Consider the following 144,179-nt stretch of genomic DNA (forward strand, 5'->3'; position numbering starts at 1 on the left):
AAAATATTAGGACAGTCATGGGGCCACTGGCCATAATACCACATGGTCCACTACCCCCATTATTTACTTCTTTTTTCAATTGCTGTGAAAGCCTATATATAATAAACTAAAGAGATGGATGTATATAATATATTAAATAAAAGAAAAATGCTCAAGGGAGACGGCAAACGGAAAACTAGATCCATAATTCGATGCTTTAACGTCTACGGATTGAAGAATGAAGAGGATTTTGATCCATCATCAGTATTCGGGTTGTAGGTTGAATCATAACCCATAACCCGGCCCGGCCATTTTAAATTAAGGATAGATATGAACTCGATGGAGTGGTCACTGGTCAATATTGGATGTTGGATGGATGGTGGAGATGATGATGATTTTGTTGTACAAGTAACAAATTAAAAGAAGGAAACATTGTTGAACCTGAAATTCTAAACAGTACCTTTTTCTTTTTAAAAGTTAGAAACGTACTATTAAAAGATGAGATAGATTTTGTTCTTTGAAAAGAAAAAGTTAAAAAGTGGAGCTATAAAGGAACCTATACCATGCGATGTGAAGTACAACTCTGGGCTGCCATGGACACCAGCTTATTCCTTTTGAGTCTTCATTAATTCCTGTAAATTAAATCATATATCCTAATTAATTAATTAATGATATTATAAAGATGAGAGTTTCGCATATAAGAGACCAACTACAAACTACAATGATTCAGAATTGAAAATGTGCTCAATCTTTGTCATATATATAATTCTGTAATGGATGACAACCAACAAAAAAAAATTAAATCAATACATGTATATGTATATATATAGGCGCCCATCATGACTATGAATGTTTCTATATATCCAATTCCGATCGAGGGCATCCATTTATCCACGAAGACCAAAGAGTCATCAACTGATTCGACGTTGATTTCACGCTAAAAGCAAATGTCCTGTTTGGTTTTAAAGGGATCCCGATTCCCAACTCAACTCCTATGGAGAATGATTTAAGTGAAGATCAGAAATTAATTAAAGACTCAATTAATATATACGAAACACAAGATGCAGCCGCTATCTATGTATATGTCTGGTGAAAGTGGATGCCTTCTACGTACCACGTGTACTAATGAGGCGTTGGCAGTGGGTTAAGCCCGCCACGTGGACTAATGAGGTGGGAAATGCCAATTTAATTAGCTGGCCAGGAAAATTCTTTTATAAAAATTGCAATATGGGAAGACTGATTGTGATGCGGATGAGTATCGCCACCTTCTAAATCCTGGTAGTAGTAATTAATATGATTTTTCTTCATATTAATTACTTGAATTTTAGAAAAATCATACTTAAAGATAGAAATTGAAAATTAAAAAAAGTAACAATATGATTAAAAACAAACTTAAATATTTATTATTCAATTATGACATTATGCGTTTTTTTTGAAAAGTTGGATCATTGACCTACCATCTAGATAAGAAATAGCATTGTTTTTGGATTAGTTTTAAATTAGAGAAAATTATAGTCGGAGCCGGCTGTACATTTAAAATTTGGTTACAAGTTGGTCCATAAACCAACAAAACTCTAACAAACGGCTCTACATTTCAAGTTATAAAAACCCTCGCCATGTCATCGAAGGGTTATGTGGCTATTGCAAACATGGGACTCTTAAAAAAAAAGGTTTTTAGTCTCTCTCTCTCTCTCTCTCTCTCTCTCTCTCAGTCATCTTTATCTGCTCAACAACTATGTGATTTGAAAATAATTAAAAATAGTTTTGGTTTTTGTATTTACGTTATCTATATCAATTTCTCTCATTCTCTCTCTCTACTTATCATTCTCCCTCAATCTCTCTCATTCTCTTTCTCGTCAATCTCTCATTCTTCCTTAATTTCTATCATTCTCCCTCAGTTTATCTCCCTCTCCCTCCCTCTTTTTTTTATTTTTCTTATTTTCTTACACAATTGTATGGTATTAATCAGATCATATAAAAGAACATGAGACCAATTTGGTAAGGTTCAAAATTATTAAACCAATTTGATAAAATTCACAAGAAACTCTTGGCTATGAAATTTACACCAATTGGAGAACAATAGAGATTGAGGGAGAAGGAGATTTTGATCGAGAGAGAGAAAAATAAAAAAAAATTGAGGGAGAATAATATAGGGAGAGAGATGTAAACTCTTTAATTGGGCCCAAACCCTTCTAGTCTGGGTGGTTGAGAGTTGGGACAGCGTGTTCATAATCGTATACCTCGGCCCCCAATTCTCCCATTTGAGAGCTGAGACTCCTTGGCTCCTAGCTAGGTTACAAGTTGAATCACAAGACACAAACTGAGAAACTTCAGGTCGAAGGAGAAAGATTTTCTTTTGTATCTCTTTTAGCGAACGATTACAAGATATATATACAGAGTTAGAGTTAGAGTTAACTCCTAAATGAAGATGGAAACCAAACCCAAAAACAACTAAAATACATACAGGATAAGGCTACGCTAAGATAAGGTTTATACAAGATAAGGCTCAATACCCCCCCTCAAGTTGGTGTATTTAAATGGAAAATGCCCAACTTGGCAAGATGTTCGAATTGTGGCTTGCCCAGGGCCTTTGTAAATATATCAGCAAGTTGCTCGGAAGTCCGGACGTAGGAGGGCCGTATATTCCCATTCTAGATTTTACCGTGGACAAAGTGACAGTCTACTTCATTGTATTTAGTCCTCTCATGGAAGACCGGATTCACAGCAATATGCAAAGCTGCTTGACTATCACAGTATAATCGCATAGAGTCAGGATGACCAACACCTAAGGAATGCAACAACCCTTTTAACCATTTCAATTCACATGTAGCTATTGCCATAGACCTGTATTCCGTCTCAGTCAATGATCTGGACACTGTATGCTGCTTCTTTGTCTTCCACGAGATGGGTGCTTGTCCCAATAAAACAAAGTATCCGGTTAGAGAGCGCCGTGTCAGTGGACAACCGGCCCAGTCAGAATTACAATAAACATACAATCGAAGATCACTGTCAGCTGGAAGGAAAATTCCTTGTCCCGGGTTACCTTTCAAATATCGCACCACACGTAAAGCCGCCTCCCAGTATTCTTCACGAGGGGTCTGCATAAATTGAGTGAGCACATGCACACAATAGGACAACTCAGGACGGGTAATGGTCAAGTAAATCAAACGACCCACTAACCTCCTGTAACTCTTCGGCTTTATCATCATAGGACCATCTGCCATAGCTAATTTATGATTTTGTTCTAGGGGAAGCCCAGCTAGCTTAGCTTCTAACAATCCAATTTCTGATAGGATATCCAAAGCATACTTCCGCTGACAAAGAAAAATACCTTCTTGGCTTCTAGCGACCTCCACTCATAAAAAATATTTCAAAGCTCCCAAGTCCTTCATGTGGAAGCATTGACTCAGATACTTCTTGAATTTTCAAATGGCATTGCCATTATTTCCGGAGATGACAAGATCGTCCACGTAAACTAAAATATTTAACTGTTCCTGCTTATGTCGAAGCGTAAACAAAGAGTAATCAGATTGCGACTGGGTGAAACCATACTGTTTCAAGGCTGTCGTTAGTTTAGCAAACCAGCAGCGAGGGGCCTGTTTCAAACCATAAAGCGACTTATGCAGCTTGCACACCTTTCCAGGCAATCTTGAAGCAAATCCAGGAGGCATCTTCATATAGACTTCTTCTTGTAGATCTCCATGAAGAAATGCGCTCTGCACATCCATCTGATGTAGTTCCCAATTTATCCGCAGCAACTGCAAGGAATGTATGAATTGTAACCATCTTGCCATAGGCGCAAACGTTTCATTGTAGTCTATCCCTTCAACTTGTTTGTTTCTGAATATCACTAAACGCGCCTTGTACCATTCTATTGTGCCATCTGAGTTGTACTTTATCTTGTAGACCCATTTACTTCCGAGAGCCTTTTTCCCTGGTGGCAAGTCCTCCACTGTCCAGGTTCTATTGTTTTCTAAAGCTTCAATTTCCTTTCTCATTGCTTCTCTCCAACGAGAGTCCTTGACAGCCTCTGAATAACACTGTGGCTCATGACTAGCTGTGACAGCTGCTAAGAAAGAGCGATGTCGCAAAGAAAATTTATCATAATTCACATAATGTGTTATAGGATAGGGAGTACCTGAGGAGTGAGATTGGCGAGATGAACTGGCAGAAGGGCTCAGACTTTGGTTGGAACACCAAGTTGTGTGTATGACGTAATCCTTGAGACGAGTGGAAGGATGCTTCACTCTATGACCTCGTCCAAGTTGCTCATTCCCTGCATTCGTTTCTACCATAGAACCCCCCCTTACATCATGCTCCACTTCAGTCTCCACCTGGTTATAATCAAGATCGCCATCATTGTGTTTGACTTGTTTTTCTTCAACAGCATACGGAAACTCAGTTTTTGAAAACACCACATCCCTAGAAACAAAGTATTCAATTTTCTCCAAGTCATAACTCTCCACCCCTTCTTGCCAAAGGGGTATCCCACAAAGACACAATGTCTAGCTTTACTGGCAAACTTGTCCCTGGTACGATTTAGGCTTCGCGCATAACACAAACACCCAAACGTTCATATATGTTTGTAGCTAGGTTTCTTCCCATACAACATCTCATACGGTGATTTTCCCAAAAGAAGAGTGGTGGGGGTCCTGTTGATCAGATAACCAGCCGTCATAACACACTCTCCCCAAAACTCAATAGGGAGATTAGCCTGAAATCTAAGGGCTCTGGCAACATTCAGTATTTGTCTATGCTTTCTTTCAACACATCCATTCTATTGCGGTGTTTCAAAACATGAGGTCTAATGTATTATACCTTGCTCAGAAAAATATTCCTTCAAGCAAGTAAATTCAGTACCATTGTCACTTCTAACTATCTTTACCAATTCATCATATTGGCGTTTAACCATAGTGAAGAAGTTTCGCAACGTTTTGCCCACTTCACTTTTGTCATTAAGGAAATCCAAACAGCTCTTGAGAAGTCATCAACAATAGTCAAAAAATACGTGGCACCACAAGACGCACGTACAGAGTACGGACCCCATAAATCACAATGAATCAAATCAAAAGTTCCTTTAGCATTATTTTCACTAGAATCGAATGTACCTCTTGTCTGTTTGGCTTTTGAACAAACACCACAAATCATGTTTCCACTACCATATCTAATGTTCAAATCAGGAAGAAATTTAATTACTTTCTCGGAGGGATGACCCATTCTCTTGTGCCATAACTCGTATGAAGCTTCAACCTTTGCCTTGTGAACCTTGCTTGAGCACGCACCTTTGAAGTAGTATAGCCCTTCGCGTAGTTCACCCACACCAATCATCATCTTCGAAGTGTGGTCCTGTACAACACAAAACTTATTAGTGAATTGGATATTACAATTTGACTCCTCTAATAATTGCGACACAAATATCAGGTTACAATTCAAATGAGGAACATAAAGTACATTAGTAAGCTTCATGTGTTTGTTTAAAATGATTGTCCCTTTCTTTATTGCCATGACACGCTTTCCATCGGGCAATCCAACCTGACAACCAGTCACGATCTCGAGATCATGCAAGTGGTTCAGGTTCCCGGTCATATGGTGTGATGCTTCTGTATCAATTATCCAATTCGTACCTATCAACTTCTCATTTGTATTGGGTTTGCAAGAATTCAAGAGATTAAGAAAAGTGGACCACTATTCATTAGTCAATCCATCGAATGTTGTGCGATCTCCCTCTGTCGCGTGGATTGGTTCAAAGGTTTGCCCTACCGCTTGTGCAGCATTTGCTCTCTGTACGCCTCCACGTCCACGACCAGTTTTGCCTTGTGTTCCTCAGCCTCGTGCTTTCCCACTTTCAGTAGATCTCGGCCGGTCTCTCCACCAGTCTGGGTAGCCGATGAGTTGAAAGCAACTCTCAGCCTCATGCCCTATTCGTCCGCAGTTCGTGCACACTCCAGATTTTTCTTTTGTGTCGTGTCCCATTCTTTTTGTTCCACCTTGTGCCTGCGCAGCAAAGCTCATTGCCTCCCTTTTTTCTTCTTTTCCACGTGTCATGGTTCTCAGGTGCTCCTCTTGTATCACCATGGCATAGGCTTTGTTCAAGTTTAGCAGCGGATCGGTGCCCAGAATATTGGAATGCATTGTTCCATATACTGCGTCGTCCAAGCCCATCAGAAACTGATGGACTCTTTCTTCTTCTCGTCTCTTCTTCAGCTTCGCAGCGATGTTGCAGTTGCAACCTGCACAGACGCATGTCGAAATTTGTTAGTAATTAGAAAGCTCTTCCCATATTTGTTTCAGTTTGCCATAATATGTCACGATTGGGAGACCGGCCTGTTTGTTGTTCGCGAGATCTGCCTTGAGTTGCTGAATTCTTGGCCCATTGCCTACTGAAAACCGTTCTTTGATGTCATCCCACAAGTCCTTCACAGCCTCCATATATGTGATTGTAGAACGCAGGCTCGGTTCTATCGTGTTGAGGATCCATGAAACCAGCATCGAGTTTACAGTCCACCAGTCTTCCAATTCTGGAGAATCATCTGCGGGCTGAGATATAGTCCCTTCGAGAAATCCAATCTTCTTCTTGGCTCGGAGTGCCATCCGCATTGCTCGAGCCCATTCTTCATAATTATCTCCTTTCAATTGAACTTGGGTAATTATATTACCCGGGTTGTCGTTGGCAGTCAGGTAGTACGGTGAGACTACCTTTCTGTTTCCGCCCTCACCTTCATTCTTCTTCTCTCTTCCATCTACCATTATCGATCAACCAAAGCTTGAAGATGATATTCCGGTTGGGTTGTAAAGTACAATAAGCCGTTAAAATCGACGAGCAACCAATATTCTCACCGGCTCAAGAGAGTGTCTCGTCGATCCTGTTTAAGACTCCGGCGGGTGCAACAACGTCAGTGACAGAGCCACCACCTCCGGGACTGGCAGGGTTGAAGAGGTTTGCGTTGGGTCGGAGATCCAAAACGTGGGTCGTTGATGACTTGGATAAATCGTTTGGTCGTGAGAGTATACGGCAATGACGAAACCTAGACCAACCCAAGGCTCGATTGCCGTCGAAAGTGGGGGTTGCGGAACCCGCTTCCGTCTGATAATTGTGCTGATTACACGACAGCAGCGTCAAATGAAAGACTAGCTCTGATACCATGAGAAACTTCAGGTCGAAGGAGAAAGACTTTCTTCTGTATCTCTTTTAGCAAACGATTACAAGATATATATACAGAGTTAGAGTTAACTCCTAAATGAAGATGGAAACCAAACCCAAAAACAACTAAAGTACATACAGGATAAGGCTACACTTAGATAAAGTTTATACAAGATAAGGCTCAATACAAGCCGTCGGACGTGTCTAGCAGAATAGATGCTTTTAGCTTCTCCAGTCGGGAGCTCATCCATTCGTTATTCATCAGCTCAAGATGGATCAGAGAAATGCACGCATAGGAACTTATTTCGCCTCAACCATTTGATTTAGTACAAGGCTTAATGCTTCCTGTGGGATTTACTAGTGATTTTAAAATGTAACAGTATTTAAAATTATTATACACTTGGGTGATGGAAACAAGGCACAAAGGCCACAAGTGTAAAGTTAATTGAAAACAAAAATATTTTGATGCGTGATCTTTGGTCAATAAGACTCCCAAATACAATTGGCCTGATCTCTCTCTCATGATGGGATTCGTATTATAATGGAGAGGGTGAGGATAATAAAGTTAAAAGCTTGGGTGATTTAGATTAGGGTAAATTTCTTAAATTATCTTTATCGTTTAGTTAATTGACTTGTATATTCCTACTGTTTGAGTACTATTGTTTAATGCTACTTTTACTGTTTCAGAAAATTACTATTATCGTTAAAATATTGACCGAAGGGTTGAAATATCAATTTTGCCCTGAGGTCAAATTAGAAGCTCAATCAGTTCTTCTTCATCTAACTTAGTTGGTCTTTGCTGCCCATGTCTAGGGGTGGCCAGAAGCCGAGTTTCTCACGAGCTATTCAAGCTTGGCTCATGAAAAGCTTGGCTTGGCTCAGCTCGATTTAAACTGAGCTTCGAGCTAAGCTTGAGCCTAATATATAGGCTCATTTGCTAATTGAGCCAAGCTGAGTCCAGTGAAGCTCGACTCGTGAGGCTCGCGAGCTTATTATAATAAATAAATATTTTTTATTATATACATGCATACATATACATATAAATATATATAATAAATGATTTTTATTTTATATATAATATTTTTATTTTTTATTTATAATAGTAAATAATTTTTATAATTCTTATTTTTTGTATGTAAAATATAAAATATGTATATATATATATATATATTATTTTTTCAAAAAAAATTGGCTTGCGAGCTTGCAAGCATTGAACCGAACCGAGCTCGAGCTCGAACCTAATACAGCTTCAGTGAGCCTAGCTCGAATAGCCAAATATTCAGCTCAGCTTGGCTCGAATCCACCCCTACCCATGTCCAGATCTAGGTTCCTTGATCTAAGATGAGGTGGGCAACTATAGAGGAGCTTTGAAAAGATGCATATTTGGTTTCTTTTCTCACTTTCTTCATCATTAGCCTGGTCGCAAATTTGGATGGAGGGTCTAAACTTCATTTCAGTGCATCTAAGATGGAATTGCATACAAGGGAGGTGGAGAGGGAGAACGAAGAGAGGAAGGGGTGGAGGAAGAAGATGTTGCTGCCGGAAGTTGCAACAGTGGTAGTGATTTTAATCGATGAAGAAGAACTGGACAGGACTCTAGGGTACACCGGGGATAGAGAGAACAAAGGGGAAGAAGAAGGAGAGGGAAAGGGAAAGGGAAAGGGAAAGAGAGAGAGAAAGAGGAGGTGGAGGGGTCCGCAATTGCAACTCATTGTAACAACAACGATGATGAAATAGGGGAGAGAGGGAGAGAGGGAGAGAGGGAGAGAGAACAAAGAGGAAGGAGAGGGAGAGAGAATGAAAGGGAAGAAGATGGAGAGAGAGAGAGAGAAACAGAGAGGTCAGTGTTGTCTTAGCTTTTGATGAAGGGTGATTTGGCCCGACCTAATAAAGAGGGGACACGTGGACTCGACCCGACCAAGAGATGACGACTCAGCTTATCATGACCAGTCCGTAGCAGATCGAGCTCGGGTACCCAACCACCCCGGGCTAAAGTGACCTCGGGACAAGGCCACCTTGGGATGAGGTCGCTTCGGTACCAGATCGCAACAAGAACACCTCGATACCAAGGAACTTCAACACTCAAACCAGTTTGGGACTTAAAGACATCAACTCGGAGATACCAACATGCCACTACGTGGTGATCCCGAAAACCCCTCCAATGGATCCCGGGCCTCACGGGATCACGCTGCGTAATAGCTAGCATTATCTCCCCAAACGATTCGGGCGGAATTGATGAACCTTATCGGTTGGCAGCGTTATCTTCCAACTAACGTGGAAATAGATCCTATTGTGACGAAAATCCCAAAACCGATCTGCAAAACCCGCGAGGACTCGACTATATAAAGGCTCCACCCCCGGAGGTTCAAGGTACGCGTGATTATTCTGCTCTCTAGCTCTCTGCACTCTAAAGCTTTCTAGCTCGCAACAGTCTACTAACTTTAGCATCGGATCGACCTCGCCGGGCTAGCAACCTTGGGTTCTCTGATCCTTCTCTTGCAAATCAACTTAGTCCGTCATTTGCCTGGAAGCCAAATCACCTCCAGCAGGGAGCATCTAAATCGCGCTACATCATTTGGCGTCGTCTGTGGGAAACACTACAAAAGCCTTTTTCCACCATCAATCACAGAATCAAATCCATGGCATCCTCCAGCAACGCCGGACAAAACAACGAAATGAACGTCTCCGAGGGGTAGCCTTAGTTCCCGTCTATCTACATCGGTCAGTTCACCATTCTGCTTACTGCAGCTGGGGTTCCAACGCTGACCATGCCCCAAGTGACGACTCAGGTAAACGCGCCGCTCACTCCATTAGTTAGCGCGACCTTCGCTGAACCATCTATGGTTCCCTATGGAATCAGGCAATCCCAGCTTGACGACCTGGTACACTGCGTTCAGGCCATTCAGGTCCAAATGCAACAGGTCCAACAGTACCAACACTATCAACAACAAGTCCTCCATCATTTCTACCAGCAACAATATCAACAGCAATTCCCTCCTCTACAGCAAAATCAGCAACCGGTTCCACCCCAGCACCTAGAGGTACAGAATCAATCTCGTCGGCAGAACACTCACTCTCCCCACTGAGGTGAGACCTCCCAAGTTCCACTTCCTCTTGGGAGTCAGGTCTCGTCCCGCGGCAGGAGGGATAGACAAGTCACCCCGCCCGCTTCACAAGGCAACATTGTGAACAGGTCGGGAGATACTCAGCCTGCCAGAGCCATTTTACCCCGGCCCTTGCATCATGAAGGTTCGCTTGTAGGGAACCGGTACCCGACAACACATAGGTCAACAGCACCAATGCGGAGCCGATCAAGAAGCAACAACGAAGGCGTCGCAAGGCACACCAAACTATAGCTCATAGCCAGCTCGTCGGGCCTAGTCAGCCAGAGCAAGTAAAAGTTAAAGAGGAGGCGAGCTCAGTAGCCACAAAGACCGCTCCTATTCTCTCCGGGACATCCACTCTGTCCTCCGAGCTTTTGGCGACCCCAATGCCAGAGGACTTCAAAATGCCTCTGCTGGACAAGTACGATGGATCTTTTGATCCAAACGATCATGTGGACTCCTTCTAGTCCCAGATGCACCTAGTTGGGGCTGATGAGTCCTGCATGTGCGTGGCCTTCTCCACAACGTTCAAAGGAGTAGCTCGCACATGGTACAGGAACCTCGCGCCAGGGACAATCAAAAGTTGGGCGCAGTTCGTAGAAATGTTCACCTCGCACTTCATCACCAGCAAGAAGTGCCCGAGGTCCCAAGAAAGCCTCCTCAATGTAGTCCAAAGAGAAGGGGAGTCTATCAGAAGATACATTAAATGCTTCAACGACACCTGCTTATAGATCCCCGATCTACATCTAGCTGTGAGGCTCACGACAGCGAAAAAGGTATTATTACCCACAGGGGATTCAAGTGGCATGTAGTGGCCAACAAGCCCAAGGACATCACTGAATTCCTCAAGCTTGCCGATCAGTTCATCGGGACCGAAGAAGAGATGAACCAGAAGAATGAAAATCCAGTGGAAAAGAGGAAAAGAGAAGGTGACAACGCGAGTAACGGTGGTAGCAAATGAAGAAAGAGCAAGTCCCTGACCAGGGGAGGAAACAAATCCGGGAGCCGACATCCTTCACGATCTCATAAGTCAGGTCGGCGTTCTAGAACTCCATCGGTTGAAAGGACGAGCTATACACCCCTCAACGCGAAGCGAGGAGAAATTCTTATGGCGATCAAAGACTCCTCCTACGTGAAGTTACCACCTCGGTTGAGGGGGGACCCAGCCACCAGAAACAAGAATGTATATTGTCATTTTCATAAAGACCACAGTCATAGAACCGAAAATTGTAGAAATCTTCGCGATGAGATTGAAGAGCTCATCCATCACGGATATCTAAAAACTTTCAAACAAAAAAAAGACAGAGATCAGGCTAACCGCCAAACAGACTGGCAGGGGGAGCAAAGGAGAAATGCTCCCGAATCTAGCAATAGGCACAGTGAGCAGCTGCAAAGGCAGTTACCAGAAGAAAGACTGATCCGCGGAGTAATCAATATGATTACTGGCGGGTCCATCATTGCGAGTTGCACCTCAGCAGCGGGTAAAGCCTTAGTTTACAAACTGGAACATGAGAAGTAGAACCCACCAAAGCGACCCAGGCTCGAAGATCCCATTTACTTCACAGAAGATGATGCGCGCGGGACCCAGTACCCCCACGACGATGCACTGGAAATAAAGCTGAGGATAAACAACTTTGAAGTCAAGCGCATCCTAGTGGATTCGGGCAGTTCGGCCGATATTCTGTTCAAGGATGCCTACGACAAGCTCCAGCTCCAAGAAAGCGATCTCAAGCCGACAGATACACCCTTGGTTAGCTTCTGCGGTGAAGAGGTCAAACCGCTAGGGCGAGTCTCAGTACCTGTAGAGGTCGGCACATGGCCTAACATTGTAAGGTTCAAGCACACTTTCCTAGTAGTCGCGACTCTATCCCCGTACAACGCCATAGTAGGTCGGCCCATTACGCATGCCCTACATGTAGTAGTATCCACCTATTACTTGGCGATGAAGTTCCCTATGGACTATGGAGTAGGGGTTGTGCGAGGCAACCAGCTCAAGTCTCGCAAATGCTACATTGCCGCCCTTAAGGGGAGAGCCAAGCTAGCGGCTGATTTCGAGCTCGAGTGACTTGTGGAGTATCCCGAGGAGTGAGCTACACCAACAGAAGAGACGGTTCACATCCCGGTCTCAATAGAAGATCTAGCTAAGACTCTCCAGATTGGCGCTTCGATCGAGGAACCGCTCCGTTCTCAGCTGGTAAGTTTTTTATTTAAAAATTTAGATGTATTTGCATGGTCCACGGCAAAAATGCCTGGCATAGATTCCAAAATCCTAACTCACAAGTTAAATACTGATCCTTTAGTCAGGCCCATTAGACAGAAAAAATGCAACCTCGCCCCGGAGCGTTGGAGGATAGTCGACGAGGAGGTTGGGAAACTCTTAGCGGCTGATTTCATCAGGGAGGTCCATTACTCGAGCTGGGTAGCTAACCCAGTTCTGGTAAAAAAGGCCAATGGTAAATGGCGCAAGTGCGTTGATTATACCGACCTGAATCGAGCTTGTCCAAAGGATTGTTTCCCACTGCCTAAGATCAACCGCCTAATGGACGCGACCTCAGGGCATGAGTTGCTAAGCTTTCTGGACACATACTCAGAATACAACCAAATTAAGATGGACCCTACCGATGAAGAAAAAATGGCCTTCATAACTGAGCTTGGCCTGTATTGTTATAAGGTTATGCCCTTTGGACTAAAAAATGCCGGGGCGACCTTTCAAAGACTTGTAAATAGAATTTTTGAGTCGTTAATCGGCAACAAGGTTGAGTGTTATGTAGATGATATGGTCATAAAGACCCAGTTTTCAAAATTTTTATTGAATGATCTGCAAAGTGTTTTTGAAATCTTGCATAAGTATAACATGAAACTGAATCCCAACAAGTGCGTCTTCGATGTCACCTCAGGTAACTTCCTGGGCTACATAGTCAACCGACGTGGCATCGAAGCCAACCCCGAAAAAATAAGGGCCATCTTAGATATAAGACCACCTCGCAAACTAAAGGAGGTTCAGAGACTGAACGGTAGGATAGCCGCTCTGAGCCGCTTCATGTTCAAGTTAGCATATCGCTACCTTCCTTTCTTTAAGGCCAAAAGGAAAAGCAAGGACTTCGAATGGACCGTAGAATGTCAGCTCACCTTCGACAAACTAAAAAGAATACCTAGTTAGCATCCCGGTTCTGACCCGACCCGAGGAGGGAGATGTTTTACAGTTGTACCTCTCCGCGAGCGACGAGGTAGTCAGCTCGGTACAAATAAAAGAGGTAGATTAGGTCCAACGACCCATTTACTATGTCAACAAGGATTTGCAGGATGCTGAAACAAGGTATCCGGAGATCGAGAAGCTGACGTATGTGCTAGCCACAGCAGCTCGGAAGCTTCATCCCGACTACCAAGCCCACACCATCGTTGTCCTCACCAACAAACCTCTGAGGCAAATCCTACTCAAGCCCGAGGTGTCTGGCAGACTGATGAAATGGACCATCGAACTCAATGAGTATGACATCTGGTACGAACCTTGGACGGCAATTAAGGCCCAAGCCTTAGCTAATTCCATGGCAGAATGCACGTTTAGCACCGAGACCCCCAAACTTCCGAGCTCGGGCATGCGGAGGAAGCTTCAACCAATACGGCACCAATCCCGGTTCGAGCAAGTCCGACCTGGGACGAGGAGCCCTGGATCCTCCATGTCGACGGCTCATCTAATCAACAAGGAAGCAGAGCGGGCATAATTCTGTACGGAACAAGCGGGGTGAAACTGGAATACGCGCTCCGGTTAGGATTTGTAGTGTCCAACAACAAAGCAGAGTACGAGACGTTAATAGCCGGGCTTACCTTAGCAAAAGAAGTAAATGCCAAACATCTCATCATCTGCAGCGACTCCCAGCTCGTGGTCAACCAGATTAATGACGAGTCTGAAGCCCGCGACCCCACCATGACTGCTTATTTAGCCAAGGTCAGAGAAGTTCTATGCGGCTTCTTATATTATTTCATCAGGCAGATCCCAATATCCGAGAACGCTGAGACCGACGCCTTGTCCCGGTTAGCCAGCACAAGCAGTAACACAATGAGGACCATGTACATACAGGACCTGCCTCGGCCTAGCATTCTCGGGGGGCAGGAGAGGTTGCTCTTGTAGTACAAGCAGAGCCGAGCTAGATTGACCCACTCGCAAGCTATCTGCTTCACGGGACCCTCCTTGTAGATCGCAATGCAGCCTGAAGGGTAGAGTGCCAATCAACGAAGTACGTCATTATAGACGGATAGCTATACCAGAGTTCTTTCGTGCTCCCCTACTTGCGCTGCTTGCAACCCTCCGCGACACTCATGAAGGCCTCTGTGGCAGACACTTGGGGGGCAATGCTCTCGCCTAAAAAGCGATGCGATAGGGATACTATTGGCCCACAATGAAGGTAGATGCACTCAAGCTTGTCAAGAAGTGCGATAAGTGTCAAAGGCATGCCAACATCCACCACCGACCTGCTGCCGACCTCAAATATCTCACCAGCCCATGGCCCTTCGCACAGTGGGGAATCGACATTCTTAGCCTATTCTCGCCAGTGACAGGACAAAGGAGATTCCTGGTGGTAGCAGTGGATTACTTCACGAAGTGGGTAGAGGCGGAACCCTAAGAACGATCACAGTCCGCGACATACAGAATTTCTTTTGGAGGAATATAGTATGTCGCTTTGGGCTACCTCGGGTACTTATCTCCGACAATGGAAAGCAGTTTGAGGATATCGAGTTCCAGAATTGGTGTGCCGAGATGGGGATACAACAAAACTTCACCTCGATGGCACACCCTCAGGCAAACAAGCAAGTAGAGGTCACAAATAGAGTCATACTCCGTGGATTGAAGGCTCGCTTAGCCCGAGCTAAAGGACTGTGGGTAGATGAGCTACCTAGTGTGTTATGGGCCTACCGAACTACCATTAAGACCGCCACGGCTGAGACCCCCTTCAACCTCACCTACGGCACGGAGGCAGTGATCCCAACAGATATCGAGGTGCCAACACTACGCTTGGAGGCTTACAACGAGGAAACGAACGATGACAAGCTTCGTACCAACCTCGACCTGGTGGAAGAAGTACGGGACATGGCATACATTCGGACTGCAGCCTACCAGCAAAGGGTAGCTCGGTACCTGGTTCTTAGGAAAGTTATGGTACCTGAGCCCGGTGTCGATAAGCTCGGACCAAACTGGAAAGGTCCATACCGAGTAAGACAGGTACTCGGGGAAGGTACGTACGAGCTCGAGACCTTGGAAGGGAAACAAGTACCTCGAGCGTGGAACATCGACAACCTAAGACGATACTACCTGTGATCGCTGAACTGGAGAGAGGACTACGAGTCACTCCCAGAAGTCCAAGGACTAAAGTGCCGAGCTGATAAATGACCTCGGCACTCTAATAAGTCCCATTCGCCTCCTCGGCATGGGCATATAAGTTCCAGTCGCCTCCTCAGCATGGGCATACAAGTCCCAATTGCCTCCACGGCATGGGCAGACAAGACCTAATCGCCTCTTCGGCATAGGCAACTCATCTCTTCATGCCTAAGGCATAGACAGCTCGAGTATAAACCCTACAATGTCTAGCCCACTTCGGCATATAATGAAAAAGTTGAACCCCAACTAAGGGAAAACTAAAATTACTAAGTAGTCTGTGCGCAGACAGGTCGGGTATAGCCCTACAATGTTCGCGCACCTCGGCATACATCATGCGAAGTTACCCCTACTAGTAGTCTAGCTCGATAGCTCGACGGTTCGGGGTAACCTATTCCCATTTGGTTAGTTCGCCAGTTAGGGATTTATTTGCACTTGGAACATTTTTGACAAAAAGACGTGTATTTCATTAATATGAGGAGTTCACTACAAAAAAAGAAGATTTCTACTATAGACCGAGCTCGCAGGCCCAGGGTATACAAATTGGAAGATCTACTCGTTTGGGTGCTCTTCGCCCTTGCCTGAGGCTTCAGCAGGAGGGTCAACCCTTTCGTCAGCACCGACCATTTCAATGTCGTCGAGCAGCTCACCGTCACTCTCCACCTCGGAGTTCGGGTCCTCAGCAGCTTCGACAGCCATTTCATCTATTACTCTTAAGGTGGTGATGGCTCTTAGATCGAGCTGCGGAAATTCATGTCGGGTCAGCCACCTGCTAAGCTTGAAGCCCTTACGGTAGCCTTCCGTCCCCGCCTCGATCAGCTCTTCGTGGAACTCCTCCAAGCTTATACTCCTCGACGGCCTTAGTCTTGGCCTCCTCCATTGCCTAAAGGAGTATCTCAGTCCGCTCCTTCGTGAGGGCCTCAAGATTCTCTACCTCCTGTTGTAACGCAGCCTTCTAACTCGCAAGCTCCTCCTTCTCAGTCATCAATAGTGTGATCAGTTCTTTCTGAGCCCGCGCATCCTTCTTTAGCTGGTTATTCTCATTGGGGGCCAGGTTTAACTCGGTGTGAGCCTCGCGAGACGAGGACTCAGCTGCAATAGCTCGCTTCAGGTGCAGTTCGGACTGGTACGTCAGAGCGTGCACAACGGAGTTCACTTGCCAAGAGAAGAATAGCAATTAGTACAAGAAAAGTTCTCAAGTACAGAATTGAAGAAATAAAGACAACTTACCACCATACAATGAGTAGCCGCTCGAGCTCCAAGCTGAGCGACTGATAGATCGGCCCAGTTGGCGACCTCCTCGGCATATACCGCACTCTTGCTCTTGAGAAGGCTGTACTTCAGAGTTAGGATGCTCCGAATTGCCCTCTCGCTGCCCGAAGTAGCAGCCATAGGGGCGAGCTCCGAAGATGTTGCCTCCTCGGGTGCACGGGGCGGGGAGACCCTTCCTGGTTCCTCCTCGACCAGATCGATCACTGGAGGTTGCACAGTGGAGGGCTGCTCGGGCTCAGGGACAGCAGCCTGCAGAGACTCAAGGCGAGGTCTTTTGACAGTTCACTTCTTCTTCCCCTTCATTTGTCCAAGAATTTCGTTCGTAGGGAGCTTCATGGTTGCTGTAACAAAAGCAAAACGTCAGAAACAACATCAAAATAAAACAAAGGTAGCACAAAAGTAACGACCTACCAGGACTCAAACTGGCTTGCACGAGCTTGTCTTCGGTCACATAGTCCGCGAGCTTGAGACTGAGCTCTGCCCAGGACTGGAGCGCTTCCCTTGTCTTCAAGTCCAGCCTGACACTAGGATCTTGGATGGCCGCCCTCCAGTGGGTCAGGAAAGGCCACCCCTCAGTGTTACGGACAAAAAAGTAGCCCCTTTTCCAGGTCGGGACCCTGTTTGGGAGTTCGTGTAAGAGCTTGTAACCCAGATGTGGGGACAAGTAGTAAGTATGCCTGTGCTCGGGTAGAACACAGGAGGAATTCTTCTTTATTGAAAGGATTGAAGAAAAAATGTCAAGATCAAGGGGCAGGTTATAGTCGTGGAAGAGCGAGATGGTTCCTATTATGTTGCGGATGGAGTTCAGGTGCAACTGATCTATGGTAATGTTGAAAAGTTTAATGACTTTGATGATTAAGGGGTGAAGTGGAAGACGAAGACCAATTGCGAGCTGCTCCTTGAAGATCACGATCTCGTTGTGACCGTGCTCGCAGGGAAAGTTTCCTATCGAAAGACTATAGACAAGATCACTCGGAAGCCTATACCGAGCTACTAAGGCCTGGAGCCTGTTCGTTGTCATCGTCGATGGACCAAAGTTATTTGGTTGTCGACCTCGGTGTGAGGTGGACGCCAGACCACCAGAGGCCTCTCGCGCCTCCCGAGGTGATTCCACCTCAGGAGGACCGTGGACCGCTTGACCTAAAGTAGCTTCTTCGGCGACTTGAGCCGAGGTACCCATCTCGGCCCCAACGGATTCACCGCTCTCATCTAAAAAACTATCAAAGTTAAAACTAGACATAGCGAAGAAAAGACAATCAGAAAAGGAGAGCTAGGAAAGACTCACCAAAGAAAGACTGAACTTAAAGAAGACCCCGGACTGGAGAAACCGAGCTAAGAAGCTTGAGCGTGACCTCCGAACAAAGATTTGCAAATTTGTGGTGAAGCAAATGAGTCTTGGGCCCCCTATTTATAGCCAGTATGTCTAAAAATCAACGATCGAGATCAAAGCAATCTAACGGCTCCTAGGAAAACCGGTTGCACGACCCCCGAGGTTGAAATCAGTTTATCGCGTTCTTTGACGTCCGCGGAGTTTGTAGATCGCGTGACGTCCGCGCGTACCAGACGCGACCTGGGTTATTCCTGGTTGAGCCGGATAGCCGAACAGGTCCGACCAGCGGTTCATCCGACAAGTCGCTCGAACCTCGGGCCAAATCCACTTGTCTCATCATGAACTCCCTGCACCGAGTCGGGACCCTTGGCTCGGGGAGTGGGGGCAATTGATGAAGGGTGATTTGGCCCGACCTAGTAAAGAGGGGACACGTGGACACGTGACACGACCTGACCAAGGGATGACAACTCAGCTTATCATGACTAGTCCACAGTAGATCGAGCTCGGGTACCCAACTACCCTGGGCTAAAGTGACCTTGGGACAAGGCCACCTCGGGACGAGGTCGCTTTAGTACCAGATCGCAACAAGAACACCTCGATGCCAAGGCACTTCGACACTCAACCCAGTTTGGAACTTAAAGACATCAGCTCGGGGATACCAACATGCCACTACGTGGTGATCCCAAAAACCCCTCCAACGGATCCCGGGCCACACGGGATCACGCCGCGTAATAGCTAGCATTATCTCCCCGACCAATTCGGGTGGAATTGATGAACCTTATCGATTGGCAACGTTATCTTCCAACTAATGCGGAAACGGATCCTATTGTGACGAAGATCCTGAAACCGATCCGTGAAACCCGTGAGGACTCGACTATATAAAGGTTCCACCCCTGGAGGTTCAAGGTACGCATGATTATTCTGCTCTCTAGCTCTCTACACTCTAAAGCTTTCTAGCTCGCAATAGTCTACTAATTTAAGCATCGGAGTGACCTTGCCGGGCTAGCAACCCCAGGTTCTTTGATCCTTCTCTTGCAAATCAACTTAGTCCGTTGTCCGCCTGGAAGCCAGATCACCTCCAGCATGGAGCGGCTAAATCGTGCTACATCAGCTTTGAAACTAGTACAGGTATGGGGTAGCCCTCCATCGAGTCTCGAACACCATCGCCAAGGAAGAGGACACTGTCTTCGCCCCTTTTATGCCTGAGATTCTCAACATCGATAGAAGGAGAGAAGTATTACAAGAATGGACCAACAACTTCAATGATGCAGAGATCGGACCGACAACTTCGATCATCTCCAAGAGCAACGACATCCCCAAAAGAAGGAATCTGAGCGTCGCCACTTCCTCCAAGATAAAAGATTCAACTAGAGAATCTCCTCTAGTCACATAGGTCCAAAAAAACACATGTCCAACTTTCATTTTTGTCTAACAAAAGCACAGGTCTCTCTAGTTTCGAGAGGAAGGAGAGTGGAAAGAAGAGAGAGAGAGAGAGACTACGACCATTGCTAGAAGTCACAACGGCGTTGATGTGGTATTAGACTAAAGTAGGGGGTGAGATCGATGGGGGAAGAAGAAGAAGAAGAGCGGGAATAAGAGAGAGAGGGAAAGGGGAATAAAGAGGGAAAGGGAAAAGAGAGAACGAAAAAGGCAGATAGGGAGATAAATGAATAGGGGAGAGAGAACGAGGAGAGAGATGTACTGGATACCTTGAATTGGTTTGTCCAAGTGAAGTAGTGAGAAAGATATAGACAACAATTATGATGGAGTAATGGAGGAGCAGAGGTGCTGACAAAGCTCACCATTACCACCGTCATTTTCTTCCACTTCCGACTGCAAGGAACTTCGAGTTTTTGATCAAATATCAACGTATAAGGAATATTAGCTCAGTTTGCTACTATTGGAAGAAGAAGAAGAAGAAGAAGAAGAAGAAGAAGAAGAAGAAGAAGAAGGGAAAGAGAGAGGGATGAAGGGTAAAATTGAGTTTTAAACAAATTATATGTCACGTGTGACAGAATATTAACAGATGCTAATCATAAGGGTAGAGCTAATCAATTGTCAAAAACAATAGGTGTAATAGCATTAGACAATAGTCAAATAGTAGGGGTATACTATATTCAATTAGTTAAACCATAAGGATAGCTTAAGAAACCCTTTAGATTATATTGTATATGTTCTATAAGGTCACAGTAGAAAGTTAGCATTGCTTATACACGAATATTGTTCACTTAGGATTATTTATTGTTGTTGCATCCCAGAGAAAGAAATTTGTGATGGAAGCAACCAAGAAATTTATTTGAAGTAAAATGGAAATATGCATTTCTATTTCCATTGCTAGTTAAGCAAAAATGAGCATACTAGAAATGAATGAAGGTTAAGCTTACTTTATAAGGGCGATTCTTTGATCTGAGTCCAAATTAAGAAGGAAGAGAATATCAGAGTTAGATATATATTCTTTTCTTAATAAGGGCGATGCACTTTCCCAATAACCTAAATAATCTTTTCTCCTAAAATTTATCCTAAACTACCCCCCCCCCCAACTTTCTCCATAATTATCTCTAATTCCTATTTATCTCCACAATTATCTCTAATTTAGTAGAGAGTTTCTCTCCTAAATTATCATTAATTCCTATTTATCCTCTCCCCTACTTTTTATCTATATATATCTAAAGAAAATTTCGATTAAAAAAATTAAGAATTATTTAAATATTCTAACAAAATTATATAATAACTTTAAAATATTTATTAAAAACACAAAAAATAATTTTATATTTTTACAAAATATATCACGAAATTATGTACTAACAATTTAAATTATGTTTTTTTGGATTATCAATTTAAATGCTTTTCAAATATTTAAAACTGTCATTTTCCACTGTCATCTAATGAAAGATTGATTAAATCCTTTTTAAATTATAAGTGGTGTTTTAGTAAAATTTTAACTATAGGATAGATTTCTCTCCTAAATTATATCTAACTCCTATTTATCCTCTCCCCTACTTTTTATCTATATCTATCTAAAGAAAACTTGGATTAAAAATTTAAGAATTATTTAAATATTCTAACAAAATCAAATAATAAATTTAAAATATTTATTAAAAACAAAAAAAAACTTTTTTATTTTTACAAAATATATCACAAAATTGTGTACTAACAATTTAAATTATGTTGTTTTAGATTATCAATTTAAATGTTTTTTAAATATTTAAAAATATGTAATAGCTTTAAATAAATAAAATTCAAATAACAAAAAATTTTAAATATTGTATATATTATAAAACAATTGTATACTCTCATGTGATTTTATTAGGGTCCTTTATTAGAACACATCTTATAGTTTTACAAATTTACTTAAACCTACCTTATAGTTTTCATTTTACTAAAACATCTCATATATTTTGCAACTTATTTACTTAATCAACCTTTCATTAAGGAGTGTTTGTTTTTCCATTAGGGCTGTGATTTTTTATTCCAAAAATACCCTTAACACTTTTTTTTGTACAGAAAACAAAAATAAACCAAATATAGCAAATAGAGTGGTTGACCATGTCTTATAAAGGGCAAAAATGGTATTTTCAAATTTTTTCTTTTGATTACATTTATTTAAATGAACATTTGGTTTAAAACTGTCATTTTCCACTATCATCTATTGAAAGATTGATTAAATCCTTTTTAAATTATAAGTGGTGTTTTAGTAAAATTTTAACTATAGGGTAGATTTCTCCCCTAAATTATATCTAACTCCTATTTATCCTCTCCCCTACTTTTTATCTATATCTATCTAAAGAAAATTTGGATTAAAAATTTAAGAATTATTTAAATATTCTAAAAAAATCATATAATAAATTTAAAATATTTATTAAAAACAAAAAAATACTTTTTTATTTTTACAAAATATATCACAGTACTAACAATTTAAATTATGTTGTTTTAGATTATCAATTTAAATGTTTTTTAAATATTTAAAAACATGTAATAGCTTTAAATAAATAAAATTCAAATAACAAAAAATTTTAAATATTGTATATATTATAAAACAATTGTATACTCTCATGTGATTTTATTAGGGTCCTTTATTAGAACACATCTTATAGTTTTACATATTTACTTAAACCTACCTTATAGTTTTCATTTTACTAAAACATCTCATATATTTTGCAACTTATTTACTTAATCAACCTTTCATTAAGGAGTGTTTGTTTTGCCATTAGGGCTGTGATTTTTTATTCCAAAAATACCCTTAACACTTTTTTTTGTATAGAAAACAAAAATAAACCAAATATAGCCAATAGAGTGGTTGATCGTGCCTTATAAAGGGCAAAAATGGTATTTTTAAATTTTTTCTTTTGATTACATTTATTTAAATGAATATTTGGTTTAAAACTGTCATTTTCCACTGTCATCTAATGAAAGATTGATTAAATCCTTTTTAAATTATAGTGGTGTTTTAGTAAAATTTTAAATATAGGGTAGATTTCTCTCCTAAATTATATCTAACTCCTATTTATCCTCTCCCCTACTTTTTATCTATATCTATCTAAAGAAAATTTTGATTAAAAATTTAAGAATTATTTAAATATTCTAAAAAAATCATATAATAAATTTAAAATATTTATTAAAAACAAAAAAAAAATACTTTTTTATTTTTACAAAATATATCACAAAATTATGTACTAACAATTTAAATTATGTTGTTTTAGATTATCAATTTAAATGTTTTTTAAATATTTAAAAATATGTAATAGCTTTAAATAAATAAAATTCAAATAACAAAAAATTTTAAATATTGTATATATTATTTAAATACTTATCATAACTAGATTTTAAATAGTTAAAATAACGAAGTTATGTAACAAATTTAAAAAAAATTTCTACAAAGTAGAAAAATAATTATAACATAATATTGGAATTAACAATGATTTAATATATTAAAAATTAAATATGAAATTATGTACTAATAGTATAAATTATGATTTTATGGATAATTAAATTAAATAAATAATTAATATTTTAAAATTTAAATATTTTACATATTATTTATGTATTTAAATAACTAAATATTTTAAATAAAAATAATTGAACATAACTAGATTTTAAATAATTAAAATAAATAAATTATGTAATAAGTTTAAAAAAATTCTGAAAGTTATAAAAATAATTATAACATTGTATTGAAATTAATAATAATTTAATATTTTTACAAAATTTTGTAAATAACTAATTTCACTTATATCAAGTAATAATTCCAGAAAAGAACTTTCAAAAAAATGAATATTTATTAATAATAATTTTAAAACACTTAATCTGTATTTATTATATAATTATATATACTAAATTTAATATTTATTATATTTCAATAATTATTTATTGTTTTTTGTGATAAACGTATTTTCAATGATTATGTATAAATTTATTTTATTTTGTTATCTAACAGAAAACTTTCAATAATTATTGGAGATTAAGCTACTATTATTGAAAATTTAATTTATTGCTTTTTTGTTATAACTTCTTGATTAATATTTATTAGAGATTAAACTATTATTTAAGATTATACTATTTATTGACTAAGTTAATATATTTTTAGTACTTATTGTATTTTTTTCATTAACAAAAACACTTTTTAAAAGTACTTTTACGAAAGCACTTTAAAGAAAGTACTTTTATGAAAGCATTTTTACAAAAGCACTTTTATAAAAGTACTTTTACAAAAACACTTTTAAGAAAGTACCCTTACAAAAGCACTTTTATGAAAGCAGTTTAAAAAAAAGTACTTTTACAAAATTACTTTTACAGAAGTACTTTTATACAAGTGATTTCATAAAAGTACTTTCATAAAAATGCTTTCATAAAAGTACTTTTACAAAAGTAATTTTATAAAAGTGCTTTTGTAAAAATGCTTTTCAGAAAGTACTTTTATAAAAACACAAACACTTTCATAAAAGTGTTTTTATAAAAATAATTTATTAAAAGTGCTTTCAAAAGGTATATTTTAAAAATTTAAAAGAAAATGAAGGACAAAATAGTCCCAAATGCTTATTAGAGAAAAAGACTACCAAACGCCCAATATAAAATAAGTGCTTATTTAAAAAATAAACACTTGAAAAAGGTGGGTGCCAAATGCAAATAAGTGCTTATTCGAATAAGCACTTATTTTTAACTTAAGCACTCCCAAACATGGCCTAAATATAGGATTTACATGGGGAGTATGGGTGAGCAAAAAACCGAAAAACCGAATTGAAAAATCCGTTAACCAAACTGGTCAGTTCGGTGTTTTAAAGAAACCGAAGGTATTAGTTCGGTTTCGATTAATCAATATAGAAAACCGATGGTTAATCGAATCGAGCGGTATACATATATTTTTATATATTTTATAATATATTTATGTATATTATATATATTATATATATTTTTTATATATTATAAATTAATAGATATGCACTATACATAAATATATAATTTTATAATATATGATTTATTATTTATTGTTTAAAATATAATATTATATATATTTATAATTTTTTATTATATATTTATATATAATTTTATAATATATATTATAAAATTAAGGGATTATAACTGATAAGGGCAACTTTTGGGCCCTAATATCAATAAAGTAATACTTTTAATAAAATTTCAAAAATATGTTAACTTTTTAAAAATAATATCAATTAAGGGTAAAAGTACTATTCATCTTCTTCCTCTTGCAATCTATTCATCAGTGCCCGCCTCTGGCCACCTCTGCCTCCGCCTCTGGCAACGTTGCCGGTTCGACCAGCTTAGATGGTGTTAGTGTTAGAGTCGACGTTGGTGCACACGGTGCTAACATTTGCAAGCTTAGATGAAATGTGCATCTTCGAGTCCGATATCACATCTCATTTTGAACTCAAGTCACTGCAAATGATCCCAAGCTTGACTGCCTCTCCCAATTCATCAGCTTGTAAACAAAAGTTTGTGTCCTTGAGCGATAAAGTTTTCTTGGGTGTGTAGCTCCAAGCTTCAGATTCAGTATAAGAACCTAGCTTTAATGGCTCGATCAGATATTTCCTTAGCACATAAAGGCCAGTTGATGGGTGGAATATTACTTTGTGTGGCCTCACCTCTGAACAAGACTGGACCTGCATTAATTTTACAATATTCAAATTAAAAGGTTAAATGTAAACAAAACAGATCAAACATACATATACCTTGGAAGGGAGATTGGAGTGCAGAGATCTGTTGAATGAAGGTTGAATTATGGTGTTATTCCAGTCCCAACTCAGATAGTAACTCCCAATCAGTGTCCACAATGCCCAATCCCAATCGAATTGGGCTGTAACACCAAGAAAGCAATTCAAGAACCTATTGTCATTTACGTTGGTGCCTCTCTGATCCACACCAAACTCACTGATAAAAAGTGGCCAACCTCGGTCCAACAAAAAACCTCCTTTTTCTCATCCTGTTATTCACAACAGTTGCACAAACTTGGTTTGGGTTGCCCGTCTCCCACGCCTTGTCGTCAGAGAATGCATAGCAGTGAAATTCGAATACTAACTTCCCGGAAAATGTTAACTTCAGTGGTTGCTTGGCCAGGTGGCGGCGGCAGAGGCGGAGATGTGTGGAGGTAAGCAGAGGCATTGTCGGAGACAGCGGTGTTGATGAATGGATTGCAAGGAAGAAGATGAACAGTATTTTTGTCCTTAATTGATATTATTTTTAAAATGTTAACCTATTTTTAAAATTTTATTAAAAGTATTATTTTTATTGATATTAGGGCCCAAAAGTTGCCCTTTTCAGCTATAATCCCTAAAAATAAAAAAGCTGAAAAAAAAGATAAACCGAACCAATCAACTAATTAACCAATTAGTTTTGGTTATCAGTTTTCCAAAAATTGATAATACCGATTCGATTAAAAAATCGAACCATGAGCGAGATCAAATCAGCCCCTCACAACATCCCACGGCACATCCCCACCGTGTATTGGGAATATCTCTGGATGATAATACCAAAAATGATGATGTGGGGGGCAATTTCGTGGGATAAGCTGTGGGACGTTTTCGGGAGATGTTCCCAATACACATTCCATGTCAAATCTAAAAAAAATCTTATCAGCTGGATGGTCTGAATTCTCCACATCATCCCTCCTCGTGGCAAACAATACTAATAAACCTTTTTGAGTACTGTCCCGGTGAGAGTGAGGGTTTCCTTGTGAAAAATATGTGTGATTAGAGGTGTAAATCGGGCCGGGCCACCTGCGGCTCGGCATGGCACGACACGGCACAACAGCCCACAGGTCGTGCCAGGCCCGGCACGATGGTCCGTGTCGTGCAGGGCCTGGGGTTTGAAGTCAACGGGCCGGCACCGCACGGCACGGTCAAGTAAGCCATGCCACCTGTGGCCCATGTGCCGGCACGGCCCATATATACTATTTATATATATTATATATACATAATATTTATATATTTATATATATAACATAATATATTATATAAATTATAATTATATAATAATATATTAATAAAATAAACAAATTGTTTCAATTTTATTATACTAATTTTCTTAATTATTGTATATATAAGCAATTATATTCATCAAAATTCATATAAAATTAAAATTTTGAGTTTTTTTCAAATTTTTTAAATAAATAGGCAAAAATAGTTTTGGCCCGGTCCATGGCCCAACTTAGGCCAAGGCTTGGACCACAGGTCAACCCAACCCATGGCACGGCACCAGTCCACGCATACCTAAACTGTGGGCCATGCTAAACCGACCCCCAAAATTTTCGCTAAAGAGGACAACACAGCCCATGGGCCAACACGACATGGCCTGCACTTTGCACGGGCCGCCATGCCGTGCACAGCCCACTTTACACCTCTATGTGTGATGAGGTATGATCCACTCCTCCACTGTTGCTATTGGCGCCGATTCCCATGTATATCGATGATTGAGAGCCACCATGCATATTTGATTATTTTCGAATTTTGATATATTAAGTCAATGTGTTGGGTTGCCAAGAACCCATAATTGTTCCAACAATAATATAGCAGCTTTTGCGTAGATATATAATGGAGAGCCATGTTCGTCCACATGGAGAGTAGCAGGATTAAAAGGATTTCATGTAATGCACAATAAACCCATTGTCATTGCCTGTCCGTCGGCTTAAGCAAATATGGTCCCAAACCCACCAAATAACTAGAAGCCTAGCATAACATTTTTCAAAGAAAATTACTTAACTTTCTAATATTTTTTTTTCCAACGAATATGTTCATTATGTGGTTAGTGATCCAAGAAATAGTGTCTTTTTTGGAATAATGATGGTTCAGCCTAGGGTCAGAATTTTTAGGCTCAAATTATAGTTGGAGTAGATGGGAATTAATGATAATTCACGGGCAGGTATTGATATATAGAATAGGGATATTTGATATTTTGAATGTTTATAGATCTGTAGTGGAATTCAAAAATCTGTAATGGGCCTGTCCATACTTTTTCGGTCTTTTTCCTTTCGTGTTATTTAAGCCAAAACCCCATTTTCTACTGACATTAATTTAACAATTTTGGCCATATGTACAGAAAGTTCTTTTTTTTTTAAGAAAAAATAATGACATATCAATCATGCAATAATCAATTAATGGATGCTGTATAGTATGAATGTTTTTGTTTTTGTTTGTTTTTTTAATATTATTTTTGTTTTAAAAGACAAAAATATATTGGTTTTGTTTAAAAAACAATACGTGTTTTTCAAACCATCAAAATAATGATTTTTAAAATAAAAACAATTATATAATATAGAATTTGTATGATTTATGGAACATGGTATTAAATAACTAGATGAAAATATGCTTTTAAAACCATAAATTCACAATTGAGATTTGTGTTTTTGTTTTGATTTATTTTTGGAACCAACAAAAAAACAATTTATATTATAGAACACCTCCTAAGTTTTCTAAGTTTTTAAATTATGAATGACCACTTCTCTTTCTCATTTTCACCATTCAAAAGAACATTTTTATTTCACAAAAAGACCGTAGTATTTCGAGAACAAAAAAGAAAAAAACTTAAAACTCGAAATGGTGAATAATCTCCTTCCCTTTCAGCCTTTCACAATGTTCCTAATGTTAAAAAATATTTACAGTATTTGCAGAAGACAAACTCAATAATGATTACCAGCATTTTTATTAAAACCACTCTTTTAACTTAGTCTTAAATAAGATGCACCCAACCATGGGCCCTAATCCCCTTACATACTAGATTAGGGCACGTCCCAATCTTGATTAAAGGGACACATCCCTTATAAAAGGACAAATGCTACCCCTATATACTAAAGTAACCAAAGAAAAGGGGTGCCGCTCTTTTCAAATATTACTGCTACCCTAATTTTTAAGGCTCCGTTTGAAAAGAGTATAAATACAAATATATACAATGCAAATACATATAAAATAATACAAAATATAAGATTTTGTAGTCTACATATTTGTACGTGTACTCCTTCCAAACTGAGTTTAAGGGGTTATCCCTTTTATTATAAAAAATGGGGGAGATTTACTCTAATCACAATCGAACTAGTATTTTTCTGAACCTCTCTAACTTTATTCCAGTTCAGAGGGGACTTTCTTACAAGGACAGAAAATTACATATTTTTTATTCAATTTTTCTTCCGTGGTTTTACATTACCCTGAATAACCCTGCTCTGGTTAAAATTAACAGCCAGCATGACTTTAAACATAATGTTGGCTTAAAGAAGTAGATCATTTTGAAAACCAATTAAAATAGGGGGTGCATCAAGCCCTTTTGGGTTTGGGGTTCTTACCCTTCAGTCCACCTCTAGATGGAGCTACTAATAAATTAGGGGTGGGTTGAATCCTGCCCATAGATTGATGTTAAATTCATGGGCAGGATGCGATTTGTAGAAAGGGCTACTAATTAACTAAGAGGGAGCTGTAAATTAGATTTCTGAGGGAGATTGCAGTCAAAAAATCCCTTTGGGCTTTGGCTGTAATGGACTACCACCACTCCCCTCACATTCACATTCACATTCACATTGGACTTCATATCTAATAGGGTGTGTGTACTAAGATGCTTTGCTCACTGAATTTGAATAATGTGATCCCCTATGACATCATATCTACTAGCTAGGGAGGAGCTGCTAAAGAATGAAAACTTATTCCGAGATTTTACCTAATAATTTAAGCTTTTGATATTTGAGCAAGTGGTCTAATGTTGGATTGTTGTTGCCCCATTAGGCCATTATAATTAATTAATTCAGATTGAGCTTTTAGGTCGAACATATTTTCTTTCTAAACTTGAGATTGAGATTGGAGCAGATACCAATACCATGCAAGTTAATGGAATAGAGTTGGGATCCGCCAATCATTCGTGTTTGTGTTTCCCCTCTTCCATACACTGAAAACTTTGGGATCTCCTCTAGTAGCTATGAAAACCTCAGGCTCAGGCTGCTTTCGTGTTAATTTACTAAAATGCATGGCCGCAACGGCATTACAGAAACCCATCTCTTCTTTTGTGTAGTAACTATGTTTGGATAAGTACTGTGTAGGCATAAAATGGCAGTTTCCAACGTGGATTGACGTCGCACTCGCATCGCATGCTGCCAATGGCAGGCCATTCCACTCCACCTGATTTGGGTACGACTTCGTCATCGTCTCCCCCGATGAGTGATACAAGTACAGAGATTGTTTATAGACTCCCACTCCCAGTCAGTCCTCCCTTCCCTATAAAATCTCTCATCTGATGCACGAATCTGGGCTCAAAACCCAACTTAATCCCTACCTTGGCTCATTTGTAGGTCGACCCATTTTCACTCGGGCTACGAGAAACTGACCAGAAAAACTTCAGCTGTAACTTTTGACTTTTGACCAAAAGAAGATGGTACTCGGCAAATTGTATGTTCTTGATTGGTCATGAAAATCATCTCCCTTGGCCCTTGCCACTTGGAAAACATCTCCACAAGGCTTTTCTTTTCCTTTCTGATCGTGATCTTCCACTGACTGTATACACTTACCTACGTATATTAAAAGCAAGCGAGCTGCGAGCGTTGGTGAATGGAAGATGTCACAGTTTCCTTTTGGCATAATTTCAAACCTGAATAAAGTTGTCATAATTTAAAATATAATTCCCTTTCTCGGTAAATGTTTCATGGATGACAAATAGCACAAAGCCTTGTAATGCATATTAGCTGTCCACCTGCTACAAGTAGTAGAAAGCCAGTTGCTGATTTGCAGTTGCAGCCAAATTTGACCAAAGGATCGTCAGTCAAGGGCCAACTGCTTTCGTTGGCATGCTTCTCAAATCTCAATTGCTTAGGTCATTGGCATTGTCAGTGATTATTTGGTTAGACTTAGTCCCAATAACAAACGAACAAAAGCTAAAGAAAGACACATTTATAGGGCTTTCATAGAGGGAGGAGATTAGGATAGCCTACAAGTAAACTGCTTCTGCTTGGATTGATCTTCACTCTTCACATCAGCTAGGCAATTGGCCACCTGGCCTGCTTTGTTTTCCATTAACCTTCACTCTTCACATCAGCTAGGCAATTGGCCACTTGGCCTGCTTTGTTTTCCATTAACCTTGCTTGTTTAACAAGTAAATTACCAATTTTCCTCCCTCTAACATAATTTGACATTGACTTTTCCCTTATCCCCTCACTTAATTCCATCCCCATGGAAGGGATGGCCCACTCATTAGTCCATGATTTTCAAAACCCCCTACTGATTTCTTTCGTCTAAGATCTAGAGAGAGACGACTAAACTTTATTTTCGTAATTAGAGCCAGTTCCAACTTCCAAATTTAATCGGAGCTTGATTTGGTTTCCCCCATATAAATTTAACCCTTGTAACAACCGATATTTTTATTGTCCAATACATTATACTACAAAGCATGGTTTTGAAAATTGGACCGGACGATCGGACCGGTTGACCCAAGAACCAATCATGGACCCGGGTACTGTTTGATACTCAAAACCATTTGACCTGGCATCAGATCGGGTGGTTAGACCATTTGACCTACAATCCGGTGACCAAAAGGGTTCCATTTCTGATCCAGTCTTTAAAACATGCTATCAAGTATGAACTTCTTCAGTTACAAATACAAGGCTTACGATACAATATACATGGTTTTGGTTTTACACAGTATATATTTATATTTGTTGGAGAGAGATTCAAAATTTCAAAAATCTTTCCTCCCTCTCTTGGGTTCCTTGGGTTTTGTTTTTTTCTCTTTTCTCCTCTAAATGCATGGGAAGATTTCTTGTCCCATGCACATTGCTTGGGAAGGGAGTTGAGTTTGAGTATATTTATAAACTTGCTCTCTGTATAGGTAAGCTGGGCCAGGTCAAAACGGGCCAAGCTGGGCCAGGTCAATAGATGTTTACATGCATATGAGGGGGATTGGGGGTGCTTTTCACATACGCGCCAAGCTAGGCCAGGTCAAAACGGGTTTGAAAGGATACTTCTGTGTCCATTCGGGTGACTAAGAACACTTTATAAAAGGAGCGTTGGTCGACTTAGAAAAAAGACACATCAATGCACACAACACAGTTTGCTCTCTCTGTCAAGTGCCGAACACCGCATTTATGGAACATATCCCTGCTAACCCCATCATGAGGAACCATATATTGTCAACAGTTCTTGATTTCTCTAAGATTGAACCTTTCGATGGAACCAACTACAAGCGTTGGAGACAACACCTTCTGTTTGCCTTAGAGCAATTAGGATAGTCTTTACTTTGACTAAACCGAACCCACTAAACATGGAGGAACCAACCCGTTCTGTTGTTGTAGAACACTGGATTATGGCTGACCATCTCTGCAAAAACCATATCCTTAATTGCTTGTCCAATAAATTGTACAATGTCTACTCTTCCTAGAATTTTGCCTATGAAATTTAAAATGCATTGGACAACAAGTATACTCTGAAAAATGCTGGGAATAAAAATATGTGATTGCCAATTTCCTGCATTTTATCATGAAAGAAGACATGGATGTGTCTGCCCAAATAAATGAGTTTCAGGTGCTTGTGGGGGAACTAGCAAAGGAAGGCATGATACTGCCAGATGAATTTATTGTCAGTTCTCTCATAGAGAAATTTCCACATACATAGAATGATTTCAAAACAAGTATGAAGCATAAAAGGAATGACACTACTTTGGACCAAGTAGTGGTCTGAATCAAAATAGAAGAAAAGAATAGGAAGAAAGATGAGGATGAGAAAAATCAGATATCCAAAACCAATCTGGTAGAAGAAACAACTACAAAATTCAAAAAGAATCTGAATGTGAAAAATGATAAGAAGTTAAAGAAGCAAGAAAATAAAGGAAAGTGCTTTGTATGTGGCAAACCCAGGAATTACAAGAAAGACTGTTAGTACTGAAACAAGAAAGACTTTAGGAAATCAAATGTTAATTTTACTGAGGATGTTATTGCAGTCATGGTAACTGAGGCAAACTTGGTTGACAAACCGAAGGAGTGGGTATTGGACACTGATGCTACTAAGCACATATGTGGAGACCGCAGCTCCTATGAGTACACAACTCAATCTGAGGGAGATCAAGTCTTAATGGGAAACTAACAAACTTCGAATGTCGTCGGCAAAGGAAATGTGTTCCTGAAACTGACTTCAGGAAAAATCCTAATGTTGAATGATGTGTTGCATGTGCCAGAGATCAGACGAAATTTGGTACCGGGAGCACTTTTCAACAAAGTAGGACTAAAGCTTACATTTAAAGCAAACAAGACTGTGTTGACTAAAAATAATGTATTTATTCAAAAATGATACAATGTTGGTGGGCTATTTGTCCTGAACATTTCTGATATTATTATGAATAAGAATGCTTCTTCTTCTGCTTATATTATTGAATCGTTTGATATTTGGCATGTTAGATTAGGACATCGTAGTGCTCTTTATTTAAAACGATTATGTAAATTATGAGTTTTGAATATTCCTATTGATTTTACAAATGAAAAATGCCAAGTATGTATAGAAGCAAAATTCACTAAAAAACATCATAAAAGTGTACAAAGAGAAATTGAATTAATACAACTTATACATAGTGATTTAAGAGACCTTAAGTTTCATGAAGCTAGAAGAGGAAAAAGATATTATATAATATTCACAGATGACTTTTCTAGATATGCAATAGTAGTTTTACTTAAATCAAAAGATGAGGCTGAACAAGCTTTTATAACTTACAAGATTGAAGTAGAAAATCAATTAGGAAAGAAAATTAAAAAACTTAGAACAGATAAAGGGACTGAATATGATGGGGAAAGTATAAGGAATTCTTTTTTGAATAAAACGAAATCATACATGAAACCATAACTCCTTATCAACCTGAATCTAATGGACTTGTAGAAAGACTTAACAAAACATTAAAGGAAATGACGAATGCTATGCTTATTAATTTAGGTGTACCTCTGAACTTGTGAGGGAAAACAATCCCAATGACTTGGTCACTTATACAATAGAATACCACTCAAGAAGAAAGAACAAATACCTTTTGAATTGTGGCATAATAGGAAATCTTGTTTAAACTACTTAAAAGTTTGGAGTTGCTTAGCAAAGGTTGGAATACTTGAACTTAAAAGAAAAAAATTGGGGCCGAAAACTTGTGATTGTGTGTTCATTGGATATGCACAAAATAGTGCAACTTATTGTTCCTTGTAATTAAAAAAATTGATAATGTTGTAGAGAACAACACAATAATTGAGTCCCGAGATGTAGAATTCTTTGAGCACATTTTTCCATGAAGAAAAGAAACAATAAATAGGGAATCTTCCCAAATCATAATAGAAACCAAGAACAACAATTGAATGCTCAAGGAATCAGTACTTTACTTAGTCAAGAAAGTACCGATTCTAGGAATCAAGAACCAAACTTAAGGAGAAGTAAAAGACAAAGGAAAGAAACAAACTTTGGTGACGGAATGTTGACATTTTTAGTGGACAATGACATAGTAACCTATCAGGAAGTCGTTACCTAATCTGATGTAGTATTTTAGAAATAAGCCATAAAAAGTGAAATAGACTCTTTAGTCACTAATCATATTTGGGAACTTATATATCTCCCTCTTGGAACTAAGGCACTAGATTGTAAATGGATCTTTAAGAAAAAATTGAAACTAAATGGTACAATAGATAAATTTAAAGCCAAATTAGTTGCTAGAGGGATTAGATAAAAGAAATATGTAGATTTCTTTAACACTTATTCCCCAATTGCAAGGTTAACTGGGGAATTTGAGCAAAATATGTATATTAGGCAACCTGAATTACAAACTAGTAGTTCATCAAATGGATGTAAAAACAACTTTCTTAAATGGGGAATTAGAGCAAAAAATATATATTAAGCAACCTGAAGGCTTCATAATGTTAGGACAAGAAAATAAAGTATGCAAGTTAGCTAGTTATGACAAAGAGGAAAGGTTGAAGGAGTCTGACTCCACTCGTACTCTGTAACATAGCCTATCATACCTAAATGTTGATTGAAGTCCAAAAGACATCACCGTGAATACTATTCTCACTACGATGCTTAGATTGTTCGATCTTCTTGTAATTTTGAATCTTGTGGGGGATTGTTGAAGAGAGATTCAAAATTTCAAGAACTTTTCCTCCTTCCCTTGTGTTCTTTAGGTTTTGTCTTTTTTTCTCTTCCCTTTTTTAAATGCATGGGAAGACTCCTTGTCCCACATTGCTTGGGAAAGGAGTTGAGTTTGAGTATATCTATAGACTTGCTCTCTCTATGGGTAGGGATCCATAGGAGGAAAGCACTATAGATGTTCACATGCATGTGAGGGGGGGGGGGGGGGGGGGGTGGGGTTGGGGGTGCTTTTCACACTTACGCATCGGGTTGGGCTAGGCTGGGATGGGGCATGGGTACGAGTATGGGTACAGCTACATGCATGCTATACCGAATCATTTTGTTTATGACTAGTTTAAACAGTTTGACTTTCGAATTTCAAAGTTTATTTTTAATCGTTTTCTTCATTCCTTTCGTGTCTCTTCGAAAAGGTGCACTGTTCTAAAGAGACATCTCTTTGAAAGGACACTTCTATATCCATTCAGGTGACAGAGAACACTCTATAAAAGGAGTGTTGGTCGACCCAAAAAGACACACCAATGCACACAACATAGTTTGCTCTCTTTGTCAAGTGTCAATTTTCTGAGCATCAATCTTGGTGGTTCACAGAGGTCTAGTAAGCGAATGCACGCTACTAGTGGCCTATGGACTGTTTCATCTTGGCGACCGATTTGCAATCACTTGGCAGCACCATAGGGGGCAAATGCAGTTTTAAGGAGAGTGGTCAAGTGGCATGATTCAACCTTCCTTCTCTCTGCAATTTCTCAGATTTAAAGTTCTGCAAGTGCTCAGTTTGGAAAGCGATTACCGATAAGCTCCATTGTGCCTTTTCTATTATTATTTCCAACAATATTCGTACTCTTTTAGAGAACACTATTCCTGGTGAAAATGCATGATCTTCACTACCTCACAAAGCTTGAGAAAGAAATCTTTTAAGAAAACGAATTGCCAATCCTCAAGTTCTATCATAAGTCAGTAGATAGCACAACTACAGGATTCTTTGAAATGTTCCTTTTAGAGTTTAGACAGGTTGAATATTTCGAATCAGTTGTCAAGTATTCTATCTTGTTCTTAACACCTAGACAAAAATCTTTCCAGGTTCTAGATTGTGACTATCGGTAGGGGCGGAGTCAAGAAATTGTTATAAGGGGGACCAAAATATAAATGAAGTATGGGTGGACCCTTAGGGGGGCCAACTATTGAGATGGAGAGTGGGGGGAGGGGAAAATTTACATGAAAAGTTGTATTACAGTGGGGATTTTCTGAACCATAAGGCTATGTTTAGTTTGAAAGAAAAGGTAGGGAAAGGAAGGGAAACATAGGAAAACCAATACAAGGTTTATTAAAGTTTCCCTACATTTCCCTTCCTTTCCCTACTCTTTCCTTTAAACCAAACACAACATAAGGGGGCCATGGCTCCCCTGGGTCCCCCTGGCTCTGCCCCTCACTATCGAAATCTTGATCGTTTGGCAATGACCATAATCAATATTGATGATATCACATATCAATGTTGAGGGTGTTGGGTAAGAAAATTTGGTTACTGTTAGACGAGGCTCGATCGAATTCGTGGCTCAATAAATTGATTTTATTCAAGTCAAGCTCACAAAGTAAAAAATATAATCTAGCTAGTAGAGGCACTATTAATTATGTGCAAATACTTTCATACAAGGCACAATTGAAATCGATTAAGGGAAATTTGGTTGGGATATTTTCTCTCTACATTCTAGAACTGATCATGCTTCACTACCGATCAAGTCTTGCAACTAATTGTCCTCTGCCGATGGAGTTGAACATACGACTCTGAATGGACTTTTAGGTGATAGATCATAAATATATCATCAAGGAGTGGAGGTTGATAGACATGCATGCATGCATTCTTGAAGGTGGCCTCCCCAAACATACCATACTTGCTTCTGAAATAAAAACAATTATATATATATATATATATATATATATATTAATACGATTGGGATGTTCTCTCCTTTCGCCACGTGTTATTTTATATGTACTATTTTGGTGTTTTTGTGTTTAATTGGCCAATTTTATTTTATACGTGTAAAACAAAGTCTTTGTCCACAATACGATATGTCTGAGTGAAAGTTACGTGTAAAACAGAGCAAGTCCGAGCATGTCCCTATGGTGTTTCATGCAAACAGAGTATATAGAGCATCTCTTTGCATGAAAGTTACGTGTCCATGTGGCATTTCTCCTCACTCTTTGTCTTCCCGCTACCTGCCTCTCTTTCTCTCACTCTCTCTTCTTTCTCTTTCTCCTGTAGCGTTTCTTTCTCTCTCGTCTCTTTCTCTCTTTGTCCTCTCTCTCTCTCGTCTATCTTCTCTCTAGTCTCATCTCTCTCGCCATGGATTCTTGGGAGGGGAGCTAAATATTAGGCTTCAGATTTGTGACAATTCCATTAGACTGTTTGGGGTTTTCTGTGTTGGAGAAAGTCTGCTTATTTAAGATTCATTTTATAGAATTTATTGGCTGTTTTTATCGCTCTGTTTAGGGTTTTTGATTAATCTGGGAATTGAATCTTTTGGTTTTCAGTATATTGGTTGGGGTGTTACTAATTTACTTCTGAATAATGTGCATGCTAAATTAATCATCATTCCAATATTTGTGAAACATTCTGCTTTTCAACCATGGTAGCATTATGATCAGAGACATGGTCTCCTTTTGGTGATTCAGTAATTGTATTTTATCATTGGTATTTAGTTGTCTTGAAGTTGTTATGGTCACGGAATAGGAGAGGATAATTAATGGTGAATTTAACCTTCTTTTTAGATTACACCAGTCTTGAAAGGGAGTTGCAAAATATAAGGACCTGTAGATGAGGCATAACATGACAATTAGAAGAATACGGTGAGACATCATTGACACTGACAGGGTAATTTCAAGTTTGGATAATCTCATCTATTTGTTTACGTTTTAGCATCTTCAGTTGCATCCAAATGGCATCATGCAACATTTCATTTTAATTATACTTCGCTTCATGTCAGCATCATTTTAATTCTAGTGTTTGGTTCTTGAGAACACTTGTTATTTGTATTTTTTCTGTAAAAATTGTTTGTTTGTTTATGGATGCGCAATGTTATATTGAAGTTCTGAGGAAAGCTGTAGATTTGTTTAGGAAATCCATTAATTTCCCTCAATAGAGATTAATACCTTGGCTCCAAAAAACTTTTGGGAACTTTCAACTACTTTGTTAGCACTGCTTGTGTTATGGTTCGTTGGTGGTTCTTAATACTTGAAGGGCACATATTATTTACTCTCTGTAGTTATGAGATGTTTGTTGCCAACATTCAAAGATAATAATCTCAAGAAGGGATCAAACTTGTCATGGGTATTAATGGCCCCAGGAAAGTTCTACACATTATTTAGAAATATAAGTTTTCCATGTCGCCAGCCTTCCTAATGCCACTAGATTTGAATCACTGGTTTAGGCATTAAATTTTAGAATTTTGAGAAAATGCTTGAAAATAAAGAATTATAGTCCAACGATGAAGAGATTTCACCTAACTGGTACATCCATATCAAAAAAGAAGATACATCATAAGACAATTGTAGTTCTAGAGGGCTTATTAGTTATTACAATTGATACTTATAAAAAAATTAGCTATTACTGTTGATTATTTCATCCTTTCTGAAGTTATGGAAAGAAAAGAAAAACGAGGAAGGGGTGACTTTTTATATTCATGGTTTCTTGAAAAAGTAGTAGAAACTGTAGTTGCGAATACAAGGTCTGGGCAAAGAATTTTCAAAAAAAAAAAAAAAACAATTTGTAGTGTAGGGCGGAGAAATATCCAATTAGATTTTTGGGACCTTGGGTGCAAACCCACAATTTTTGCCTTATTGATATCAAGTAATTGGAAAATGTCAGAAATGGTTAGCAATGTGGAAGAGGAACTACATCTCTAGACACTAAATGAGAAAGACTTATGCTCAGGCAAATCTCTTGGTTTACTATGTTTTAGTGTTCCAGAATCCTAATAAGTTGAGGGACCATATTGAACAACTTTACCGGAAATTTTTTATGCGATGGAGACCTTATTACGATTGGATATCTATGTGCAATGAGCAATCAAACCTTTGGACATCCATTATCTGCAAGAAATTCAGGATGAACACAAACAGGTGGGACAGTAACATCAACTCACACCATTTTTGCAACTACAGTTTGAGCTCCTCTTTCCCATGCATATTTCAGTTCACCTTGCATAAGGATGCTGTAATTTTTGGCTTCCTATTTCATGATGACAATGGTTTGGACTAGCATTTACATTTAAACATCTTCCTACGAATTCCAAGATAGAGGAATTTGTCTCTCTTATCAATAGTCCTAGGGATGTTTTTATTCTCCATCTACCCTTGATACTAGAAATTGGTTGCCCCAAACCCAATCATTAGGTCTCTTACCACTAAATATTTTCCCCATAGGCCCGAACTTTGATTTTTAACCCTGATTAGCATGTAGTGCTTGAAAAAAAAAACTGCCTTTCTTTTGTTCTACCTAGAGTATGCTTCTCTTTATGGTTGGCAACCCCAGGAAAGATTAGCACTTTTGATTCAGTCCTAAAAGAGAGATGCCCATCCTATGGTCAATTTGGGAAGAGAGAAAATAGGTTCTACCTAGGGCAAGGAAGCACTTGTGGTGGTTGTCACTATCAAGGTTATGCCATTGAATTTTGTACGATCAATTAAAAGCAATTTCTTAGAGTTTTGTACGATCTATTGGTGTAATTGAATCATTTTGATCTTTGATCTCTCAATTGAAGTTTTTACTTTGAAACCTGTGATTAAGCGATGCTTTCAAGGATCAAATTTTATTTTCTTATTTTCTTTTCTTTTTTTTTGTGAAAATGTGAACTCCGACAATGAGAATGATAGATCTCGTGACTGTTAAGTAAGTAATTGTCATTTGTCAATGTCACCGGTATTCTTGAGATTATTTTTATTTCTTTTTTTACCGGTGTTACGAGTGTTTTGAATTTAAAGTTAAGTAGAACATTCATGAGTAATTCTTTTCCTATGAATTAGGTAGAATTTTAAATGTCTAATCTGCAATGCATGGGAAGCTAGACTTCTAGTATGAACCAACATGGTTAATACTGGTCGAGAGAAATTGGCTTGCAAGTGTGCAACAGATTAAAAAAGCTCAACCATGTTGGTAAGCTTTACTCTGTTTATGTTTGTTCTAGCTCTCCCCTCCTTTTCATTTTCCCCCTTGATTGTCATTACTAGCTATCCGAGGTGTCTATATCAGGGTGTTGTTTCACTTTCATTTTTATTTTTATTTTTTGGTTGATTACAATTCACTGCATTCTTATATAAGTGCTATCTAGCATCAAGATTAATGTAGTAAGCTTATTTATTTATTTTTAACAAAGTACACACATCTTTTAAGATTGGATGAATGAAACATGCTAGGTTTATTTTGGCCGATGCTTTTTCACTGATGAGGAACCACCACCAAGGCAAAAGATATTTCTTAGTTTCGCTGATTAGAAGAGATACCTCTTAGTTTCGTTGATCAGAAGAGATATCTCTTAGTCTCCAATTAAGTTTACCCTAATTTCTACTCCTTTATTATTTAATCCATATTGCATATATTATGCTTCTGTTCTGGTTATTTAAAAGCCCTTTGTCTCTAAGGAATTTATCCACAATCATATATAATTTTATGTTATGAATTATTTGTAACTATTATTTGTGAAAATTATTAAATTAACAAAAAATTGTGATAATTATTCAATTTACCACACTTATCATTAATTTATTGCAATGATAAAAAATATTGATAAATAAAAATAATAAGAGTAATTTTTAAAATATTTTTTTTCTTTTGTAATTTGATAATTATGGAAATTCCAGTATTATAGTAATTTTGTTATTAACGAATTATTTTAAAATTTTTCAAATTCTGTAAAATTTACAACAACAATTATCATTATATTATTTGTAATAACTAACAGTAAATTATTTTTAGTTATGGGTGAATTATTAGAAACTATTGAAATTGTAAGAATTATTTGTTTCAAAATTAGTTTTACCAATTTCATATAAGTTAGTCTCATTAAAAAATATAAATAATAATATAAAAATGTGGATCCCTTCACCGAAAATTTGAAGTATTTAGATACCCTGGACATTGGGTCTGTCTTTTAATCACCTTGGCTTTTTAATCTAATTCTAACATGATTCCAAGCATTGATTGCTTGGTTGTGCTGTTGATCGTTGTAGTTGTTCTTGTTTTTTAACTAATGGTGCTTCAATTTCACCAATGCTTCTCACCTTTGTATTATCTCAGTTCCCAAAGAAGGTCCCTTCATTTGAAATTAGAACTTTAACCAAGAAGATGATAGAGTAATGGAAAGCTGAAGTTTGGTGTTTTCCTTGTTGCATGCTGCATGCTGTTGGATCAATTTAAGTAGAGATGCATTTAGGGAATTGGTGTTAGCAAAATAAATTGGATATAAATTTTAATTTATTTTAAGTAACTTTTTTTTCTAAGATACTTTCACTAAAAAATAACTTCTCAACTTCTTTTTTTCTATACAATAATTTCATTTCTCCAAGCCCCTGCAATTCAGGGGCCCCTCCGGTAGTAATCCATTTACTACAATAAACCCAGATTTCTTTGTTTTAGCTCCCACACACATCTTGTAGATAATCACTGATGTTGTGCGATCTAGTAATTCTTTGTAGACAGCTCAGATGCTGAGCTGATGAGGTTGCCTGGTCGAGCTGCAAAGAACAGTGTCAGAGTGTCCGGGTTGTTATACCCGGGGTGGACACTCTGATGCTTAAGTTAGCAAACTAGCTTAGGAAGTGAGAAAGCTAATAAACTTTGAGAGTTAAATCGCATATAACGCTTTTGAAGAAGGAGACACCTTTATATAGGATAACTGTCGTTAGCTCCACGAAACACATCCGAAATCTCCAACCCATTTGATTCGAAGGTGGTTTCACGCCTGGAGACGGATTCTGCATAAGTTGGTAATGCTAATCTAGTCTCGTCCAAAACGGGTGGGATCGAGATCAGTTCCGACAATGTGTTATCGTGATCTCGGGGGAATCGGAGACAGTAACCTCCTCACGAAGGAAGTCGCCCGTCGCATTGGGCAAGTCGCTAACCGGATTTGGGCTAGATCGGTGGAGGCATATCGGCTCTTTACGTTGACTTGACATCTCCCGAACTATTCGTAGATTATCCTGTCGAAGTGGAGACGAGGAGGTTGAGACAGATGCCAGGTTTCCAAAGTCCGCTTACTTGGTGCCAAGATGTCAATGAACAATTTTATAGTGCCATGAGTCGTGATATCATTCAATTGAAAGACTAAATCACCCCTCATCAATCACCATAATGTGATGAGAATTATTAACATATATATCCAAACAAAAAGTAGATGGAATAACCATAAGTCACTTATTCTAAATTAATTGAACCGATGAATGGGGCAGATCATAACTAAAGTTTTATGTTCAAGCTCTCAGCTGTAATTGTAAACTTCATCCTCCATCGGGAGAAAGAATCTATGGATGGAATAGAATCAAAATGTTAGGGTACATGCACTTAGAAGACTTGAGAATACTCTGCTTGATTTGGTTTTTATTTTGCTACTTGTAGGGAAAGACTAACATGATAACAAGATCTTTGGATAAGCCTTGATTAAAGGGCCATTACCCGGCTATAAAGGTCCTGGTCATTTGGGGTTTGGTTATTGGGAGGGGTAGACTGTATACAATCCAAACTTACGGGTTTTTTCACAGGGTGGCTGCTCTAAGACTCGAGATTACACATATAGCGTTCTCACACTTGTTTTACCATTATAAAGGGATTTCCCAAGCAATGGCCCCTAGCTTTGAACAAGATCTTGATCAAAGCAAAATTTGCTCAGTATTTGCAATTTTGATCAACAAGAAAAGAAAAAGGGAGAACAAAGTTTGATCTCATTATGGCTGCTGGTGCATTTTGAGAGTTTGCAACGTTATTCTGTTCAACATATTAAAGAAAGAGAAAACAGCACATTCAACAATTGAAGCAACAAACCCTTTTTGCCCAAAGTGAAAACCATTTCGATGCATGCAACTCTGTGACAACACTAGCATAACTCCACCTCCACATATCAAGCTGTTAAGCCAACTATTTGGGGACAGTTGCATGAATTCTGTTTTGCCATTCAACCCTATCGAGGGTCACATCCGTTTTTCAATTAAAATCAATTTAAATAATAAATAAATGTATAAGCAAATACCCAAACAGTAAAACAGAAGACAAATAATGTTATATCCATCCATACCAAGAAAGGAAACAATTAAACAATCAACAGCTTAAAGCTATAACAATGTTCGCTAATAACAGAGAAGGAAAGAGGCTTATAGGATGGGAAATTACAGAGTTCCAAACAGATCAGTTTATCTTCTAAGAAACTCAAACACTTCCAACAAAACCGATCAAACAAAATAGACCACAGAGATTAGCCTATCCAGGACCAGGAAGAAACATTTCCGGAAAAATTACTTACATACAGAAAAGGTTTCTCCACAGAACTCCCACTGTGTTCCGCGTATAAAATAATGCATCACAGAAAACCATATCTTAACTTCGTCTGTAGGACATGGAAACAAAAACCCCATTTACAAATTTCTTAGTTCTCATTATGAACCTTGAAATCGCATCCGAAGCGCCAAAATTCTTTTTCCCGGCCAGATTTTATTTTGAGCTTCTTTCTCATTTACAAATTACAATTGTCTATGGATTGGCAGTCGATGATATGAAAAGAATTTAAAGACCTCACAAAGGAAGAATCGAGTTCCGGCTCCGGCCATATCTGGATAAGAACTTCCCACCACTCGAGAATGATCTTTTCATGGAAACAGGCCCCTTCAGCAGAGATCGCCCAATGGAAGAACTACCCATTTCGCTGAGGACGCTCGGACTTTCACTGACATGCTTTATAACAATATCGGGATCGGATTTATTTACAAGGACTAGTCGAGTAGATGAACTCCCTTCCGATTGTAATTGGAGAGAATTAGCTATGGAGAAACTGATGATCGCAGCCTGAGATGAATCCATAGAAACAGACCGCCCAACTGGCTGCATCTCATCCTCCACTTCCCGACGACTGTCGCGCAAATCACAGGGAACCCGGAATCCAGAACTCGGAAGGGGTGAAGGGACTCCATCCTTTGGTATCCCGGAATCGCTCCTTCCATCCTCCTCGACCGGGATTTCTTCATTCTCAGTTCCAACGCCCATCAGGTCGCAGACCCCACGTTCTCTGGTTTGATTGCTTCCCAGCCTGGGATCGCTCTGAGAATTCTCCACCAGGATTTCATCCCCAGCGGGAAGATTGTTGGAATTTGGCGGCGGCGGAGTCGTCGTCTGTGGGCCAGAGGTGCTAGCTACAATAGGTGCACGACACAAGGGGCAATTTTTATGGGATCTCAACCAAGTGTCGATACAGGGGAGGTGAAAAGCGTGGCTGCATTTGGGTAGGAGACGCAGAGTCTCGTCGTCTTCGAACTCGTTGAGACAAACCGAACACTCGGTGCCTTCGGTGAGGCCATCTCCTCTCTTATACTTGCAGACGGTGATGGAATTGATGATGGAGTCCTGGAGACCAACAGTGGTGATGTACCAAATAGGGTGATCCAAGACGGGGCCATGATTCTCGTCAAGAAAATCTTGGCGGATATCGTCGGATCGAGGTGGAGGTGATCTCCTGAAACGGGTGTTCCAGTTTGAACAGTATTTGACAATGATGGCGTAGTAGCTAACGAGAAGGAAGGCACTGGTCAGTACGGTGATCAGGATGATCAAAAAGGGTGAGATGTGGGATGCCGCATGAGATGATCCTTCGACAGGGGGAGGAGGCAAAGAAATTAAATAAGATGGGCAGTAAGAAGGACAAAGGCCATAACAGAAGGATGGACAATTATCCGTCGAGTTACATCCAGGTGAACAATACTCTGGATCGTCCAACTCTTTTGACAACAACTGTCTGTAAAGATGCGCCATGAGAGACACAAAGAAGAAGAAGAAGAAGAAGAAGAAGAAGAGGATGATTACCTAGAGCTCCAAGAAAGACAGAAATGAAACAGGAGAAAGGTTGGTTGCATCCACCTTTCTGCGATGGACTCTATGTTTGAATTGATCAAGTTTGGGACGGGGAGAGAGAGAGAGATGTTTGCCTTTTGTTGTGGGTTTATTGTTTGTTTTGGATTTAATCTGGGTTACAACCGGTGGTGGGTGGGCCGGTGGGAGTGGACTAATAAAGCAGAGGTTGATGGGAAGTTTGTTTTGTTTGGACTTTGGAATTGGAGTAAAGTCAATGAATTGTGGTGCGGGCTCTAAACTAAACTTTATCTACTTTTTCCTCACAGAATTTCAGTTTGTACAAATGTTGTGTATATCAGGAGTGCTGCATAGTAATCGTTAATTACAAGTCAAAAATAGAATAAAGAATAAAGAAGGTTGTTGATCGTCCATCAATGACATATCACATATATGGAGCTATTTGGTACCATCTTTCATTTTTTCTGTTTCTTTTACTCAAATTCGCTGACTTCTTCTCCACAGGAACAGAATATATGCTATCAAAAACAACCTTTATATTTTTATAATTTTATATAGAGATATAGAGAGGTCCTCAAATTGGATGGTTGTACCTAGCTTATTATAATTTTATTTTTTACTCTACTTTTTTAGTTATTATTATTATTACTATTATTATTATTATTATTTTCTTTTTGAATTGAGGGCCTCAAACTTCAATCCCCATTTGCTAGATGTTCTCATGGTCTTTTTTTGGTAAGGATTCTCATGGTGTTAATAAACCATCATTTATGCCTATCAATTTTTGGACAATGACAATAGTCTATAATATAAATTACACGGTTTTAATCCATCTAACAATTGTCTTTGTTTTCACTTTCCACCAAGTTTCATTGATAATTTCATTGAACTCTGTCTCATTTCTGGACCTTTTGGTTGAGACTAATGTGGCACTTGATAAATCTGAATTCTGATCTTTGAAAGGCCAATAAGTAATTATTTGGTCTAAAATCTGAAAAAAAAAAGTAGAACTGATTTTTTTTCGTTTTAGTGGCTTTGAAAAAATAAAAATCATTTGAATTGGAGCAATTCTCAAACATCTAAAATTATAAAATTTACTATTTTATCCTAAAATTAGATAGTTCGATAATATTAAAAATTATAAAAATAATATTAAGTCAATATTATTGTTCATTATTATTATTATTGTGAAACATTATTTTATTTAAAAAATAATATTATTTATTATTATTAAACAAATGACATTAATGGGGGACTATATCTAACCAATTCAGGCATTTTTTCCTCTAATGAAAGGTTAGACACAATACCATTTAAAATGCCTCCAAATTTTTGTGAATAAGAAAAATGTTATCAAATGCCACCTAAGCTTTGTATTTCTAGGGGACTCTAAGACTTATTTTTTTTATAAGTGAAAAATAAAATATCACCAATAAACAAAAATATTACAAATGTCCCATTATAACCACACAGAAGACTCCCCATCCATACACAGCTTTTTGGCTTCGTATGGTGGGGATTCTAGGACTTTGGAGAATTATATATTCATCAATTGTTCCTTGTTGTGTTGTTAATGAAGAAGACGTTTTTATTAAAGAAGTTTTGTAGTTGGCATCATCCGTATCACCTCTGTAATACACAATTACTTAAAATAAAACCAAGAAATTAAAAACGGGCATCCATGCGATCAGATGAAAATAACTAGTCAACTTTGATGTTTAAGTGCTAGTTTTTTCTTTTTTTTTTTTTTATACCAAGAAAGGGGTAGGTACTTGGTATAGGCTGGTCCTGATATTAGTGGGTTACGAATAATTCAACCAGATCATCATTTCTTCAGTAATTTACATTGAAATGCCAATCTCATACTTTAATTCGGATTCATTCAACAATAATAATAATAATAATAATAATAATAATAATAATAATAATAATAATAATAATAATAATTATTATTATTATTATTGTATAGCTACACGCAACTGATCCAATCAGATTTCGTTTATTGATTGGGGGTTGATAATGGACTAAACCCAAACAATGAAAATTTCAAAACCAGGATAGGTTTGATGGGTCAGATCAATAATTGGTTCCACTAATTATAATTTCATAATTTGCATTTCAGTGCAATTAAGGTAGGGTGGAATAATAATTAAATATCACAAATGCTAAATGAAAAACGTGTAGTAGTATATGATAATGTGCCAAAAGATGTGAGATCTCACCATATCCTAATGGCACAAGATGGAGAGGGTTGATGTAGGGCTGCAAATGGATTGATTGAATTTGTATTGGGTATTATTATAATCTAAACAAATTTTGAATTGTATTGGGACATTTGATTTGATTAAAATATAAGTAAATCTATATAAAATTAACATTAATTTATAAAAAAATATAAAACAAAAAATATATATTATAAATAAAAAAGGGTTTTAATGAATGAAGTCCATCAACATCCAAATTCTATCTAATTACTAAATGCATCATATTTTGAAATCCAAGTTGATCCAACTTTAGCTAAACAGATATTTAAATCCGATTTAAAGAAAAATCAGATCTTAATTTCATTGAAACGGAATCGGGAATCCGATCCATTTGCAGCCCCGAGCTGGGAAAATGAAAAGTAAAATCAAAACCTCTTTTTTATTTGAGGAAAACAGAAAAGAAGGGATATATGGACTGGAAAATGAAAATATGACTTGGCTTAGCAGACTATCTTTATACCTCAAACAAGCGTGAGACACGAGATGTGATCTGGACGAGAATTTGAGTGACAGGTTATCAGAACTTCAGCCAAAATACTCTATTGTAAATACACTTTAAGTTCTTTTGCCAACAGTACAAAAAGATTGTATTATATTCTTGAAAACATTAATTACGATTCACAGTTGCTTGTAAATACACTAAAGTTTACATGACAATGACGTTATGACTCACTCAAGCCAATCTTAAGGTTATTGGTATGGAAGGAAAGACTTAACCACGTGGCAAATTTAAATCCTTAACCTAACTAAAAGATCAGCCCAATAATCTTTTCTTTCGATTTTCAAAAGAATCTATTGTTGTTAGCCACGTGCCACACTATAATTTTTGTTTATTACAAAAACAAAAGGGTCATTTATTAAAATACTCCTATAGTTTTATATATTTACTAAATCATATCTTATAGTTTATGTTTTACTAAAACTCCTCTTATAATTTGCAATCAATTTACTTAATCAATCTTCTATCAAGAGTTTTTTATATTACTATCAGAAAATTGTAATTTGACCACATTATATTGAACTTTTAAAATGTTCAAGGGTATGGGCCTATGCTGTTTTATTCTGAAATTACCCCTTAATACATTATATTAAACTTTTAAAAAATGAACCATTGTTTGGTTTTCAGATCGATCTACCACACAATTATGGGGATGTATTAATAAATGATCCAAAACAAAATTCTCAAATTTCATATAATCTACCAAAGGATGAATGGGCCCAAATATGCAAGAGAAAACAGGCTTAAAAATGAGTGAACTTGATCGTCAATACGATTTATGGGTAGGTGACCAAATCAGAACTCTTAGATGTTTTCCCACCACTTAATTATATGTACGTATATATGAGTTCAAACACGATGTATTTATTAATATTCGCTGCAGTTTAAATCCAAATATTAACCAATTACACTAAAATCTACTTATAGTTTATTAGCTCACGTTTCACAGGTTCAATCATTTTCATCCTTTTTCTGCATGGTGCAATAGATACATCATAGACTTTGCCTTTAATTTATTTGTTTATTTGAAATCTCATGCCTTCGTTGCCGACGTTGAAAAAGAATAGGTGCGGGGACTCTGTCACTGGGTTCTCTGTAGTAGTTTAGCTTTACCTATGAGTTTAAATGCCGGTGATTCACAGAATTTTGGTTCTGTATATATAGAACCATAAAAAATAATACAGATTTATTTTTACCCAATTGATTTGAATAAATCCTTTAATTAACTTTCAGAATACTTATCAGCAGAAATTACATTATGAAGAAAATGAGGTACAAATAATTAAGTATAACAATTAGAAGGGTATGACACTGCCTGCTGAGAGCCACGTACATAGGTTTTAGACATTGCTTCTATCAAGACAAATACAAGTATAAAAATGATAATTTTATTAATAAAATATCTAAAATTTTGGAAAAAAAACCTTGTTTGTAATTTTAAAAATTTTCATCTGGGGGGTTAAATAAGTCACGAATGATTGTGATTAGTTAAATACAATTTAATTGTATCAGCGTTTCTACAAAGCAAATTAAGAAACGAAATGGGTCATCAAAACGAGGCCGCGTTCTGTGCACCCTCGAATGATAGACGGACACGTTATCTCATCCATATCCATGTAACCGCGAATTAACAGAAATTTTTTCCGTTACCGATCGTTCGGCTGGTTGAACCGGCCAGGCGGCCATATCGCCATGTTTTGCAAAGAGCCGACTCCTTAATCCTCCGTCGTGACAGTCAAATGTCCAAACTTCAAATATTTCTGGTACCAATTCTCTCTCTCTCTCTCGTTCATGGAGGACGTAGCAACGAGGAATGGAATTGGAACTGCGAAACAGAGGAGTAAGGGAGGGTATGGTCCATCCATCACGGCATCACTACAAAAAATATGACTTCTAGCGTCAGTTTTTAAGGTGACAGTAGTTTGACTGCCTCTAGAAACATATTGTTTTTAGCGGCAGTCGATTAAAAGTGCCACTAAAGACCCACCGACTGCCGCTAGAAAAGAGAAAAAGGCGCGGGGTGACCTTTTCCTCCCCCACGCATTTCTTTCCCGCCCTCTCTGTTTCTCTCCTCTCCCAGTAGTCTCTCTCTCTCTCTCTCTCTCTCTCTCTCCCGAGATCTCTATCTCAGTCATTATATCGCTCTCGTTCGCTCTCTATCTCAATCTCTCTGTGTCCTCTCTCTCTCTCTCGTGCTCTCTCTTTCTCATGCTCTCTCTCTCGAGTTCTCTATCTCAGTCGATTCCCGCTCTCTATCTCAATCTATCTCACACACAGTCGCACATCTCAATCTCTCGCTCTCTATCTCAGTCACACATCGGCGGCATCTGATTCAGGTAAAAATCCCTTTCTCTGTTTTTTAGGTTTTTTATTGTTTGAAAAAATAAATGGTCCAGCAGCTCACCAAAGAGCAGATCTCTGAGTTCAATGAGGCTTTCAGTCTCTTCGATAAGTAACGTCATTGAACTCTGTGATCTGCTCTTTCGAATTTGAATTCAATTTGATCCTATTTTGTCGGATTCATATATCTTTCTATCAGATTTTTGAATTGGATCTGATCAAAAAATAGGTTCTATTTTAAAATCAGAACGAATTTGATATATATTGCATTTTTTAAAATAAAAATGGTTGGAAAAAATGCTTATGTTTTTTTGCATGTTTTTCTTTGTATAAACCGTTTTTTTTTTCTATTGATAATTAGTTAAATTCTATAAGTGGCATTTGTATCTGAAGAAGGTTTCTGGGTTTGGCCACACCACAGGGACTTGTCTTACAATAATTTGAGTGGCCTTATTCCCAAGTTTCCTGCACGAACATTCAAGTAGTTGCTGCTAAGTTCTTTCTTTTCCAATGGAAAACAATTTATCTTATGCCTTTTCCCCTTCCAATAAAGAACATTTTCTGAACTTACTCCTATTCTCTATATATATATTTTTTTATTTTATCTTTCATTGTTGCAGCATTGTAGGAAACCCTCTAATCTGCACAACATGCTAAGAGCACAACAGCATTGTTGCAACATTGCAACATTGTTTCCCCATCATTTATTAATTTTGTCTCAAGGAAACTCATAGGAAGTGCTTTTGAGCTCTATATAGTTCATGCTATTAAACATAACTCTGCAAAAGTCTGCTGCTCAACAGACTGTCCTTGTTCATGCTATTAAACAAAACTAAACAGAGACTTTAGTTTAGCAGTTTGAGATTCAGCTCAGGTTTTCCCAACAAAATAGGTTGGGCATACTGATAAAAAAAGGCTGGACAGAACTTAAGAGAGTTTAAGTAATCAATAAGGCATTAAGGCCATTATCCAATTTCTATTTTGGAATTGTCCTAAAATGTTTTAGCAGTAAATCTTGAACTCTTCAAGATTTAAAATGTTGCAACAGCTTCACCCCTATCATGTTGTTGACACTTCTAACATTTGAACCTCCAAAATAGACATGTGCAAAAGACATTTTGCTAATGGAAGTGCCTTATTGTTTTGTAGGTTTAATTGATTAATTTTTTAATATTTTATTGTTCATTTTATCTAATTATCAATGGTTGCTGCCCATGCATTATTTCTTTCAAATCTTGAACTCTTGAAGATTTGAAATGTTGCAACAGCTTCACCCTTCTCATGTTGTTGATACTTCTAACATTTGAACCTCCAAAATAGACATGTGCAAAAGACATTTTGATAATGGAAGTTTCTTATTGTTTTGTGGGTTTAATTGATTAATTTTTTAATCTTTTATTGTTCATTTTATCTAATTATCAATGGTTGCTTTGATTCTCACTGGCTGCTGCCCATGCATTATTTCTTTTTGAGCTTGTACATGGTTTATATACGGGGAATAATTTACTTATTTATTGTATGCATGCTCCAATAGTCGTAAAACCTCTGATGACCACATATGGGTAGCAACAGGGACAGAGGTACAGGAAAGAGTATTTGACTCCCCAGATCCTAAGAGAGTCCTGATCTATGAACAACACTGTTACTATCCACCAGCATCAAACTTTTGCAAGCATTAAAAGCAAACTTCACTTTCTTGCTCTCTCCTTTGGGCACAAACACCCTCTCAAATCCAATCACCTGCTTAGAAGGAGCACCAACTACACCATTTGGAGGTTTGGAATACACGATCAGTACATCATTTCCATCTCTACTTCCACTGTTCTGCACTTCAATCTTGAAATCAAATTCCAAGACTGCTGGGCATAGAGGCTTATATGCATCATCCTCATAAAATAGAGAACGACAATGCTGATACTTGTTCAAGTTAAATGTCCAGAGACCTTTTAGATGAAGCAATGTTATAAGTAAACTGAGTATAACTCAAGCCATATCCAAAGGGAAAGACTGTAGAGCCATTGAAGAACTTGTATGTTCTTCTAGGACAGCCCAAACTATCAACTGGCCTAAATGGCATTGATGTCATTGGCAGCTTGTCCACATAGTTTGCTTCATACCATGTAATTGGTAATTTGCCACCTGTAAACATAAATTAATTTCATTAAAACCGAATTTTTACTAAACCAAATGATTTGATGATATAATTACCTGGGTTATATTTTCCAAATATAACATCTGCAATGGCTGAACCACCTTCCTCACCAGGATACCCAGCCCAGAGAATTGCTTTAATATTTGGTTGCTCTTGGCAAAAGAAATACTAACACCTCCGGCAGACATGACCACAAGAATAACGGGTCCTTTAGAAACTTCAGCAACTTGATTAATCAACTGAGTTTGGTAACCAGGAAGAAGCAAATCAACTTGAACCAAACCCTCTGCTTCACTGACAAATCTAGACCCACAATCACCACTGTAGCATCTGCATTCTTTGCTGCCTTCATCTTTCCCAAAGTCAAAATTCTCATCTTTACAAGCTACATCATTGCATCCCATTGCATACTTAACGTCTGCAAATCTGGATAAACCTTGCAATGGGGAAGTATAACGGCATGGAATACCTATATTCCAAACCTCCAAATAGGAATTTTTGCCTTCTAGCACAAGAGACCGAGAAACTCAGAAAAGTAGGACAAAATCCTGTGAAAAATGCTAAATCTACAAAACACACATTAAATAAATGGGGAGGGATAGCATTGCCCATGTGGGATGCATCCGCATCAAATAGCCGTTAGTTTTTTTTTACAGGCAAAGTAGCTTCTATTCTAATTTTGTGCACAATTTTCTATTTTTCTATTCCTGATGGAAAATAATCCCAGCATGAGAACAGAACGAACTCAAATATGTCCAGTTCCTATGGACATCTAATTACTGTACACACCTTCTTGGAATCGCCTTTCAGTTTGCATATGCCAAAAATACTCAATCATACTACATAACATTTCAATTTAACTTATCCCTTCTTATCACTGAACTACTACATCCTCTTCTTACAGCAATGTATATTCCACAAATTTTATTTTTGATGAGCAACTTACACAGGAAGAATTGAAACCTCAGTATTTCTTGGAATTATAGCATACTCTTTCATAATCAGGTTGGGTTGGATCAGATTGAATCAGGTTGGTCATTGCATAATTCCTCATTGTCTTGTGCCTCTCTAGATGATCTGGTGTGAGGTTTAAAACCACAGCAACCTGAATGGTGCCCTTAATGTTATGAAGGTGGATAGAAGAGTAGATTCTCTAACCATCAGTCAAACATTCTAACCTACTTACTGAAGAACAGAAATGCTTATGGGGAATTTCCATTTGATAGCTGCTAACCTCCACCACTGCAACCTGAAGCATGTAATGGTGGATATCAAGATTAATAACATATACTGCAGAATATATTATAATTGATACCAAGTACAAACCTAGACACATCATGGAAAATAAGAAATTTTTTAGGATCACAATGCTAAGAAATCAATGAAAGGAATGAAGGAGCTGAAAGAGATAGCACTGTTTAATTGGAATTAGCAACAGATGAAGAAGGCTGGCAAAAAAGTAAACTATAATGGCATAGATGGAAAGAAAAAATGGAAAATCAAATAAAAAGAATCAAATGGCTCCAAAAAAGATGAACTTAGGCCTTTAATAGCAGCATCAGAGAGTGGATTCCCAAGGTTTCCCCCAATGAAAACCTTAAAACCCAAATTAGAAAGCATCTGCATCAAACAGTATCCAGATAAGACCAAAGGCAATTGCCATCATAGCCCTCTTCATGAGATATTTGAGTGTGGTAAGGGGCCGTTTGATAACAGCTATTATATATTTTGGGAAAGGTAGCCCCCATATATTTATCATGTTTATCACTCATCATTGACTCAACTGTAGAAAAAAGTAGTTGATTGATTCTTCATTTGTTTTTGTTTTGATCCAATACATAATACACCATGTTCATCATCATCGATTGGCTTCAAATTAGTGGGAAAAGCTCAAAGTTTCTTCTTCTGTTGTCTAATTTTTCAAGCTCATCATCATGAATATGATGAACACTACTATAGCTATATAGGATTCTCACATAGGTTACTCAATGAGAGCATTCCTATCTCAATTAAAGGGTGTATCTACTTGTTGGCCAGAACAATCAAATAAACCAAATTCCGTGTTAAGTGGTCAGGATGTTCTGGAAGATGTTCATGTAACTCAGATGTGAACTGTGATCCTTCAAAGCTGGGTTCTTTTCCTCTTTCCTCCCTTAAACCTACAGCCGACAGAGTCACTGAACTCCATCTCCCCCCCTGAAACACTGCTTGAAGTTCAACCCAAAATGAGCCAAAACTTAAACCTAAAGGCGTACCTACCTGCTATATGCAGTGAACGGCTATATAATGAAATGTAGAACCCCATATCCTTATCGGTTACAGTGACAAGAGTCATCTTTTCACAAAGAGTATAAAGTGTGAAGAGTGGAGCATTCCTGATGGCCTTCTGTACTGATGGCGAACCCTGAACTTTTGTCCCTATTCCCTTAACCCTTCATCCTATTGGGTTATTTATTGTTAAAGATCCAGGCAATATGTTCAGTCCATATGCCAACATAATTATTGAGGGTCTGGAGCCCTGTGCTATATTGCCTTCTTGTTTAATCCATTAGTATTTCACCCAAATAGCAGCTCATCACTGTTTTGGGGATGCACCAGTTAGATTGAAGAGCCAAAAAATGGATACAGAGGAACCTCTCCTAAAATAACGCTCAAAGTTGTTCTCAATTGGCAAAAGACCATGGTATTACCTTTTAATGCACTAAAGCAATGCCATATCAAATCCCTTCTTGAAGTTCTTTAGCATCTGTTGCATATTCTCTTGCATTTCATATTGGTACTATCAACCTTTTAATTTATCATTGATGGACTGCTTTTATTTAGGTATGGGATGCAACAGCTGCAGATCCAAAGTTGCTTGTGTATTTGAAATCATACTGGAATACTGTTCCTGTGCCAAGGCATTGGTGCCAAAAGAGGAAATTCTTACAGGTGAGTTTTGCATTGTTGCAAGCAAGATTTGCACGCATCTTGATAGGAATACAATATAAGGGGTTGTGGAAGAGGGTGAGGGAAGATAAAGTCGATATGGTTTCACTCCTCTTATATATATATGTGGTTCTTGCAGGGGAGCGGCTGTAACAATCATGGAGCCAGGACTTGGTGGTCTTTGCTGAGGGGGACCCCTGAATGGTTTCTCTTTTAAAATATTTTCTAGGGTGGGTGGGGGTGTGATGCTACTTGTGCATACAAAATAAAATGCCTTGGTTAGATAGCTTGTTCCACGTGCAGTAGAAGAATTGACTGGCTGGGGAACTATGGTTTTGCTCTGCAATTCTGCATGAGTGTTGTTTTTGTTGTGAATAATTCTTGGACTGAATCTTTTCCTTTTTGACACTGCAGATAACCTGGGCTGTTAAAAGGGCTTTAAAATTCTTGTTTGTAGACACATTTTGCATTAATGCTAGAAATGATATCTTTTAAGTTTTCAGCTATTTCATGTATTTGTTATTTTCCCTGCAGGGAAAGCGTGGTATTGAAAAGCAGCCTTTCCAACTTCCTGATTTCATTACTGCAACAAGAATTGAAAAAAATAAGACAAGTATGTTGCAAATTATTAACATACAGTCTAATTTGCAAGCACTCTTGTTTTTACTTCTTTAGGTTATTTCAACTCGTGTTATATTGAATTTAATTCAATCTTATTTACATCCATATTATTTTCTAAAAGGCCAAAAAGAAAAAAAAAAGGGAAATTGCTAAGTACATTCTAGTGATAGAAATCTTAGTTGGTTTCCTTCTAAACTGGAAATTTTGTTTTATGGTTCTAAGTACCAATATAGCACAGACCTGTAGCTAAGTTTGTACTCTTTTATCTTTTAAAGGCTCGGAGATGTTGAAGGGTTTTGGAATGGTTTAGGATTACTTTGATGCAATGCAATTGTTATTAGCGGCCTGCAAACATGGGAAAATGTTTTTAGCAAACGGCACTTATCTTTGAGAACTACAATGGAGGATTTGGGTAACTGAGAATGGGGAAGGCAGTTAATGTGTTAGCTTTCTGATATTAGGAATGTTAAGTATATTTAATTTATCACTTTGTACATAATATTCTTTCCAGCAATTTTATAAAGTTACATTCAGAAATCCGGAGAAAAAGGAGCTAGTGAACATGGGAAAATGATTTTACCTTGACTGCTTGAGTCGGTGCTTTTGATGACACTAGCTGGCATTTGATGATTTAACACTTATGGCAAGTGTATGAGTTTTAATCTCATTTGAAGTCATCAAAAGGAGATATCTTCAAAAGAAAAAGAGAGAGAGAGAGAGAGAGAGAGATGAAGTGCTTGCTTTTGTGGGCCATTTATTTTGATTTAGGAAGATCATGTTTTTAATTTTATGGGCTAAGTTGTTTTGGTTGTAAGTTATAAAATCGAATTCGAAAACCATTGATAGCAAACCTCCCTCCTCTTCTCTGTCTTTTAAATGTCAAAAGATGTATGGTATTATTAAAATGGTTTTTAGTTATAATGCAAAAATACTAGATCCTTCCCCAATTAGTATTTATGTTATTTATGTTAGAGAGTACAACTAGTTTATATGTTTATGATGTGAATGTAGGTTATTTTTAGTTTCTAAATTAATTTATTTTCTCAATAGCAAGATGGTATTTGCTAGTTATGATTATAGCAAAGGAATACAAGAAACACCCCCAACTGGTGGTGGGTAGCACCAACATACACTTCATAGTTGACTATCATACAAAGACGAGAAAAACAAAATACAAAAGCTTACTAACATTTTTTTAATCGGTGAAAGCTGCTTTAACAATGAAAAAGAAAGAAATACAACAACTGTCTGGTATGCTAGTTGCTAATGCCCTTACTTCTCTTGCTAGATATCACCTGGGATATTAGTTGATCTTGATTCCCACCTGAGCTGCCTATTCATCCTGAAACCAATTATCCTGCTTCCCTAATTTAGTGTCTTGTTATCTTGTGCTTTATGCTAACTCCAAAAAAAAAAAAAAAAACTCAATGGGCTTGTTATTTTAGATTTCTTTGCTGCACTATAACTTTAGCTTAAATATTTAAAAACAATGAATTTTAATTCCAAGGTTTTGATTGTGAAGAATAGGAGAATTTATTTCTACCAAAAATAGGAGAATTTATTTCATCATCCTCCGTGAAAAAAGTTGGTTTCGTGCTATTTTTGAATTATTAGACTGGATATGGTGCATAGGAAGGGTTTAAATTTTAAGATTTCCTTTTGATTTTGAGAAAATTGGAATTTGATATTTTTCAACTTAGCCTTGCTGATGGAAATATCTTGTATTTTCATTGTAATATGCTAACCTGTTTCCTAGTTTTATGGTATTTTTTATAGGCTTATATTGAAAAAGAGGACAGTAAGAAGTTAAAGCAGAAGCAACGTGAACGTATGCAACCAAAGATGGGAAAGATGGACATTGACTATCAGGTTTGTCCTCAATTTCTTGTTTCCTTTCTATATTGGGGAAATCTGTGCTGCTGGAAAAGACATGATATCGAAGGGGTTTGACCAATCAACACCCCATGAATTTTGATAAATACTATCTGATTGTTACCATTTTTATGATACCAGTTCATTGGTTATAAGTTTTTCCAGTATCATAGTCGAACCCTTTTATATCTTACTGTTATTGATTGTCATCCTTGCGTGTTGAGTCAGCGCTGGTCCTCAATCTCTTGTTTCCTTGAAATTGCCTCGTAGAAGTCAATCTTACTCTTATCTGATCCGTGGCAGTGCATATTTTTGGAGTCTTTTCTTGTCCTTGAAATTGAATCCTGACACAAGTACATAACCGAATAAGCATATCTCTTCAAGCTTAATCCTGAGGTGGGGCTGTGAGAGTGTGGTATCGATTTGTTCAATGCCAGAGTCTCAGTCGTCTGAATATGGTCAGTCTGACAAGTGATGCTGGACTCATACTTCTCCTTCTACTATCATAACTTCATACATCAGTAAATGGGCCCTGGATTCTTGGGTCCAATTTCACAGGAAATCAGCAAGCCCACGTGGCACAGTCTCTAGACTTGCTAGTGGCTGGCATTAACAGGCAAAGGATTTGGTGCATGATTGTTCCATTTAGATATCAGCCATTTCTTCTCTCCACCTATCTCATCTTTCGTCCAATGATCGAGATGACCCCACACTGGGGATTCATTTCATCTCAATATTTGTTCTCCTGATTCAGTGACTGCTTCCTGATTCTGGACCATGTTGCAGTAAATTTCAATAAGCCAAATCCGGTTTTCTACCGTCGATGTTCCCTTTTTGGAAGCTAGCCACATTGTATATTTGATTGCTTCTTGTTATTACTAATGTTTGTTTGTTTTTAGAGAGCACTATATTTGGATCAGTTGATAAAAATGTTATTTAACGTTTTGGAAGGCATGATCGGGTTCCAATCAGACTGAGAATCTGGAAAAGTGTGGTTCCAATCATCAAGGTCATGCTCGGGTGCAGCAGCAAGTTGATTTGAGTGTCAGACAGGGTTTCCAAAACCAGCTATGCTAGCGGACTGCACAACCAATCTTCATTCTGATGCTGAAGTTTCGAACAATATGATTGTGGATAATAAGTTCATTGCTTTGCAAAGTTTGCCATTCTGGTGCTGCTAGTGATCAGGCACCTCTAATTGAGGAGCCTGTGCATGGAGAGGATAACGTTAAGCCTGGCATGGAGAGGATAATCTCACCAGAGCTGTGGGAAGCAGGGCCAAAGGAGAATCTATTAGGCATGTTAAGCCTGACATCAAATTGCACAGTAGAGGCACTTTCTGTGAGACTGACTTGGCGAAGTTGTAAAGCTACAGAAATTTATCAATTACGTTGCCAATCTATGAAATCATTTCAAGTCTGATTAGGTGTCATTATTTGTAACTGAAATTACCTTGTAAATTCTTTTACAAACGAAGAATTTGTCAAATTGAAATTAAAATGTATTTGTGATTCAAATATTTTGAATGGAGAATTTTTTTTTAATTTTATTTGTAATTGATGTTTATTGATTTTCGTGTTTTATTTCTATTTAAATGAATACAGAGAAGAGAACAGGGAATTTGATGAAAATTAGAAAAAAAAAGGTTATTTTAAAAATATATATACTTTTAGTGGCAGTCGCAAGAAGTTCCTGACTGCCTAAAATTCATTTTTCTTGTAGTGCATAAGATAGTACCTGGCGGCCATGCAAGAGCGAGCGTTCCGACTGACCAGGGCTCTGATGGATGCCGCCTCGAACAGCCCGTGACGAAGCCCCAGAAAAGAAAATTATGTCTTTATTCCTCTTTAGTTGACTGTCCACAATTCCACGTGTTGTTTGACCATCACCGGAGATGTTATGATCGAACTATACAGTTTCACGGGATCGCCGGAGAACCATGCTTAGATGTCAACTTTCGGGATTTAAGATCTCGGACGACGAAAGAGAATAAATGAAGGAACTTAAATTTCAAGTGGAGCCTCCCTTTAATTAGCTTAGCGTTAGCAGTGGTGGCTGATCGATTTTGCAGGAATTCGATGCGTTGTACGGCCCAGCTTGGCACTGTGCGGTAGGGAAGAGTTTTGGATCGTTTTTGACTCACTCACGAGGAGGGTTCCTATACTTTCAATCGACAAGTTCTGTTTTCTTCTGTTCAAAACGGAGGTTCGAAGAGTCACCGGGCCGCCTCCTCTGATAGTCTGTGACCTCAGAAAATAAAAATCAGTTGGGTATATCTTTTTCAGTGTTATAATTCTTGACAATGTATCTGAAACTTCTCAGGAATCAACCAAAAGGGTTTATGATACTATTTTGGCCTTTTTCTCCATTATTTTAGAATTCAAGTTTTCTTTTTCTGTCCAGATATTCTACACTTCCATTCTGTCTGTGACAGGCCTCACTTGTCTGATATGAGACAGGCCAAATGTAAATGCAGTAAAAAAGAAGTGGAGAGAAAAAAAAAAAAAAAAGTTTAGGAAATTCCAAGTTTCCAACTCGACATCAAGATGTTACTCTCGTCCGACTAGAAAGAGACGGTTCCATTGAAGAAATCGATAGATGAAATCGTCAACGAGCCGTCCAACGTAGCCCTTTTTCTCCACACCTCCGGCACCATGAGCCGACCAAAAGGAGTGCCGCTTACGCAGCTCAACCTTGCAGCCCCAGTACAGAACATCAAATCGGTGTATAAAACAACTGAGTCCTTTCTCTGCAGAGAGAAAGGATGGGTTTGTACTTGGGAGAATGAGCGAACTGGGGAAGCGGCGGTAGGATGTGGGATGTTTCTGGGTTAGGGTTCGACGGAGGAGAGGAGGAAGAGGGAATTTGAATGGATTTAATGTATTTTTGTCCTTTTGTATCCGGTTCCGATTAACTAAAACTAAAATTCAAAATGCCACGTAATAATTCCTTATCGGTGGGTTCACGCGTCCAATGCACCCATGGGTGCACAGAACGCGGACTCCATCAAAACCTTGCTAAGTCAACTTTTTGCTATCTACGCACAAAAGTAAAACGAAGAAATATTTATGACAGGCACCATTTGTCCTTACGCGCTATACCTACAAGTCATTAATACACTATCCTCATCTTATTAAAAAATAAATAAAATATTATCACGATATATACTAGAAAATATGTACATGGATTTGTATCTGACAGTATCTTCAAGGCAAAATTATTTACTCATGAATAATGGTATAGATGTATGAACACTGAACAATTTGTAGTTACAGGGAGATCCCAGTTCTTGTGTATTGGCATGAGTTCTTTACTTTTGCCAAATTATGTTTTGTTTGCTAAACTCAAGTGCTGGCGTCTATTTAATTTTAGCATTATTTATTTATAAAAAGACATAATTATAACCTTAAATTTTTTTAGCCAAATTTACCTTAAATTTAAAATTGTTGACATGTATACATATATATACGTATATGCATAAAGATAGATTAAATTCATACATACATACATACATATATACGTTTATTAATCCAGGGCTACGCACAGATACAAAGTACTTTCTTTGTAACTTAAAAGGCAAATTTTGATAGGTAATGCTTGCAGTTGAAATCCGGAGAATACAAGCAGTGAGAGAAATTGAAATAAATTGATCATGTCTGAAACATGAAAAGATAATGCTATTTGTTTAGTAAAAAAGACCAAACTAGCTGCTAAAGAAAATTGAACATTGGGTGAGAACACTCATGAAACACTTGCACAGTTGACATAAATTTTTAAAAACACCAAAATAAAAATGAAAAATAATAGTTCAAATTACATTTTTACCTGTACAATTAGAGAAGAATCAAATCCACAAATAAAGATGTTTTAGTAAAAAAAAGTTTATAAAGTTCGTTTATTTAATATATAATAAATATATGATTTAATAAAAGAGGATGAGAGTTAATATAGGACTTAAAGGGAATGGAATGAATTTTTGGACTGAATTGAGACTAACCCAACCCTAATATAGCCCCTTGGACGGAGAAAAATAAAAACTAATGAGTAGATTGATGCAAAAACCACTCCATATGTAGGATTGAAGAGTATGGATCATTTAACTACCAAAAAATAAAGAAGAGATAGTATGTGCAACTTGGGTCTTCTGTAAGTGCAACTTGCAAACCGACCCTCGGGAAGGTCCAAAATCTCATTCATTTTACACCAAACCGACCCCCGAAGAGTTTGGGTCTTCTGTAAGTGCAACTTGCAAATACACAGAGAGCACAACATTCAACCGCTCATTGAGAATAATTCCTCAAAATTTTGTATATATATATAAAAAAAAAACATGATTAAGTAGTTGGCCTTATTGTATTACTTTTTATTTTGAATTATATATGAATGTTTTCCATATTATAATCATTATTTGCATGTATTTATTAACAACTACCATGACTGGAAAGTCAAACATGATTACATGACAATTAAATTGCATTCTAGAGATAAAAATAAGCTCTTATCCTAGATTCATTGGAATTCACGGGATGCCTAATGTGGAAAAATCACACACAAGGGAGAAATTATTATGATATGTAAGTGAAGAATCCCACGTCGAAAAGAGATAAAAATGTAAATGATGGCCCATAACCTAATGGATTACGCCTTTGGATTAAATATAATATCCAATCCATGTTTATAAATGCATAAAAGACTTAAATATATTTTAAGTTTTTATAAATTGACTTAAATTTATATCGAGTTTTTCAAATAAACTTGAATATACCTTATGGTCTGACCCACTAGACTTGTGCTTTTGTTGAGCAAGAAATAAAAGTGAAGAAGAAGAAGAAGAAGAAAGGGAGAGGCAGTTCGTATGGCCACAACACACCACCGACATGAGTTTGAAAAAAGTCATGTTGTGCATTGCTTCATATGTCCAGTGGCCAGGTTGCAGTGTCCTTCTTTCTTGATCTCCATACATGAATAGCCCCCACCCAATTGTAAAAAGGTCTTTCTGAGAAAGTGGGTTCAGACCTCATTCTGTTTAAATGTAGGTAAAATTTGGTTTTGGGGATTGCGTGTATTGAATTTCAAGCAGATCATCGTTGCTATTAGAATAACAAATGCTTATGTTATGGAGCTTAATTTCTTTTGTTTCTCATCAGGGGTTTATCTAGTGGGATGAAAGTGAAATCCATAAGGGAGAAGATTGGTCTTCTATTTTCGTCTTCATGATTCTAATGCTTCATATCAACTTCTAAGGTCCTACTGAAAAAGTATGTTGTGTTAGGGGCAATAACTACATTAATAATGGAAAGTTATAAGTTAAATGATGCCATTTTTTCCCAATTCCTCGTCCTTATCATAAAGAATTTCATAAGGCTCAGTTTGGAAGGAGTACAAATGCAAATTTGTAGAGTGCAAATACGTACAAAATAATACAAAATACAAAGTTTTACACTCTACAAATTTGCATTTGTACTCCTTCCAAACTGAGCCTAATACTTTTTTCCTAGTGTTCAGGTTATTGCTTGCCAGGTAGAAGTCTATAAACATGGTGTGCCATTATGGCCCTGTTCGCTTTTCGGTAAGTTACTTACCCGGGTAAATACAATTATCTGGGTAACTTTTTCCTGGGAAACACTTACCCGGATAAGTGTATTTGCCCATGTTATTTTATTTCTCATGTAAATAAGGCAATGACCATTTTATCCATAAAAATTCATTATTAAAAGGGGTATTTTGGTCTCATTCAAGTGTTGGCAACTTTCCCCCTAGGTGGGAAAATTGTTTACCCACCTAGGAGATGGGTACCACTTACCCAAGTAAATGGTACCCAGGAAAATAAACTTTCCCTAGTCCCTACATAAATATGAAAAAAGAACATGAGATTCTTGGTCAATGGGAGCTTTCCCCTCTTTCAAAATCTGAAAAAAGAACCCCCCTTATATTCATATGTTTTCTAGACAGTAAATGGAGCCATGCTTTTACACATCTCTACCTTTCCTTTTAATAGCTTCCATAATTACAAGTGGCATGGAGTTCTAGCTTAGTTTCCATGTATAAATTTGAATGTGTTTTTCACCCTTGAGTGGGCCATAAGTTTGGCATAGCCTTCTTTTGATGCATCTCAGTAGGATTTTTATACCGTGTGTTCTTTCCTTAGGTTAGAAATACGTAAGGTATATTTTGAAAATTTAAAAGAGAATGAAGGGTAAAAGATCCACAAGGTATATTTAAGTTTTTCTAAAAATCTTTAGGGTACATTTAAGTAAATTTACAAAATCCCAGGCTATATTTAAGTCTTTTAGCCTTTATATAACCTTGGCATGTTGACAAATTCCCCAAATTGCATACATCCAACCTTATCGTGGTTCCTCTGCCATATAAGTGATTCAAAGAAATGTATCGATGTATGCCTTCAACTAGCCAAAAGAAACATATCGCCCACAACCTATCAATGGTCTTAAAAGATGGAAAAAATTGTAGCTTCCATTAATAGGAAAAGAAAGCCTTATGAAAACAATAGCAATTTACCAATTAAGAAAACCTAATCCATCAAAAAAGGAACTATGGTCTATGAAATGCATTAATTTTAAAATTATGGTTCAACCATCACTATAAAAACAACGAGCAAGTGATTTGGGTGTTTGGAAAGATCAAGAATCCAATTTTCCACCATTCAATTTTTGCTCAATCCATTCAATTACCTCTTTTGAGACCCTAAAACTTGAATATATAACCAAATTAACCCAAGACTTGTCGAAAGCCAAAATTCATTCATTTTGACACAACCCGCACGTTAAAAGTCCAACTAAATTACACCAATAAACCTAACATTTGATTAACAAGAACATTGAAGTCAATATCTAACACTACATGGGCTTTAGTACCATAATCAGACATAATCCCTAGACTTAGGAAACTATAATGTAGTTACATATTGAATTTCATGGCCAAAGCCCAAAGATTCACCGTTCATCACACCAACTTTCTCTCCAACAGTCCCAATCTACACAATCTTTAAACCTTCACTCCATGAAATCGAATCCAACAAATTCCTTGCCTTAATGATACTAAGATGCAATCAACCCACAAATCCCATCTCAAACCTATGACAATAATCAACCATAAAAATGCTAAGTTTCCATTTCGTCATCATTGAATGAATAAAGCAAGATAACTAAGATCAACAAATACTTTCTTAGATCCAAACCTTGTACCTAGATCTTCATCTTAATCCTTGATCACATGTTAAATTTTAACTCAAAATTTCCTTGTTTAATTGTTCTATCAATAAAGATTTCAAATTGATGCTTATGATTAAGTAATACAAGAAATTGTAACCAAGAAACCAAACCCCTCTCAGCAACTCCAAAGTCCTCAAAATAACATAGTAGTCCAATTTTAGCCTTAAGTTCCTTCATTTCCTTTCAAATAAAAAAAGATTTTGTTTCAACAAATTTTATTGGTTAAAACATATCAAGCTGTAGATCTTCATCATCCAAACCTCATTTAACCAATTATACCTCACTACTACGTTTTTATAAACTGAAAAAATCACAGTACATCAAGTTTTGTGATCTAACTCCTCCTTTTTACCATTAAACAAGCAAGATTTCATTCAAGCCTTCTCATTGGTTAATGATTCATAAGTTAAAATCTTGATCTAAACCTAATCTTTCAATCTACACCTCTAATCAAAGATCCATCTCTTCCCTCAAATTCAAGATATTCAAAGATACTTACCCACCAAATTTCATCATAGGATTTCCTTGTCTTGGCTCACTATCAAACAAAAGATCCATTTCAACAATATTTCTCATTGATTAGAGCTTATCAATCATAGAACTCCATCATCTAAATCTCATTTGAACAGTTGAACCTCACTATCATGTTCAAAGATCCAAAAATCCTCAATAACTCAAATTGTATAACCTAATTCACACATTTGATTGCCAAACTAGAAAGATCTTGTATGACAAACTAAATTAAATAACCCCTTCTTCTTTCCCAACCTAAGACTTCAAAAGGGTGGGACTGATGTCAACTCTATACTTAACCAAGGTTTTAAAAGGCTAAAGGCGTAGTTGACACGTAATGATGCCCCAAAAAGATAAGGCATACACCTTAAAGTTAAAGGAATAAGTTAATTAAAGCTTATAAATTGATGAAAATAATATATAATATACCAAATTAAAATGATAGAAAGTACACATATCCATAACTAGAAGTTTATAAGTAATAAGTTTATAAGTACACATATCCATAATTATAAACATTTTACATTTCTTGTAAAAAAACCAATTTAAAAGAAATGAAATAACTTAATTGATTTGATCTATAATAATAATAATAATAATATTGTTGTTATTGTTGTTGTTGTTGTTGTTGAAGTGTATTTTATATATGTTTTAAGTTGTAAAAATGTATATTTCTTTTTGCATTATATTAGTAAGTAATCATTGATACTTGAGAATTAAGCCTTACGTTAAAGTTGTGAGGGTTAAGCATTGAGGCAAAATCTATACACCTCTCTTCAAGGTGTACGCCTCACGCATCAAGGGTTAAGCATTTTAAAACAATGTATTTGACCTATTAAAGCACCTAGACCAATTATGATAGACTAAATAAACTAAAAGGCCCCCAAAACCCCAAGGCAGCCTTTCTTGAACATAGGAAATGACATAAGGGCCATTTTGGCCATTTCAAATTTATGTTATTTGCCACTAGGAGGTCAAATTCGAACATAACATGGACAGTCCAAAAATAACGCCATTGAGCACAAGAAACCTTAGACAAAAATCATAGAAATCTTGGATTGATTGATTAAACCCTTGGAGGTCCTTTGAAAAAGCCTATTATATCAAGATTCTTGAGTCTTCTTGCATGTTTAGGCTTTTCTTAAAGCCCAAGCCATGTTATTGGATATGTTTTAGACCTGGTTTCCTTTCCCTTTCTCTATAAATAGAGACCCAAATCGAGCTCAAAGGAAATGAAGAGAGCCTAGAAGAATTCTTAACCCTTGTAAAGGTCATATTTTCAAGAAATATCCAAGCCTTTGAGCCTTAAACTTCAAATTCGCCCACTGTGTTTCAGATTTCAAATTTGCAAGAACTCTTTAAACCTTTGACAAGTTCAAATTCTCCATGACATTAAAGGGTCGAATAAAAGTACTTCACTAACTTAAGAACTCCTTTAAACACCATTTCGGTTTGGTTCAACTGTTGGAAAATTCTTTCCAAAGTCACATATGAGAGGTAAGCCTCTTGTTTTATCTTTCAACTCATCAAGTTCGTAGTTCTTGAGTTTATTATGGTTTTGGGTTACTTGAAGTTCTAAAGACTTGGGGGGTTTCATTTCCAACTTCTTCTAGGCTAGGATAAAGAGGTAGAGAGGCAACAATCTTAGGCAAATCAATACCTATGGTTCGAGAACATCTCCTTAAACCAATTTCAAGAGAAGTTGGAAGCACTTTTCACAAGTTTTTAGGAATTCGTAACAATCTTTCTACTATTTTATATTAGAATTAAACCTAAAGAACTCTTGTATTGGGTTGCTATAGTAGCTTGAAAAGAGGGGTGCTTAACACCTTCTCTCTTCTAATCCATTCTGATCCAAAATTTCTGGGTTAATTTCCTTTCTCATGGAGAAATGGAGTTACTATTTGAAAAAAAAATTAATTTTCCATTGCTAAAATGATGATCCATTTCTTATAAAAAATAGGTGGTGACTCCTCTTTGAATAAAAAATGAGCTTCCTAGAGCTTACACAATCCTTCTAATTAAGCTACAAAGTAGATGAATATAATTAGCAAAATATAGGCAAAATAGGAGGCAACAAAACCCTAGAAGTCTAAGCACTCATGGTGTGACTCTCTATGCATGAAAAACTAGGTGCTCATGGTGTCTTCTTTGAGTGATCCTACTGAGCATATCCAAAACCCTCCTTTGCATCAATTCTCTCTCTTGTCTCTCCCCTTAATCTAAGTCATCGATTGATGTTCCTATTGTCTAGTTGTGTTTAAAGGAAGGAGAACCAACTATCTTCTTCCCTAATGATGTTCTTGAAGAATCCTACAAGGGTCTGAAGTGGGCACTAATTGGAAAGTGTATGCATGGCCGTCCTCCTCTACCGGAGACAAAGGAGTTTATTTGCAAAGCTTTTCAACTGCAAAGTGAGATATGGGTTACATCGCTCGATCCTAAGCATATCTTAATCAGGTTTGTTGATGAACTTGACTTCCAAAATGTATGGATGTGTGAATTTTTTAGAATAAAATTGTTTACTTTCAGAAGATTCAAATGGGTTCCAGAGTTAGAACCTGGCTAGGAACCCTCTGTTGTTCTAGTCTAGATTGCATTTCCTTTCTTGTTAACGAATTTTTTTTGTTGACAACCATTTGCAATCCATAGATATGGTGATTGGCCCTGTGATTAAATTTGACCAAGCTACTGTCACTCTCTCTAGAACGTCTGTAGCTTGGGTTTGTGTTGAGATGGATCTGTTGAAGTAGCATTAGACTAGAGTCTGGATTGGTATTAGTCATGAAGGGTTTTGGTAGGATGTTGTTTATGAGAATCTTCCCTCCTATTGCAAGAGCTGCTACAAAATTGGTCATGCCCGGGAGGATTGCAAACAAAATAAATTTAGGAAAATATCAGACAAGGGTGAGAACACTCAAAAGACTCTTTCTAGTGAAAAGTCAATCTAGAATGATGTTCTAGTTATCAAACTGTTAGGGCCTGAGCTTCCTCTGACAAGTGACAAAGACACATCTATTGAAACTGCTCTTGAATTGACAAACATGGCCGATGTCAAAATAGATGCTCCCATCACCATCAAGCATCGAACAAAGCCGAACTAGATTCATTTACAGTTGGTAAATTCCTTAGAAAATGCTATTGAACAATAGACAATGATTTTATAGACAGAAATTGTGCATGTCTCTAGCAAACCTCACATCCTAGTGTCGAAGGATGATGCTCTTCTACCTGGGAAAAATGATAGGGTTAGAGAGCTCGCTATAAGACAAGTTTAGTCTAAACACAAAAAGGATGGTGTACATATCTCCATTGATGATTTAAAAGAAAATTCAATAGAGGATGGGAGACAGAGTAACATCTTTGTGCAATTTCTTTGAAGGAGAGGGCTAGTCTCTCTTTGAGGGTGACAAAACAACAGAGAACATCAATATGGTCCCCACGTCTTAATCTTCAAATATTCCACCTACCCAAGCCATCAAGGAAGAGACAGTTGTTAATTCTGCTTTTCAACAAGTCACTAAATTAGGCTGAAAAAAAAAAGAAAAAGGATCACAATGTTTCGCCATAAAAAAAATAGAGTGACTAGACCCCAAGCGAATTAAGGTACGTCCTTTTGCTCTCTTAATTAATTAACATTTTATTCTAGATTTCTAAGGATTTGGGAAACAACCCCACTATTTGTTGGATTAAAAAGATGAAGAAGTCACAGGATGTGGGACTTTTATCTTTAGCTAAACCCAAAATCTTTGCCACCCACATGCATTCTCTCATGCAAATGTTAAACTTTGATGGTTATTTGGTGAATAATGATATTAATTTTCTGGCACCCATCTTGGACGATCTCCTCTATTTTTTCCACAGACTACTATCTATTGTTTAGTTGAGGTGTCCGGTTTAGATCCATATGTGATTTTTTCTATGCATACTAGATGTTGTGTACAGGAACAGAGACAAGTTGACTCTAATTGGTGCCCTTAATGATATGTTTCTCCCTTGCCTTACGTAGGTGATTTTAATGCTATTCTTGACCCATCTGAGAAGCTAGGTGGTCTTAGACCACATCTTCAATCCATGAATGATTTTTAGGACTTTGTTTTGTTGTTGGTTTGCATGACGTTGGCTTCAACGGAAACACCTTCACTTGGTATAATGGCCGAGAAGGCCAAGCCTATGTTTGGGCCCAACTTGATCGTTGTCTGGTGAGTAGTAACTAGTTGGTAAGCCTTCCTACTGCTCTAGTTATTCATCTGAATAGGTTGTATTCTGACCATCGTCCTTTGCAGTACAAGTTACCTGTAGAAACAATCAGAAAGCCTTCTATGTTTGAATTTCAACAGATGTGGTTGAGCCATAACTCCATGTCTATGGTAAATTGAAATTAGAATCTTCTGGCTTTAGGTACTTCCCTCCAAAATTTGGTCTTTAAATTGAAACGACTTCGTAAAGGTCTTTGAACCTAGAACAAAGAGGTCTTTGGGGACCTTTTTCAGAACATTAAATAATTAGCTGAAGATGAGGTGCTCAGAAAAGAAATCGGTCATGCTGAGAGTAATTTTTCAGAAAGTTTGAATAACCTGAGAGAGGCCAAAAAAAAATTTACACCATTGGCTCCTATAGGAAGAAATTTACTGGAAGCAAAAATCAAGGGTCGAATGGTTACAAGAAGGAGATTGTAATACGGAATTCTTCCATACAAAAGTCAAGGCAAATTAGCGACACACCATGATGAGAGAAGTGACTCTTGAGAACGGGTCCCGGGTAATAAAGTTGGATTAGATTATTTTGGAGGGCACTCGATATTTTGAAAATATCCTTTCAGCTGAACATTGTCACATTCCTGAAGGTCTTGTGGATGTTATTCCTCATGTTATTATAGACTCACAGAACTTGCATTTCCTTCTCCTTCCAACTACAAAAGAGATATAACTAATAGTTTTTTCCCCTTTTGCAAGGACTCTTCACCTGGCCCTGACGGTTTCACTGGTTATTTTTACACTTCTTGTTGAGATATTATCTGTGGGGATGTTACAATTATTGTCACATGATTTCTTTAATGATATGGAGCTTCTCTTAAGTTATATCTCTGCTTACATTTCTTTAATTCCTAAATGCCAAAGCCCTCAAAGTTTTGCTGATTATATACCAATTAGTGTATGCAATTTTTCCTACAAGATTATGTCAAAACTTTTAGTGGATCAGCTTAGTAGTCTTCTAGAGAAATTGATTTCTCCTCAACAAGTCAATTTTATGAAATATAAAGGGTCGTAATATCCTTGACAATATCAATCTGGCTCAGGAGCTAACCTAGAAGATTTATTGTAAGGTTAGAAGAAACAATGTTATCATCAAACTAGACATGTTGAAAGCCTATGATAGGCTAGATTGTGTCTTCCTCTTTCTAGTCTTATTGAAGTTTGGTTTTTCTAATGAGTAGATTGCCATGATTCGTAAAGTGGTCTACAACTGTTGGTTCTCTGTAAGATTGGAGGTACCTTGTATGGTTATTTTAAGTCTTCTAGAGGTCTTCGTCAGGGAGGTCCCCTATTCCCCTATCTTTTTATAATTGTTGAAGAGGTTCTAAGTAGAGGTTTATCTAATTTATTTTCAAACAATATGGATATGTTTTATCATGTGCCGAGAGGTTGTTGCTTTGTCTCCCATTGTCTTTATGCTGATGATACGATCATATTCTGTAATGGCTCTATTTCTCCCTTAAATAAGTTGATGAGTTTTTTGAATAATTATGAGATGGGCTCTGGCCAGAAGATCAACAAAAGGAAAAGTTGCTTCTATTTATTTGCTAAAGCCTCAGAAATCAAATACAATATGATAAAATGGGATCTCGGCTTTGGCAAACAAAGGGAAAGACAAAAGGCATATGTTTGATGATTTGATGAGGAAAGTTAATGCTAAATTTGAATCTTGGAAGGGGAAGTTACTCTCAGCAGGTGGTTGAATCACTCTTTTAAAGTATGTTCTTTGTTCAATGTCGATTCACCTCCTTATGGCATTAGATATTCCAAAGTCTATTATTAGGGACTTAGAGTGCAAGTTTAAACACTTTCTGTGGGTTTCGTGGTCCACTGTTTGCAGTTTGGTAGAGGTGGGGGGGCCTTGGTATAAGGAGTCTTGATGATCTTCGTACAGTGTTGAGACTGAAATCTCTTTGGGGAGTGCTCACATAGGAGAGTTGCTGGTTGTCCTATTTCTGGAGGAATATTTTTTTCTAGGGGGAGTACAAGGGTTCTTCCACCTGGAAAGTTACAACAGAATTATTGGAGTGCTTCTTTCACTTTACATCTTGGCATGTATGCTCTAGTGATATCTTTTTTGATAGCTTTGTGCATTGTACTTGGGCTTGGGGCAAGATAGGCTATATCCCCCTCCACTTTGGAGTAAATTTTGGGGTTAAAAAAATAAATGAATATAATTAATCTCACAGAATCCCAAGAGTAAAAGTCATAGAATTTTAAATAATGGGCTTAAACTTGAAACTTTACCATTAGCAAACAAAGAGATTTTGTAGTTACATAGAGGTTTTTTGCCTTTCTTGGTCAAGAAGAAGTATGTAAAAGAAGACAATAACATGGATAATTAAAGGTTAAATTGTCCATGTAACTACAAAATACTAAAAAGGACTGACGAAAGGGTTTCTCTAGAATCTATGTGGCTAACTATCTATAGAAAAATAAGGGATTAAAAAATTTTAAATTCAACTAAAAATATATGCATTTCACTGATCTCTTTTCTCTCTAAATCCTGATACCGAGAAAATTTGTAACCAATCAACTGCCCAATTGGTATCATAAAAGTGCTAACCAATCAAATGATATTTATCAAAATTCAGAGGTCAAAGATCTCCCTTTACCATGTCTTTTCACAAGCATATATTTTCCCCTAATTTTATCATGCTTTCACTCAAATAATTTCCTCTTATCACGTGGATAATAATACCGCAAAGACATGGATGCCAGAAAGGTATGATTAGGGGTAAGAATGGGTTATTAGTTTGGGTTTGTTCTAAAGCAAAACTTGGGCTCGATTCCAGGTTGTTAGAATCGGAGTCCTATCAAGATTAAAATTGTTGTTTCTCTACCCCCGCCCCTTCAAAAAAATGGAAACATGTTCTGTAAAAGACTCGATTTTTTACAACAACAATAACGATATAGTTTAAAACTTATATTACCTTTATTGATTAAATTGATCAGTAATTTAATATATAAATTATACACATTTAAATATTAAATTGAAGAAAAAATGTTTAAATCACTTGAGTGACTCAATGGTCAAGTGAAACCATTGTGAGTGCTTACATTCAAATTTTCACATTCTTAAAGTTTTTTAGAATTAATTTTAAGGCAAGTTTGATTCAAATGCCAGTTCTACCAAAGATAATCAAGGCCAATTCTCCTGGTTGGTTCGGGTAAGATAAGCCCCTAGACCCTAGAATTGGCCTGGGTGGGGTGGCTTCAAAGAATTTGAAACCAAACCCAACCTGATAAAAGCTTGGTTACGCTCAATTCAAGACTTGGGTGGGGGTCGTTTTGGGTAGGATAAACTTTTAGGCCCCAGAATCAACTTAGGTGGGGATTGATTCCAAGAATTTGGAACTAGATTCTTTATTTTTTTTATAAGTAAACTAAAATTTATTAAAAAGGAAAAACTGAAAGAGGTACAACTATGATGAGGCAGTCGAAGCCCCTTTCCAAGGAATATCCAACAAAATCTAAAGAATCCTTCTATGCAAAAGAAAATTTCACTTCAGTATCTCAACGAAACACAAACCCACGAGAGGGCAAACACACACACACAAAGGAAAAAAAAAAAAACCTCAAAGGACAGTATAAACTCATAATCAGTCAAAGCAAAACGATTCACTAACTCAGAACCCCGCAAAAATTGATTGGACTAAAACCCCTAAACTCTTGGTAACTCTAACTCAATGCCCTGCCTCTCCCACCCCTCCCTCTGCCTTGGGTCGCTTTTGCTTTCCTTAAGTCCACCTTCACTAAAGCATCCACATAAAAGTGTATCAGTCTTCTTAATTTTCTACCCCCCCCCTCCCGGAGGCCTCTGTACCCTAAAATATTCATCAACTTATTCAACAGAAGTAATACTCACACGATCCTCTACCTCATCACTTCAAACCTTCTCTATTTCCCATTCTTTCCTTTCTCGATCTCTCCTTGCTTCTAAATCAAAGCTCCTCAGCGCTTCCCTTACACAGGCTTCATCACCCAAGTAAAAGAGGCCACAAGATTTTGCCCCCTAGACTTTTCGGTCTTCTAAGTCTTACATAGACCTCCCCTCCTCCGGTCCATTTCCATGGTCTGAAACTGGCACTTCAACTCTTGAGGCTCTAACCAAAGAAGACCCCACCTCTCCAGTTTCTGCTCTTCTCCCTTGCGAAACTTAGACCAAAGGTCTCTAACACCCCTCTCTCTAAAAGAGGATGCTACTTAAACTGATCTCAAGCCTCTTTACCAACTCCATCGAGCACCTCTTACAAGTCACCTTCGGCCCAACTTTACTCACTGTCCTTTTATCTACAATAAGATTTATTTAAGCTTTTATTTATCAAGCTTACATGCATCTTTGATTTTCTAGGAGTCGTTGCCAACTTGGGATGCTCCCAAATAGAAGCGTTTGGGACCTTCCTACCCCAAAGGAAGACCTACGGAAGTGGCCAATAATGGAGAAGGCACGCTCGAATTTGAAATTGAAAGTGCCACCTCAGCCAGCATGGGCCCCACATAGCTCTCCTCTCTCTCTCTCTCTCTCCAGCTACGGGAACTAACAGGGGCCCTCTTTCCTCTCGTAGACTATCGTTCGTCGCCTCAACCGCCAAACACATTGTACCGGGCTTCTCCCCTCCCTTTCCTCTACAAACTTTGAGCTAGGATGAAGAGGACCATCCACTTTGTACACCTCTTCCGCACAAAACAATCGCTTCCTTAGATCGACACTGCTATCCACCACCACCATCTTGTATTCACTTGAGCCCTTATCAAACCAAGACTTGGGGTCTTCAACCAACATCCTCACTATAAACACATCCGCTGAGACCTCCACCATTACAGATTTTGGGAAATCAACAGCTGCATCTGCCCACACAACAAAGTTAATGGCGTCGAGTTTCTACTAGTTCAAATTCCCCTAATCAACTTCTAAGAAACCTCCAAGAACATTATTGATTTCTTGAAAATCTTCCAAACACTAGGCATGGAACAGCAAACCAACACACCTAACCCTCCACTTTTTGGCAGTTTGGTCTGCACTGGACTTAAAACAGTTTGGTTTAGTTTTCTAAATTTTAGGAACTAGACAAAATCATATACCATATATATGTATTTAACATTGTTGTTTGTTTCAATTTTTAACTTGTAATTTAATGTTCAAGGAGCTGCTTATGTTTGAGAATGTGTCAATGTAGTTTATATGATAGTAATAAGTGAAACTTGTTAATATTTCAATTATATTTGCTATATATATATATATATATATATATATATATATATATATATATATATATAGGTATGTATGTTATTTAGACTTCCTAATTGGGTTAAGCCCAATAAAATGGCCCAAACCGTATTAAAAACCGGACCAAACAATTTGATATAGTTTGGTTTTTTTGATTGGAGATGTTCTACAAACTAAGCCAAACTTGACCATGAACACCCCAACCTCCCTTCTTTCCTCTTTCTATTATAGATGTAGATAGGCGCATGGATCAATCGAAAACAGGCCATAGGTTTGAATATAGAAAGATAAATCAAGTCTACTCAATTAGTGTTTAAGGATAAGGAAATGACGATACAGTATTCAGCCAGCCCCGTATAGTTGGCTAAGGCTTTAGGTTCCTCATATTTAGAAGTGGACAAATATTGGTGTTGAGCGGTTGCGTAGAGAAAGTATGATTCATTATATGATTAATTATATAAATTAGTTAATCAAAGCAACCGGTGGTTCAGGCCGCCGGTTAACTGGTTCAAGGCAAACTTGGATGGTGCGACCAACGCTTCAATTTCTGCTTTTGGATGCATCATCAGAGATTATTAAGGAGATTTCATTTATGCAAGGGCATCACGTGGGCCTTCCCAATCAGCTTTAAAAGCCGAAGCTTGGGCTCTGCTGGAAATCTTAAAATTTGTAGTTCAGCTTGGCATTTGTGCTTGTTGAAAGGGACAAGCTTGAAGTAATCAATGCTCTGTTGGAGACTTTATCTTCTCCTCCTTGGCGAATCAAATGTTTGATTGCCGAATGCAGAGTTTACTTGGCTCAATTTCCCCACTGTTCTGTGATCTTTGCGAAAAGAACTGCCAATTCGGTGGCTCATTGTTTTGCCAAAGTTGGGCTAAACTTCACATATACTCAAACCTGCTCACTCTGCCCATATTTTGCCATTGATTGTATCCATAAAGATATCTTATGCACATCAATGAAAGTTTTTGCCTTGATAGGCTTCGGAAAAAAAAATAATAATAATAATAATAATAATCAAAGCACATGCAAATCGAACCAAAACAACCATGTGAAGATAGGCAGATATCATACGAAATATATGGAAATTGTATGATTTGTAAAGGCTTTCTTTTCCATCAATAGAAATGCTTCAAATTCTACTCAATTACCCCTTCATGAAGGATGATTTTTCTTTGGCATTGAGTGCGGTGTACTCATTCCTTGATTAAGGTTGTGTTTGATGTCATTGTTGTTTTACATGGAAGGTTTTGGATTTAAGTAATTAACATGATATGTATTGTGGCTTCAAATATGAATCATTTCAGCTAGAATGATTAGATTATTTTACTCCTTTTGAGCAAAAAAACGTCGAGTTAACATTTTAACCAGAAATGCCAATGATCAATCCCATACACTCATTCATTGTATGCCAATTTGCATCGATGAACTCAAAATATAAATGAATATGCACATCTTAGTAAAATGGTGGCTTTTGCAACTAAAGCTCAGTTTGGAAGGAGTACAAATACAAATATGTAGAGTGCAAAACTTTGTATTTTGTATTATTTTCTATGTATCTGTATGGTACATATTTGTATTTATAATCTTTTCAAACTGAGCCTAATGGAGCTTGGAAATATCCTGCTATTTGATTAGAAAAGTTACTTTCATGAAATAGGTTAAAATTAAGGTGGTGTTTTATAAATCTGAAATTTGAAGTCTAAAAAGTTAAAAGCATAGTAAAAGTGTCAGAAATTTGAAAAGAGGCATAAATGTTTTTCTACTTTTTAGAGGCTCTGAATAGATAAGCTTATTTGTGTTAGACCAAATTTTTTCCATCTAAAATTCCCTGATTTTACTATTTTACGCCTAGAATAGACTATTTGGTAATTGTTAGCTCAACTTGTACTATTTCATATAAAATGATATATCAAAATAATATTTAATAATTAGTAAAAACAATAACTAATAATAAATTAATTAATAATTAATAAAAACATAATTAATAAAAATACAAGTAAAATTGGATAAATTTCAAATAAATTATAGGAAAGTTTTTACAAACCTTCTCAACCCATGTCTATATTTGATAAGTTTCAAATCAATTCCAAACAAGTTGTTACAAAATTTCTCAGCCTTATTTCATAAGCAAATAAATTATATAACTGGGTAAAGAAATAATTTCTAGAAATAAATTCTATATTTCATAAGCAAATAACTGGCTATTTTAATACAAATATGCATGTGTTTCATTGTCGTCACAATCGCATAAACTGTGGCCATTATTTGAAGAAGAACAAGCTTTGAGGTACGGGAAGAGAAATATGTTTTGAGGCCCATCTTTTCCTCGAAGAAGAAGAAGAAGAAGAATATACCTTTGATGCTTGTTCACCGATGCATGCAAGTGCTATTTTCAACCCTAAAAAATTGAAGAAATAGGAGAACGAAGAAGCCAGATTGAAAGAAAAAGGAGGGACGGCCATGGTCATCTGATGCCATCTTTAAGAATGCAGGCGGCGATGGTCTTCCAATGCTATCTCTAAGAACGCAACGGCGATGGTCTTCCGATGCTATCTCTGAGAACGCAGCGGCAATGGTGTTGAGAACGTAGGTGGCTAGAATGTAGAAATGAGACAGTTTAGGCTTGGGGTTAAAAAGGGGCAAATTGTGGCATTTCAAAATTTGTACAGGAGTATTTTTGACTTTATGGTATCTCTAAAACGCATTTGAGCGTGTTAAGAGATGGGCTGCGCGCTAATGAATTCAGATCTGAAAAATCAATTCAGATCTGCTTTTCAGATGCAATACCAAACAAGTCTGGTGTCTAAAAAGTAGATATTTCAGACGCCAGACCTCTAAAAAGAATTATCAAACGCCCCCTAATTTCCCTTACTTAGGTTTAAACATCCCTCATCATATTCATATGATCATTGGTAAGTTGTTGCACTTCTAAATGCATATTCAATTAGTTGATATGATTATTCACTAAAACAAACCCGCTGGGGGTAGCTGCCGCCCATCCATATGTTAGTTTTTGCTTGGTTAATTATGTGTTAGTACAACGGCTTTTACGCCAACACTTAACTTGTCTTTTGGGTAAAAGGCTTAAACATATATTAGGTTTTTATTAATTGACTTCAAGGTATCCTGAGCTTTTTAAATAGACTTAAATATATCTTGTGGACTGACTCACTGGATTTAAGCATACCTTCTATTCTATTCGTGAAACCTCAAATGTGGGTTTATTTAAAATTTTTAAAATCCTAATTTGCCCTTTTATGCCTTTGAACACATGATGTAAATTTGGCATTCACATCTCTTATTTTTCTAATGGTTGGAGTGATGTTATGCTTCTAGTCTTAATCTCATTGAACAAGACTAAGGAGATTGACAGCGGCCCAAGTTCAATTAATCGCATTTCTCCTAATATAGATTACAACCATGGATAAGTAAAGATTTGGCTGATTCTGTGATGGAGAGAGCTAAAGTTCTTACAAAAATTGAGTTATTTGCTAGTATTTTTTTTGTTTTTACTCTTCAGCAACTTAAAAGAAAGAATCTGTTCCATTAATCTGTGGCAATGGAATACGCTTGCTTACATTAATTCTTTGATTATCAAATCAAATGTATTTTTCTAGAAAGTAACATTAACAATTTCCTTTTTAATTAATTTTAATGCTCGTGATCAAATTAGAGAAGAAAGTAGGGAGTGAGAGAAAGGGGGCAGGAGTAGACCATAGTGGCATTAAACTTGACTTCTATCTAGGTTTAATTACCATTTATTTATGTATTTCTTTTTGAAAATTTGGAAGAAAATGAAAAATAAAGAGTCACAAGGTATATTGAAGTCTATTTGAAATATTCAGGATACATTTCAAGTCAATTTATATATATATATATATATATATATATATATATATATATATATATTCAGCATACCTAAAAGTATGCAGTAAATGATTTTGCCTTTTGGTTAAAAAAATATTGGAATCTTTTGACTTTTGGAAGCAGAAATTAATTAATACAACAGAAAATGGTTATAGGAAATTTGTGTAATGGACATTGGCTTCAGTGCTTACAAGACCGTGCTTACACCATTTGTATAGCCTTTTGCAGATGTGCATTGGAAATATCTCCATACTTGTATATTTTTTTTTTGGCCTTTGTATATTGTCACTAATGCAAATATGTAGGGTTCTCTACTTTTTATTCGGATTGAAATAAAAGGTAGGGAAATATGTACAAATTTTATATAGGGTTCTCTACCTTTTCTTTCAAACCATACACAACCACAAAGATTGGTCACCTCATCAACAATTTAGGCTCTTAGTTTGAAACGAGTACAAATGCAAATATGTAGAGTGCAAAACCTTGTATTTTGTATTATCCTGTATGTATCTATACTATATATATTTGTATTTGTACTCTAATGTTCAGTTTAGATGGAGTGCAAATACAACTATATATACGATAAAATACATGTAAAATAATACAAAATATAAGGTTTTACACTCTACATATTTGTATTTGTACTCCTTCCAAATTGAGAGCTTAAATTATTGTTGAAGTTTGTACAAATTTCCCTATCTTTTAATTTCTTTCAACCTAAATCAAGTATTTGATTAATTAACAGATTTTTAGCTATACATGCAAACACAGCTCGACCAAGCAAGAATATCATCCATCCATTTGTAAACAGGAGAAATGGTCTGGACTCTGAACGATGATGGTCCTGAAAAGTGAGTTCAGATGCGCACAAGATTCGGCAGCATATTGGAAACTCCTCATATGAAGTACAATACATGTTCCCGTTGTGTGACTGCAGGATGTTGTGTACAGCATTTTGTGATCAGCAATCCAAACTACTCCTTAATAGTTGTTTACTAAACCATTGTTCTTTGTACATTTTTTAATACATACACTAGGAAATCATGCTCAGAAAGTCTGGAGAAGATGGATGACATGAAACCGGATAGGCGCTGGAGACAAAATTATGCCCACCGAGCTGGGCAACCTAAGTAGTGAATATGCCAATGTTCCGTAAGCACACTGAAGCTTCACTTCTGATTAGGCTGCCCAGTCTATGATTTTGTTTCAGCCAATTCAGATTTAGCTGAGGTGGGGTGTTATTATTAATTGGTAATACAGTCATCAATTGCAGCTAATAATCTGGACTTCTTCTCTATCACCTTTCCCTTTGATCCAATCGAAAGTAGGACCATTTGCCCAATGGTTTTTTTATTAAAAAAAAAAAAAAGCTGTTGTTTTGTGGTCATGTTTGGGAGTACTTAAAAATAAGTGCTTATTTGTGCCAGGACCACACTATTAAGCACTTATTGGTGTTTAGGAAATAAGCCCGAAATAGGTGCATATTTTAAAAATAACGGTTTATTTTTTAAGCCCAAATTTTGAGCTATTTTTAAGTGTTTATTGTATAAGCACTTATTCAATTTTTTTTCTTCCAAAATTATCTCTAATTGAATTTTAAAATACCACTTATAAAATTATCCCTAGTTCAGTTTTATAAAAGTACTTTCGTAAAGTGATTTTATAAAAGTACTTCTTTAAAAGTGCTTTTATAAAGTGTTTTCATAAAAGCACTTTTTTGTATAAGTGATTTCGTAAAAGAATTTCATAAAAGTAAAAGTATTTTTATAAAAATGCTTTCATAAAAGTTCTTTTTATTAAAGTGCTTTTATAAAAGTACTTTCACAAAAGTTCTTTTATAAATTAAACAGCTTTCATGTAAAAGTATTTTTCATAAAATTACTTTTATAAAAGTAATTTAATAAATACACTTTCACAAGGGTATAATTTGAAATTTTGAAAGAAAATGAAAGACAAAATAGTTACAAATACTAATTTAAGTGCTTATTGGAGAAAAAGACTACCAAACCGTCAATATGAAATAAGTGCTTATTTTTTAAAGAATAAAAACTTAAAAAAATTGGGTATCAAATACAAATAAGTAAAATAAGTGCTTATTAAACTATTTTTATAAAAATAATTTAATAAAAACACTTTTTCTATAAGCGCATGACCCATGCTTAGGTGCACTGACATTGCTGAGTTGTATGATTTTCTGTTTGATTCAACTACCCTTTAATTTTGTTATTTGGGTGGAATGCTTTTAGGCGCCAAAATTGTAATATCTTCTTTTTTTCTTGGCAGTATATAAACCTGCAGGACGAGTTTTGTAAAAGTTTGTTGAAGATAGAATACAACTTAGTTCTAGTGTCTTTTTTTCTTAAAGGTATTTTCTGTTTTCTTTTATGCTGGAATCGTTCTAGAGCCACTATGAGTATCTCAAAACTTTATCACCATCTATGTGCATAGATAGATGTTAAGGCCATTAGGACTTATATCGGCAATTCTCTGTTATAGGACTACCGGCCACCACATACATATTTGGGTCGTATATTGATACAGAGAAATTATTGATCAGTTAAACTCATACTCACAAATTGTTCCCACATCCCTACCCAATACCCATTACACACTACCGCCTTATATTGAAAATATCTCGACAATAGAGATATATCCAGCGCTGTGTGTGTAGAAGTGGAAAGAGTTTGTGGGCAGGGCAGGTGACCTGCCAAACCTTGTTTAAAACATTTGATCGTTTCCTTAATTTCTAAAAGACAACAAAATTAAAGCGCACTGAGTGATTGATTGTAAGGTGCATGGTCAGGTGGTTTATATTTGAATGCGGAAGTAATGATAACGGACTTAGTCCTCCTCATCAACTGAGTATTACAACCAAAATCACATCAAAAAGAGATAGCCACTCCACTCCATTCACACGCTCACTTTGAAATTAATTAAGTTTAACATGTGCACGCAGGTTAGCATTCACCAATGGCGGCCAAAACTGATAAACAAAGTCTATCCACTTTTATATATGTTGACTTGATCCCCCAACCCCGAGACCATTTCCTAGCCTTGTTCAATTTGTAGGGTTAGGTGGAGTTGAATGGAATCATTATTAATTGGCTTTATCTTAATAAATAAATACTCAAAAATCTTTAATTACTTTTGAAGAATATAATCCAAATATAGACACATTAGTAAAGGCTCCCCGTCTCATAAATCACAATATACAAGTTGTAACCTATCATCCAGCCAGCCGGAAAACAAGACCTAAGGTCGTTACATCTATATATATATATATATATATATATATGGTTGGACTTGGTTGTAGCTAATTATTGTAAGGCATATTCTTAGAAAAAGGAAGACCCCGTCCAGGCTGACCCTTTCCATTGGCCAACAAGCACCTGAAGTTAAGCCTTACTTTGGCTTAATTATGTGGACTATTGCTTACCCAGACACTGGAATTTGGAGATAATTAAAATGGAATGGGTCCATGTATATCCAGAGACCAGAGAATATCAGTTGCTGGCTTGTGACTTCGGACCTCCTTTCTTTTATCTTTTCCTTGTATTTTCCTTCAAACCAAGTCACCAATTTTTGCGTATTTATTCTCTTTTCAAACGGAGAATTAGTCTATTAGATATGTAAAGAAAAAAAATTAACAGCACCCGGATTCCGGAATGGAAGTGCAACCCTAATCCATTTAAATTGGATTCCTGACACATTTTTTACATTCTACTTGTCCTTGGATTTTCTTGCTATCTGTCTAAGATTGACCATGTGCTACTATTTACAAATTAGAACACCACGCGGGCTTCAATATATTTTCTTGGAATGGCTAACATATATGCATGATCTTATTATTAAAAGCCCCAATCATTTTAATTATTTAAAAGTTACAAAAAAAAAAAACTTAAATATATGTGACTGATTGGATCACTGATGATTCATTTAAAACTTCGCCTTGAACGTTGGATCATGGATGAAGTACAAGTACCTACTTCATCAACGGATATGGAGAAATAGTAACCTCGATTTATGGATCTTATATCTTGCCATCTTTAATTTGAAATTAAGGCTTTGTGATGATCAACTACAGTCATTTACATTCTACCACCGTCTGATCAGGATCGGCAGGTTGATTTGGGGCCTCTTATTGGTCAAACAGAAGACTACAGTAGCTGAGTTTTCTGTCCGAGCCAAATTACTGGCCAACGGCCAACGCGGTAACGAGGTGGGAAGTTTCCATGAAGCTACAACTAGAAGCCTTGTTTAGATTGGAACCCATTAATGAAAAATCATTTGACATTTTAGAAATCACAAATTTGACTTTCCCTCCTTGGCAATTTGGTATTGAAGGGAGACTTGGAGAGGAAGGCGGTGTTTCCTCACTCTTTAAATCCTCCGCTCTCTGCTCACATTATACATACAAAGTATAATCCTGTATTCCTGTCCTCTACCTGATTCTGAGATTTACAAGATTATTGGGGCGTGGTTTTTTCTTCTTCAGACAGAGACTTCTAAGTTCTAACCCATTATCCATTATCCAGACCTACTCTTCTAGATTATGTCTATAATAAGACCCATCATCTATTACGACCTCAGCAGCCTCCGTCGTGGATCCTGGGTTTCTGTTCCCAACCCAAATCGACTTCTGTTCAGCTCAACCTCCAAATATGGGAATAATTTCCTCGCAAATCGGGGCTTGTTGTCACTCGGCATCCTCAGCTTCAGCGGCAGAGTACTCAATAAAACCAACACCAAGATGTAATCTTCTATATAATCCATCCTTGCTTTTAGTTTTATTTTCTTTACCTTAAGCCAAGTTGCAGAGTCGACTGGCGGTCTTGGGATCCAATGCTCAAATCCATTAGGATTTGAAAATTTCTTGAGGATTCATTGACAAAATTCGATGTTGCCTAACTATATATGTAGGGACGTGACCGTCTACAGCAGTGTTCAACCCGGTGGATCGCCTTCCAACTCATGGTAATAATGGTTGGTTTGATACTAATTAATGGTTGTCTGGACCGATTCTCCTTATCTAACAAATTAAAGGTTTACCTGTTTCTGTTTAAACCTTTCAGGAGAAACTGGATTTTCGGAATGCTGATATCGATCATTCTACCCTTTTGGAGGAACAAATGGGCACCATTACTAACGCTGAAAAGTAAGGACTAACAAACTTTGTCTGGCCTCACTATACTACATTAGCCATAAACATATATAAGAAAACGATCTACTCATTTCCTGCTGCTTTCTGAAAATTAAGACACGCATGTTGGGACTGTTCAGGGGAGGTGGATACTGTGGTAGAGACCATTGAAAATGTGGTGAATGTGGTAGAGGTTGTGGCGGAGGAAGTCGAAAATGTAGCTGATGAGATTGCCAAAAAGCTTCCAGAAGGTGGAAAGCTCAAGGAAGCTGTTTGTGCTGTTGAACACATAGCTAAAGAAGCAGCCAAGGATGCACACTTAGCTGAGGAATTCTTGGAAAAGGTAGATATAGCTATTATTAGTATTTACCCAATAATTACAACATCTTTTTCGTCACTTCTCCTTTTGCATCGATCATATGTTCTTTTTCTGTTTTTTCTCTTGGAGTTATATAGGGCATTGTTAAGCTCAAGTCTCATTGTGGGGTTTAATAACGGTGACTTAGGTTTCCTTTTTAAGGTTTAGAAATTCTGATGTTTCACATGAAAATGCAGGTAGAGGAAGTGGAGAAAGATGTGGAGGCACTCATTGAACCGATCCTGGCTCAATCAAGTAGCAGAGAAGACGATGAACAAAAATAGAAAAAAGGATGTTATTATTGCCTACAATAAAGGAATATCAAGAGGCAAGAGCCCCATCTACTTGTATAAAGATCATCATACAAAAATGTTGAATTCATTTGTGACACTAATAAATTAATTCATTTTATTTTTCAATATTATTTCATCATTACTTCTCCCCCTCTCTCTCTCCCCCCCAGTCCGTAGGACAGAAACAACAAAAGAAAAAAACAAAAAACCTCAAACAACAAGATGTGTTAAATGATTTGAACTACCATTTTCCCTCTTAATCCCCATCTCTGAGTTTCGCTGCCTCCACCAATGATGAAATAAGCAGCTTGATTAATTGCCATCACAGAAGAGGAGAGTTGCTTTTAGGTGTTGACTTCTCGTCTAAGCCAAAAGAAGTGGTTCTCCAGATATCCAAAGCTGTTAAATGAATAGCAATATTGGGAGATGGGTCAAGCTTTTTGTATTCATCATATTTGCTTTGTCTCGCTAAAGAAATATTGCTGATTTTCATTGCTGCTTTTGCCGCTACTAGCTAGTTATCTAATGCGGTGTTGCCAATAAGTTTCGTTACTTTGCCTTTCAATATTCTACCAGAATGGTCCCTTTCTATTTATATCCTCCTATTCCTAGGCAGTTGGGTTCAGTCTCGGCAGAGTAGTATCTATGGGTTTGCTGCGGAAGCTTTAGCAGAAAAATATGGTGCTCAAAATCTGATTCAGGGCCTGAGACGGCATCTCTCTGAGTCTGAGGCATTTTCTTAACCAATTTCTGCAGTTGTATTGATCCAAATACCTTGGTGTTGGCCAACCCTCTTGCTCCAGCGCCATGTTTTACAGTTGAAGGTTTGAAACTTTAGCAGAAAGCCAGCCAGCAACCCATCTCGATTCTCGTCTCGGCCCACCCAAGTATTTGCTAAGCTTCGAATGAAATGGAGTTGTTTTTGAAGTGGATATCCGAATGGTCCCATCACCCATGATACGAAAGGGAAATAGTTATTGTTCCGGAAATTAAAGCAAAATTATAAATATTGGCCAACATCCCCTAAGGTGCTCACCCATGGTTTCACCTCTCGACCTCCAGGGTGTGAAAACTGTGGAACTTTAGGATGTGTTTGGGTTTGAAAGAAAAGGTAGAAAAAGGAAGGGAAGGGTAGGGAAACCTATACATCAACGACTTATTTTAGGAACAAATCGATTAATGGCTCCTAGAGAAAAATAAAATAAAATGAGTTATACACGTCCAAGGACCAACATTTTTACCACGTGGAGAGGTGACAGAGTTGTGTTCACTCCCTCAACCTCAAGTTGAAAAACTAAAGGTTATTTAGATCACTTTCCTAAACAACTCAATCTATAATCTGGGCTGTCAGGCAAACCTTGCTTCAGGTGTATTAAACTGAAAAAAATAAAATAACACTTGATCCAACCACTATTAGTATATTGGAGGGTCATTGTCTTATACAGTTGGGCCCGCAGAATAATTGATAAAGCATAAGATAATCGTGCTCACACCTTACTCTCTACCATGTGTTGTCAGGCAACTTCACTAGCTAAGCCTAAGAATAGTGAATTAACACGATCCAATCCTAGCAATACAAATGTACCATATTGGGCCAGAAATTGGCCCCAGGTAAGTTGGCCCAGTAACAGAAAAAAAAAAAAATCCGTCGTTAAGAGCCCATATTCATGAGTATGACCAATCTTGTACTGTCCCTGTCCTCTTCGAAGGTGAAACTCTAGTCATCTAACCTTATGCCCTAAAGAGAGATAAATTGTTCTGCCAAAGCATTAAGCAATAAGCATGCCATCAGCTGGGTGGGCAATCATCAAAAGGTGGGTTAATATTTAGGTAGAGACAAGGTTTAGAATATTGAGAGTGGAGGATTTACCGAATAATGCAAGAGGGCATAATGAGACTAGTGATCTAATCCTCCTTAGTATATTAACTCCCAAGAAATTAGAATACCAGTTTGATGTATGGCACACATACATTTTTCTTTGTTAGTGCCACTACTCAATAAATTTAAATATAACAGTACAGAGTACAGGACATTTTGGTATTGGTGCATCTATAATAATAAAAACACATGAAATTCTTTCTAATGGTGATAAAACTTGGTCTGCAATTTGGGTTGGGTTTAAAAAGCGGGTGGGGTTGGGTCAGGCTGACAATTGGGTTAGGGTTAGGGTTGAATTTTCAGAACCCAATTTTACTTTGGGTTGCGCTAGGGTCCTTGGGCAACTCGACCTAATCATCTGAACCTGACTTTACTATTGCTATTGAATATGCGTATTATATTCCCACAACCTATTATTAATTCATTTGTCTTTTGACGCTTAAGCCCTAATCCTAATGACAGGTTAACATTAGTGATTTTCATTTCATAGTTTTATATTCCTTAACAATGATGATTTCATAACTTTAGATTTTCAATAAGACATCTATTATAATGTATGATAGACTTTAATTATTTGAAACATTACTTTTGTCAATAAGACATCTATTATAGTGTAAAATGTCATCGGTGTAAAAATACATTGATGATGTTTTACACTGAATCAGAAAGTGATTGTTGCTTTTTTGAAAATAGTGATGGGTGGGAGAGCATAAAGTTTTATGTCGATAAAATCGATGTAATTTTTGCATTGATTATCGATGTAGAACTTTAGAGGTGATGAGGTTTTACATCTATTATCGACATAAAATTACACTCCATCCAAATGCACTTAAAACTGAACTGGAGTATAGTTTTACATCGATAATAATAACATCCTCTTTCCAAACACATACAAAACCAAACCGATATAAAATTTACATCACATCTAAATGCAGCCAAAAGAACTAATAAAGACATCAAATAAGCAAATACCCATAAAAAGGTAGTCGATGTATGACCATAAAAGTTTTTGTTTAGGGTCTCTTAAACAAATATTAAGAAATTTTGAAATATTATATAAGATTTTCAGAGAATGGGAAGTTGGATTGGGATAGGATTGAAGGATTAATTTTAGATTATTGGATAGGAGTTAGGATTGAATAGATTGGGTTGAAGGTTGGACTAAGTTATAGGATTAGGGTTGGGGTTCAAAAGTTGGTCTAGAGTTGACATCAATCTGAGTATCTGACCTAACCCAGCCCAACTTGCCCCTTAAAGCAAACTCAAAACCTCGGAAGTAGAATTTGCCCAACTCACTGACCTTTTGGCCAAAACACAGCAACAATGGTCCCTATCTGGTTCTGTGGCTTGGCCTCGTGGGGAAGCCAATCCGGAACATCCATCGAATTAGGAAGTGTTTTAAATAGCCAACTTGTTTCTGTGCTTAACTTTTGAATCTCATCATGTCCCCCCACCCTCAACACATGAAAACAATAAAAAAGAAAAAGAAAAAACAACTTTGAATCTCATCATTAGACGTGTTTCACAAGTTACAAGTTACATGGACACTAAGTTATAAAAATTTAAAATTTGAAAAAAAAAATGGAAATTTCCTGTACTTTTGAAATGAAAAATGTTTCCCATACTTATTCAGATATAGGCTCAAATATCTTATCTGCATCACATAAATTTGTTTAGCAAAATCTTCAATTTGATGTGCTTACATGAGCTGAATGTCATTTTCACAAATTTTCATACATCCAAAAGTATCATGCCATTGCAAACTTAGATCTTACTAGTAAATATGCACTTATGTTGCGTTGCACGTGGCAATTTTATATAACATTTTAGAACCATTTAAAAAAGATAAGGAATTAAAGTATAGTGTGCTAGTGGATTTAGAATTTGTATTTCACTTTTATTGTTAATAAAAGAAATTTTTATTTATCATATTTATTTTTATTGAATATGATAAATATATAATATTAGAGATGTGCACAAATTTTATAGACAAATCTTTGTGTTTTTTATATTTTTTAGTATTTATTTTATAATTATGACATCATGTGCTTGTTTATTTGACTTGAAAAAAAAAGTAAACTCATTTTTAGAAAATTTTAATTTTCTTATTCCATTTACATAATTAGTTATAAAAATAATTCTTGTTTATCACTCTTATTTTCGTTTGATATGATAAAGTTATAATATCTTAGATATGTCAAAATTTTCTATAAATCTTATGTTTTTTCATTTCTATATTTTTTAATTTTATTATTTAGGTATGATATCATTGGTTAACCCATTTACCCAAACAATTGGACCATTATGGTGCAAGTCAAGTAGGTTGAGCTGAATTTAAGCTTAACCAAGGGCCAGCCCTAGGCATTGGACCTAAAGGCTTCAAATCAAAGTCAAGCTTGTCCATTCCAACTTGGGTCCAACATCCAACCTGCATAGAAATTTGATGCACTTGGGTTAGACTTGGACTTAGGTCCAACAATCTGCCCCATGACAAAATTTGACATAAAACATGTGTATAATTGTATATTCATGCATGTATACAAATATGTGCTATATATGTATTTATGATTGTGTATATATAATCAAACCTAACTTTAGCTACTTGAGGGACCCAAACCTAAGCCTGGGCCCAATTTGAAGACAAAAAATCAAAGCGAGCTTGTATAAAATTAAGAGTTTGGTCGATTTGAGTTCGAGTTATGTCCACCTAATTTGCCTCCGTATGGACCACTAACCATCAATTAGATGCAAAAACAATTTTCTTTTTACATTAGTTTAGCTTTTAATTTTATTTCTATCATTAATAAAAAACTCTTATCTATCACACTTATTTTTCTTTAATGTGATGAATACATAATATTAGAGATGCACCCAAATGTTTTTCTAGAAAATTTTCTATGTTTTTAATAACTTTTGTGTCTTTATCTATTTTAAATTATTATTATTAATTCATGATATCATGTATTGATCCATTTGACCTGAAAGGTTGAACCATTGACCCACCACTTGAATAGTCAAACCCATGGTTTCATTTTATGATATCTCATTTCCATTGAATAAGAATAGTTTTATTCAGTATGCTTATTGTTGTTAGATTTGATAAATAGATAATATTAGATATTTACTTAATTTTTTTTACAACTTTTTTATAATTTTTGTAATATTTATATTTATTTTTATTTTTAAATTTTTATTATTTAACTATGAGAACATTGGTTGACCCATTTGATGTGGATGGTTGAACTATTTATTTGCCATTTAGACAAGAGGTTAGGAATGGCAACGGGGTAAAAGTTGCCTCCATCCCCAATCCAATTCTCACTAGAGATAAAAGGTGTCTCCATCCCCAATCTTCGACGAAGATGGGTTCCCCATGGGAACCCGAATCCTATGACTTCATTTCCCATCCCCAACCCTGGTCGAGGATCCCCATTAATCCCCATCCCCACCTCGCCAAAGTAATCCCCATGTCCAACCCCATTAGGTCAAGGAAGTTGGGTACCCGACGGGGATGGGGAAAATTTCCATCACTACAAAAAGGGTGGTTTATTTAATTATTTTTCAAAACATAGGTTTTGCATTATTAAAATTTAAAAATATTGGATATAGATTAAATTTGTAAAATTTATATGCGAGGAACAAAAATACTTCAAATAAAATATCTATGGAGAGAAAATGTGAGTTAATGCTTTAGTGAGAGGGAATTTAATGAATTGAAAAGTAATAGTAATTTAAAATATATTTTTGTCCACACATTTAAAGAATGATTAAATTCATAAAAAAGGGAATTTTAGTCAAGAAAAGTTGACAAAGCACATTTAATTAGTGTGCTTTACATATAAGATTTAATAAAAGAATAAGGGAGTTGATACCTTAAATAAGACCTAATGATAAGGAATATAATGAATTTAATAAAAATAGTAGTTCAAATTACATTTTTTGCCCTCACAATGGAAGACTATGTTTAAAAAACAAGGGTATTTTAGTAAAAAAATAAAGAATCTAGACCTCATTCACACTTTTAATAGTAGCATAGATGTCTATGCTTTTTTACCTAGGACAAAATGATTTGATTTTCTGGTTTAACTGTTTTAATTCATCGAACATAAAAGTGTAAAAATTTAAAAATGGTTTCATATTCCCCTTTAAAGTTATTTTACTTCAAAATAAACTTTTTTTCTTTTGATAAGTACATCAACATTAATTTAAAACCACATAATTGGGATATGTTTGACCATGCCAATATATTTTTAAGAACTAAACAACCAAGAACCACTTTTAATTGTCCATTCCCAGTTTGGACGGTCTAACCATCTGATCTAGTCTAAGAGTCTAATAATATTGGTTAAGCTTTTCTTCTTTGTCATGCTGGTTAACAAGATTTCTTTTAATGAATAGCTATAGTATAGTAAGATTTAGTATATAAGGGTATTTTTGGATCTTAAATTGCAAGGAAGAATCTTTTATCATTCATTAGTGGGAATATTTTCTTTTCTTTTTTTTTTATAAAACCAAAAGGTGCTACACAAGCCTGGGGGTAGCACGTCCCCACAAGTCACTCTTACATATAGAAATCAAAGCACTTGAAAGATTACAACAATCTAAAGACAAACACTCTAACCTACCTTGAGCCTCATTAGCTAGCCAATCCATAGCTTGATTAGCCTCTCGAAAGACATGCATGTAGGCCACCTTTCTATCCATGCACTCTTTGATCCTCAAGCAATCTTGAATGATGTTCCTAAGATTCCAAGGAACATATGTACGACTCTTTAGACACATGATTACTAGCTTTGAGTCCCCTTCAATGATCACCCTCGTGTCTCTAAAGTTGAAAGCCATGATTGTGAGCCTCCCACGCTGCCCAAGCCTCTGCATTGTTAAAAGAGGAAATGCCTAAAGAATATGCCTTGTAATCTATAATTTCCCCTATGTGTTTTCTAGCAACTACAACAACTTAGCACATGTTATTACTTTTATAGGAAGCATCGAAATTTATATTAATCACCCCCTCTTCTGGTGGGGTTAAAGTTATATTCTTTTAACTCTTTTCACTTGGCTTTGGGTTAGTGCTTTTAGCTAAATCACAGTATTCAGCATAAACCCTAGTGGCTATCTCGATTATTTGTTGGGGAGGCAACGAGTTATTTGAGAAACATTTACAATTTCTATTATTCCACATCTACCATAAGAGGTGGGCACATCTTTCCTTCATCTTTACATTATTCTTAACATCTTCATCATGGACTTTGCACCACCAATCCTTTTGATTGTTGATTAAGTCCTGGGGACTCACAATACTACTACTTACAACCATCCAAATTTGTTTTGCAAACACACAATTTCTAAATATGTGATCAGCATCCTCTTCTTCACCACAGAATCTACACTCCCCTTCTATATTTATACCTCTATTTCTCATAAAAGTTTTTGTAGGAAGTTTGTTTTCCAAGAATAAAAGTAAGAACACTTTTATTTTTTGTTGGCATTTAATATTCCAAACTATATATTTCCAACTTAGATCCCCCTTTATTTTGCCTTGAATTACATTTAATTTTATAAGTTGATTTAATAGAGACGATTCCATCTAGGTTCATTCTCCACATCATAATATCTTCTTCATCCCCAGTAGGATTGAAAATGGATTTGATTTTTTTACCAAACAACCTAAGCACTAGTGCCTTAACTTTGCTTTCCATCCAAAATTTCCTTTCTTGGTCAATGACCTCCCATACATATATATTTTTAGAGTCACTATTACATGTTTCAATGCACTCAATGAGGGGTTCTTCTCCAATCCCTATATCCTTCCAAAAATTTAGACTTTCCATTACCTACGACCCACCCAAGGCCTTTTTTTAATAGATCTTTTTATCCTAGAATCCCCCTTCAGGCCCAGAAAATATTGTTTTTTTCTTGCTTTCAACATTGAGAAAATTCTCTCCCTTGAGGTATTTGCCTTTAACTACCTTGACCCAAAGGTTATTTTCCTCTTTAATTATTTTCCACCCTAGTTTGGCCAAATTGGCTTCATTAGCCCATTTTAAAATGGTAAGGCCTAGACCCTTCCCCCCAATTCTTAGGACAACAAGCTTTACCCCAACTTAGCAAGTGTTTAGGTCTCTTATCACTAGAATTGGACTAGAAGAACTTTTTTTGAGCTTTATCTATATCTTCAATGGTGTTTCTTGGCAGTTTAAATTATCTCATTATATATTGAGGCATCATATTTGCAGGGGATTTGATGAGATTGATTCTTCCAACTAGAGAGAATATTTCTTTTCCATCCAATTAGTTTATTGTCTACTCTTTCTTTAACAAAACTGAAGGAGTTACCAGTAACTCTTGAGTTAATTAAGGCACTCCTAGATAAAAGTTTTAGCTCAACTCTATAGGACTTTTTAAAATTCTTCCCATTATTTTTTGGAATCTAGATGGCACATTCTATAAAAATTGGATTGCTGACTTTTTAAAATTTGGCAATTGGCCAGAAGCTCTTGTATAATCTTCCAAAATTTCTTTGATCTTTAAGCAAGTAGGGATATTGGGCTCAGCAAAAATTAAGCAATCATCTACAAACTATAGAATTGTAATTTTTGGGATATTCTTGGCAACTTTGCACCTTATGGTATATTTTGTTCTTAAAGATTCCTTCTCAAGTTTTTTTTATAGTGCTAATACACACAAGACAAATAAATCGGGAGAAAGGGGATCTCCCTGCCTAATACCCCTAGAAGGGTAGAATTCCTTAGTAGGGGTACCATTAAAAGAATTTGGAAGGAAACAGATTTAATGCATTACCTGGCCTGTCCAATCCACTTTTCATGAAATCCATACTTTCTCATCATTTTTTCCACGAAACCCCACAACAATCTGTCATATGCTTTTTCCATGTCGATTTTACAAGCCAAAATTCCTTTCTTTCTTCTCAAAGTATGAAGAATCTCATGCACTAAGAATATTATCATTGGTTTGACTGTCGGGGATGAAAACAGTTTGATAAGGCAATATCAAATCTCCGAGAAAGGGTTTGATTCTATTTATTAAATTTTTGTAAATTACATTGCACAAACTTATGGGTCTATAGTCATTTACTATTTTAGGATTTTTAGATTTTGGGATAGAACAATAAAAGTTTTGTTGAGGATTGGCCATAATTTCCCAGAGAAGAAGAAAGCTCTAACTACCCCACAAAACGAATCCTTTATTATGTCCCAAAAATTAAAAAAAAAAAAAGATATTTAAGCCATCTGGGCCAAGAGCCTTAAGATCCCCAATGGATTAAAGGGCCTTATAAATTTCAAGATCTGAGACATCCTTAATGATCTGCTTATTTTGTTCATTAGTGGCACTCCTGTCTATGTCTGAAATGAAATCACTAATTCCAACGGTTCCTTCTGAATGGAATCTTTGTTTAAATTCCTCATAGAAGTGATTTGCAATGCTCTCTTGATCCTCTAGTTTCTCTCTTGTTCTAATTTTTATATAAGTGATCCTATTCTTGGCTCTCCTTATAGTAGCAGTTAAATGAAAGAATCTATTATTTCCATCACCATGGTTAATCCAATTAATTCTTGACTTTTGTACCTAGTAAATTTTCTCTTTCAATAATAGAATATTAAGTTGCTTTGTAGAGCTCTTTCTAAGTTAATCTTGGCCCTATCTTTATCATTTTCTTTGTCATTGTACATCCCCCCTTCATTCATCAAATCATCCAAAGTTACATTTCTCAGGGTAATAAAGACCTCACAAAAGATGGAGGAGAGGACCAGGCCATTTAAGCTTATACATCCACTTTTGTGTTTCTACAGAATCTCTGATGGAATATTTAAGCTTATTTTTAAAAATCAAAGGAATATTTCAGCCCATTTTCAGAATCTTATCAATAGGGATGGTTAGAATTTCAAACTTCTAGAGAATCATTTGTTGGATATCTCCTATTAGTCATTTTCTTTGATTAAAGGATTATAACTAAGCTTAATAAATCTTTTTCTTGATGTCATCAGAGCCACTAAGAATTGAAAAACTTCATTCGTGAAGAAAATCTTTAAAAAATCAACATTATCCCCAATCGATAGTTGAACAAAACACATTCCCAATCAAACAAACAAACATGGAAAACATGTGAAATGCAACTATTTATTTTCTTCGATAAGACGGGATAGGGCTATAATTTGGGTGTTCCAATCCAAAACTGACCTTATTTAACCTAAGTTTTAGAATGAATTGGATTTGAGTTTTTGGGCCGTGAGTTGGCCTCAACTAGAAAATTTGGTCCAAAGAATGAATAAAAACTATTCAAAATGTATTGCAAATTTCTTATAAAAAAATGTATTACAAATTTCTTTCCAATCGATTTGTGTTGGATCTCTTATAACTCTACTTTGTTTATTTCTCCTGTTTCATGGAGAAGAAGATCGAGGTTAGAATGGATTAACAAACTACAAGCTTCATCCACTGAACTTGCAATATGTTAAAGAAGCATGGGATAGTCAAAAAAGACATTGAGGTTAGAATGGGTTAACGATCTTTTGTCCTTAATTTGTTTTGTTCTATTTCTTCTTCCTCTCACTTCCTTGAATTGGGTTCTGTTACTTCTTTGTCTTGTTAACCTCTCGATGCATAACAGATTCAGAGAAAGAGGATTGGCGTTTAACATCAATGTTGTGTTGGAGGGTAGGGTCTAGAGATTTCTAAGACATTCTTTGTTTTTGCTAATGACAAGGTAAATCCGTTCTTGCATCCACACGTAACAGTTGGTGTATCAACAGTATAAGAAATTGGGAACTTTGGAAGACCAATATGTTCTACACTTGGGGAAAAAGTCAGTTTGAACTTTTGAGAGGAAAATCAAAAATGGGTATTCAAGCTGAAGAAACATCAAATGTAGTGAAAAGTGAAAGAGAGCTACTAGACCCAATCTCATTATCTTATTCCACGACAATAAGATCATAAACAGAGACTAAAATTTCTAGTGAAAAGTATAAATTGTCAAAATTGTCTATATTTTTATTGAATTTTAATATTATTTTTTTAAGAAAAAAAAATCGTTTATTTTATCAAAATGCCTTAGGAGGGGGGCATGAAACCTAACCCTTAACGTAAAACTATGCAAAGAAAATATTCTAATTCATGTTTAGGCTCAAAAATAAAGATTTTCAATAAAAATAATTGGTCGATAACCTTTGTTTGGTCTCAATAATCTCTGCATCGCTTCAGATTGATTATTAGGCACTATCTCCCATTCCTCCTTAGACTTCCCTTTTTTTCTCTGTAATTGCCCATTGGTCTCAATAATCTCTTCATTGCTTCTGTTTTTCACTCTATTTTGGCAAGGTTTCCCATTCGATTTTGAAGAGATTCACTAAGGCCCTATTTGGCAAGTCTTTTTGAAAGATTTGCTGGGCTTTTAGAAGCCTGATAGACCAAAATTCGTCTTTTTCTATTTGGCTCATGAAAGCCTGTTAGACCGGAAGACATGAGCCAAAAAAGACTCTAAAAGCCCAAGGTGATCTGGATATGAAAATCTACGAGCAAAGCTTATGGTCTATTCGAGCTTCTCAACTTCCTGAGATGTTTGCCAAAAATTCGAAAATAGGTCTTCTCCACAAGTATAATCTAGACTCGCTATTCACTATGTTCAAGTTCTTCTTTGTGTTCTCATTTTTCATCGATAGCCATCATTCTTCACCAATTTCAGGTATAATAAACCACCATTTCGAAAATTTTGATTCATGTTGTTGGGTTCAAACTCGACACTACATCGAGTTAAAACATCGGGGGAGGTCTAGGGCAAGGTTGAAGATGGCATAGAAGGAGAGAAGATAAAGCTGATAAAAGTAGAGGGAGAGTGTGTGTGAGAGAGAGAGAGAGATAGAGAAATATTGAGGGAATGCACAAAGAGAGTGGAAGAGAGAATGAAAGAACGAAATGGAGTGAACAAATCACCACTATTGTGATTTGTAGCGGCGGGGAAAGAACAGAGGTGGTGGAAACCAGAAAATGAAGAAGAAAAAAAAAGAGAAGAAAGGGAAGTAGAGGAAGGGAGGAAAACATGAAGAGAGAGAGAGAGAGAGAGAAAGAGAGAATCAAAGGATAAGAGACCTCGGATAAAGTCGTCACTGCTACTGTGGCAGAATTACGTTCCTCGCATATGTGAAGAAGATGAACAGGGCCTTTCGAGCCACTACTCCAACTGCATGGAAGAGAAAGAGGACAGTGGGGATCGAGAAGAGAGAGGGAAAGAGAAAAAACAAAAGAGAAAAATCAAAGTGGGGAGATTGGGGGAAGGATTTTACACCGTTCCACCACTATGTGTCAAGAGGAAGAGGAGGATGAATAGTAAATTAGTTGAAATGAAAAATTTTTGGATATATTTATTTGTAGGGTTAAGGGTATTTTGGCAATTTTGGAGAAGTTCAGGGGTATTTTGGTAATTTTAAGAAAGTTTAGGGTATTTTGGTAATTTCAAAAAAAATGGGTCAAATCAAAATTCCAATCCAATGTTGGGGGGTTCTGGGTCAAATTATGAAGGACTTAGATGAGTTTGAGCATACACAATAGTTTTGTGTGAGCCAATGAGATTGGCTAAAGTTGAATCTTTTTAGATAGGTGGTCCAGTCAATCTAGAGCTTTGAAACAGAACCTTGCTACGATAAAGGGGGAAATGAGGGAATCTTTGGTTGAAAATTGTCAAGGTGGGGTTTTTGAACATTATAAACCGATTAGTGGGGTCAGATTGACCCAATTAGGCCTGGATCAGGTAAATATGAAGGGGGAGTGGTTCGGTCAATCCAGAGCTTTGAAATAGAATCTTGTTGCGATGAAGGGGAAAATGAAGAAATCTTTTATTAAAATTTATCATGGTGGGGTTTTTGAACATTTTGGACCAATTGGTGGGGTTAGATTGACCAAACTAGACATGGATCACATAAATCTGGAGGGGTAATGATTCGGTCAATCTGGAGCTTTAAAATAAAACCTTAGTGCGATGAAGGGGAAATTGAGTGAATCTTTAGTTGGAATTTTGTTGGTAGGTATTGTGGGACTCACAAGTAATATTTGCATGTTTGAATGTGTATGCTCACCAAATGGTCTTTAGGTCTTTCTAGCTTTTGAAAAGAAATTGCAACCAAACGGTCTTTAGTCTTTGAAGATCTACCTGTGAAAGCTTGTTGGTCTTTCAAGGTGTTGAACTTTTGGAAGATCTTCCTAAAATGACTTGCCAAATGCCTCCTAACTCTCTTCCAATCCTCTACATTTAACCTTTCCTCCACCTGTTGGTCATCTTCCACCCTCTATTACATAGTCAGATCATCTCAACATCATTACTTCATGACAAGTAGTGCAAATGTCACCCTCTCACCAGTAGAGGTGTCAATTGGATCGGATTTGGTCCAGTCTGATCTGGTCCAATATGAGTCCATTACAGATGGACCAGGTCCAATGTAATCTGATGAATATTCTAGACCATTTTGGACCAGTCCAATTCAATGTCTATACCATCCAATCTGTTGAAATTGGTTTTAATTTAGATTGGTTCCAACTCAAACCCAATCCATTGACACCTATATTCTTATATTCTATTAATTGGATCAGATATGGGTTTAATCCGATCCAATCTAGTATAAATTCATTATGGATGGATCGGATCTAATCCAATGCAAAAAATTACTTTGGACCATTAAGTCTACACTAGTCCAATTCAATATGTCTTATTGGTGCATGCATCCAATCTGTCCAAATTAATTTTGATTTGAATAAGTCCAATTCAAAACCAGTCCATTAACACTCCTACTAATACTTTCAGATATTCCAACAGAAAGGGGTAATTTAAATACACTATACATAACTCCCAATCAGGAGCGGAGCCAAGTATAAAGTTGGGGGGTCCTTAGCCCCCGAAACATTTTGTTAAAACCAGATCATACAGTGGGCCCTAGCTAGCCCCCAAAAGGTCCCATTAAAATGTTATGGAGTGTTGTCCAACTCTATAATGCCTCTCCACCTTTATTTCTTTGATAAACCTCTATTGCTTTTACTTCATTCCCCCGACACACTTGGTTGTAAGACTCAAAATCATCTTCCCCAGAATTTTCATTGTATGGAATTTTGTTATGGTAAATTTAAGCTTTATAGCACCATCTTTGGGTGCGGTTATAGTCATTTGGGTTTATACCCGGATCCGATGGAGGGTCCCCCGAAAGGTCTTCTGTATCTCGCAGAAATGATAAATGCAACTTCAGTGGGACTATCGTTTGACTGGTCCTTTTGTAGTCAGTGTAGCGGTAGCAGCAGGGGCAGGGGTTGCAGGGTCAATAACAATAGCCACCGCCGCACCGGTGCAATGTTAATTTCAGCAGCATTCACAATACCAGTATACGCCGGTTCGAAGATGATTAAAAGCATCTTTCTGCATATAAAAACATCCTTCAAGAAATTTGTGAGAAATATAACGCCTACATCAACTCAAAATATTTCAAATAATAAAATTCCCATCACACAACTTTTTATTGATTAATTGAAAATACAATGACAACATAATGCTACTCTACCAAACATCTCCTCCTGGGCTCATGGAAAACTTCCACTCCAAATTCAATTTGATTAGTTACCATAAGGTTAGGATTGTATTTAAGATTTTATTTGGTATAAAAAATAGGAGAGAAATAGAAAATGAAGAGAAGGTTGTTAGGGACTTCACTTTCAGTAAACCACTACGCTAAGCTAACTACATGACTTTGTTTTCCTATTTTTTTTTTTTTTAAAAAAAAAAACCAAGTCAATAAGAAGGCCAACCACATATCAGCTTAGGGGTGCATATGTGTTGGGCTAATGGTGTGACAAATCGACCCAGAGCCAGAGGCTAGAGTCATGCGTGAAGCAGTGAATCGCGATGACAATGAAAATACTTGACTCGGTCCGAGTCATGGATGAATAGGGTAATCAGATCTTTTCTCGCATGGAAGCCATCTGTTCTACGCACAGATGGGTGAAGGGTAATGTTAGAGTGTCATGCACGCCAGAAACGGATTCTCAACGAAATATACAAGGCAAGGTCCAGGTTAAGGCTACCACCGTTTCTTGCGCCACCCACCTCTTTCTTTTTTCTTCTCCCCCTCTCTACAACCTTTCTTTCCAAGTTCCAACACCCTCCACCAACCTCTCTTCCTTCCACGGCACAAACCGTATTCTCTCCCAAGTCCCAGTTATCAAAAAACTAATAAAAAAGGAAGGAAAAAAAAATAAAAAGCTGTATTATCTTCCTTCATCTCATCAAGAAAGTGAAATCTTAGTAGGCCAGGAATTAATCAGCCTCAAAGACCGCTCTTCTCCCAAATTTCTGTGGCTTCTCCTTCGTTGAAATTCGCGAAATTGGAGTCCCACAAAAATTATACATGAATTCATCATCTACCGCTGCTTGGCGGTTAAGTTTCGATGAGAAACAAAATTCAAGAGTTATGGAAGAGAAGGTTGGTGGGTTTCATCAAGCGTGTTTGTCTTTGCAGTCTGGCCATGGAGGGTATGGGGACAGTCAAAATTGCTACATGACGGAGGAAAAGGAGATGGTGATGGGCCTCGTTCATTCTCACAAGTCCTGCCTCGACCTCGTGCAGAACTGCGATCTCCCTCCACCCATCAAAGTCTTTGCTGCAATCGATAGAACTTTCGCTTCTCCGTATGTATCCATGACATTTCAGAGATTTCAAGGGTGAACAAAAAATCAATAATTTTTTTGCCTTTTTGGAATTGCACGATTTGAAATAACTGATATGAAATCCGTATTATGATTTATAACTCTATTCTTCAGCAAGATCAGCCGAGAATACAGAGAGGATTCTCCTACACTCCCATGTGCGGGCCAAGATGAGAAGCTGGGCTTGTTGAAAGCCTTGCATCTGTCCCAGACTCGGGCAAGGGAAGCAGAGGAGAAGGCAGCACTTATGGCCAAGGAGAGAGATTGTTTGTCTAACTCACTTCTTGAGGAATCATTACAGTTATTTGCCCACCGGCAGTGGGTGAAGCTGCTTGAGATTGAGGTCTCACGATTGCGGTCACAGAAGCAACAGCAGCAGAAACAATCATGTAGTGGCTGCTGCCAATCGGACACAGAGCAGGGAGCAACGAAAGAGGAGAAGGAAGAAGGTGACGTGGGTAGCTTAACATGGTACATGGCTTTTGCACTATGTTTGGGCATTGCTGGAGTAGGATTTGCTTTAGGCTATGGATACCTGTTTTGAATCCGTCGTTTTTCCCTTTCCCTTCCAAACATGGTTAGCTGCTACTTGTTTTGGTGCGAGGTAAGAATGTAGAGTTGTAAAAGCTATGAACCTAGAAATTAAATCTCTCATGTAAAATATAACTAGGATTCAAACAAAAACAGGGGATTTCTGTGCTCCCAAGGAAACTGATAGAACAGGGGCAGCATACTGTTTGTTTTAGTAATGTGGAAGTGGAACCTCCCACCCCCCAAGTCCTATTCACAACTAACACGAAATGGGTGGGGATCTTCATCATCCCCCGGCAACCATGTTTGTGCAATTATTAGTACTGAGAATCCTTGACAATAATATATGGTCATAGTTTCAGATGGTTAAACTCTGCAATCGGTTCTTCTTTCCCTTCACACTAACGGCCCCAAGGTGGGACACTGGGACCAACCGAAATTAATTTGCAAGCCAAAATCCGGGAAAATCTACTTTACAATGGTGAGACTTCTCATTTGAATTTGCTGAGCGTGGCAAGGATGAGTCCGATGACAATCGAACTATTAATCCTGCACAGGCTGTGTCTTGAAGTGGATGAGTCCGATCAGTCTCCATGGCCAAGGAGCTATTGAACTATGGCTAGAGAGCAACTCCAACTCAGGATAGTGTCAACTGCAAAGGAGGCAAAGACATGGCCTGCAGAATTAATGTCAGACACAAGGAATGATATATCAGAGTGACACGTCTTGAGACAAACCAAACAAGAGTTATGGCTGCTCCCGCCGCTTGGCACCAAATGGAGAGAGCTCAGCTAGATAGAGATTCGGGTTGGGACAAAGAAAAGCAGTGGAGGCTCCAATGAGATGTCAAAAGAGATAGCATCCTTTATAACCATGACGCTCCATAAACAAACACTGACACTACACTCGTAATTCATTCAATTTCGTGTTAGAACTTAAAAAGACTCCAAAATAAGGCACCACCGCACCAGAACTGGAAATGTGGCGTCCACACCAGCCCTCAAAGTGGTTGCACGTGTACCTTGCCCAGGCTAGCAGCCAGGCACCACCACTCCTTCCATACAATACAGTGGAGAGATAGAGATGAACCAAATCTATATTCGAGGTTCCACCGCTTGACGCCACAAATGCACCCAATAAATCCATGTTCTCACAAAGCAGACTGCCCCCAAATCTGCAGGCTTGTGAGTTGTGACAGTGGGACTCGCATTCGCACTGCTCCACCAAGCACAACCTGCAAAATCCATTTGGGAATTGGAAATAGTCATCCGCCTCAACCAACCAAGTAGAGCAGGTTTCTTCTGCGTTGCGCCTATGATCCTCTAAATTATCTCTTCTACTTTCAGCTCTCCGTTCCCTAGATCAGATATGGCATAGCGATGAGTGTTAATTGTTCGATCGGCTCAACTTCCGATACCTTATCCCTGAGCCCATGCAGGTGGTTTCAAGTTGCTTCTTTTCATGGCGCTCAGCAACATTAACTTTTCCCTTGAATGAAGAATAAATGAAAAATCTGTGGGGTTCTGGGAAGGACTCACTCAGGAAGCGAAACTTTTTTTTTCTGGGTCTCTAATACTCTGACATTCATGTTCTGCCTCTCAGATAGTGTCTGCCCGTTTCTCTCGCTTCAGTGACTTAAATGAGCATGATGCCATCTAGGGAGAAGAGAATGTGCTTGGAGTGATTTTCCTCAACTCAGCTACAGTTCTTGTAGCATTTGCAGATAGTTTCACTTTTCGCCCCGAAGGAGTTGCATCCCTTCCTCACCAGCTAGCATATCGTGGAATTATCCCTTTTCTTGACATGGAGCCTCAAATGAATTCAATAATTTGTTGTTACAGAACTTCAAATTAATCATTTCCCTTCATTAAAAAGAAATCTTATTTTCAAAACGTAGTTTTGGCATTGAGCAGGATCTCTTTTAGTTTTATCGACACTCGAAGCAAGATCTGAAAGGGGAGTAAATCAAACGATAAATAGAAATAATTTTATAATGGCAAACCGAGCAAGTCCAACCATGAAAATCAGAGCTTTTCATATACATGTATACTGCCTGAAAGGTAGCAAGTTGTCGCTTGCTACCAAGTGTTATTAACCATTAACAAATTCTTATCTTCTGAAAAACCAAACGGTAGAAATACCCACATTTGTCAAATACCTAGGAGAATAGAAGGGAAGAGACTATTTGCAAATGCATTTAGACGTGTAGTAGCAGTTTAAGGGGAATAAGGGAATTTCTGTATACATATATCTATGTAAATGGCATATTTAGTTCAAGTAAACTTACGTTGTCGAAATCCTTCAGACCCGATTGTTGCAGGGGAACTGATTGCCTCACAAACGATAGAAATACCTACATTTGTCAAATACCTAGGAGAATAGAAGGGAAGAGACTATTTGCAAATGCATTTAGATGTGCAGTAGCAGTTTAAGGGGAATAACGGAATTTCTATATACATATATCTATGTAAATGGCATATTTAGTTCAAGTAAACTTACGTTGTCGAAATCCTTCAGACCTGATTGTTGCAGGGGAACTGATTGCCTCACACTTGACCAAGTCAAATTGGAAAAATGGATAGAAACCACCACTATATGAAGCGCAGAAGAATCTCCTAGCTTGAGGTTCTGTTTGAATTACAACCAAAATATACTAGTATTCTCCTGAGCTTAGGTATTGCACTTATTGTCAAACTTAAAACGATGGCTAGATGACGGAATCTTCAACCTGTAACACTTGCCTCTGACTCCCTTCGACAAGCTCAGCCGACTGGTTGATCAGCAGAGCTCCAGATGATCCTGCAAATTCTAAGGGCATTCATACCAGTGGTGGGTTCAAATCTCCTCTTCTTAACCATGCTAGGATAAATGGCACACTCAACCCCAAGACTTGTCAATGATGCCCCTGTCAGTGCCAGATTTGTTGCAAAAATAACTTTTTCTTTTCCCCGGGAATTTCTGAAAAATGGAACCCTGCTCTTCATAAGAAAGTTTTCCATGTAAGGCCAATGCAACTGCAGTGACAGTTTCAAACTTTTCACAAGTCTATTATGCTTGGTTCCAATTGGAAAGCCTAAAAACCAGTATTGCTCCTTATCTTCTATATAAGGCCAATGCAACTGCGGTGGCAGTTCCAAACTTTTCACAAGCCTAAAAACCAGTGTTGCCCGGTTTTCCTCTCTTTCGTGGATCTCCGTTTCCATCTTAACAACATGAGAAGCATATGAAGCACAAATCTCAGAATTGAATATACTCAACATGAGAAACATACTCAACTGATGCAATCGAACTTACAGGCAGAAATTGCTTCAGATTCAATTGGGGTATTTGATTTCAACAGGAAAATATGGCCCCGCCACATGGAAGGTTCTGCAACCAAAGAAGTAATTAAAAAGTTGGATTGCATCAGTTGAGCAGTCACTATAATAAGTCTTACATCAAACCTCTGTTCCAGTAATCTCTTAACCAGTGTCAATAGAAGAGCAGTATTCAAGCTTCTTTCATGAGCCTCATCTATAAGAGACTATAACAATGCATGAAATCTTAGCCGGATTCTTATCATTCATATAGTGTTGCAGTAGACAATGGTCTGTAATAAATATTACCTTATAATCAAATCCCTGCACAGAGCATTCTTGAGATTAAAAACATTAGTTTGGAAAGAAAGAGGGTCAAACACAATGATGGTATGTTTATATATTGTAGAAAAGAAAGAATTCACAAGTGGGGATTGAAGAGTAGCGAGATAGGTCGCACTGGCACAATAGAGAGTTTCGGTGGGTTTAAATTCAGTATTTTTAGTTTACCAAAAAAAATTGTAAAAAAAGTAAAATCTTGGCCCATGCAGGTCTCGAACCTGCGACCTTCGCGTTATTAGCACGACGCTCTAACCAACTGAGATAATAGGCCATTTACAGAAAAATTTGTTACTTGAAATTTTTAAGCGAAATTCATCTCCCCTATGGGAATTAAATTATAGGCTAAATTATATACATTTTTTTTTTTGTATTATCAAAACATTTTGAGAAAATGACAAAGACCCTCCTTATACTATGGGGTTAGTGAGTAGTGACAAAATCCCCCCTGTACTTTTTTCGCGATATAAACCCCCTAAACTTTAGCCCTTAGACAAATTAAGACCCGTTAGCATTCCATCAGTTAAATTCGAAAAAAATGAAAAATCCAACTATTTAAAATTTTTTAAATGTCCAAATTACCTTTGCTATATTATTCATTGTCTTCTCCATTGAAATTAACTGAAGTGGCCATATCGTGATGGAGGTATATGCTGCTGGGGGTGAATTATTTTATCACATCATTCAACGAGGACACTACAGCAAGAGAAGGGCAGCTGGGTTGACAAATATTATCGTTGGGGCTGTTGAAGCCTACCATTCGCTCGGGGTTATGCTGAAGCCAGAGAATTTCTTGTTGGTTAACAAAGACGATGATTTCTCTCTTAAAGCCATTGATTTTGGTCTCTCGATCTTATTTAAACCAAGTCAAGTATTTACCCATGTTGAATGTCCATATTATGTGGCTCCGGAGGTACTTTGCAAGCATTGTGGACCAGAGGCAGATGTATGGACTGCATGAGTGATACTGTGTATATATTGCTCAGTGGTATGCCACCTTTTTTGGCAGAAACCCAGCAAGGAATTTTTTATGCGGTTCTGAAGGGATTTATTGCCTTTGAATTAGACCCCTGGCCACAGTGTCAAGGATCTTATTAGGAAGATGCTCTGTTCTCAGCGCTTGACTGCTCATGAAGTACTATGTCATCCATGTATTTGTCAAAATGGAATTGCTCCTGACTGAGCATTGGATCCGGCTGTTCTTTCTTGCCTGAAACAGATCTCTGCAATGAATAAATTAAAGAATATGGCTTTGAGGGTAATTGCTGAAAGCCTCTCTGAGGAAGAAATTGCTGGTTTGTGAGAGATGTTTAATGCAATGGATACTGACAATAGTGGTCCAATCACATTTGATGAACTAAAAGCTGGTCGGAAAATATATAACTCTAATTTGAAGGAGTCTAAAATTCATGATCTTATGGAAGCGGTTGATGGGGACAACTGTGGCACCATTGACTATGGAGAATTTATTGCTGCCACAGTTAATTTTAACAAGCTGAAATGGGAAGAACATCTCATTGCAGTACTTTCATACTTCGAAAAGGATGGGATTGATGAATGGCAACAAGCATGTTCTGACCATAACATAGCAGACTTTCTTGTTGAAGATATTATCAAAGAAGTCGATCAAGAAAATGATGGTAGAATAGACTACGGTGAATTTGTTGCTATTATTGAATTGGAAGGCGAACCATGAGGAACAGTTTGAATATGAGCAAGATAGACGCACCGGAATCATTAGCCTTTGATTATGCACATCCTGTACAGTGATAATGGCAAGTTGTACAACAAGGTCTGAAGAGAAGAATCGATAGTAATGACTTCAAAGATACAAGTTCATCTCCGAAACCTTGAGACATCTTATAGAAGCTTCAATAATATGATTGAGCATTTTGTTAGCCATGCCTGTTTGTGGCCAAAAAATTGGAAAAAAAGAAAATCCATACGACTTCATTGAATGTATTCTTCTCTCATTTGAAGTTCGAAGTTTTGTTTGTCAAAAAAAAAAAACATTTTACCGTTTCCTTCTCCTTGTTATCGATTATGCTTATTCTGTCAAAAATTATTTATTTTGTTTGTGTAATGGGATGTGATGTTTGGTGGCATCGAGACCATGGTGTCGACAATCGAGTGGGTCTGAAATGAAGAGTTCAGGAGAATAACTGAATAAATTCCGAGTTAACCAGCAAGGTTATCAGAACTCGCCCTTGTAAATCTTATCGTAGATGGCCCTGATCATGGAAGGGGTCATCAAAACAAACAAAATCACTCTGCTAAGAGGAGATATCCACCGTATGGGGGGGGGGGGGGGGGGGTATGTATATTTTCGGGTCACTGAGGTTTTAAGAGAAAAAAGGGTAAGAAAAATAAAATAAAATAATTTTAATAGGGTATTTTGGTAATTTAATACCTTCCGACTTAATGGCAGAAGGGTTAGAATCTTGTGAGGGGATTTGAACTCGAAGGGTCATGGTCTAACGATTAAAACAGGGGACCCATAGTACGGGGGCTCTTTGTAATTTATCCACAAAAATTTTGTTGGTTTAGTATAGAAGAAGAAGAAACGCGTCACCGCGTCGATATATTGTGATTAGTAGTTGACGACCAATTAATCCAAAAATAATGCTTAAACTGAGCCAACTCAGCCCAGCCCCATTGACAACTCTCTTTTGCTTCAAATTTTGCTTAACAAAGCCCGACTGTTAAGCAGGTCCCTAATTTCATTTTCTCTCTTCTCTTCCAAGAGCGAAAAACGCTATCAATCAACAGTAGCAACATTGAAACGCATGAATCACATCACATGTAACCAGTTTCTTAGTTATGACTTGTAGAGACACGTTTCTCTCTAATAATTATCATCCTCCGCACAGAAACAATGTGCAGAGTGCAGGCAAAGGAATTTTAACTTGTTTTCAAGTAGAACCATTCATCAAATCACATAAATATAAGAACGAATCCAATCCAATAAATGGTAATACCAGTAATGACAATGGTAAATCAAATACGCACGGACCACCATCATCCATCACCACTGTGCCAAATCAAAAAACAAATAGAGGACAAAAACAACAAAAAGAACTGAACAAAAGAAAAAATAATTCCGGCGAAGAGGGAATTTTAACAATGAGAGAGATTTATAGCATGAGAGCGGCGGCGAACACTCCGACCATGGCAGATCCGCAGATGGTAACTCTATTCAAGGCAGCGTTATTCCCAGCCGGGGGTGATGAAGGTGTTCCTGCCGGAGAAGATGCAGAAGGAACATTTGTCGACGGAGTTGCACCCCCTGCGCTGGGGGAAATAGATGGTGACGAGGTTGGAGGAGCCGGTGGAGACTGGACTGTGTTTGGGGCAGGAGCAGGAGTAGAGGCCGGAGGGGTGATCTTGGTTGTGGGAGCAGGAGATGAAGCAGGGGGAGTGACGGCCTTGGTTGGCGTCGGAGCAGGGCTGACTTTAGGTGCCGGAGAGGCCGTTGGAGATTTGGTCGGTGCTGCCCCCGGTGATCCTACAGGAGACTGTGCGGTGGCAGCTCCTACCATCATCAAAGCCAGCATCATCAGAATCACACCCACATTCGAAGATTCCATTCTCTACTCTTTGCTCTCACAACACACCCACTCAAAGAAAAACGGAGACAGAGGAGAGAGGGCGAGAACGCAACAGAGAAGCTAAATTGATACTTGAGAGAAGAGTAACGAGGAAATTTGGAGTACATGGATCGATATTTATAGTTGAAAGTGTGAGGATTCTATGGAGAACTTTGCATTTTAATTTCGAATATAAAATCCAATTAACGGGTTAGAATCTTTTAGAGTTAGTTAGAGGGGGAGAGAGAGAGAGAGATTATTCGATCAATAATTTAAGACTTTTTCCTAATAATAGCCATTGCATTGGTAAAAATAACATGTGAATCCCCAAAAACACCCTTCAGATCATCTCATTAGTCGTAGGGAGACAGCTGTCTGTCACAGATACGAGCGTGTAACTGCGTCCGGGTTTCTGTTCTCGACAGCTAGCTTTCGAACTTCTTTCCTTTTTCTTTTTTTTTTTTTTTTTTGTTAATACCACTTGGATTTTTTAAAATGGATGGAAATTGTTTCAGTGTTTGTAGAGAAAGAGGTCCATCATCCATCCATATGTGTCGATCATCTGCAAATCAGGGTAGATGGAAGATGGATTGGTCAATTCACGCCGTCCATCAATTGGAGGTAGCCCTTTGCATTCAATGCCTCTGTGTAAGCAAAAAGTATGAGATACAAATACATTGACTCCGTTCCCCCCTAGAACCTAGTTGTCTCCGCCATTCAACGGTTGAAAGAAAGAGCCGTTGGGGTTTCAAATTTTTAATTAATTTAAATTATCAATATATTATATCCACATTATACTGTCGACATGCCACGTTCACTTTTTTTTTTTTTTTGAAAAAACGGTAATATTTTTTTAGCTATGCATTATGCATATGCCTTGTAGAGATGCCGTTTGGTGGCCAAACTCAAGATAAGCCAGCGAATTTGTTCCCTTTTGTTTTTTGTTTTTTTTTTTTTTTTTGGGTAATCACTAAACAGCCAGCGGATTTATTCGGACTCCTAAACAAATGTAAAGAAAAAAAAATGCTGCTGCTTTTTGGAGTGTAGGGTGAGGATAATGCTAGAACCATTGAATCATCGGGTTAGAAGCAGAGACCAGAGACAGAGTATTGTGCCGATGTGATTTCAGGGATCCCGAACCCCAGATGGCCAGAATTTATGCGGTTGCCTGCTGCACTAGGGAGTAGGGAGTATGATGAGTGATGATCGCCCTTGGACAAGAGTTATTTATCATTTTACCATCGAATTCTTTTTAGTCAAGTTGATCCCATCTTAAGTGGTGTGGTCTGTTGTGGGACTGGGAAGTGGGAACCCATCTCCCGACTCCCAAGAATAGACACGTGGGCAGTTAGGTGAGACCGCTGTACCGGTTACTGAGGTCCTTAAGTAAATAACGAACATGAGACAATGAATCAAAAAAAAAAAACATGAGACAGGGAGGGGGGTGCAGTTTCAAATTTGAATATTAAATTACAGGTCCAGCAATAATTGGGTTACCATCATCATGTAACATTATAACTTAGATTATATATTTCTTTTTATTTTTTATTTTTTATCTTTTGGTGATAAGGCGCACAGATGGACAGACAAGGATAAGATCATAAGAGCCCTCTTTTTTTAATTTTTACTCGGTTCATCAAATCATGATTTGGGAGGAGAAACGGTCATAATTATTGATAGTCAAATAAAATATACAGGTAAATTGCTGAAACTTTCATGAAGTTTTTTATTGTTGTTGAACTTTGTTAATTGTAATTCTCTCTCCTAAATTTTCTATTTTCTGACATAATTGCAAGTAGACTCTCTTTCTTTCTGATAAGAATTTTTTAAAAAGAGGCATTATAATATTTAAAATATTCATATAATTACTTTTAATAAAAATGTTTATTTTTTAAATTTTTTCTTTTATATGAATCACTATCTCAAACTTTTGCAATCTCTTTTCTTAAATTGATTTATTTTTCAAATTTGCCCTTCATATCAATTACTCAAAGGTAAAACTATCACTTTAAAATTTCTTTATATTTTTTTTCATAAAAATCAGTCACAATAATAATTGCATGGGTATTTTGGACGTTTTCATGCCTTTTTTTAGAAGATTCTACCAAAAAGAGTCTACTTGTAACTGTATTAAAAAGTTTAAAGGAGGTGATTGCAATTATTAAACTTTAGAGGACATTTCAGCAATTTAACATAAAATATAAGCCACCTCCCAAGTCCCACACACCCTCGAAAGGAAGGAATCATCAAGCAACAGCTAGAACCATGGTTTTCAAAACCGGACCGGATTGGATGATTAGACCGGTCGGACCAGATGGTCGAAACCATGGTGCCAGTTCTGATTTTCCCCAAAACCGGATTTTTACCAAAAAAACATTGATTTGGCCAGCAAACCTTTGACCCGGGCGGTTAAACCGTTCGACGGTTTTGACTGTTTTTTATTTTTTTTGTCAGAACGAGTCGTCCATTCGGTTTGAACGATCGGACCATTTGACCTGGGGAACTGGACCCCTGACTAGTTCACTGTCTAGGTCGGTTTTAAAAACCTTGGCTAGAACATCAGACAAAGGTGCTTATCAATAAGGGTGTTAATGGACCAGTTTTGGATTAGACCCCGTCCAGTCCAAAATCAATTTGGACAGATTGGATTGGACCATCAAGACTTATTGGATTGGACTTGGTCCGTTCGTAAAAAAATTATATTGGATTGGATTGGATTAAGCCAATATCTGGTCCATTTGATATAAGATAAGAATACGTGTCAATGGACCGGGTTTAGATTGAAACCAATCTAAATTAAAATGATTTTGAACAGATTGGTCTAGACATTGAATTGAACCGGTCCAAATTGGTCCAAAACATTCATTGGATTGGATTGGACCTGATCCATTCATAATGGACTAACATTGGATTGGATTAAATTGGACCAAATCTAGTCCAATTGACACCCCTACTTATCAAATGGTGGGTGAGCCAAATTAAGCTTTCTTTGGGAGTGCTTATTGAATAAGCACTTATTTACATTTGACACCTAGCTTTTTCAATATGAAATTAGTGCATTCATATTAGATATTTGATAGTCTTTTTCTTATATAAACACCTTTGTATTGTGACTATTTTATCCTTCATTTTTTTTCAAATTTTCAAAATATACACTGTGCGTGGGCGCTCTCTCTCGCTATTAAACCTACGTTATCGAATAAACACATCAAGCAAGAGCTTGAACGTTGCAGAATCAAAAACACCACCATCCTCCATCAAAAGACAATAGAGGATGGAGTTCGTCTAGGTGCCCACTTCAACAGACTGCCTGAAAGATCTGAGAATAACGCGAGAAGATTGTTTGTAGCCAGGCCTACGAGAAGCCCATCTAAAAAAAATCGATCTTCTTCCAGAGATCGAGGGAGAGTTTCTTCAGAGGACTTGGAGGACGAGAGATTCGCAAAGTGGGATGGAATCACCTTCGAGGTTCCGAGTGCCAGAGCCAGACTGGGAGAGGGTTTTGGAGACGGAGGAATCGCCATCGAGATTCGCAGAGTGGGATGACTCCGAAACTCAATATCTCCGTTGCAGTGGAGAAGCTGCCGCAGGTTGCAGAGGGCAATGAACTGAATGGAGAAGAAACCCTACGTTTTTTACATTCGAAGGGTATAAATGAAATTGTAAAAAAATGGGACAGTTTTAGTAAAAAAATATCCAAACAAGTGTTTATTGTTTAAGTACATAAAAAAACTAGAAATTTAGCTTAAAAAATAAGTTCTTCTTTTTAAAATAAACACTTATTTTAAACTTATTTCTCAAACATCAATAAACCCGGCTCAAATGAACATTTATTTTAAATCAAAATCATTAAAAAAGCATTTTCAAACATGACCTTATTATTACCGTTACTAATGGTAGATGTGGGAAGATTGGGTATTGATGAAGGGAGATTTGGCCCGACCTCGCGATCGCCCGACACGTGGCAAAGACAAGCAGCTCGGGACAGTAGAGCGCCCGAAGCGAACATTGGAAGCAAGTCCAAGCTCACTACCAAGCCCAGACTCCAGACCGCTGTACTGAGTCCAAGCTCCCTGTTAAGAGCGAGCTCCCTGTTAAGGGTCCGAACTCCCTAAGAACCCGAGATCCCTAAGTCCGAGCTCCCTACTAGGAGCTCGAGCTCCCTGTTAAGAGCGAGCTCCCTGTTAAGGGTCCAAGCTCCCTAAAGTCCGAGCTCCCTATTAAGAGCAAGCTCCCTACTGGGAATCCGAGCTCCCTATTAAGAGCGAGCTCCCTGTTAAGGGTCCGAGCTCCCTAAGAACCCGAGCTCCCTAAGTCCGAGCTCCCTACTAGGAGCCCGAGCTCCCTGTTAAGAACAAGCTCCCTACTGGGAGTTTGAGCTCCCTATTAAGAGCGAGCTCCCTACTGAGAACCCGAGCTCCCTGCAAGGAGCACGAGCTATACTGGGCCCCAAGCCTCATAAAGCTGACCCGAGCTGGCCCATGGCAACTCGGAACACTCCAAACCGAACTCAAGACACCTCGCTCGCCACTCCAACACTTCACTTCCGAAACACCAGGCCGACCAAACGTACCCGACACCAAGGACGTCCGTATCCAAGGGCGACGCGCCTGACTAATTTGGGATCTGACGCTTGACAGCCGCATTTCAAACGGCTTCCTGCTACCGCCACCTGCAACTGTCGTCACTAGCCGCAGAGATGGCTCCGACAAAAGGAACAGTGGCGGTTCTGTCCGGCCAGAGGAAATGACATCCGAACTGGCAGGAGTTCAGAAGTAATCATGCCTGACCTGACGGAAGCATGGAAGTGAGTGCGCGAGGTGGTTATAAAAGGCTTCTACCCCCCAGGAACGAGGTATGCTAACTTTCGCGCTATCTGGTTTATCTTGCCTTTGAAGGATTCTAACTTGAGCTTCGGAGCCCTTACGCCGGGTTCTCCCCGGAGCTTCTCTTCTCCTTCCGTTTCAGGTCCCTGTTACTCAGTTCAGAGACAAGATCATCGACAGCTAAGACCGGCCAGATTGTGCACTATCAGGTATTAAAGGCATTATGATTTAAGGGCTAAGGGCATAGATAACGATTCTAGTATTTCATGTTGTATTGATCGTCGGTTTGTTGGATTCGAATTACAGGATTTGTGCAATAGCAGCTGTCTGAGGTCCACCAGTCATAAGGCCTTTTTAACGCATTGGTCCACTACATTACATGAGGACTGGTAGCACTAGTTGAGCTAATTGAGAGACGAGACAAATAACTATTAGTTGACCTAAATGCCCAAAGGCTGAAAGACGTGAAGATGGTGTAGGTGCATTCTGAACTTTGGTAATAACACAAACAAGGTAAGCAATAAATCACAATCAGTTCCCTTGCCCTTTATTCATGTAAAAGTTTAACAAAAAATTTCTTTCTTTACGTTCGTCCACAAGGTATGGATTCCACTGAAAGAATGTGGATGTGATGTTTTATCAGACTGTTGCTTCCTCTCCAAGAGTTGTGCCTAATAGTGAATACTATTACATGGATCAGAATTCCAAAAATAAAAGTCCATATGATTTACACTTACAAGTTCCAAAAGAATAACTGATATCCCAGTCCAAACTTCTGCTCCATAGGACACCAGCCAAGTGAGTTTCGTCTGGAGAGTGGAACAATGATAATATGAAATTCTAAGTCATGCTTTAAATCTGCACCTCTATCTGCCACTAACAGCATTCTCTTCGGTCACACATCCGAGAAAGCAACCATGGGATGTTGGTCAGTGAATTGTCCATTCAAATTGAGATGATCACCAAATTCACAAGCATTATGCCCCCTTCAGTGACAACATTTACGTGTCAGCTATATCCTTTGATGTATCACTGGTGACTGGTTTTCCATTTCCACCTATATGTCCATTTAGGTGATCATTGAACTCATGGTTGTAAATATGCCCCATTTTCAAACGTTTAGTCTCCAAATACCTCTTGTTTTCTCTTGTTATTGGAGTCAACAATGGGACCCTGCCTACTACTGCCAATCCATAGCCTTTGAGTCCACTATATTTTGTAGGATTGTTTGTCATCAGTTTCATGGTACGAACACCCAGATCTCGCAATATCTGCAATCAGCATGGTATTAATTCAGTGTTGGTTACCAAAAAAAATGTTAATTGGGCTTTAATGTCAAAAACTAATACTCCAAATTTTGAAAATAATACAAATATTATTTTATGCTCTTCACTATGAAATTAATTTCAAAATCAGACAAATACACACCCCCACACCAGCTACGCTCCACGAACTTGGGAATCCTTCAACTTTCGGAATCTTAACAATTTGGTTAAGCTCCACTTTTTGTCCACTCTATGGGTTTGGTCACCAAATATGTAGTGGCTAACAAATTTGTCTACTATAATTTCCATTTCCTCTTCTTGTGGTTGGGTTGGAGGGAGGGTATTCATTGGCTGAAACATTGTCAACTATAAAAATAAAAAAAAAATTAAAACAAAAATAAAGTAGTCATTTGAATAACTAAGACCACCCCTGCCCCCAAAAAACAAAATAGAGAAAACAATTAAAAAAAATTGGACCAGTTCATTCGATAATTTCAACACTATAAATCTTCATATATGCTTTTAGTCTTTAGTACCTGTGCACCAATACCATACTCTCGTGAATCAACAGGCAACCCCAGCTCTTCATTAGCTTCTACAGTGTCACGTCCATCATCCTGTAGGTTGTATGCACGAAGCTTGTGGCCCAAACCAATGCCCCTTCCCTCATGTCCACGAAGGTACACTAATACACCCCTACCAGCTGCCTCAATCTGCTGCATTGCTAGTGCCAGTTGATTCCCACAGTCACATCTGGCTGAACCAAATATATCTCCAGTGAGGCATTCAGAGTGCACCCTAACAAGAATATCTTGACCATCCCCAATTTCACCCTGTTTACATCACAAAATGTTATCACAGCTAATCAAGCATAAATAGATTAACCATAAATTGTAAGTTATGCCTCTTGTATTTAAAGTTGGAAATTATGACGTGTGTCCAATAAAAGATGTAGAACAGACATAGTAATTCCAGAATCTTAAATACCTTAACCATGGCAATATGCTCAATTCCATCCAGCAATGACTTGTAACAGTAGGCCATGAATGCTCCCCATGCTAGGGGTAATGGTGCAGCAGAAGCCCGCTCTACCAACTTATCTCTCTTCCTCCTGTATCTGCTCATTACATACCATATCAGAACAGAAAATTCTTACTTTCATCAGATAAAGGTAGAACAAAAAGGCAGATACCATACTGTGTAACAAATTTGTATTTTCTTCATAGGGGGCAGTGTAGCTTTCTTTTTTAAGTATCAGATATGAAATTCACATACATTTCTCAGATAAGGATCAATTAGTTTCTGGATGAGGGAGCAGTAAATTTATGACTTCAAGAGAATAAGTGCATAACTGGTATTGCTATTGTGCTAGCCTCCCACCTAAGATGCATTATCAAGCTCAAGGAATATTATTATTTTGATAAGTGGTGAGAACTTTGTACTACTGAAGTTTCTTTACAAAAGGGAGTATAGAGGTATATAATCAGATAAGTGAAGCAAAAGAATTTACACACTACTATCTGCACCAAAGATAATATTGACCCAATGAGACCCCAAATGGGTGGGTGGGATTCCCTTGAAATGATGGGAGGCTCTTGACCAGGAGCTCAAGAATCATTCATCGCTTTAAATTACCACATCCACAGGGGAGGCTTTGGCATCAAACACTCAACTGATGCACTCCTTCAACGAAAAATATGAAAAGGATTGAAGATTGTGTCTGGAAAAAAATAAATAAAAAAATAAAACATTCAGTCTGGCAAACTTGTATAATAGTTTAGGGCCCCATAACTTTCATGTCCTTTATGATAATATGGTAGGAGCTATGAACACTTTATCTACATCTTGCTCCCTTTTCTAAGGATACCACCACTCCCAGAATTTCAGCTACACCTTGGATATCTACTCCCTGCTCCACTGCCATAATCTCACTTTTGTTTAGATTGAATTTCAGACCTGACACCATCTGAAACTGATGTTGCGCGATCCGGGCACTCCTAGCTGGCGGCTGACTGGCTCCTTGTTGGCAACGAGTGGCACCTGAGAAGATGAAAGGAAGGATTCCCGGGGGTTTGCCCGGTGGGAATACTCCGATGCTTAAGTTAGTACAGTGTATGGGGAGTAAAGAGAGAAACGAAAGCTAAGAGTGGAGGTCGCGCTTTATCACTATATTCGAGAGGTTGGAGGTCTCAAGAAGAAGTTTCTCCTCTGCCCTGAGGGCTTTTATAAGAGCGCTCTTGCGAGATTGGGCATAACCGCCGTTGGGACATACTCCTTACCCGGGCGAGTGACACATCCCCAAAGTGACAGGCACGCCTCCGCCTACTGAGAGACGTGGGTGCAAACTGTCGAAAGGACAGGGACTGCGCCGTCAGTTAGGGACGTAGCTCAGTCTGACTGGTACGGCCTATTAAATAGAAGCTTCCTGAGGAATGCTCGTGCGGCCCATTCGCAAGCTACTTTGCAACGAGCTTCGAATACTTCAGAAGTACCCTTAGTAGAATTGGTCATCGGTTGACTTGCCTTGTTCGGGAGCTCGGGCGAGCTGGCTTTCTTAGCTCGCAAGTTAAATTTTGCCTCGGAATATCCCTTGAGGTAGCTCGGGGGACCTAGAGCTTGCATTGTGGCGAGCCCCTCCTTTACCCCGCTACCATGTAGCGAGCTGCTTTATGGGCCTATCACTTAGCCGTACTGGACCACAATGCTGAGCTGTCACTTACGCCGAGTCAGTGTCCACGTGTCGCCGTTTTATAGGTCGGGCCAAATCATCCTTCATCAATTGCCCCCCACTCCTCGGGCTAAGAGTGCCGCCTTAGCATGGGGAGTTTATGAAGCACGATGGACTGATTTGACCGAAATTCAAACTTGATTGACTGTCTTCAATAAATGCATTTGCGGGAATCAGGAGATCTTCTGACTTCCCTGACTTTTCAGATTCCGAAAACGTGCTGAGGTGGCCTTTAATTCCGAATGTCGTGCGGCTGCGACTACCTTAATCGTGGAAGATGTGCTGCCAATCACCTTCGGTTTTCATAAGGCGTGCGGTCAGGGCGCCCGCGGACCATTGGATCTGCTTTGATCCAGGCCGTCGGTTTGAGAGGGCGAGGGCTATAAATGGGGAGCCCCCCTCGGCCCTATCTCCGTCCACGCCATCTTGCTTTGGACTCTGAGGTCGCGTACTTCGCCTAGTCTACTCGAGTTCCTCAGTCCGCTCCGTTCTGTCTACTCTGGTGAGTCCCAATTGCCGTCAGCCATGTCTGGGTACCCACGCCATACCTACCACAGGGGCGTAGCCAAGATGATGATGCTCCCTCGAGCTCGGGGGGAGCCTGGGAGCATATCCCGGAGGCTCGGGAGGCCTCTGGCGACATGGCATCCACTTCTAGGGGGAGGGAGCCTGATACCTTTGGCCCTTCCTTAATGACAGCAGAGGTCAATAGGGAGGGAGCCTGATACTTAGGTCTCTGATCTGCTACTTTCGCCTTCCTGGGGACCTGGTTTACAGCCTCCCTACTGGCAACTTCCCTTGGGAGCATGGTCCCAATGACATAGTGATCTTTCAGGAACAGCTCGAGGCTGGCCTGCGTCTTCCCCTGCACCCCTTGATAGTGGAGGTGCTGAACCATTTCAACATCACTATTGACCAGCTTCACCCCAACGCTGTTCGAAACATGGTTGGGACTATATCCCTATGTCACGAGTACTGCCTCCCTGTGGACCTTGACATTTTCGCCTCTATCCTTTGTATAAAGAATGCTGCTCTTGGGGTTCCTCTGGAGAAGCGCTTTTACTACCTCTCTCCCCGTCGCGGCTACAAGCTCTTGTACGAGCTGCCAAATAAGATCCCCGCTTGGAAGCGGGACTACTTTGTGGTCCATAACCCCGAGGGGTGGCCTTTTCCCACCGCTTGGAGGGGCGCCATCCAGGACCCCGGGGCCGAGCTGAACCCTGAGATTCGGAAACGATGCTGTCCTGGGCGTCGGTAGGCTTCCTTTGCTCGGACTACTTGGCCGAGGAGAAGCTCATGCAGGTAGGCTTGAGCCCGGGTAGGTCGGCCTTTTAGGTCGCGTAGTGTCTTGTGACTTGTGTACACATGCATTTTGCTTCCTGTTGGACTAATATCTTGTGGTCTTTTGGCAGCCATCATGTCTAGTGCCGATTCGCGCCGCCTTCTCTCGGGCAACCAGAGACGCCAGGTGAAGAGGACGCGCCCCGACCGGACCCCTCCTTCGGGAAGCACTGAGTTCGGGTCTGCCGAGCCGGTCCTGCCCTCTCCTCCGCCCGAGGTTCCGATGCCCCCTCCTGAGGGGACTAGTGGGGTCAACCCTGGGGGAAGCGAGCCCTCTCTGCCGGGGGAGGCCCCCTTTAACCCCCTTCAGCCCCGTCCTTACCTCCGGTTCCCAGTGGGAAACTGGGAAGGGGTAAACGATTATCTAGTAGCTCGCCGGAGGAGTCAGAAGGCAATCAATAATGATGAGATAGCTCAGTGGGGGAACATGGAGCCCGGGGATCTCTCTGCGTTCGCCTCTGCCCAGTGCATGGTGGTAAGTGGCCTTTTTCCCTTTTTCCCTTTTTCCCTCTCATTTTGCCCTTTTTCGCTATCTTCTGATATTCTTTTTCATCGATAGGTAAATTCTGCCATCCATGCCATGGCTCTCCAGACGCGCATCCATTGCGTCGACGCCCTCGACCAACGCGCTGCCAATCAGAAGCTCCAGGTCGAGCTCGACCGGATCCGGGCCGAGCTCCATCACACTCACAAGGGGAGCGAGTCTCAGGAGCTGCTCATTCATGACTAGGAGGCTCAAATCGCTCGGCTTACTGAAGAGAGCGCACGCTATAGGGAGGAATCGTCGAGGATGGCGGGGGAGAGGGAGCTCCTCAAGCAATAGGTGCGGGACTTGGAGTCCACTCTTCTGAATCGGACCCGAAACTTTGACCAGATGGTGGAGGCTGAGCGAGAGAAAGCAGTCTGGGATTTTAAAGACTCCCAGGAATTTCATGACCTCCAGGCAGAGTATGGCTCGGGTTCGTACTGCTCAGGGTTTAAGCTCTGCGGTGGCTAGTTCGGAAGAAGTTCTCCGGGCTTAACCTCGACGGCATTACTATGAAGGGTCTGTCCCCCGAGACAGCAGACCAAGCGGATGAAGAGGAGCCTGACTCTCAGGAGGATGAGGAAGCGGATCCTTGAGGTGGCGTTTCTCTGGGATTTTGTGGCTTCCGGGTGCCGTAAACCCGATCTTTCACCAGCTTTTCGGTTGGGCGGTTGTGCCCCATGATGATCAAACCTTTCCCAAGCTGTTTAGCTCGGTTGCTGCACTTGTTATTTTCCTTTACCTACCCAAAGTAGGGCTCTTCGGTAGGCGTTCTCCCTATTGGTCACGTTTAGGGCCTCCGTGGCATACCGCGAAGTGATTACTACGTACGTCCAAACTAAGCATTGGTTGGTTATCCCTTAGTTCGATCGACATATTGAGACGAGCTATGCTTCGTAGGGTTTGAACCCGAGCTGCTTACGCCTTTAATATTTCATACTTTGCCTTCGCTATTGAGGTAGCTATCTTTCTTCACGCCGAGGTCTTTGTTAGCTCGGTGTTTTGGCCCTTAGGCTTAGGGAGAGACCCGTAGTCCGCTCTTGGATTCTCCCAAGCCGAAGTGGCGATTGGGGTCTTCTTGTGCCGAGGTCATATTAGCTCGGTGTTTTGGCCCTTAAGCTTTGGGAGTAGCTCGTGGCCTACTCGCTTCTTACAGATAATATTGCCTCGAATTGACAATATTCCATGCTCGAGGTACTTGTTTCCCTTCAAGGGTCTCGAGCTCGTATGTTCCTTCCCCGAGCACTCGTTTCACTCGGTAAGGACCTTCCCAGTTGGACCCGAGTTTGCCAGTGCCGGGTTCAGGTACCATAACTTTACAAAGGGCCAGGTCGCCAACGCGGAGGTTCCGCTTCTTGACCCTGGCGTTGTAGTACCGAGCTAATCTCTGCTGGTAGGCTGCGGTCCTAATGTACGCGAGATCCCTTACTTCGTCGAGTAGGTCGAGGTCGGTGCGTAGCTCATCTTCGTTTGTTTGATCACTGTATGCTTCTAGGCACAACGTAGGTACTTCGATCTCTGCGGGGATCACTGCTTCGGTGCCGTAGGTGAGATTGAAGGGTGTTTCTCCGGTGGCGGTTTTCTCCGTGGTCCGGTAGGCCCATAGGACACTGGGTAGTTCATCTGCCCACAATCCTTTAGCTCGATCCAGCCGTGCCTTTAGTCCGCGGAGGATGGCTCTGTTCGTGACTTCTGCCTAGCCATTTGCTTGAGGGTGCGCGACTGAAGTAAAGTTCTGTTGGATCCCCATGTCTCGGCACCAGTCTTGAAATTTGATGTCCTCGAACTGTTTTCCGTTGTCGGAGATCAATACTCGAGGTAATCCGAAGCGGCATATGATGTTCTTCCAAAAGAAGTTTTGGACATTTCGGGCTGTTATTGTTACGAGGGGTTCGGCTTCTACCCACTTAGTAAAATAGTCCATTGCTACCACTAAGAACTTCCTTCCACCCGTTGTTGGCAGGAATGGCCCGAGTAGATAAATGCCCCACTGTGCAAAGGGCCACGGACTGGTGAGGTATTTGAGGTCGGCAGCGGGTTGGTGGTGGACATTGGCATGTCTTTGGCATTTATCACATTTTCTAACGAGTTCAATGGCATCTGCCTTCATCGTTGGCCAATAGTACCCTTGTCGAAGCACTTTCTGGGCGAGGGCCCTGCCCCCCAAGTGTCCGCCACACAGACCCTCATGGGTGTCGCGGAGTACGAGTTCGGCTTCGGTAGGTCGCAAGCAACGCAGGTAGGGGAGTGTGTAGGATCTCCTGTATAGCCGCTCGTCTATCATGACGTATTTAACTGCTTGACGTTGCACCCTTCTGGCTGCATTGCGCTCTGCAGGGAGGGTCCCGTGTAACAAGAAGCTCATGAGTGGGTCAATCCAGCTCGGCTCTGCTTGAACGACGGGAGCGACTTCCTCTGCCCCCCCGAGAATGCTAGGCCGAGACAAGTCCTCTATGTACACGATTCTCATGGTGATGTCGCTAGTGCTGGCTAACTTGGACAGGGCATCGGCCTCGACGTTCTCCGACCTAGGGATCTGTCTGATGAAGTGTGACTGGAAGTTGAGCAAGGCCTCTCTGACTTTGTCTAAATAGGCGACCATGGTTGGCTCGCGAGCTTCATACTCGCCCGTGACCTGGTTGACCACGAGCTGGGAGTCGCTGCAGATAACGATGTGCTTGGCTTTTACTTCTCTGGCTAAGGCTAGTCCGGCTATCAACGCCTCGTATTCTGCTTCATTGTTAGACGCCTCGAACTCGAAGCGTAGCGCGTATTCCAGTTTCATGCCGCTTGGGCCGTGCAGAACTATTCCGGCACCGCTGCCCTGTTGGTTCGAGGAGCCATCTACGTGAAGGATCCAGGGCTCCTCATCCCAGATCGCGGTTAGCCGAGCTAGGAGAGGTGCCACACTGGCTACTACTTCACGGGGTTCGGACTCGACCGACCCGGGAGCTTCGGGCTCACCCGAGGTGGGAGCCTCGCGCTCAACCAGCCTGGGAACTTCGGAGCTGAATGTGCATTCGACTATGAAATCTGCTAAGGCTTGAGCCTTAATGGCAGTTCGCGGCTTGCACTGGAGGTCGTACTCGCTAAGCTCAATGGCCCACTTCATCAACCGACCGGAGACCTCGGGCTTAAGCAATACTTGCCTCAGAGGTTTGTCGGTAAGAACGATAACAATATGAGCTTGGAAGTACGGGCGGAGCTTCCGAGCTGCAATTATCAATGCGTATGCTAGCTTTTCCATCTCCAGGTATCTCGTTTCTGCTCCCTGCAATACTTTACTAACATAATAGATGGGTCGTTGGACCCGATCTACTTCCTTTATTAGTACCGAACTGACCACCTCGTCGCTTGCTGAGAGGTAGAGTTCTAAAACATCGCCCTCATCGGGTCGGGTTAGGGTCGGCACGCTAGTAAGGTATTCCTTGAGCTCATCGAATGCGAGCTCGCAATCTTGGGTCCATTTGAACCCTTTGCTCTTTATTGCCTTAAAGAACGACAGACAATGGTCCGCCGACTTAGACATGAAACGGCTTAGGGAGGCTATGCGGCCATTCAACCTCTGAACCTCCTTCGGCTTCCGGGGCGGTTTCATGTCTAAGATGGCCTTAACCTTATCCGGGTTGGCTTTAATGCCTCGCCGGTTAACGATGTATCCTAGGAACTTACCCGAGGTTACACCGAATACACCCTTGTTTGGATTCAATTTCATATTGAACTTACGCAAAATTCCAAAAACAGAATGCAAGTCTTGTATTAATTCATGTGAGAATTGGGTTTTGACGACCATGTCATCTACATAGCATTCTACTTTTTTGTCGATTAACGGTGCAAACAATTTATTTACAAGCCTTTGAAAGGTTGCCCCTGCGTTTTTCAACCCGAAGGGCATAACCTTGTAACAGTACAGACCGAATTCAGTGATGAAGGCAGTCTTTTCTTCGTCCGCCAGGTCCATCTTGATCTGGTTATAGCCCGAGTAGGCGTCCAAGAAACTTAGCAACTCATGCCCTGAGGTCGCATCCACCAAACGGTCGATTCTGGGGAGCGGGAAGCAGTCTTTCGGGCAAGCCCGGTTCAGGTCGGTGTAGTCGACGCACATGCGCCACTTGCCGTTGGCCTTCTTTACCAGGACGGGGTTGGCTACCCAGCTTGGGTAGTGGACTTCTCTTATGAAGTCCGCCGCGAGGAGCTTCTCGACTTCCTCGTCGACCGCTTTCCACCGTTCCAGGGCTAGGTTGCGTTTCTTCTGTCTAACGGGCCTAACTACAGGATCAGTGTTCAGCTTGTGAGTTATTAGTTCGGGGTCTATACCGGGCATTTCTGCTGCAGACCATGCAAAAATATCTAAATTTTGAAGTAAAAAACTTACCAGTTCGGATCATAGGGGCTCTTGGACGGAAGCGCCAATCTGGAGCGTCCGAGCTGGATCTGCTATTGAGGTCGGGACCGCGACTGTTTGTTCCGTGGGCGCGGCTCGTTCTTCGCCTTGCTCCGTGGGTCGTTCCAGTTCAAGGTAATTAGCCACCTTGGTTTTTCCCTTTAGGGCGGCAACGTAGCACTTGCGGGACTCGAGCTGGTCGCCCCGCGCTACTCCCACACCGAAGTCGGTTGGGAACTTCATAGCCAAGTGGTAAGTGGAGACCACCGCCCGTAGGACATGGGTGATTGGTCGACCTACTATGGCATTGTAGGGAGAGGGGGTCGCTACCACTAGGAAGTTGTGTTCGAATCTGACCACACAAGGCCATGTGCCAATCTCTACAGGTACTGTTATTTTCCCAAGGGGCCGGACTTCTTCTCCGCTGAAGCCTACCAAAGGAGTGTCTGCGGGCTTCAGGTCGCTTCTCTGCAGCTGGAGCTGGTCAAATGCGGCTTTGAAGAGTATGTCGGCCGAGCTACCCGAGTCGACGAGTATGCACCTAACCTCGAAGTTGTTGATCCTCAGCTTTATTACGAGCGCGTCGTCATGGGGGTAATGGACCCCTCGCGCATCCTCTTCTGTGAAGAAAATTGGCTCTTCCGTTCTCGGCCGCTTTGGGGGGTTCTGCTCCTCCCAGGTGACCTCGCGAACCGACGTTCGGGCTGCCGCTGAGGTGCACCCTGCAACAATCAAACCTCCCACTATCATGTGGATGGTTCCCCGAACTGGCCTCTCCTCTGGAGGCTGTCTCTATGGTTGTTCGGCCGGCCTGCAACTGGTCTCGGGAGCGTCTTTACCGTGCTCCCCTTGCCGACCTGTTCTGTTACTATTATTATTGTTATTATTATTCTGTACAAAGTTTCTCAAATATCCGCGACAGATGAGCTCCTCTATCTCGTCGCGGAGGTTTTTACAACTCTCGGTACTGTGATCGTGGTCCTTATGAAAACTGCAATACAGACTCTTATTTCTTTCATTGGGATTCCCCCTCAGACGGGGCGGCCACTTCACGTACTGGGCGTCCTTGATTGCCATCAGGATTTCGGCCCGCTTTGCGTTCAGTGGGGTGTAGTCAGCTCGGTCTGGTGCAGGAGCTCGGAACAACTAACCCGGCTTTAAACCCCAAACTATTTCCTTTTTTCTTCGGGTGTCCTCTTGACTGGAAGGTTCCCCTTCTCTCTTTCTTTTTTCAGGTGCGCCCTCACCCTTCTGGTTGATCTCCTCTTCAGTGGCTATGAACTTATCCGCAAGCTTTAGAAACTCGGTTATGGTCGCGGGTTGGTTGACGACCATGTGCCACTTGAACTCTTTGTGTTTTACGCCCTTCTTGGCCGCTGCTAGGCGTACGACGGGGTCCAGGCACGGTATCTGCATACAAGCGTCGTTGATCCGCTTCGAATGGACTCTCCCTCTCTTTGGGCTACGTTGAAGATGCTTTCTTCAGTCCGCGGGCACCGTTTGCTAGTGACAAAGTGGGACGTGAAGGCTTGTGCGAACTGCGCCCAACTTCTTATCGACCCGGGTGCCAAGTTCCGGTACCATGTGCGGGCTGCTCCCCTGAAAGTAGTGGAGAAGGCCACGCACATGCATGACTCACTGGCTCGCGCCAGGTGCATCTGTGACTGAAAGGCGTCTACATGATCATTCAGGTCGAACGACCCGTCACACTTGTCAAGAGGGGGAAGCTTGAAATCGTTGGGCATCGGGACTGCCAAGAGTTCGGAGGACAGGGGGGACAGAACCGAGAGGAGGGGAGCCTTGGCTTCGGCCGAGCCTACCTCTTCTTTGCCCATGAGCTCGGGCAAATCGCGGGTGACAGATCGGCAAGCTCGGCGGCGGCGGCTCTGCTTCTTGGTGGGCTCGGCGTTCGTGCTGCTCACCTCCACGCTGTCCATAATGGTTTGCGCCGGGAGTAGCCCGGTCCGCTGGTGATGGCTGCGGACAGAAGGGGCTTGCTTAGAGTCTATTGCCAAGATCTCGAACCGGTTTTCAAGGACCGGGGTTCCGAACTTCGATTGTCGAGGCGACGTTGACCTGTCGAGCCGGGGTCCTCCGACCTGTCCACCCGCGGCGAGATCGGTGTAGCCGGTCTCTCCCATCTACCGTGGGAGGAGGCCTGGTTTTTTGGGAGATTTTGGGGAGCCTCTCCTCGGCCGGAGTGCTCGCTCTGGCGGCGAGATTTGGCTTGCTGCGAGGCCAGGTGCTAAGGCTGGAGCTAAGGCTGTTGAAGCTGGGGTTGGGGCAGCTGAGGGAACTGCTGCTGATACTGGTACTGGTTGACCTGGTGCAGCACGTGCTGTTGATAGAGCTGAAGTTGTTGGAACTGTTGCATTTGGGCCTGCATGGCCTTCATGCACTGCATCAGATCCTCCAGCTGGTTCGGGCTGGCCGTTGGGGGCACGACCGAGGGTTCGGTGAACATCATTCCGACTGTAGCGGGGAGTGTGGCGATGACAGGTGCCATTGTGAGAGGCACGTTCAAGCTAGGGATTCCGTCCGCTGAGAGGGGGACGGTGAACTGTCCAATACAGACAGTAGAAGACTGGGGTTGCTCCCTGGAGTTACTCATTTCCGTGCTTCGTCCGACATTGCTAGAGGAAGCCATGAGCGTTGAGTTGTTTCAAGGAAGAAGAAGTAACTTAAAGAATTTAAAGGGGAAGGCCTTTTGAAGCGATTCCCACAGACGGCGCCAAATGATGTTGCGCGATCCGGGCACTCCTAGCTGGCGGCTGACTGGCTCCCTGTTGGCAACGAGCGGCACGTGAGAAGATGAAAGGAAGGATTTCCGGGGGTTTGCCCGGTGGGAATACTTCGATGCTTAAGTTAGTACAGTATATGGGGAGTAAAGAGAGAAACGAAAGCTAAGAGTGGAGGTTGCGCTTTATCACTATATTCGAGAGGTTGGAGGTCTCAAGAAGAAGTTTCTCCTCTGCCCTAAGGGCTTTTATAAGAGCGCTCTTGCGAGATCGGGCATAACCGCCACTGGGTCCCTGCCACAACCGTTACCTGCCAGGGCTGCGCAGGTGGCCATTGGGACGTACTCCTTACCCGGGCGAGTGACACATCCCCAAAGTGATAGACACGCCTCCGCCTACTGAGAGACGTGGGCGCAGACTGTCGAAAGGACAGGGACTGCGCCGTAAGTTAGGGACGTGGCCCAGTCTGACTGGTACGGCCTATTAAATAGAAGCTTCCTGAGGAATGCTCGTGCGGCCCATTCGCGAGCTACTTTGCAACGAGCTTCGAATACTTCAGAAGTACCCTTAGTAGAATTGGTCCTCGGTTGACTTGCCTTCTTCGGGAGCTCGGGCGAGCTGGCTTTCTTAGCTCGCAAGTTAAATTTTGCCTCGGAATATCCCTTGAGGTAGCTCGGGGGACCTAGAGCTCGCATTGTGGTGAGCCCCTCCTTTACCCCGCTACCATGTAGTGAGCTGCTTTATGGGCCTATCACTTAGCCGTACTGGACCACAATGCTGAGTTGTTGCTTACGCCGAGTCAGCGTCCACGTGTCGCCGTTTTATAGGTCGGGCCAAACTTGTATAATAGTTTAGGGCCCCATAACTTTCATGTCCTTTATGATAATATGGTAGGAGCTATGAACACTTTATCTACATCTTGCTCCCTTTTCTAAGGATACCACCACTCCCAGAATTTCAGCTACACCTTGGATATCTACTCCTTGCTCCACTGCCATAATCTCACCTTTGTTTAGATTGAATTTCAGACCTGACACCATCTGAAACCATATGAGCACCCCACTCAAAGTCTCCAACTCCTCTAAAGAATTGCAAACAAATCCCAGTAACCCCTGACCAGTGAGCTGAGACCTCTTTTCCATATGATGGAGGTTTGCATAGAAGACAAATTAGATGAATAAATGACATGACTTTTAGGGTAAGTCGCGTCTGCTGATTCTTCTCTCTTTTCTTTTCTTTCCTCCTCCTTCAGGATAGTATTCAAAGTCTTCACATTAAAAATTACAGATCTAGTGGCTGTACAACAATCTATAGTTGCAATGTAACATGCCTCTCAATCTACACAAGGAACACCTAGAAAAAGCTTGTGTGCAACATTATTCAAAAAGCAAATGATATGCAATAATCTGCAAGAACATCTGTTTCAGTTTAGATGAGAATGATGGGTTAATATCACTGCCAGGTAAAAGAATACTTTATCAAGTAAAAATAACAAAAGGATGTCATTACATCCTTGTAGCTGTAGAGGAAATCAAGATTTGCTTTTCCACAGGAAGGATGTTACTATAGTTTACCTGATTAAATCAGCAATGGATATGATTTTCAAGTTCTCTTTCTCTGCAAATTGTCGTAGCTTAGGTAACCGAGCCATGGAACCATCATCATCTACAATCTCACACAAAACTGCAACAGGTTCTAACCCAGCCAATACGGCAAGATCAACAGAAGCTTCAGTATGTCCAGCTCTTTTCAGAACACCCCCCTCCCTATACTTCAATGGAAAGATATGACCTGGGCGGTTGAAATCCTCAGATTTTGAATCTTTAGATGCCAGAGCCAATATTGTTGTTGCTCTGTCATGAGCTGACACCCCAGTAGTTGTACCGTATTTCGCATCCTGCAGAAATGCACAATAGTCAATATAAAATAGTTACAGCTGATCAAGATAGAAAAACATAAGCATGGAACTATTTGATATACAGTCATTAGCTCTCACTGGTTAATTGAAATATGCATTTCAATTCATTTGCATTTTATGTTTAATATCAGAAAAAAAAGTTTCTAGGAACTCAACTAACAATTAAAAGGGGAGATTTTATGGATCACCTAAAGATGTCAAAGCTCAAGAGAAGACATTGGTAATTTCCATAATGGATATTTCCATTTTACTCTCACCCCATCATCATAAATTGTTCTGTTACTGGTTAAAAGAAAAAAACATTAAACGACTTCATTCCAAATTCTATTAACAACTGAGGAGTCCATATTGGATGGAAAGCCTTCTTCTCTAGAACAAAGAGACCACAATGAAGTCATTTCATTTAATATAGCATTCAAAAAGATTATAACCAAAATTTCTGCCTATCATACTTTAACTTACTCTTATACTAAGTTATTTAGCCAACCAACAATTAAGGTAAACTAAAATTGGCATATTCTTTTTTCCAGCCTTATCTTATACTGAATGTCACAAACAAAGCATAGTTTGTGTCTTCTAAACAATTATTTCAAGATGGAGCAGAACATATACCACTGAAACTGTGAATGCTGTACGAAGTTTCTCATCATTCTCCTTATTGGTTACCATCAAAGGAAGTTCTAATCTCTCTAGGTCTTCTCCTTTCATGCTTACACATACGATTCCAGTACCATGCTTTACAATAAAAGCCACTGCTGCAGGTGTTACCAGTGATGCCGCCATTATAAGATCTCCCTCGTTTTCTCTGTCTTCATCATCTACAACAATGACTAACTGCACATGTGAACTCTAAGTCAGTAACAACCTTAAATGACAAAAATGAGGTGCTACAACCTAAACCAATATAACTACAAACGAACCTTGCCTTGACGGATGTCTTCAATGGCCTCTTGTATAGAGGAAAACCCTTCTGTAAGATGGTCCAAATCATGTTCATCCTTATCAACAAAAAATTCATCAGTAGCTGGTACAGCATCTGCTGCAAGTATGCCAAATGCTACTGTATCAGGTTGCATTTCAACACTTGTCTTTCTATAAATAAGAGAACTTTGTCCTGCAACTGAATCGCCTTTGTAATAAGATAGGAGATCATCTTCTCCAGATATTAATGTTGCCCTAGCTTTACCGTCACCCTTGACACTGAAGCATGATTTTCTGCTTCGGTAGACCAAATTTGAACTGAAGGGATTCATGGTATGCAATCCATACCAGTTCGTGTTTTTGCGTCCCCTAGAGAAAGCACACATTATTATTCTTATTTACACCACAGTCAAAATAAAGGAGAAATAAATGAAAATTATATATTTATAAACCTTAAAATGAACTACCAATCAATAAGTAATTAAAATTATAGTTCTATAACCTGTCTATAATGACTGCCAATTAAGTTTGCAAGCTCATTTCTCTGAACAAAACATAGAAAGAATATTTTTCATTTTTTTTCTTTTGTTTTTGAATTTCTTTACATTTGGGATTAAGGTTGAGTTGAGCTTCTTTCAGACAAACCTCGGGGTTAGTGAAGTGAAGACACAACAAGTCTTTTTTTTCAATCATTTATCCTTTGCAATTACTTATTTGTGCACTTTCATGGGTTTCATGATATTTCATTTCTTTCTCGCGCCTTAGGCATCCAATTATCTCGTCAAGACATCGGATCTAATCAAAATTAGCAACGGCCAATTCCTTTTTCATCTAAGCTGGGACATCCAAATAAACCACATCCGAAAAAATAAATAAAAAAACAGCAAAAGAAATCTACTAGCCCAAACTATGATAATTAAAACAAACGGCCGAAAGAACGGAGAAATGATTGGATAATTCAAAGGCCAAGAAAGCGTAGCAAATCGAATGATATAACATGAAGTACGTAAGGCCAGAATTATCCTTCATTTATCAATTCCTTCGACATACATATCATCATATGGAGAAAAGTAAACCACAGACTAGAATTGCAACAAAACAGAGGAACCCAATTCCAACTCGCGCAAAAAATAAAAAACAAAAACAAAAATAACATGAAATCTGACACACCCCACGCAATTAAAACTAAAGCTAGCTGCCAGAGGGAAAAATCATAATAACCCATGATCCGAATGAATCCAAAAACCTCGAAAATAAGATTTCCAGGCATTCGGTATGTAACAAGAAATATTGTTGAAAATCCTTCTCTCAGCCGCCCCAAAAAGGAAAAAGTTACAATAAGGAAGGAGAAATGGGAGAAGACGAGCTTACTGTGAAGAGAACAGAGCAATTCTTGGGTAGGAGGAGAGGTTGATGGACGCCATTGCTCCCGCTCCAAAACTTTCCTATCTGAATTTCACCAAAACTCCAGAACCAAGCGGTATTTCTTCTTATTCTTAATTTCTCATATATATAATATGAACTCCCCTTGCTAACTCGTGGAAATAAATTAACGAGAATGAGAAGCAACCGCGAAACGAAAGAGAGAACTCATGGGTTGGATTCGGCAAAAAGGAGTCGTCAGCCCACCAAGGAACAGAAGGCTGAGATTCTGTCTCTATCCGTCAATCGACCTACCAGGTCCATTGGTACCTTTTTATCCCTTTTTTTAATATTAATAGTGAGTCTGTCAGATAGGGATCAGCGCTTCAACAGTTCAATAGTCGGCACCACATCTTTGACCTTATTTTATTTTTCTTATTTTTTTTGGTAAAGACCTTATTTTATTTTTCTTGTAAGGTGCAATATGCGAATGTGCTGTCAACCGTTGGATTGCATCACGATCGGGAAGTTTGAATCCTGACCATTGGATGCCAAGCTTTTGAGATTCAATACAGAACTGAGAATTGTGACACTAATTAGAGACAAGCAACTTCCATGCTTCTGAGCTGACCAACGGTGATGGTCAAATTCAAATACCATGGCAAATCCAAATTTGTTTCTGGTTCCATGATCATGGTTATGGCTGCGGGTTCGGATCCACGCTGGATCCCTTGATCCCATCCCGTCCTATCCCTTTTTGTCACCGGGTTAGGTTTTGGAGGGAAAACAACCCGTGCGGCATCCGGGTCTATGTAGTCAGGATAAAGCTTTTTGTTGTACAAGGGTCATGAGTCGATTTGTTGGATGGCTCCACCAAGGCCGGTGGAACTAGATCATGATCTCATGTGCACATGATTGGAGCTCATGTATGGCCCTTTTTGTTCTATGGGAGGCATTGCTTACATATGCCAAAGGGGAATTATATCAATGATGTGTGCTAGGCAACTAATGGACCTTGTGAATACACCCATGTGTATGGACGGTGGGGTAACTCGATTAGCTTAAACATGAGATTGATGAGTTGTAGGGGCATGCTTAAACATGACGTCGATCTATGCACTATCCCCATGAATAATGTGTGTTCATGAGGATCTCTGGTAGTTATGCTAGCCATTAATCAAAGTCGCCCATAAGGGATGTTGGTCATGGGATTGAAGTGCCAATTGTAGGCACTCGAGTGGGTTAATCACCCTTCATCAAAGAGAATATTAAGCTTTTGGAACTCCACTAGAAGGTAATGTCGTTTTTCTAAAAAATCATACTAGAAAAATTTACGATAGTGCCACTAGACCATGATAATATGGTGGGTCCTATTTCCACTCTCCAATCTAGTCCCATTTAAGCATTCAAGTAAGTATCTTAAAAAAATGTGTATATTGTAATAAGTTGGAGAGAATACATGGTTCGATGTTTAGTCTCAAATCATGCTTAAGCAGTACTAGTTCATGATCAATTCAAAGGGCCAAGTCAAGTCTTAGAGACCGTTTGCGAGGACTTCTGCATTCTGATTGAGCCGGCTCTAGGGCTGCAAATGGATTGGATCGAATCAAATATAGGAATTGACATTTGAATCCGAATCAAATCATATTTATCGAATATCTAGTAGATTCAAATCAAATTTGGCTTATAATCAGATATTAAATAATATAAATAAATTAGATTAAAAATGATTAAAATATTATATATTATTAATAAGATGAGCTAAAAATGACTTTAATAATATATTTTATGAATAGAATGAATTAAAAATTACTTGTATAAAACTTGAACATATGACAATTTAGTGAAAAATACAACATTAAGATAAACTTCAATGATAAATATAATATGATTTTTAAGTATATATGAGCATATGTATTTAAATCGAATCAAATCAGATTATATTAAAACAAATAGGGTAGATCGATATCTGATCCAATTATAAGCAGATCGAATTCTGATCAGGCTTAATAGGATCAGATTTGGAATCGGATACCGTTTGCAGCCTTATGAGCCACTATAGAGAAGCGGCGATGGTTGAGCAAGCATGTCTGTTCTAGGTAAGCACATTCCTAGCATGGCGTTTGGAATGTGCATGTATGCATTCCCGATTTTTACCAAATATAGCTTATACATTTTCCATGTGGGGTCCATCTTGAAATGTAGGAAGCAAATGCAGCCTTCTTGGTGGTGAAGTCTACCTACATTGCTGAAGGCAACAGCTAAGGGGATGTGCTTCAATGTTAATAGTTTTTCTTTGTGTATGTATTGGTTGTAAATAAAATGTTTCTTAAAACAAAACATGAAAAACGTGTTTTTGGTTGTTAATATGTTCTTTGTTTCTAAAACGTAAACTAACAAATAAATGCGTTTAAGCATATTTTTAACTCATACGACATATGTACTGCAACATTTGTTTATTTTTTAAGAATCATCAATTTGATGGTTTCAAAAATATTAATTCATTTTTTAAACAAAAATCTTAAAAATAACTGAAAACACGAATAAAACAACTCCTTAACGTGCCATGCCCCTATCCTAAAAAAATAAAAAAATAAAAAATTAACGGAGTGTTAACTAGATTGCTAGCATGGCAATTGCTTTTGCTTTCAAAAACAAAACCAATCATATTGTCTAACACCCCCTTAATAGCCTTCCTTCTATGGTATATATGTGGAAAAAATCGGAGTTGAAATATCTTTGACAACAGCCCTGGATCATTATTTAATTTAATGCAAGTCAAATCACTCTCATTAGTGTGGTAGCTAAGTCATCAGGGTCTTGAAGCAATTGGTAAAGAATGTATGCTGGAAAGTGAAAAATGGGGAGAGGATCTTTCTGATGGAACATCCTTGATCCCAACTTTTAGAGATGGCATTCACAATTAGAGGGGAGAGTGTATTCACTATCTTAATAACTAAAAAAGTGAGTGAATTGTTATGTGGAGCACAACTTTTATAACAATACATACTTTGATGAAAAATCAATTCATCATATCATAAAGCAAATACTTGTCTTGTGTTTTATGCAAGTCATAAAAGTTAAATCCAAATATCATACTATCATGATTAATACCTATATATGCATAACACATGCAAATATGCTCTTATATTAGTTAAAGCAAATGAAAGCACTTATCCTACCCACATGACATCGTAGCCATACATTGGGAACATCTCCTCTATTTGTATGTTATGATGCATGGGAAGATGTTCCCTGGCTATAGTGTTCCATGGGTAGGACATGGTAGAGTTCTTATAGGTAAGAAAGAGATCCAAAGTCCAAATGATGGAGGGCAATAATAAAGGAACTTATATGGTAAAATATGCTAATTATAAATCTTTCCTGAATCTTTTCTAAGAAAGTATTCTATACCTTCTCCTAGGAAAATAAAATGGATGAAAATTTGGAAGTTAAATTGCCTTATTTGTACAATTTTCCTCTGGAAGTGTATTAGGGGGACTCAAAGAAAAGGAACATTTTGCATGTTTTTTAAGAATAATAAAGAAACTTCAAGAGGTTTGACTAATATCAAAAAAATTTACAACCAATCAACTGGTATCAATGCTCCTCCAGTATCATACCTTTTCGGAATCATAGATTTTCTCTTTAATCACCTCTTTTTTACTTGTGGATTCACTCAAGCAATCTGGTAGGCAAGATAGGAGTTAACCCTTCCTAAATATCAAATCAACTATTGTTTTAAATTCTGGAAGATTGGCAATAAAGTTTAGAAAGCTAATGATCAAAGTGATGGTGCACGATTTGGTCACTCCTACCTGGTAGTGGCTGAGCTCCTAGCTGGCAATGGACGCGATACTTGCGAGGAAGAAGATGAAGGATCTCGGGGGATTCACTGGGCGGGAACACTCCGACGATCAAGTTAGTAACTTAGACTGGGAGCTGAGAGAGAGAGAGAGAGAGATGCAGAGAAATCAAGGAGCTAAGAGTGATGATCACGCGATTCCCCCCCCCCCCCCTCTTGGGGGTTTGAGTCCTTATATGGTGATCTTCTGACATATCAGGTGTAACCACCTCCGAATCCCTGCTGCGGCAATCTCCTGTCAGATAACGGCTTGGCGTGGCTAGCCATTATCTGTCAGAGTTGTGCTGTCGGGTAAAGACAACCACTGCAGAGTATGGTCCTGCCAGACGCCGCCAGGTGGGAGACGTGGGTGCAGTCTGACAAGTACGATTGTCAGGCGGCGAATCTCCTATGATACGCTGAGCTGCTCTGCCGCGAGCTACCTTACACCGAGTTGCTGGTGATGCACCGAGGTGTTTTTCCGAGGCGGATCTCTTAAGTAGCCTAAGTTTGGGGGGGGGGAGCGAGCTGATCCCAGTTAGGGGGATGACAAGCTTAACCCGAGGTGTCTTCAGCTCGGGATGCCCCCTACTTGGGAGAGTCTTAGCTCGTGTCATCGGAGTATCATCTTGCCACGAGCTGCCACTTCGGGCAAGCTATCAGGCTAAGTTGTACTGAGCTCGTTATGCTGAGTTGTCACTTATGTCAAGTCATGTCCACGTGTTCCCTTATTATGAGCTCGGGCCAAATCACCCTCCATCAATTGCCCCCCCACTTCCCAAGCCAGGGGTCCTGACCCGGAGCGGGGAGTTCACGACGTGACGGGTGGATTTGGCTCGAAGTTCAGGTCGCTTAGTCAGATAGTTCGCTGGTCGGACTAGTTTGCTGCTTGTCTCAATCAAGGATAACCCGGGTTGCGTACAATTCATGCGCGGACGTCACACTATCTATAGACTCCGCAGACGTCAAAAAATGCGCTAAACTGATTTCACCTCGGGAGTCGTGCAACCGGTTTCCTTCAAAGCCGTTGGATCGTCTTGATCTTGACCGTTGATTCTCGGATATAGCGGCTATAAATAGAGGGGACCCGAGTCATTTTCTCCGCCATAAGTTCACTAGTGTTCACTCTGAGGTCGCGCCAAAATTCCTCAGCTCGGGTTCTCTAGCTCGTTAGCTTCCTAGTTCGGTCGCTTTCCTTTGGTGAGTTTCCCTAGCTTCTTTTTCAGTTCGTTTCAGTTTGTAGTTATGTTAGGTCATAGTTTTGATAGTCTCCTAGATGAGCCCGAGGTGGGTACCTCGGCTCAAGTAGGTGCCTCTGAGGCATAGTCAACCTACGAGGCGCGGGAGGCCTCGGATAACCCAGCGTCTACCTCTCATCGAGTTCGGGTACCGGATAAGTTCGGTCCCTCAACTATGACCATAGAGAGACTTAGGGCCTTGATCAGTCAGTATAATCTTTTGAGGGAGTATACCTATAATCTCCCTACGGGTAACTTCTCTTGGGAACACGGTCACGATGAGATCGTGATTTTCGGAGAGCAGCTTGCGGCTGGGCTCTGTCTTCCTCTACATCCTTTGATCATAAAGGTCTTAAAGTTTTTCAATGTCACCATAGACCAACTTCACCTGAACTCCATTCAGAATGTGGTCGGGACAATTTCCCTCTGCTTCGACTATGCCTTGCCCCTTGATCTCGAAATTTTCTCCTCTATCCTGTCCGTAAAGAAGAATCCCTCTAGTGTTCTCCCCGAGCATAGGCGGGCCTACTACCTGTCCCCTCGCCCGAGCTACAAGTTGTTGCACAAGCTTCCCAGTAAAATCCCAACCTGGAAATGGGATTATTTCATAGTCCGCAACTCCGCGGGGTGGCCCTTTCCTACTCATTGGAGGGCGGCTGTTCAGGACTCCGGCATTAGGCTGGTCCTGAAAACAAGAGAGATGCTCCAATCTTGGGCGGAACTCGGGTTTGACTACAAGGACTATATCACCAAGGACAAGCTCATAGAAGTCAGCTTGAGCCCTGGTAGGTCGCTTTGGTCTAGAGTTAGTATCTTATCTTAATAGTTGTCATCTCTTTTTGATAGTGTGCTAATGTCGAGCTTTGTTGCAGGCCCCATGGAGCAGCTCAGCGCGAACAGGCTTTTCGGGAAAATGAAGGGAAAGAAGAAACGGGCTGTCAAAAGAGCTCGCGTCGAGTCTCCACGGGCTCCTACTCCCGAGCCTGAACAGCCCTCTGTCACTCCGGTGATTGACTTAGAGGAACCGGAGAAGACCCTATCTCAGGAGCCCGAGACAACTGCGGAGCCCGCTCTTGAGACTGTCGTTACTACTTCGGGCAGCAGGGGATCAGCCCGGAGTATTCTGAACCCGCAATACAGCCTCCACAAGAGCAAAGGGGCTGTGTACACCGAGGAAGTCTCAAACTGGGCCGAACTATCGCCTGCTCAGTTCGGAGTTCAAGCGGCTACCCACTGCATGGTGGTAAGTCTTGTTCAAACTTCAATTTCTGCATTTGTAGCCTTACTGGTGCTAACTGGCACTCTTGGCAGGTGAACAACGCCGTGCACGCCCTGACTCTCCAATCCGAGGCGCACCTTAAGCGGGCTCTGGCCGTCGAGAGCTCATCCCGTGAGACTCATACCGAGCTGAGATTAGTTCATGGCCAGATCCATCGGCTAGAGGGCGATGTGCTAGCTCAGAAAGAGTTAGTCAAGTCGTTGATGTCGGAGAAGGAGGACCTGTTGCGCAAGGTGGAAAGCCTTGAAATAGACAAAGGGGCTCTGAAGCGCCAGGTAGAGAACCTCGAGGCCAACGTCAAGGAGCAAACTGAGATTCTCCTTAACGCCATGGAGGAGGCCAAGGTGAAGGCCGTCGAGGACTACAAGAGCACAAAAGATTTTGATGGGGCGCTAGTGGAGGCCTACTGCAAGGGCTTTAAGCTTAGCAGGTGGCTGATCAAGCGCGACTTCCCGCAGCTCGACGTAAGCGCCATCACCACCTCGCGAATCACAGGGGAGGTAGCCCTTCAAGCCGCCAAAGACCCGGACTCCGAGGAGGAGGGCTACAATGATATTGAAGTTAACATCACCGACCAGGCTGGTACCTCCACGGAGGCTTTAGGCAAGAATGACGAGTCCAAGTAGTTCGAGTAGCCTTTGTATTTGGAGCCTGAGAGCTCAGCGTTTTTTTTTTTTGTAATGAACTTTTGAGTTTAATGAAAATACACTTTTTTCTTGCCAAGTGTCGTGCAATTCTCATTTCTGTTTGCAAATTAAGGATATAATTTTCCCCGAACTATTAAGCCATCGAGCTTAGATGGCCGAAGTGGGGGTTTCTTTAGCGGTTACCCCGAACTGTCACTTAGGGGCAATTTCACGGGGTGTACACCGAAGCGATTGACATTGTAGGGTGCATGCCCGACCTGTCTACGCATTGGTTACTTCGCCTATGTCGAACTGCCTGATATGCCCGACCTAATATAGGTGCTTATACCCGAGCTGCCTATACCTTAGGCACTTTAGAATACCTTGCCCATGCCAAAGGTGACTGGGTCTTTCGTGGTGCCGAGGTCTTTAGCACGACGTTTTAGTCCTTAGGCGGGGGGAGCGACTTATAGTCCGCTCTCTTTTGGAGTTTGCCCATACCGAAGAGGCGATTGGGTACCGAGGTCCTTAGCTCGGATTTTAGCCCTTAGGCTGGGGGAGCGACTTATAGTCCGCTCTCTTCTGGAGTTCGCCCATGCCGAAGAGGCGACTGGGTGCCGAGGTCCTTAGCTCGGCGTTTTAGCCCTTAGGCTGGGGGAGCGACTTATAGTCCACTCTTCCAGAGTTCGCCCATGCCAAAGAGGCGACTGGGTGTCGAGGTCCTTAGCTTGGCATTTTAGCCCTTAGGCCGGGGGAGCGACTTATAGTCCACTCTTCCGGCAATTACAGGTAATATTGCCTTAAGTTGACAATATTCCATGCCCGAGGTACCTGCTTACCTTCTAGGGTTTCGAGCTCATATGTTCCTTCCCCAAGTACCCGCTTTACTCGGTAGAGTCCTTCCCAATTTGGCCTGAGCTTACCAACACCGGGCTCAGGTACCATGACTTTACGAAGAACCAGGTCTCCCACGCGGAGGTTCTGCTTCTTGACCCTGGCGTTATAGTACCGAGCTACTCTCTGCTGGTAGGCCGTGGTCCTAATGTATGTGAGGTCCCGTACCTCATCAAGTAGGTCGAGGTTGGTGCGTAGTTTATCCTTGTTTGCTTCATCGTCATATGCTTCCAGGCATAGTGTAGGAACCTCGATCTCAGCTGGGATGACTGCCTCCATCCCGTAGGTGAGGTTGAAGGGAGTCTCGCCTGTCGCGGTCTTCATCGTGGTTTGGTAAGCCCATAGTACACTGGGTAGTTCGTTTACCCACAGTCCTTTAGCTCGGGCTAGGCGTGCCTTCAGTCCTCGGAGAATGGCCCTATTCGTGACTTCCGCTTGACTGTTTGCTTGGGGGTGTGCCACCGAAGTGAAATTCTGTTGTATCCCCATGTCTTTACACCAGTTTTGGAATTTAATGTCCTCAAATTATTTGCCGTTGTCAGAGATGAGAACTCGGGGTAGTCCGAAAATGACAAACTATATTCTTCCAGAAGAAGTTCTGCACACTTCCCGCTATGATCGTTGCGAGAGGTTCGGCCTCCACCCACTTAGTGAAATAATCAACTGCTACCACTAAGAACCTCCTCTGTCCTATCGCTGGTGGAAACAGTCCGAGTATATCGATCCCCCATTGTGCAAAGGGCCACAGGCTGGTGAGGTACTTGAGGTCGGTAGTGGGTTGGTGGTGGATGTTGGCGTGCTTCTGACACTTGTCACACCTTTTGACGAACTCAATCACATCCGCCTTCATCGTTGGCCAATAATATCCCTGTCGTAGTGCCTTTTGGGAAAGAGCCCTGCCCCCCATGTGTCCGCCGCACAAACCCTCATGAGTGTCGCGGAGTACGAGCTCGACTTCGGAAGGTCGTAAGCAGCGCAGATAAGGGAGAGTGTAGGATCTTCAGTATATCCGTCTGTCTATCATGACATATTTTGCTGCCTAACGCTCTACCATTTTGGTAGCATTACGATCTGTAGGGAGGGTCCCGTGTAGCAGGTAGCTCACAAGTGGATCAACCCAGCTCGGCTCTGCTTGTACGACAGAAGCGACCTCCTCTACCCCCCCCCCCCCCCCGAGAATGTTAGGCCAAGGCAAGTTCTCTATGTACACGGTTCTCATGGTGTTGTCGCTTGTGCTGGCTAACCAGGACAGGGCATCGGCCTCAGCGTTCTCGGATCTCGGGATCTGCTTGATGAAGTAGGAATGGAAGTTGAGTTGAGCCTCTCTGACTTTGTCCAAGTAGAAGACCATGGTTGGCTCGCGAGCTGGGAACCACTACAGATAACGATATGCTTAGCTTTCACTTCGCTTGCTAAGGCCAGCTCGGCTATCAGCGCCTCATACTCCGCTTCATTGTTGGATGCAGAGAACTCGAAGCGTAGTGCATATTCCAATTTCACAACACTTGGCCCCTACAAAATGATTCCAGTCCCGCTACCTTGCTGATTTGATGAGCCATCGGCATGGAGGATCCAGGGCTCCTCATCCCAGGTCGGTTTCAGTCTAACCAGGAGAGAAGTCGTGCTGGTTGGAGCTTCCTCGCTATGCTCGGACTCGACTAACTCAGGGAGCTCAGTGCTGAAAGTGCATTCCGTGACAAAATCAGCTAAGACTTGGGCCTTAATGGCAGTTCGCGGCTTGTACTGGATGTCGTACTCGCTGAGTTCGATGGCCCACTTCGTCAATCTACCGGAGACCTCGGGCTTGAACAAGACTTGCCTCAGAGGCTTATTGGTGAGGATGACGATTGTATGAGCTTGGAAGTATGGTCGAAGTTTCCGAGCTGCAACAACTAGCGCGTACGCCAACTTTTCGATCTCAAGATACCTCGTCTCTGCTTCCTGTAACACTTTGCTAACATAGTAGATGGGTCATTGGACCCGATCTACTTCTTTTATCAGTACCGAGCTGACTACCTCATCACTCGCGGAGAGGTACAACTCCAAAATATCTCCCTCCTCGGGTCGGGTTAACACCGGGATGCTAGCGAGGTACCTTTTGAGCTCGTCAAAAGCGAGCTGGCACTCTTCGGTCCATTCGAAGTCCTTGCTTCTCTTAATTGCCTTAAAGAAAGGCAGGCAATGATCTGCCGATCTAGACATGAAGCGGTTCAGAGCGGCTATACGGCCATTCAGCCTCTGAACCTCCTTCAATTATCGGGGTGGTCTCATATTTAAGATGGCCTTAATTTTGTCAAGGTTGGCCTCAATGCCACGTCGGTTAACGATGTAACCTAGGAATTTACCCGAGTGACACCGAAAATGCACTTGTTCGGGTTTAATTTCATGTTAAACTTGCGCAAGATTTCAAAAACAGAATGTAGATCTTTTATTAAGTCATTTGAAAACTAGGTTTTGATTACCATGTCGTCTACATAGCTCTCTACTTTTTTGTCGATCAACGGCTCAAACAATCGATTTAGAAGTCTTTGAAAAGTAGCCCCGACATTTTTCATCCCAAAGGGCATGACCTTGTAATAGTACAGGCCTAGCTCGGTTATGAAGGCTGTTTTTTCCTCACCGGTAGGGTCCATTCTGATATGATTGTATCCCAAGTAAGCATCCAAGAAGCTCAGCAACTCATGTCCCGAGGTTGGGCCCACCAAACGATCTATCTTGGGAAGTGGAAAGTAGTCCTTTGGGCAAGCTCGGTTCAGGTCGGTATAATCGATGCACATGCGCCATTTACCGTTGGCCTTTTTCACCAGAACGGGGTTGACTAACCAGCTCAGGTAATGGACCTCCCTGATGAAGTCGGCTGTGAGGAGCTTCGCAACCTCCTCATCGACTGCTCTCCAATGCTCCAGGGCTAGGTTGCATTTCTTCTATCTAACGAGCCTAACTACAAGATCAATGTTCAGCTTGTGAGTAATGACTTCGGGGTCTATGCTGGGCATCTCTGCCGTGGACCATGCAAAAACATCTAAATTTCTGAGTAAAAAACTTACCAGCTAAGATTGCAAAGGCTCCTCAACGGAAGTGCCGATCCGGACAGTCCAAGCTGGGTCCTCTATTGAAGTAGGCACGGAAACCGTCTCTTCTATGGGTGCAGCTCACTCTTCATAATGCTCCGCAGGTCGCTCCAGCTTGAGGTCATCTGTCACCTTGGCTTTTCCTTTGAGGGCGGCAACATAGCACTTGCGAGACTCGAGCTGATTGCCTCGCGCTACCCCAACTCCAAAGTCCGTGGGGAACTTCATGGCCAAATAATAAGTGGAGACCACCGCACGTAGAGCATGGGTGATGGGCCGACCTATTATGGCATTGTACGGGGAGGGAGTTGCGACCACCAAAAAGTTGTGGTTGAGCTTCACTATGCTAGGCCAGGTGCCGACCTCTACAGGTACGGAAATCCTCCCCAAGGGCCTGACTTCCTCTCAGTTGAAGACCACCAAGGGAGTGCTCACGGGCTTGAGGTCGCTTTCTTGAAGCTGAAGCTTGTCAAACGTAGCTTTGAAGAGGATGTCTGAGGTCACTTTCATTGATTCTTATCTTTACGACGAGCGCGTCATCGTGGGGGTAGTGGACTCCACGTGTGTCATCTTCGGTGAAGAAAATTGGCTCTTCCGTCCTTGGCCTTTTCGGGGGATTCTGCTCTTTTCTTTCAATCTCGCGAGCCGAGGTCCTGGCCACAGCTGAGGTACGACCCGCGATGATCCATCCGTCGGTGATCATGTGGATTGTTCCCCGAACTGGCCTCTCTTCGGGGGGTGGCCTCTACAGCTGCTCGCCTTGCCTGCTGTTGGACTCGGGAGCGTCTCTACCTTGCTCCCCCTGTCGTCCTGTCTTATTATCATTATGTACAAAATTTCTCAAATATCCACGACTGATGAGCTCTTCTATCTCGTCGCAGAGGTTTTTACAGTTTTCGGTACTATGACCATGATCTTTATGAAAATGACAATACAAATTTTTATTTTTAACATTCGGATCTCCTCTCAGTCAGGGTGGCCAGTTCACATACGGCGCGTCCTTGATCGCCATGAGGATCTCAGCTCGCTTCGCGTTCAATGGCGTGTAGTCCGACCTTTCGACTGGAGGAGCTCGGAAAGACTGATCTGGCCTTCCTCCCCGAGCTGGTTCTTTCTTCTTCTTGCTATCCCCATGGGACGACTCACCTTCTCTTTTCCTCTTCTCAGGCGGGTTCTCGCTCTTCTGGTTCATCTCCTCCTCCGTTCCAATGAACTGGTCCGTGAGCTTGAGAAATTCAATTACATCCTTAGGTCTGTTGACAACCACGTGCCACTTGAACTCCTTGTAAGTTATGCCTATCTTGGCTGCTGTGAGCCTCACCGCGGGGTCTAGGTCAGGTATCTGCAGGCATGCATCATTGAATCTCTTGATGTAGGTGCGGATGGACTCCTCTTCCCTCTGGACTATGCCGATAAGGCTTTCTTGGATCCTCAGGCATCTCTTGCTAGAGACAAAGTGGGAGGTGAAAACCTGCACAAACTGTGCCCAACTCTTGATCACTCCAGGCACGTGGTTCCTGTACCATGTGCAAGCTACTCCCTTGAATGTGGTGGAGAAGTTTACACACATGCAGGACTCACTTGCCCCGGCTAAGTGCATCTGCGACTGAAAGGCATCTACGTGATCATTCGGGTCGAATGATCCATCATATTTGTCCGGGGAGGCACCTTGAAGTCTTTGGGCATTGGGACGGCCAGGAGTTCGGGAGACAGAGGAAATGGTACAGAGAGGAGCGAAGTGGCTTTCACCGCTCCCGAGCTTGCCTCTTCTTTGGGGAGTTCAGGCAGGCGCTGGGCTGTAGCTTAGCAAGCTCGGCGGCGTCTCTGCTGTTTCTTCGTTGGCTTTGCATTGGTACTACTGGCCTCTGTGTTGTCGGGCACAGTAAGCCCAGGGAAGGGATCGGACTGCTGCCGATGGCTATGGATCGAAGGGCCTTGTCTATGATCCATAGCCAGGACCTCGAACTGGTTCTCGACAAACGGGATCTTGAATTGTGAAGGCCGAAGTGATGCGGGTCTGGTTGGCTGAGAGTCCCCCGACCTGACTACATGCTGCGAGGTGGGGGGAGTGGCTTGTCTTTCCCTCCCACGGGATGAGGCCTGACTTCCAAGAGGGTTCTGAGTTTGGGAGGTCTCTCCCCGGCGAGGGGGTTGCTCATTGCGACGGTGGGGCTTAGACTGTTGCGCAGTGGGGTATCAAGGAGGAACTTGTTGCTGGTTCTGGGGCAGTGGTGGAAACTGCTGCTGATGGACGTAGTGCATCATTTGTTGCTAGTACAGCCGAAGCTGCTGGACTTGCTGCATTTGAGCTTGCATAGCTCGCATGCAGTGCATTAGGACTTCTAGTTGGTTCTGTCCAGCCACCAGGGGAATTGACGGTTCTACAAAGGTTGCATCTACTGCGGGGGGGGGGGGGGGGGGGGGAGTGGAGCATTTACCGGCGCCATGATCTAGGGCACATTCAGAATGGGACTCCATCCACAGAAAGGGGTACGGTGAACTGGCCGATGCATATCGTTGGAGTTTGGGGTTGTCCCCCGGAGGCATTCTGGTTAGCATTGCGTCCGGCATTGCTGGAGGAAGCCTTGAAAACTTGACTAAAATTGCTTTGTGAGATAGGCTTTTCGAAGTGTTTCCCATAGACGACGCCAATTGAGGGTGCGCGATCTGGTCACTCCTAGCTGGCAGTGGCTGAGCTCCTAGCTGACGACGGACGCGACACTTGCGAGGAAGAAGATGAAGGATCCCGGGGGACTCACCCGACGGGAACACTCCAACGATCAAGTTAGTAACTTAGACTGGGAGTTGAGAGAGAGAGAGAGAGAGAGAGAGAGATGCAGAGAAATCAAGGAGCTAAGAGTGATGATCACGCGATTCCCCCCCCCCTCCTCTTGGGGGTTCAAGTCCTTATATGGTGATCTTCTAACATATCAGGTGTAACCACCTTTGAATCCCTATTGCGGCGATCTGTTGTCAGATAACGACTTGGCGTGGCTGGCCGTTATCTGTCAGAGCTGTGTTGTTGGGTAAAGACAACCGCTGCAGAGTACGGTCCTGCCAGATGCCACCAGGTGGGAGACGTGGGTGCAGTCTGACAGGTACGGTTGTCAGGTGGCGAATCTCCTACAATACGCCGAGCTGCTCTGCCACGAGCTACCTTACACCGAGCTACTGGTGATGCGCCGAGGTGTTTTTCCGAGGCGGATCTCTTAAGTAGCCTATGTTTGGGCGGGAGTGATCTGATCCCAGTTAGGGGGCTGACAAGCTTAACCCGAGGTGTCTTCAGCTCGGGATGCCCCCTACTTGGTAGAGTCTTAGCTCGGGTCATCGGTGTATCTTCTTGTCGCGAGCTGCCACTTCGGGCGAGCTATCAGGATAAGTTGTACTGAGCTCGTTATGCTGAGTTGTCACTTATGTCAAGTCATGTCCACGTGTCCCCTTATTATGAGGTCGGGCCAAATCACGCTCCATCACAAAGGAATTGA

At 39.5% G+C, this 144,179-nt stretch overlaps 4 protein-coding genes, 3 long non-coding RNA genes, 1 other non-coding gene and 1 pseudogene across 14 annotated transcripts; 5 read left to right on the forward strand and 4 right to left on the reverse strand.

Moving 5' to 3' along the window:
* Positions 1 to 36,951: 36,951 nt before the first annotated feature.
* On the forward strand, positions 36,952 to 42,322 carry LOC148803653 (uncharacterized). Of its 2 annotated transcripts, none has more exons than XR_016078294.1 (2): positions 36,952 to 37,643; positions 39,794 to 42,322. It is a non-coding gene; the product is annotated as an uncharacterized LOC148803653 (long non-coding RNA). The 2 variants fall into 2 exon arrangements; XR_016078299.1 differs by having other exon boundaries at positions 36,952 to 37,618.
* A 697-nt stretch (positions 42,323 to 43,019) lies between these two features.
* LOC104608629 (RING-H2 finger protein ATL52-like) lies at positions 43,020 to 45,244 on the reverse strand. Its single transcript, XM_010274670.3, has one exon. It carries the CDS (start codon positions 44,778 to 44,780, stop codon positions 43,551 to 43,553), a length of 1,230 nt encoding a protein of 409 aa, XP_010272972.1. The 5' UTR covers positions 44,781 to 45,244; the 3' UTR covers positions 43,020 to 43,550.
* A 4,087-nt stretch (positions 45,245 to 49,331) lies between these two features.
* LOC104608630 (uncharacterized) lies at positions 49,332 to 59,370 on the forward strand. 3 transcript variants are annotated; one of them, XR_016078301.1, is made up of 7 exons: positions 49,332 to 49,936; positions 54,916 to 55,023; positions 55,160 to 55,250; positions 55,555 to 55,633; positions 57,418 to 57,510; positions 58,465 to 58,939; positions 59,236 to 59,370. It is a non-coding gene; the product is annotated as an uncharacterized LOC104608630 (long non-coding RNA). The 3 variants fall into 3 exon arrangements; XR_737129.3 differs by having other exon boundaries at positions 58,465 to 59,257; XR_737128.3 differs by lacking the exon at positions 55,160 to 55,250 and having other exon boundaries at positions 49,333 to 49,936; positions 58,465 to 59,257.
* On the reverse strand, positions 51,435 to 60,395 carry LOC148803654 (uncharacterized). The gene is made up of 2 exons (XR_016078305.1): positions 59,251 to 60,395; positions 51,435 to 53,341 (listed from the first exon to the last, which is right to left on the reverse strand). It is a non-coding gene; the product is annotated as an uncharacterized LOC148803654 (long non-coding RNA).
* A 22,537-nt stretch (positions 60,396 to 82,932) lies between these two features.
* On the forward strand, positions 82,933 to 84,536 carry LOC104608631 (uncharacterized). The gene is made up of 5 exons (XM_010274671.3): positions 82,933 to 83,366; positions 83,535 to 83,588; positions 83,687 to 83,769; positions 83,895 to 84,097; positions 84,310 to 84,536. The coding sequence occupies exons 1-5, from the start codon at positions 83,167 to 83,169 to the stop codon at positions 84,394 to 84,396; spliced, it is 627 nt and encodes a 208-aa protein (XP_010272973.1). The 5' UTR covers positions 82,933 to 83,166; the 3' UTR covers positions 84,397 to 84,536.
* A 14,689-nt stretch (positions 84,537 to 99,225) lies between these two features.
* Positions 99,226 to 100,807, forward strand: LOC104608632 (uncharacterized). Of its 2 annotated transcripts, none has more exons than XM_010274672.3 (2): positions 99,226 to 99,995; positions 100,095 to 100,807. In XM_010274672.3, the coding sequence occupies exons 1-2, from the start codon at positions 99,682 to 99,684 to the stop codon at positions 100,522 to 100,524; spliced, it is 744 nt and encodes a 247-aa protein (XP_010272974.1). In that variant the 5' UTR covers positions 99,226 to 99,681; the 3' UTR covers positions 100,525 to 100,807. The 2 variants fall into 2 exon arrangements, with proteins under 2 accessions (XP_010272974.1, XP_010272975.1); XM_010274673.3 differs by having other exon boundaries at positions 99,313 to 99,962.
* Positions 100,808 to 104,346: 3,539 nt separating this feature from the next.
* TRNAI-AAU (transfer RNA isoleucine (anticodon AAU)) lies at positions 104,347 to 104,420 on the reverse strand. Its single transcript has one exon. It is a non-coding gene; the product is annotated as a tRNA-Ile (tRNA).
* A 156-nt stretch (positions 104,421 to 104,576) lies between these two features.
* On the forward strand, positions 104,577 to 106,019 carry LOC104608688 (calcium-dependent protein kinase 5 pseudogene; annotated as a pseudogene).
* Positions 106,020 to 113,073: 7,054 nt separating this feature from the next.
* On the reverse strand, positions 113,074 to 130,059 carry LOC104608633 (bifunctional riboflavin biosynthesis protein RIBA 1, chloroplastic-like). Of its 3 annotated transcripts, XM_088891063.1 has the most exons (8): positions 129,752 to 130,044; positions 128,380 to 128,749; positions 128,072 to 128,293; positions 127,116 to 127,438; positions 114,812 to 114,941; positions 114,361 to 114,657; positions 113,988 to 114,190; positions 113,074 to 113,830 (listed from the first exon to the last, which is right to left on the reverse strand). In XM_088891063.1, the coding sequence occupies exons 1-7, from the start codon at positions 129,802 to 129,804 to the stop codon at positions 113,999 to 114,001; spliced, it is 1,587 nt and encodes a 528-aa protein (XP_088747189.1). In that variant the 5' UTR covers positions 129,805 to 130,044; the 3' UTR covers positions 113,074 to 113,830; positions 113,988 to 113,998. The 3 variants fall into 3 exon arrangements, with proteins under 3 accessions (XP_088747189.1, XP_010272976.1, XP_088747192.1); XM_010274674.3 differs by lacking the exon at positions 113,988 to 114,190 and having other exon boundaries at positions 129,752 to 130,059; XM_088891066.1 differs by lacking the exons at positions 113,988 to 114,190; positions 129,752 to 130,044 and having other exon boundaries at positions 128,385 to 128,525.
* Positions 130,060 to 144,179: the final 14,120 nt, after the last annotated feature.

This window comes from Nelumbo nucifera, chromosome 1, assembly GCF_055504915.1.
Source record: "Nelumbo nucifera cultivar China Antique chromosome 1, China Antique-T2T, whole genome shotgun sequence".
Classification (NCBI taxonomy): domain Eukaryota; kingdom Viridiplantae; phylum Streptophyta; class Magnoliopsida; order Proteales; family Nelumbonaceae; genus Nelumbo; species Nelumbo nucifera.

Excerpts from the sequence above, each read along its gene's own strand:
- LOC104608633 (XM_010274674.3), bottom strand. The coding sequence starts at position 129,804 with ATGGCGTCCATCAACCTCTCCTCCTACCCAAGAATTGCTCTGTTCTCT. Across the intron at positions 128,750-129,751 it reads ATTGCTCTGTTCTCTTCACA|GGGACGCAAAAACACGAACT; the intron begins GTAAGCTCGTCT and ends TGCTTTCTCTAG. Across the intron at positions 127,439-128,071 it reads CAGCATTCACAGTTTCAGTG|GATGCGAAATACGGTACAAC; the intron begins GTATATGTTCTG and ends GCATTTCTGCAG.
- LOC104608629 (XM_010274670.3), bottom strand. The coding sequence starts at position 44,780 with ATGGCGCATCTTTACAGACAGTTGTTGTCAAAAGAGTTGGACGATCCA.
- LOC104608632 (XM_010274672.3), top strand. The coding sequence starts at position 99,682 with ATGAATTCATCATCTACCGCTGCTTGGCGGTTAAGTTTCGATGAGAAA. Across the intron at positions 99,996-100,094 it reads ACATTTCAGAGATTTCAAGG|CAAGATCAGCCGAGAATACA; the intron begins GTGAACAAAAAA and ends TCTATTCTTCAG.
- LOC104608631 (XM_010274671.3), top strand. The coding sequence starts at position 83,167 with ATGTCTATAATAAGACCCATCATCTATTACGACCTCAGCAGCCTCCGT. Across the intron at positions 83,770-83,894 it reads ACCATTACTAACGCTGAAAA|GGGAGGTGGATACTGTGGTA; the intron begins GTAAGGACTAAC and ends GGGACTGTTCAG. Across the intron at positions 84,098-84,309 it reads CTGAGGAATTCTTGGAAAAG|GTAGAGGAAGTGGAGAAAGA; the intron begins GTAGATATAGCT and ends ATGAAAATGCAG.